The sequence below is a fragment of the Leptodactylus fuscus genome, chromosome 11, assembly GCF_031893055.1.
Source record: "Leptodactylus fuscus isolate aLepFus1 chromosome 11, aLepFus1.hap2, whole genome shotgun sequence".
Classification (NCBI taxonomy): Eukaryota; Metazoa; Chordata; class Amphibia; order Anura; family Leptodactylidae; genus Leptodactylus; species Leptodactylus fuscus.
In genome coordinates this window covers 81,472,889-81,591,724 of record NC_134275.1, presented here as the reverse complement: position 1 = coordinate 81,591,724, position 118,836 = coordinate 81,472,889, and the positions used below count along the sequence as shown (strand labels likewise).

The 118,836-nt window shown below is 48.1% G+C and overlaps 5 protein-coding genes across 11 annotated transcripts; 2 read left to right on the top strand and 3 right to left on the bottom strand.

The window, feature by feature from the left end:
* Positions 1–11,984: 11,984 nt before the first annotated feature.
* DDR1 (discoidin domain receptor tyrosine kinase 1) lies at positions 11,985–46,161 on the top strand. Of its 5 annotated transcripts, none has more exons than XM_075259725.1 (18): positions 11,985–12,422; positions 27,905–28,032; positions 29,428–29,530; positions 34,032–34,260; positions 34,366–34,513; positions 35,098–35,200; positions 35,569–35,755; positions 36,573–36,819; positions 37,208–37,357; positions 37,763–37,920; positions 38,206–38,416; positions 39,217–39,318; positions 40,231–40,463; positions 41,409–41,536; positions 41,761–41,967; positions 42,768–43,002; positions 43,342–43,491; positions 45,313–46,161. In XM_075259725.1, the coding sequence occupies exons 2-18, from the start codon at positions 27,951–27,953 to the stop codon at positions 45,469–45,471; spliced, it is 2,832 nt and encodes a 943-aa protein (XP_075115826.1). In that variant the 5' UTR covers positions 11,985–12,422; positions 27,905–27,950; the 3' UTR covers positions 45,472–46,161. The 5 variants fall into 5 exon arrangements, with proteins under 5 accessions (XP_075115826.1, XP_075115827.1, XP_075115825.1 ...); XM_075259726.1 differs by lacking the exon at positions 11,985–12,422 and adding an exon at positions 25,704–25,829 and having other exon boundaries at positions 40,234–40,463; XM_075259724.1 differs by lacking the exon at positions 11,985–12,422 and adding an exon at positions 25,704–25,829.
* Positions 46,162–53,341: 7,180 nt separating this feature from the next.
* On the bottom strand, positions 53,342–66,230 carry GNL1 (G protein nucleolar 1 (putative)). Its single transcript, XM_075259045.1, has 12 exons — positions 65,719–66,230; positions 63,910–64,078; positions 63,376–63,512; positions 61,650–61,801; positions 61,017–61,088; positions 60,123–60,330; positions 59,484–59,579; positions 59,200–59,397; positions 58,611–58,789; positions 58,137–58,287; positions 57,873–58,013; positions 53,342–54,160 (listed from the first exon to the last, which is right to left on the bottom strand). Exons 1-12 carry the CDS (start codon positions 65,789–65,791, stop codon positions 53,892–53,894), a joined length of 1,845 nt encoding a protein of 614 aa, XP_075115146.1. The 5' UTR covers positions 65,792–66,230; the 3' UTR covers positions 53,342–53,891.
* Positions 66,231–66,621: 391 nt separating this feature from the next.
* On the top strand, positions 66,622–85,966 carry ABCF1 (ATP binding cassette subfamily F member 1). The gene is made up of 27 exons (XM_075260126.1): positions 66,622–66,828; positions 71,684–71,730; positions 73,756–73,842; positions 74,167–74,305; positions 74,961–74,995; positions 75,471–75,581; positions 75,827–75,883; positions 75,963–76,016; positions 76,123–76,206; positions 76,344–76,412; positions 76,635–76,736; positions 77,226–77,348; positions 77,649–77,749; positions 77,830–77,915; positions 77,999–78,138; positions 78,225–78,373; positions 79,289–79,372; positions 79,499–79,623; positions 79,718–79,830; positions 80,007–80,178; positions 80,261–80,335; positions 83,181–83,251; positions 83,337–83,369; positions 83,467–83,635; positions 83,718–83,782; positions 83,870–83,942; positions 85,649–85,966. Exons 1-27 carry the CDS (start codon positions 66,777–66,779, stop codon positions 85,819–85,821), a joined length of 2,589 nt encoding a protein of 862 aa, XP_075116227.1. The 5' UTR covers positions 66,622–66,776; the 3' UTR covers positions 85,822–85,966.
* A 1,131-nt stretch (positions 85,967–87,097) lies between these two features.
* On the bottom strand, positions 87,098–94,948 carry C11H6orf136 (chromosome 11 C6orf136 homolog). Its single transcript, XM_075260333.1, has 6 exons — positions 94,741–94,948; positions 92,763–93,230; positions 91,972–92,060; positions 88,994–89,194; positions 87,804–87,873; positions 87,098–87,728 (listed from the first exon to the last, which is right to left on the bottom strand). The coding sequence occupies exons 1-6, from the start codon at positions 94,849–94,851 to the stop codon at positions 87,597–87,599; spliced, it is 1,071 nt and encodes a 356-aa protein (XP_075116434.1). The 5' UTR covers positions 94,852–94,948; the 3' UTR covers positions 87,098–87,596.
* A 2,069-nt stretch (positions 94,949–97,017) lies between these two features.
* On the bottom strand, positions 97,018–118,613 carry ATAT1 (alpha tubulin acetyltransferase 1). Of its 3 annotated transcripts, none has more exons than XM_075259207.1 (13): positions 118,499–118,613; positions 118,034–118,241; positions 111,012–111,072; positions 110,798–110,889; positions 110,531–110,591; positions 110,104–110,217; positions 109,912–110,013; positions 109,324–109,369; positions 107,572–107,643; positions 105,842–106,058; positions 99,984–100,081; positions 98,227–98,263; positions 97,018–97,407 (listed from the first exon to the last, which is right to left on the bottom strand). In XM_075259207.1, exons 2-13 carry the CDS (start codon positions 118,126–118,128, stop codon positions 97,113–97,115), a joined length of 1,290 nt encoding a protein of 429 aa, XP_075115308.1. In that variant the 5' UTR covers positions 118,129–118,241; positions 118,499–118,613; the 3' UTR covers positions 97,018–97,112. The 3 variants fall into 3 exon arrangements, with proteins under 3 accessions (XP_075115308.1, XP_075115309.1, XP_075115310.1); XM_075259208.1 differs by having other exon boundaries at positions 97,018–97,362; XM_075259209.1 differs by lacking the exons at positions 97,018–97,407; positions 98,227–98,263; positions 99,984–100,081 and adding an exon at positions 103,203–104,563.
* Positions 118,614–118,836: the final 223 nt, after the last annotated feature.

Below are 118,836 nucleotides of genomic sequence, written 5' to 3'. Positions count from 1 at the left end.
ACTTGTAACGATTCCGTCTCGTTACTAATCAGTTCAGTTATCTGTAACCCTAACCAACCGCTATATGGTGTCTGCACCTTGTACATTTGCAAGGTGGTGCAGAAACACCTTGAGCAGCGGAGGGAAGGGTCAGACCTCAGTCCCCTGTTAGCCTGGGGGAGGACGGGGTTGACCATGCTGGTGTGACACTACTTTAGCATTATAGATTTTATTAGTTGTATTGCATTGTGCGTTGCGATGTCCTTGCTCTATGTTGGATAATACTCCTCGGTGGACAGAGCCTTAGGATAAGCAGCATTCATCCAACTTGGCACCGCTTATCCAAACAGGTAACAATAGGACATGTCAGATAGTCATTCTTACAGTAGGGACCTATCTAGTAGTCCGCATGGGATCAGCTCAGGACAACGTAGTCATGGAAGAGATACGATCACGCTTACGTTTCCTTCCGTTTTATTGGAGGACATTAGGTAAGAATTATTCAACTCCCTTTGTAGTATATACTACACGTCTGATGTAACTTTACAGCCCAGCCAATGGAGATGCAATGTTAAAAATCTCCAGTCCTCCCGGTTACAAGAACACGTAAGTACATGAAGCAGGCGCTGGCGCCGCGCCATGTGCCCTGTGTGTTCTGTGCGGTTACTTTACTGTTTCTAACAATTACACGTATAGTAGAGGTGAATTGTTCGTCGCCTTTTATGGATTTTATGGAAAATGTAACTGCAGCTCGGCAGCTGATGGAAACTGGCAGGGACATAAATATAAGCTCGTGGGCAGCATCCCATCCTATCTGGCCCAAACGTCCTTCACAAGCTTCCCAGCATTCCCATCCCTTGTTGGTGCCCCCCTACACATAGAAAACGTTCCCCCCTTTGTGCCAGAGGCTCCCCCATAGAATCCCCCCTTGACTATATTCTGCTAACTGTCTTAATTTGGCTATTAAAGGGTTAATTTTCTGACTTTCTGACAGTGGAAGGCTGTGTGTTATAAATCTTCTCATCCAGTGCACCAGAGGACAGGGAAATTACATTTACAATGCATGGACCATCAAAGGGAAGCAGAAAGTTTATCCAATGCTAGTATGGTGAGGGTGACGTGTTGGCCCCCTTGGTTATTAACACTGGGACCCCAATAGTTATACCAGTGAAAACTGTTGGCTGAGAGGTTGTTGGCCCAATAACTAGCGCCTGAGTATAACTGCGCCCCTTATGCCTCATGCACACGACCAAGTGTGCAGCCCAAGGCTCTTCTCATGATATTTGGAAAGGAGCACTGGCATACTTGGTTGTGTATATGGAGCCTTATAGTTACACGCCCGGTCACCATCTTGTGGATTTTCCATTGGATTCTTTTTTTTGCACTCTTTGTCTCCTTACATAACAGATTGCAGAACTGCAGCTGCATCCCCCTCCTCCCTGTTTTCTATTCATTATATTACTCAAGAACAGTTTTTGACATTGAGGTTTCTAAACATTTAGAGAGAACCTGAAGGCAGTAAACAGAAAGTCTCCCGCCTGCTGAAAGGTGAGGAGGACGCGACACCCCCCTAATAGGAGATTATAGAGCTTCATGTATTCACATGTACACAGGTAATAACTATAGGTCCGCCACACACATGAAGAGAGCCCTGGACGTGCCGCACACCAGTGTAAGTGGCAGCTGACACAACACAGCAGTGCACAATGACAGATGTGCCGCAGGGCCTGGAGGGGAGGCAACAGCTGCACAAGGACAACAGCTCTGCACACTCCATTATCTGGATTTATTGCATCCTGGGATTATCGATGTTCCCGGGTACAGTTTGTACTTTGGTACTATTTGTTTATGCCAACGTACCCGCCATATGGACAAACCACTATTGTCTGCATTAGAGTGTAATATAAAGAGAGAATCCCTTGTTCTTCTGCTTGGCCTTGATGCCTCTTCTGAGGTTAACAGCAGGAAGTGCAGGGTCCCCAAATTTACAGAGCGTTTAAAGGGGTTTTCCAGGGAGAGGTGGAGAATTACTCGCCAACGTCTCTACGTTCCGGCATCAGATCCTGGCTGGGGCGCAAGGTATAATGACCAATCACTGGCCCCAGCGGTCACATGTTGGATACCGGTGAAGACAATGGTAATACATGAATGGAACCCAACAAGTGACCACTGGGACCCATAATTGGTCTCCTGAGATGCTTTACTTCCAGCCCAACCAGTATCTGCACTGCAAGCTTAATAGTGGAAAATGCCTGACCCTCACCCCGAGTATTTCTGGAGAGGAGTGTGCTGATCTGATCTTGCATTGCGGTAGTGACTTAAGACACTGGAACAAAGCTGAGGTCACCACAGTCCACCTTTGTATATCCACATAGATATAGGGCCCATAGTCCTGAGGGCCCATCATGCAAGCAAAGACTGCCATATCATCTTGCGGAAATGAATGGAGACACGTTGTAACCCCCGAGGATGCTGGGACTGGGACACTGCTGGAGTTTTTTGCACCATAGCCCAGATGATATCGTATCTTTTCAAGGTGCGGGCCCTCTCATGCAGAGGGGCCTTGATGCCGCTTTATCCTCTGCACTCTCTATATTATGTCCCTGACTTTATCCGACCTGTAAAGTACATATAAGTAATACATAAGTAGATAACAATGCAGACACGGCTTTCAGAAGCAATGAGTGAATACGTCCATCTGGCTGCTGCATAGAAGAAAACTGCCAAAATATAATGCAGCGTGCCCCTGATCCGTCTCTCGTCCTGAGGTGTGCAGCTGCCTCGGACTTGTTTGCCTCCATACCTCCCACCCGCAGCTTATACAGTTGGCATATTCCGTATCAGCTGTCTAGTCCTAGTGACTTGTCGACAAGTCTCCTCCATTTCATTGGATTGTCAGTATTTGCATTAGGAGAAGTGAAAGGCTTGTGCAAACACATGGTCTATGGAGCGCTGTCTGTACGGTTCATGCTGCCCCGGGCGCGGTGTGTCACACGATGTTACGCTTCTCTCAGGCTTATTACCCAATACCCCCAGTTATACTTTCTTATACTTTGTATTACATGACTGTTTATTTTCCTATTGTCTGATTCATTTTGGACAAACACAAACTAAAGACGGGGGTTCAAGTGAGGACTATTAGTGGATGGAGGCCTATACCTTGTACAAGGATGGCGGGGGCTGCCAGGAGTCAGGGGTCATGTAAGGTCTCTGGCTTATACTAGTGCTGCAGCCTCTGCGTTGTATACACTGTACACCATATACATAGCAGCAGCTGTGCAGCGTGCTGGCGCTTTGTCTCATTTACTTGTGCGGGTCCTGTGTAATTCCTAGTTTCACCCATGGTAGTGCGGTATGGGATAAAGACAATGGTGGAAATGTAGTAAGCCATTTACCCCAGTTTTCCTACATAAATGGGTGTCAATGTGGCGCATCTTTGGTGAATGGCCATTTCTTACATCAAAAATGTGCCACATTGGACTTTCTCCCTATTTTTTAGGGTGACGATGCCTCGACCCAACAAATTTTACTATAATTCATACCAAAAAGCTGGTGTGAGTTATACCTGAAGACTATGCCAGTTCGTGACCCCCGGATTGCCCCTGAATATAAGAATCTGAAGGACTCCTAATAATTCAGCCACAGTTACTACTAATCGGAGCATTGACGAAGGCTGGTATATAGAACACTGGTCTTAATAAGTTCCACTCAATGAGTAGAAATTGGATACCATGTGACGTATACTCATATTCTATTCATTCGGATCTATCTACAAATGAGCAAAAATATATTTATTTCCTCTTTAAATCAAAATATGTAAATGCTGGAAAAAAACACTGGGGGACAATATTACTGCTTGTGATGTCCACCAAGTTGGCTTAGGGAGTCTCATAGGATGGACAATGTTCCTGGGGAAAGAAGGCTATGTACCCCCAGCCGAGCTACTCTACTAGTCAACGCCCAACTCTTTACCAGGCCTTGGTACATGACTATGGATAGAAGCCAAACTTATGCATAATTTACAGAACTCCTGAAACAGCTGCCTATGGGTTCCTTTTTTTTTTTTTTTTTTTTTTAAGATGTTTTTTGGTTTGTGTGTTAAATGGTTGGATATTGACACGTAGAGTAGTTAGAGAGAGTTTTCTATCAGTCCAGGTAAAAATAAACCATAGTGATGCATGCTCTCTATTCTTCTGGTCGTCTGGTCCAATGGTGGTATACCGTTCTGTCTCATGGTGGTACATCATCTTATTCAAATGGTGGTACATTGTCTCATGTCTCATGGTGCTACATCATCTCATGTTCCATGGTGGTACATTGTCTCATGTCCCATGGTGCTACATCATCTCATGTTCCATGGTGGTACACCATCTTATTCCCATGGTGGTACATTGTCTCATGTCTCATGGTGGTACATTGTCTCATGTCCCATGGTGGTACATCGTCTCATGTCCCATGGTGGTACATTGTCTCATGTTCTATGGTGGTAAACCATCTTATTCCCATGGTGGTACATCGTCTCATGTTCCATGGTGGTACACCATCTTATTCTCATGGTGTTACATAGTCTCATGTCCCATGGTGGTACATCGTCTCATGTCCCATGGTGGTACATCGTCTCATGTCCCATGGTGGTACATCGTCTCATGTCCCATGGTGGTACATCGTCTCATGTCCCATGGTGGTGCATCGTCTCATGTCCCATGGTGGTACATCATCTCATGTCCCATGGTGGTACACCATCTTATTCCCATGGTGGTACATTGTTTCATGTCCCATGGTGGTACATTGTCTCATGTCCCATGGTGGTACACCATCTTATTCCCATGGTGGTACATCGTCTCATGTCCCGTGGTGGTACCTTGTCTCATGTTCCATGGTGGTACATCATCTTCTGTGTGCTGTACTATATTTCAGGCAGTGTTTCCGCCCACTTGATTATTGGCTCTAAATTACATAAACACTAATAGATCTTATATCTTTGGAATAACCAGATGGATTTGGATTAAACGAAACTCCAGAATGCTCAGGGTGGCAGCACCGATCAGATGATGTGCATCCCCCGGTGACAGGTGCTCTTTAAGTGAATATCTGGATATGCAATGGCAAATACCTCCACAGTACAATGTACGGTGCAATGCTTGGTATTTAGTGTAGAGTCTTCAGTACTCGCCCAAACTTGGTGGTCTTTTCAAACAGCTGATCGGTGGTGGTCCCGGGTGTCGACTGATCTGATAGGAAAGGTCATCAGTGCTACAATCCATACATCTGAGATGATCTGATATCGCGACTTATCAAGGAACTTGCCATGTCTTTATGCTTCATCATGTCGATGATGTCACCACTTCCTTAAGAACCAGAAGGTGACCTCACTTGAGTACTCATACAGGAATGTGCCCAGAACAAAAACAGATTTCTGAGTATCTGAAGTGTATTTGTCTTACGCCTGTACACACTTTGCTACTTCACTTTACATTCTGCTAGATTTTCGACATTGAATAATGGTAGAACCTACGCAAGGACTAACGGTGTGACAACGTGATAATGTCCCTCACCATCCTAGGCTATACTTGGCCAGAGGAACCCCATATCTGTAGGTCTGTACCCCACAAATGGGTATGTTCACTTGGAGGCCTGATCTTGGCACGGTTTCCACAACAGAACCACCACTGATACCATAATAGCGCCATTGTATGAGGCTCCACATACGTAGAAACCCCCGCCAAAACCTCAAGACTCAGTTCCACAGGGTTGATTATTGGGAGGATCTTGAAGTAGAAGACCACCTGAAGGCCACTGTCTGAACATACCCTAATTGTAATAGGTAAGTAGAGTAGTAATGGGGCATTGGCTGCCTCTACAGTCCGAAGGTGGACGCTTGGCCCATTGCTGACCCTGGAAGCTTGGACTTACGGGGCTTTGAGAGAACACTTGATGTTATACGTTACATCTATACTATTTCCCTGTCATAGACATCCGCCGCACCACAGAATTATATAGGATTCGCTTGCTCTTTGTTACCATAGAAACCCCTTTGTAGGATCTCCTTCCCCCTCCTGACAGCTGTTATCACCCTATACTATCGCCGTCACCTGTTACCTCCCCCGCCATCTAATTGATCAGAATCTCGATGTAACTCCACAAGAATTCTTAATGTCTTACGCTGAATTTACAGGACAAAACAACCGAGAAAAAAAACATTCTTGAAGACATATTTATAGGAGAACGTCTTGGAGCCAAACGCTGGGCCCAAGAAAGATCCCCAAAATATGGTGACGGGGTGGGGTCTGGTCATTAAGGTAAACAGGAGCGTGCTCCCCATAGGAGGCAGTTGTGACCAGGAACGTAATTTTAGGGGAGTCTTGGGGGCCCCCTAAGGTGTTTGTTTCCAATATAAGGAGACCAGTACTATAAACAATACGTTATATTTGAGGGCCCAGGTACAGATGTTGCAGCAGCTTCATCCTAGGCCTAGAGATAAGCGAACACTATTGGAAGCAGCCGTTTCGAATAGCACGCTCCCATAGGAATGAATGGAAGCGGCTATTACATTTCTATGGGTGCGTACTATTCGAAACGGCTGTTTCGAATAGTGTTCGCTCATCTCTAGCTGTAACCATTAGAGATGAGCGAGTAGTATGCAATCAAATACCTCGCCGCCATAGGAATGCGTGTAAGCGGCCGAACACCAAGGGGTTCAGCCGCTTACACGCATTCCTATGGCGGCGAGGTATTCTATCAAATACTACTCGCTCATCTCTAGTAACCATAGATTGATATACTATCACTCCTGATGACAGGCCCCCTCTATATACTACACTGTATCAGACTGTTATTTTTGTAGGACTGTCTTGTACGCCCGTATACCACCCACATACATTTCTATAGTAACTACTATAATAATAGCGCCCCCTCCCCACTTCTCTGCAGATCCTATAAGCAGCCGCGAGGTCCCGGCCTCTCCTCAGCCTCCCCCCCTATAAAAGTCATCTTAGACTAATGATGTAACATCCTGGAACTCTATAAAGTCTTGTTTATGGGATCTAAACCCCGGGTATAATTATCCTGTCAATAAAATCTAATGCTGATGATGTCATCGGTAATTACGGCTGCGCTGACACTTCCTGAACATAGAAAACATTCTGTCTCCCTTAATCCTATAGATGTGCACGGCCACAGTCTGCCTTATTGTTTGCCAATTTTTCGGGTTGATTTTTTTAAGGCGGATACTTCATTCTCTCACATGAACATCCGATGGTGGAAAACCTGCTTGGGGGCTGCATGCCCAATCAATGCTGCACGCTTATCCATACACACCCAGAAAGGGTGACACACACACAATGCAACAATCGCACAGTGATCTAGTCTTCTGTGTGCAAACACCTTATATAAATACTTGTTCGGTCCACAGCGATTCCTCCTGACCCCTCATACACATGCATGCTCAGCTGAGTAGGTGTGAGTGGAGTACGCCGCTACCAGACACCCATGATGGGCGTTCACATTCATCATGTCCTGTATTCCTCCCAATATCATCAGAAGGGGGAGCCGGGAGACCCCCTATCCAGTATGTGAGTGACATCACTGGGTCCTTTCCAGCCAATCAGTGGTGCAGAACTTTTGGCAGCAAATCCATGGTGTGCCCATCCATGGTGGACACCCGGTGCCAAATACATACATGGGTTGTGCAGCCCTATGACCAACAGTGGTGGGGACAGATTGGCATCAAAGTCAACGACAAATGTCTTCTGCTGGACCTTGGAAGACCATTACTGTCTCAGAGCCTTGGCCCATGTAAGGATCCTTGGTACTGTGGGCCTTGAAATATTTAGTCTACGTTTTCCTTGTGGTGGAGCATTGAAATAAATAGACATCCATTGATTTCAGTCAACGCCGTTGCCCCAAGACTCTCGCTCGCAGAGAGTAGGTCTGAATTGACTATTCCCTGGGGTGTAGCTATAGGGAGCGAGGTCACTTCTGGACCCAGGACCCTTAAGGAGCTCCAAAGGTCCCTCTGCTATATAAGATATACCGTCATCCTAAATGGTACAAGGTAGGCAGGGGCCCCATTACAGATTTTCCACCTGTCCTGCAGCCATCATATATCTGATAATATCTTTGCACCGATGTTACTGCTGACCTTGGTGCATTACACGACTTGCATCTGCACGCTCTTTCTTGGAAATGTCTTGGTTTGTAATGATCGTCTTGTCAGGTCTAGTTATTTCTCTTTTGCTAATTGCATAATTTTGACCTTGATCTGTAAATCCGATCGTGTGACACATCACTTCAATCACACTGTCATAGATGACTAGTCCTAGAAATATCCTTCATACATGACGGGGTGACCTGTGTATTGTCTGTGCGGTCCAACAAATCCAAAATCAGAACTTAGAAATTGTATTGGAAATTGTTATCTGTGGGGTGAAGTACTACAAGTTTCCTAACACCTTAAAGGGATCCTATCATTAAATTGCTATTTTTTCTCACTAACACATAGGAATAGCCTTAAGACAGGCTATTCTTCTTCTACCTTTAGGTGTCTTCTCCGCACCACCTTTCGGTGGAAATCCTGGTTTTCTTCTGTATGCAAATGAGTTCTCTCGCAGCACTGGGGGTGGTCCTCATCACTCAAACAGCACTGGGGGCATCCCCAATGCTGTGAGAGAAATCTCCAGCGCCGCCTCCATCTTCTTCTGGAACGGGCTCTCTCTGCGTCTTCTTCCGGCGATGGGTTCAAACTTCTATGCATGCGCCGTCGGCTCTGCCCGAGGCCTATAAGTTTGAAGCCAGCATCGGAGAGAGGCCGTTCCAGAGGAAGATGGAGGCGGCGCTGGAGATTTCTCTCGCAGCATAGGGAACGCCCCCAGTGCTGCGAGAGAACTCATTTGCATACCGAAGAATACCGGGATTTCTACCGAACGACGGCGCAGAGAAGACATCTAAAGGTAGGAGAAGAACAGACTTTCTTAAGGCTATTCCTATGTGTTAGTGAGAAAAAATAGCATTTTAGTGATAGGATCCCTTTAATTTCCTGCCCAGGTGACTACTATTTGTGTACATGTAGATACATATATACATTGGCAAAGAGAAATATGGCACCAAGCATTGGTTGTTGTCCTGGTGAAGCTTCTCAGTGTGATGTAATGATGGAAGTGATGAGAATATGACAGCCGAAGAGAAGGTTATTTGGGTAAACCGTACAATTGTGCGCAGACTCTAGGACCCTGTTAGCACCTCTAGCCTGGATACAAGATGAGATACGGCAGGACGTGGAGGTATATACAGGCTCTGTATGGTATATAGCAGTACATTTACCACAGATGTTACACCTGTAGTCTGGATACAAGATGAGATACGGCAGGACGTGGAGGTATATACAGGCTCTGTATGGTATCCTTTCACTGATGACCTATCCTTAGGACCCTGGCTGATCACATGACGAGCTCAGGGACCGCCGCTACCCCTTCAAGTATCTGAATCAACACTAAGGACCCCCACGGATCTTCAATGGACGACCTGTCCTAAGCAAGACACATACAAATATAGAAAGAAATGTAATTGAGGAAGAAGAACTACAAAGTCCAGCACATGTCAACAGAAAGGTTCTAATAATTCAGAATATTATCAATAATAATATCAATAACAACAAGCTATCAATAATAACAAGAATAATATCAATCTCTGTACATGCGCACACAGCACATACAGTATATAGCATATAGGGATTGTAACCAATTATTTTCCAATTAGTCACATCAGAGTTAATTAGTAACATGCAATTCCAAAATGAATGAAAAGAAGATGATGATGATGATGTCATTCTGATTGACTTTGTGTTCTGGTTCCGCACCAATTACTGTTTACACTTCTCACAGCTGAGACTTTGTTACAATTGCATCTAATCTGACTACAGCACAAATCTCACTCTTATACTGATGCAATGTGTCTAAACTAAGGCAATTTAACCCCCATGTACCAAAAATCTCTGAACTATGTCTGGTCTTTACGGGATAATATTCACAGGTACTAATGGGTTAAAATATCCTGAGAACACTAATAAATCTAAAAGCTGTATACACTAAACAACGTATTCATGATCCTATGTTACATTTATTATGTCACAACATCCAGGCGCAGCCGATCGAGCCTCATGATCGGATCTGTGGCTCATCGCAGCCTCTAGTGGCCAGATAGAGAATCGCAGGTAGAAAATAAACCTTTTCTGTAGGCCACAATCTCAAGACCGTCTTAAAATCTGGATCAATATCAGAATCAAAATAAGAAATTCTTTATTTTTCAGGTTTTAAATACAGACAATAATAATAATAAATAAATAAATAAATTCTGGTTTTGTGAAGATCGCAGTGACATTTAACCCTTCCTGTAATTTTAAGCAGAACCGCAAAGTGTTGACATTTAATCTATTAGTGGTATTGATGACATCACCACATGATGTCACCACTGTAGTCATCCATGGGATGCCCTGGTCATATGTGAGTGGACATGGCGGCGACGATCTCCCAGTGATGTATCCTTCAGATAAACAACATTGAACTATGTAGCTGGCCGACGACCAGAAGCCGGAGGAGACTGAACGAGTCCAGCACGTAACCAATAGGAAGCCGACCACTGTTCCCGCCTAGTGTGAAATTCCTGTCGGTCAGCTCGGGGCCTTGGCCTGTCTGAGGAGTGTGAGGTTTCCCTGCTCAGCGGGGGTCCAGGTATGAAAGATACTGAAGTAAATTGGGAAGCGAAACTTCCACGCAAATCCCCCCTGTCCCAGTCTCCTCCAGCGGGCGAGTCTGATCCAGAAATATCCCTATATACTAATTATAAGATGTGACTGGCTGCGTATTCATTCTATGACTTATCCTGAGACCCCCGGCCCCTCTGTGTGGGCTTTGTGGATAGATGTCTGAACTTCTAATAACAAAGGGAATACAAGGTTTGGATACTACAATGCATGCAGGTTTATATAGGACTTAATGGGCAATTTCGTATTCACGAGGGACCTCCATGGGGTATCATTCATCCATATTGACAGGTCTTGGCCCTTTTTTGCCCTGTGGTTGCAATAACAGCAAGATGTCAAATGATCAGAAGACGTGTAAGAGACATGGAAGGTTGCCTGATGGCACGTAGACTGGATTGGCCAAGGTTGTCCAACCACCATTACCCAACCACGTATCTTGACAATGGCGGTGCCCATTCCAGGTGTGAAATGGACAAGGTTGTATGGATATTCCCCATTGACGTCAATAGATAGTGATTGTGCAGACATGGCTGCCTCTCAAACGAGGACTGGGCGCCCCATTCTTGGAGGTTCCAGCAGTTGGACCCCAAGCGATCAGGTTTGTATGACATATCAATGGAAAGCAAGGGGCGTAAAGGGTTTTTAATAAGAGACTTAATAATTGGTGACTTGTCCTTAGGATCAATTGAAGATCAGTCGAGGTCTGGTACCCTGGACCCCCACAAATCATCTGTATGAAGTATTGCTCCGTTAGCATCGCTTCCTCTTTACCGGCCATGTGACATGACGTTCCAGTCATATTAATGGGGCCGAGTTGCGACTACAAGCACAGCCACAATACAATCTGCAATGTTCTGGACTGATTGCAGGAAGCCTGGGTGTTGGGTCCCCCTTTGGATATTTTCAGGTACCTGTGGTCGCTATCCCTGCGTCTCCAGAACACGGGTGCCTAGACCTCCTCTTGGAGAACCGACTAGATACCCATTATCGTGGGTGACATAGTCATTGGTACTGGTAGCCCATTGTCAATATCTGGACGGTCACATACCTCTGGCCAGGAATCTGTCGAGCACTCCCGTACCTGTCCCATGATGTCAGTGTCTGTCTGTCTGGCTGTCCGTGGTCGCTGCCTGTGTCACTATCACTGCACGTCTATGCCAGGCTGAGTTATAGCAACAGGTGGTGGGAAGGAGGGGGGGACGCAGAGACACAGAGACTGAGGAGGGGGAATTCATTTGGGAAGTGGGAGAACGAGGAGAGGCCTGAGAGGAACACTGACGGCAAGAGAAAATAGCAAGAAGACTGAGTTGTTTGGGGAGATGCAATCCGGGACGGGGCAGCGGACACGAAACTTCACCTAATGCCCTGCACGTTGTGGCTACAATTACTATTACCCTGGAGGAAACTACAAAGTGTTCCAGATATTGGAGTGAGAAATTCTAGAAATTCACAGAATATATAAGAGTGATGGAATGTAATAGGGTGCACCAAGGACCTGGGCATTGATTTCGTCTCTATCACCGGCCTCCATGTGGGAACATTCGAGCCTGGATCACTATAGGATACTGTGAACCCTGCGATCATCTACCATTGGCCAAGACCCTATAACACGACACCGTCTTCCTGGTCATCACGAAATCCTGTATATAACAACAGGGCAAAAACGGAGTTTGGTGCTACATCAGTTGTAAGTAAATGCATTATTATATACATCATATCTGACATGTGGGTATCGGTGTCCAGTGATATGGATGGTTGCCCATGTGCCATAGGCGAGTCTTTGGGCATGTGCTAAGGGCAGCTTGGTTTAGGGTGCATACTGTATATATGTTCACTTTGTCTTGTGTCTTGCAACGAGGACCTATGAACGCCTCATTGTGCTATGGCTGGGGCTAGACCGCGCGTTTCAGTGATTCATTTTGTGCGACTCACTTAGTGCCAGTGTGACACATGTTTGTGGTGATGTTGCAGTTTATTGTAATCTGACGGCAGTGTCATGGCCAGAATAAGAGTCCGATTGTCCAGACTACAGGGACATGGTGGGTTATGAAGCATGGGGGACAGCTGACAACTATCAGGTCAGAATACATTGTAAACCATCTTTATACGTACAGTAAAATAAAAAATCATTGATAGACATAAAATTTAAAGGGGCCCTCCAAATGGAAAGCTACATCTAGAGGTACGATCCTACTTAAGACTAGGACTACAGCAAATTTTGCCATGATCACCACTGCGCGACCAAAGATTACACTAGCGACAAAAAAAATCCAGCAGGCCTTATGACTGTAGTTTTGCGTTTGCGACAACCTGTGAGTTGCGACAAGACTGTGTTCACTTTCATTGTACTGTGATGTAGTATAAACAAACCTACCAACAGTCTGGGATGCTGCGGGACAGTCCCGGATTCTGGGGTGTGTTTCGTGGTCCCATTCAGCAGGAGGTATGTCCCAGATTCAACTCATCTGGGTATGGAGGACACAGATGAGTTGAATACTATAGTGAATGAAGCAGGAACGGACAGCCCCTATCTCACCACTATGCTCCGGACCGGGAGCTGTAGGCGCGATGTGATGACGTCACTCATATCGTGCCTGCATATCTTGGGACAAGAGACTGCAGTCTTCACAGCAAGGGAGTGAGGAGAGGTGAGTATCAGTGATTTCTATGTTGAATTTTGTGTGCAAATTGAGTGGGAACATGAAACTAGGGGCAGATGAAGGGAGCATATTAAACTGGTGTCAGATGAAGGGGGATAGTAAACTGGTGTCAGATGAAGGGGGGACATTAAACTGAGGGCAGATGAAGGGGGCATATTAAATTGGTGTCAGATGAAGGGGGGACATTAAATTGGTGTCAGATGAAGGAGGAAATTAAACTGGTGGCAGATGAAGGGGGGACATTAAACTGGAGGTAGATGAAGGGGGGACCTTAAGCTGGGGGTTAACATGTCTGCTTCTAGTTGCCCTCAGTTTGTGTGGGGACACAAAGAAAAAAGGATGAGAATGGGAGGAGTCAACATAGAAGTAGGTGGAGCTAAATGTGCCGAGATGCGCATCGGTCGCCACTTCTTTCTGTTCTTGGAAAGTTGGGAGGTATGGTATAGCGAAAGTGCCACCTTTGGGTGTCACAGCCAACACCACCATGTAAGTCCTAGCCTAAGGACAGATTCACACTGGCAGGTTCAGTCCATGAGATACAGATCAGAAGTTGGCCATATTTCCCAGAACAAATCCTCTCGGCAGATTGGTCAGCTATGACTGAGTCCTTGCTTTCCCATGGGTTCTTAAAAATAGTACAAGTCGCAAAGTATGTAAAGTGAGATTACGAGGGACGTATTTCACCGACGCACAGCAGACATCCTGTTATTATACTTAGGGAAAGTAACGCAGTCAGCTGATAACAGGGAGCAATAGCTTACAGCAAAGCAATGCACTAATGGTGAAAATGGCGTTCACCTCATAGAATCTAGATAGCAACGTGATAATATTACTGCAATGATGTTTTTGGATTTTTTTCACTCTTTATACTGTGTGAGGTGGAAGGCCCGCCATCTACAAAATGACTAGGCCCATGCAGTGACATGGTCCATATGGGCAGCATCTTGTCATGTACATGAGGTTTTATCATTATATTATTAATATAATTCATGTTAGATTTCTGCTGGTTGCCCAGCGGCTGGTCTCCATTTTGTTGTCAGACCTTTTATTATCTTAGCTCTCTGCGAACAGGAATCAATTCGGCCCCTTGCGCCACCTTTTAAGACCGGAATCGAGGTGGGCCAGGGCAGGGATACCCCGGTCTCCCAGATTTACTATAACTTACACCAGGAAACTGGCATAGGTGTAACCAAAAATCTACACCAGCCCCGAGTGCCGTAGATTTGGGACCAGGCGCACCTACGTGCACAAGAATGAATATGGCCTAACATGCCAGTTCGGGCCTACTTAGTATACAGGTTGTGCTTGATATCTCTCATGGCAGAATGGTTGATATATATACAGAAAGCTATTTTACCACCCCATGATTGGTCCTGTAAGTCCCGGTCCTGGTGCAGGTTCTCCGAGCGCTTATCCTTTTAGTTCTGCTTTGTAGACATATCATCTTGTACTTAATCACATTAATGGTGAGGAATGTATCCTTGTTAGTCGCCGCCGCCACTGATGTGTAAATGCCTGTGACTTTTTCTCCTTCAGATTTCAGTGGCACGGTGACTATGAGGTCATGTCTTCTTCAATTCAATTAAGCCCCATTATTGTGACTTCCAGCGCTACAGACCGGCCTCTGCTGACTTATGTCCGAGACAAGGTCTTGCAAATATACGCGATAATACGTTGTCATGTGGCTGCCGCCATTCCAGCTGGTCACACAAATATTGTGCGGCATACTGGTGGAGATTACAGTCTCTGTGTGCCATGGTTCTGGCTCGGGTACACTAGTGTAAATGTGCCATTATTGAAGGCCTGCCAGTCCTAAAAAGACCCCTGAGTAATAATAATAGCAGTTTTGTTTTGGACGTGTTGGTTCTGAATGATACCGCCAGTGGTGTGGCCCTACTTGCCGATTCCTGATCCTGCCCAAGGTCCCTTCCGCCTCCGCTTCAGCCTCCAGGAGGTCACACAGGAGGGCTAAAGGTGAAGCCGAGGTGGCTTAGTGCAAGATCAAGTATTGGTAAATAAATAGGGACCCTAAAGATTGCAGGCCCCGTAGCAGCAACTAGGCCGTAGTTCTGCCACTGTATGAAGGCCACTATGGGACATTATACTATATGCTCTATGAGACATTATGCTATATGGAGGCCACAATGGGCATTATATAGCATGGGGGCAGCAAAGGGAGTGTTTTACAGTGTGGTGGCCAGTAAAGGGATGCTTTGCAATGTGGTGGTGGGGGGCCAAAGTCAAATTTCTTTTATGAGGCCCAGTCTTTCCTAGTTACGCCCCTGTCAACTTATGTCAGAGTGCCATTATTCTGGGTTCAATAGTGTCAGTATATCAATATGCTGGGTCTAGTAGTGTCAGTATACCATTATACTGGGTCCACTAGTGTCAATGTGCCATTATTTTAGGTCTAGTAGTGTCAGTATACCATTATTCTGTGTCCACTAGTATCAGTATACCACTATTCTGGGCCCACTAGTGTCAGTATACCACTATTCTGGGCCCACTAGTGTCAGTATACCACTATTCTGGGCCCACTAGTGTCAGTATACCACTATTCTGGGCCCACTAGTGTCAGTATACCACTATTCTGGGCCCACTAGTGTCAGTATACCACTATTCTGTGCCCACTAGTATCAGTATACCACTATTCTGAGCCCACTAGTGTCAGTATACCACTATTCTGGAATCACTAGTGTCAGTATACCACTATTCTGTGCCCACTAGTATCAGTATACCACTATTCTGGGCCCACTAGTGTCAGTATACCACTATTCTGTGCCCACTAGTATCAGTATACCACTATTCTGGGCCCACTAGTGTCAGTATACCACTATTCTGGGCCCACTAGTGTCAGTATACCACTATTCTGTGCCCACTAGTATCAGTATACCACTATTCTGGGCCCACTAGTGTCAGTATACCACTATTCTGGGCCCACTAGTGTCAGTATACCACTATTCTGGAATCACTAGTGTCAGTATACCACTATTCTGTGCCCACTAGTATCAGTATACCACTATTCTGGGCCCACTAGTGTCAGTATACCACTATTCTGGGCCCACTAGTGTCAGTATACCACTATTCTGGACCCACTAGTGTCAGTATACCATTATTCTGGGTCCACTAGTGTCAGTATACCACTATTCTGGGTCCACTAGTGTCAGTATACCACTATTCTGGCTCCACTAGTGTCAGTATACCACTATTCTGGCTCCACTAGTGTCAGTATACCATTATTCTGGGCCCACTAGTGTCAGTATACCATTATTCTGGGCCCACTAGTCTCAGTATACCACTATTCTGGACCCACTAGTATCAGTATACCACTATTCTGGGTCCACTAGTGTCAGTATACCACTATTCTGGGTCCACTAGTGTCAGTATACCACTATTCTGGGTCCACTAGTGTCAGTATACCACTATTCTGGGTCCACTAGTGTCAGTATACCACTATTCTGGACCCACTAGTGTCAGTATACCATTATTCTGGGCCCACTAGTGTCAGTATACCATTATTCTGGGCCCACTAGTGTCAGTATACCATTATTCTGGGCCCACTAGTCTCAGTATACCACTATTCTGGACCCACTAGTGTCAGTATACCATTATTCTGGACCCACTAGTGTCAGTATACCATTATTCTGGGCCCACTAGTGTCAGTATACCATTATTCTGGGCCCATTAGTCTCAGCATACCACTATTCTTGGCCCACTAGTGTCAGTGTATCTTTGTTTTTTCACTCCACCTCCTAGTCTGCCATTTCCTAAAATACGTATCTGTGTTTATTCGCCACCTTCTAGTCTGACACATCCCATTGCGGTTCTGACAACCACATGACCTCATGTCGGGTGTTAGTGTGTCACTGTGGTATGTCTAGGCACTGTGAAAATGAAAATGTGGGTTGGGGACTTGAGCGTGACTTAGGGGTTGGGACGATAAGGAGGGGCTGAGGAATGTTGAACATACAAATGAGGGGATTAATATGTAATAATCTCACGCCTTTAATCTTCTGTGTAATCTGAATAATCCCAGGTACACGCACCCTCACGCCTCGTGTTATCTCAGGCCACGGCTGCGAGTCTCTGACATATTCTCCCAATCTTTCCCTTTCTTTTCCGGCTCATCACCCATCTTGTCACTTGCTCTTTCCATGCTCCCCCTGTCGCGCTTGCATCTTGTTTCCCCTCAATGTCTCCCTCTGTGTCTCACAATCGCCTCATTGTTCTTGCTGATTCCTTTATTCCGGGCAGCTGTCCCTCCATCACGCCCCCTGACAAACCGAGCAGCTGATCTTGGCCCCCTCCCCCTCCTCACCCACATATCATTAGCCTAGGCATTAACCTGGGCATCTGCTGCTCCTGACATTCTCGTCCAGGTACCGGGCCCTGACTCGGTGGAATTCTGCATTTTCCAAATTTCCTTGAATAAAAGCAGAGGATTTGTCACTGGAAAAAAGTCCAAAAATCTAAATCGCACATGTTATGACGCCAAAAGCATGGCTGGAGGGGGAGCAAAGGTTGCACATGCACCCGGACTCTGATAACCTGTGGGCCCCATCTGCCAAATCAATATGGAGTACGGCATCTTCATGAGGCCCCATAATCTCCGAATATGCCTTTATGCCGCGATATAGTATAGGTCCGTGAAGGAGAACCTAGGGCATGGGTTGCAGAGGTGGCACTCAGAGCCCTCTTGTTGGGCAACCATCCATGGAACAGATTATACTGTGTGGGGGCCATCGTGGATCAAATTGTACTGTGTGGGGACCACTGTGCAGCAGATTATACTGTGTGGAGGTCACTGTGCAGCAGATTATACTGTGTGGAGGTCACTGTGGAGCAGATTGTACTGTGTGGGAGCCACTGTGCAGCAGATTATACTGTGTGGGAGGTCACTGTGGAGCAGATTGTACTGTGTGGGGGGTCGCTGTGAAGCAGATTATACTGTGTGGGGACCACTGTGCAGCAGATTATACTGTGTGGGGGTCACTGTGCAGCAGATTATACTGTGTAGGGGGTCACTGTGGAGCAGATTGTACTGTGTAGTGGCCACTGTGCAGCAGATTATACTGTGTGGGGACCACTGTGCAGCAGATTATACTGTGTGGGGGGTCACTGTGGAGCAGATTGTACTGTGTGTGGGGTCACTGTGGTGCAGATTGTACTGTGTGGGAGCCACTGTGCAGCAGATTGTACTGTGTGGGGACCACTGTGCAGCAGATTGTACTGTGTGTGGGCCACTTTGCAGCAGATTATACTGTGTGGGGGGTCACTGTGGAGCAGATTGTACTGTGTGGGGACCACTTTGCAGCAGATTATACTGTGTGGGGGGTCATTGTGCAGCAGATTATACTGTGTGAGGGGTCACTGTGCAGCAGATTATACTGTGTGAGGGGTCACTGTGCAGCAGATTATACTGTGTGGGGACCACTGTGCAGCAGATTATACTGTGCAGGGGCCACTGTGCAGCAGATTATACTGTGTGGGGACCACTTTGCAGCAGATTATACTGTGTGGGGGGTCACTGTGGTGCAGATTGTACTGTGTGGGAGCCACTGTGCAGCAGATTATACTGTGTGGGGGGGTCACTGTGGAGCAGATTGTACTGTGTGTGGGGGTCACTGTGAAGCACATTATACTGTGTGGGGACCACTGTGCAGCAGATTATACTGTGTGGAGGGTCACTGTGGAGCAGATTGTACTGTGAGGGGGGGGGTCACTGTGGAGAAGAGTGTACTGTGTGGGGGCCACTGTGCAGCAGATTATACTGTGTGTGTGTGGGGGGTCACTGTGGAGCAGATTGTACTGTGTGGGGGTCACTGTGAACTAGATTGGACTGTGTAAGGGTCACTGTGCAGCAGATTATACTGTGTGAGGGGTCACTGTGGAGCAGATTATACTGTGTGGGGGTCACTGTGGAGCAGATTATACTGTGTGGGGGTCACAGTGGAGCAGAAAGCTCTATAAAGCCCCATTCGTATGAACATATTTTGCAGGCCTGTAATTGTGGATCCGCCCTTTATTACGGTTAAATTGCCGTGTTGGTACTTTGTGATAAATTAGTGGGTTTTGGGTTGCAGTTTGGACACTCGGTCTCTAAAAAGTTTGCCATCACTGGTATAGGCCCATATAACACAATAGGGCCTAATTCCGGCTCACACATATGGCCATGTCCAGAAGCTATAAGGAGGACAACTATGTGACAGCCCTTTAACCGCACTGTCACGCCTCAAGAACTGTTAAGGCGGAAAAAACTAATAAAGTTTTGCTACAATTGCAATAAAAACACTACAAAAACACCCTGTGTGAACCCGGCCTGATTTGGCTTACACTACAGTAAATGCAGTTTCCCACCGCTATGTTGTGTTATCTACCCCAGAATGGGTCATAAATCCGTGACTGGTGGAGTCTGACTGCGGGGACTCCCATAAGTCCCATAAACTGGCTGTTTTTGGAGAAAAACAGGATGTGTGAGAGAGAGAGTAGCCTCTCCTGAGAAAAATACAATTTTTACTCCTTTATTGGTCATAAAACATGATGGTGGCAAAGCCCTAATGACCGAGGGGTAAAGGCTCGGCCACGTTCACACACGGCTTATTGTGTTTTTTTCACGTGTGGATTACTAGTAAAGGAAGCTTGTTCTGCGGGGTCAGTCAGACCGATCGGGGTAGATTTATTAAGGCTGGTGTATCGCTCTGACCTCTTCATAAAGCTATCGAACTGACGTGGATTTCCATTATACATTCGTACACGTGTGAACGAGCCCTAACTCATGCGATGCCAGTAATTTTTTTTTTTTTCATCCTCAGGGTCCATTCACACAGAGTTTTTTGGTGCTGATTTTGATGCTGAATCCACGTCAGAATCCACGTGGAAAAAAAACAAACAAGAGTTCTATGGGTTCCGCTCGCTTTAAAAAAAAACTTCCTTCAGGCGGATTCCGTCTGCAAAAACCAACGCAGTCAATGGGAGGCAGAAAATCCACGGTGCGAAATTGGCAAAAACCGCTAGTGGTTTTTTCATGGCCGATACACTGTGCTGGAGGAAAAAAAAAACAAAAACTAAAAAGCCTTAAAAAAAAAAAAAAGGCTCCAAAAACCGCTTCAGAAAACCATTTCCTAATTCCTGAAGCGGATTTTTTCCTCGCCAAAAAACTCCGTGTGAATGGACCCTCAGACGGAGGTCGCACAAATGTTGTGCGGAAAAAAAACATTGCATGGTTCCAATTTTCATTCCCCGTGAATGAGATTTTGTCCAATATTAACATATTCATGTAAAAGAACAAAAAAATGCTGCAAAAAAACAATGAAAACACTTTCCTCATAGATTTATATCGGGGGGAGGCAAAAATAAAAAACAGTGAAAAACAGAAGGTTTTTTGCTGCCTTTTTTTGCTTTGTTTTGCTACCGGGGGGCTTTCGCTAATGCAGGTTTCAGTCTTATTCACACGCTGCTTTTTTCATGCTGTTTCTGTCAGTGTTTTTTGATGAGTTGATTGGCAGCAAAAAAATGTTAGAACGCCTTCACACGGAGTATACGCTCACTGATTCTGAACGTGTAACTCGTTCCGAATCAGCGGCGTTAAAACAGATCCCATTGCTTTCTATGGGATTTATGTTGTTACAAGGTGTTGTTTTTTTTTTGCATTTGTCTGGTGTGTTTTTTGTTTTTTTTTGTAGATTGTGCGCCCCATATAGGGATATATATATAGGGATCACAATGTACCTTTTTCCCCCCCTAACAGTATGTCGTAGTAGAATTGGAGGAAATCCACACAAACACGGGGAGAACATACAAACTCCTTGCAGATGTTGTTCCTGGTGGGATTCAAAACCAGAACTACAGCGCTGCAAGACTACAGTGCTAACCACTGAGCCACCGTGTTACCCCTTGTCTGATGTGTTTTGTTGTTTTTTTTTTTTTTTTTCTTCAAATGACATCATATGCTCAGGTTGTGGCAAAGAACATGTGTCAAAAAACATGTTTGTAAGGCTGGTTGCACACGACTGTGCTGCCACCGGCCTACCATGATCTAACACCGTGCTGCCTCTGGCCTATCATGATTTAAAAAGCACGTGCTGGCCATGGGGATGTCCCTCATAGGCTGTCCATACATGGGCCATATTTCTTTCTTCAGCTCCTTTTATTAAATGAATAGGAGACATGACAGTTTTGGAAATTGTAGTGTTTCCACTGCTTGTATTTTTCTGCAATGTGTGAATGGGGCCTCGGCCATAGACTTTCTTGGGTTTTAAAATGGCCGCGTGATGGGCATTCAAAAAACGGATGTGACATGACCATTTTTGACTGTTATGTGAATAAGGTCTTAGGCCTGGTTCACATCTGCATTAGGTAATCCGTTTGGGGAGTTCGCATGGTGACCCCCCGAACGTATTACCGAACGCATTGACAAGCAGATATATTATATAATCACACGGAGCCCATACACTAGAATGGGGTCCGTGTGCTTTCTACATGACTTGTGCGGAGACCGCGCAGAAAGCACACGGACTCCATTATAGTCCATAATTGCGGACAAATACTCGCACACATTGCCGTTGCATTGCATTGTTTGTTCCCGAACATTAGGAATAAAATGTCGCACTTCATATAGGCACAAACCTATAGAGACACAAGGTCTCTCTACTCCCCCCCTCCCCAAATCTCACAAACAGCTGGGAGCCAAAGATCTTGTTTCATTTATTCCAGGAGTGATTGCACCACCCAGGAATTCCTGTCATGTGTGCACACGTGTGCGTGAGAGTCGTACCCTGCATGTGTGTAGAGCGCTGTGTGTAATACTTTACATATGTACGTTATGCAATGTGTGGAGTCTCAGCTGCCGCATGTTCTCTGTGTACAGACCTTCTATGTGTGCTCCTTGTTAACTGGCAGAGAATGGGTTAATCACAGGTTTCGTGTGTAAGACGTTGCATAAGGACGGGGTGACTATCTGTGTGACTGCTGTAGCTCCATCTACATAGGCAATAGCGCCCCCACTTTGCACCGTAATCCTTGATATCAATGCTCAGGAACCGAGTCTTAATGGACCTTGTATGACCTGGACCCAAAACTATAGGATGGCGCTCTTCTATGGAAGGGTTGGAGATTAAGGAGGATAACATGGCAGCGGAATGGTTAAAAAAAAGCGACATTTTGGCAGGGACGGGGTTAAACAGTGAAAGCCGCCTAACAGGAACGTAATAGAGAACAGCCTGCGGCCTTTCATCTTTTATGAGTGAGAGCACCTGAGATTTATTCCCCGGCCTTGTCTTGTTTTTCCTCACCGCCACCGCCGCTGCTGCGTCTATTTTGGCTCCTGCCCCCCACCGTGTAGCCCACTTGCCCTTTTTCTCCACTTCTCTGCCTCTTTTCATCTGCGGCCCCCCTCCCACTTCTCGGCTTTTCACTCTTGCGTGTGGTATTTCTCAGGGGACCAGCAGAAGACTTCATGGGTCTATGGTTTACTGTATATTCCCCGGACGCAGCGTCAGATGGGCCGAAAATGTATTTCAGAATAAAGAAGCTCCTGATCAACTGTTCTAGGATCGTATTCTAGAACCTTCTAGAACAAGAAGCTCGATGACGCTGCAGATCAAAGAATACAAAGGATTCTAGAATCGGGGGCGGTATTAATGTATGGATCCTAAAGATACGGCCCAGATTTATCACAGTGATGCTGGGTGATAGATCTGCCGTATCTGTACACTGTCTAGTCTAGGTTTATACCACTTTGAGTCAGAATTTTACGATAATATTGGCACATTTTTGGTTCATCTTGGCTCATTTTAAGCCACAATTCCGAGAACCCGCAGATGTGAACCCGGGCCTAAGTGTGGGTTCTCCGAATTGTGGCTTAAGATGAGCCAAGATGAACCAAAAATGTGCCAAAATTATCGTAAAATTCTGACTCAAAGTGGTATAAACCTAGACTAGACAGTGTACAGATACAGCAGATTTATCAGTCACTGTGATAAATCTGGGCCATTCCGTTCTCTCAGCATGAAAAATGTGGAGAGAAAAGCGTTGCAAGCAGCAGTTTTCTCTCCGCATTTTTCGTGCAGAAACCACATGGACCCCATTACAGTCTATGCGGGGTCTGCAGGTTTCGTAAGGTAATTGCTTATTATGCAGATTAGGTTTCCATTTGGGGGTTCCCCAAGCGGACTTCCTGAATGGAAACCCGTGTTCAGATGTGAACCGGGCATTACATACATAGAAAGTCGAAAAGTGCGCCACATTTACAGCAGAGACTGTAAAATGCTGCATTTTCGCAACGTGGGCCCCGGCCTAATGGTCCCTCTGTCACATTATATACCACAATATACCGCGATTGTCATCGGCACAAGGTCGGTCACGGCCCATTACTGATTTAGCGTTGGGTCTCAGGGGCTTCAGGTTTTTGTCTTTATATATACAATATGTCCGTATGTCTACTGGGTATATAGAATATTGCAGGACGAGGAGGGCCCATCATGGGTCTTGAATTGTAGAGACCGATTTAACCTATTAAATATCATATTTGCAGTAAGAAATGTCCTATAGGTGACGCCCCAGTATAGACCCAGTTTCCGCTCCGTTGATTTGATGCCTCCTGATCTTACGAGGATGGTTTCCCTGGTTACAGATTAGCCTTGGTATGTTCCTTCTCGGTGTAGACTCTTTGTTTGCTCCCTATTGTCTGATACCTTCGGGGCTCGGAGATGGCAGATACTTTTCAGCTACCAGTTTCTGTTTTTTAGGGGGTTGGGGGATTTTGGGGTCTGCTAAAGTATGTATAAACCCTGACACTCAGTTTCTAGAATGTGGGTCGGTATAGGAGCCTGGAGATCTCGGTGTCGCCTCCTCCCTCCTGTATGCATTGCAAAGGAACAGCCGAAAAATATTCAGATGTCTTTTGGGGAATACTACAGACAAGAAACAAAAATACAAATAAATACTGATTTGTTTTTCTGCAGTTCCATTTTAGGTTTTTCCTTTTTTTTTTTTTTTGAACCTACAGATCACTTTGTCTTGTTTCAATACAAAGAAAAGTGTGGCGCTTGTAGTCCTCCTGGGAAGTTTTACATTCCTGCCTGATGGCATAGTCCATTGCTTTAGTTTCTTGTCCCCGCGGCCTTCACGTCTTCGCTCCTTAGTGTGCTTTTCTTATCAAGGATTTCTAGCTTTACTTTTGGTTCTTTTTGCTTGCTGTGGATTGTTATGTCTATGTACTCATCATAAAGCTAAGACAAGACTGACAACCCTATTAGGGCACCTGCAGAGAGATCGGAACCTTTATTTGCACCAAAGATGCGCCGCCTTTTTCCTTATACTCCTCACTTGCCCCTTTCCATTGACGGAGAGCAAGAAGGGCAGGGACAGGAACCTCTTAACAATTCAGGCAGATCTTGTGCCAGCAGGGAATGAATTAAGACTGGCGTAGGGGCCTCTAGTGTTAACAAACACCCCCATCCTAATGCTTGGACCCCCACTGATCCCAAGAATGGTTAGTCTGGTTGCCCCGTCCTAGCAAAATGGCAGGTCAAACATGGTCCAGGACACTCCATTCATTCTCTAAGAGAATGCTAGAGATAGCGGAGTTCTATGAAGCGCATTCTCACCCTGCCCCTCCCCATCAAGATGGAGTAACTGAACCCCAATTCTTGGGATCAATGGAAGTCTGTGCCATTAGACCCCCCATGATCATTAAGTTATCTGCTACCCAAGGTGCTGATTAACAAAAGACTCACCAGGAATTTTCCCGATAGCCCACCTGGCCTGCTATTGAGAATGGCCCACTCAGCTGGCTCCCTAACATGCTTGGAGGCCACTGACAAAAAGATATAACCCAAATATTTCTAAATTTTGGAGTCTACTAAACCTCTGCAATTTGTTTAGGACAAACGTCGGCCAATGAAATGGTCAGAGGATAAAAGGGACTTTATATATGGCGGCATGGGCATTGCTACGTCGGTGGGGGGCTTTGGTGCCAGGCGGTTTCCAGCAAGCCATCCTGCCACTACCGGGTGACAAGACGCCCAGTTATGACTCCGTATACCACCAAATCTGACCTCTCAGTCTTTTTTTGGGGGGGTCACATTTTTTAGAAGACGGGCCTGTCCCTGTTGGATCCTGGACAAAGCAAGGTTTGAGATAGGAAATGCCCAGAGGAAATAGCAAGTTAATGTAAGGAAGTGTCCAGGCTGTAAGGAGCAGGGGAAGAGGGTGAGAAATGGAGATTAGAGCTGCCAGAGAATGAGTTAAGGAGAATGGAGGGGAGGGGAGCAGAGACAAGTGAATGCTGCTCTAGGTGGAGAGGAGGGATCTGGGGCGGAGGAGGGAAGAGGCACAGATAGTTTAGTTCCTGTCTGTCCCAAGGGAGAAAGCCCTGGAGAACATGTCATACTCCTAAGACTACCTGACCAAGACGCAAGCAAGTGGGCGAAGAGGTAAGGGGCATGGAAAGGTACCAGGGGGCAACGCATAGTGGGCAGGGGAGGCTCAGGTGGAAGAGAAAGTGGCGACTCAAGACAACAATGAAGAAAGTGCGATGAAGTGCAGAAGGAAGAAGGAAAGTGACACTGCTGTAGGGGAGCATGGCTGCGTCTCTGCCTGCACAGGTGTCTGCAAGCAAGGAAGGAGAGGAGGAAGGAGCCTGCAAGACACAGCGCTATTTGCAGGGGACGCCTTGTGGTTTTGCTGCCTTCTCCGACATGTCCACGCTTGTATATTATATTAGGGAAACTACAGTAAATGGTCACCATATAGGATACATGGGGGGGGGGGGGTCAGTCGCTGCTGTTCGGCGTTACATATAGAAGCGTCGCTCTCTGCTATAGGTGGTGCGTCACCTTAAAGGGCCATACATGGGATGATATTTTTGACAATTTAGTGAATTTCGAGATTGGATTTGATCCATTATTGTCGGGAGAGATGTTCACGTGGGGAGAAAATCTGCAACGTTTTCAATAGCGGCAAATGATTTAAAGAAAAATCCTTTAAAAAAATTCAGCAGGGTGGCATATAGATCTCCTCAACGCCAATTGACGCTGCAAATTTTCACATCTCCTTGGCAAATTTTTAGTAATCAAGTCTGTCCGTTTTTTATTTTTTCTCTTATGAGCAGTAGGAAAACCCGCACCAAGTTTTTGACCAGTCCCAAATTGTTTAGGATCCATGTTTGTAGTTAAGTGTCTTCTATATGGCGCACGTCCATGTCTGTCTGACGCCAGGGCGCCGGGGCACCTGTATAAAGGGTTGTCCGTGTTGCTAAGTTACAGGCTGTCCTGTTCGGAGCCTAGGTGCGATAGGTTTTATGACCATGTGACATATGGCGTCTTAAAACCGCAACACGAGGGGCGAGGTATCAGTGTTTCGGTCTGGTCTCCCACAAGTCTCCTTCTATATCACTTGGTATCCACATCAAGGGGCTAAGTAATGTAATGTTAAGTTCCTTGTTTTTCTATACTCCAGAGCTGCACTCACAATTCTGCAGACTTCAGAGCTGAAATCTCTTAGCATCCTATTGATTTTAATTCTGGGAAATGTAGTCCTTGCAATAGACGCGGTACAAGAATGCGATGCAGTGTTGTCATAGGCTGTCGGAGTATCTGTTGACAAGCATGCTGACTGTTTCCAATGAAGCAATAGTCACTTCTGCATTTGATCAGTATGTTTAATCCAGCTGTGCCTGTTCTAGACCCATGGGATGGCACGACTGTAATAGGGACGCTGTATAGGGTCAGTGCCTGGCCAGGTTATTTGGATTCTTTGCAGCATTGTTCATCCAAGGTGCAACCTCCAGAGTGACAGGAACAGGTTTGTGTGTCTACTTGAGCCCGTCTGTGCGTCCTCTGTGTTGGTTTGCTTAATGAGCCAATTTTTGACATACCTTTGTGGAATAACCTTTGTGCATCCAAACCCTACAATAGCCTGTGTGTATGATGATCAGTGCACCAACCTGCCGGACCTCTCCAGTGGGGCCCGTTGGTGCATTTTCTTACTGAGCCAGTATTGTGTCCACTCCATGAGTATAACAATGAAGATCTTCTTCTTAATCCACTTTCTTATTGCCAGAAGGTATATTGTCTTATTATGCCATCTCTGCCTACGCCTGTACATGTTCTTACTGAACCACCTTTGTAAGTGCCAAAAAGTGAATTCTTCTACTGCAGTTTTCTCTCCGTTTGTGACTCCATATTTCTTGGTATCACTTCTCTGAGTACCAATCTGTGCATTAGTCTGTATATATTATTCCAGCTGCTTGGTGTACTTAACCACTGAGCCACATCTGTTAGTGCCAGGATGGTGACCACTGGGTCACTATACCACCCTTGCCAGGGCTCCTTGTGTTATGCAAGTTCTGTATAATTCACTATACCTGGAATGACTGGGATAATGCCCTCTTTAAAAAATGGTTGACATCCGTGCCCTGGTGTATATGGTGGTGAAATGGCGAGCTATAGCATGCTGCATCGGGATACTGTGCTGTGCTTGGATAACACTTCGCTTTATATCTTTGCAGTAAGAATTATGGATCAGAATTTCATGAGTCGTCACTGACAGAAGATATGAAGATGGTGTCGCATCTCGTCTTCCTTGGTCTTCTCATTGGCTTCTGCCTGGCCGAACCTGATGCTCATTTTGATCCAAGTAAGTGGAGAGTGGGATTCTAGTGCCTGTGAAGTAAGTAAGGGACTGGAAAACTAGGCCCTTGACCACTGGACACTACAAATACTAGCCCTCTAACATTGGCCATCAGATAGTAGAGCTCAGCCATTGGCCATCAGATAGTAGAGCTCAGTCGTTGGCCATCAGATAGCAGCGCTCAGCCGCTGGCCATCAGATAGTAGTGCTCAGTCATTGGCCATCAGATAGTAGTGCTCAGTCATTGGCCATCAGATAGTAGTGCTCAGTCATTGGCCATCAGATCGTATCGCTCAGCCATTGGCCATCAGATAGCAGCGCTCAGCCGCTGGCCATCAGATAGCAGTGCTCAGTCATTGGCCATCAGATAGTAGTGCTCAGTCATTGGCCATCAGATAGTAGCACTCAGTCATTGGCCATCAGATAGTAGTGCTCAGTCATTGGCCATCAGATAGTAGAGCTCAGTCATTGGCCATCAGATAGCAGCGCTCAGCCGCTGGCCATCAGATAGTAGTGCTCAGTCATTGGCCATCAGATCGTATCGCTCAGCCATTGGCTATCAGATAGTAGCGCTCAGCCATTGGCCATCAGATCGTATCGCTCAGCCATTGGCCATCAGATAGTAGCGCTCAGCCATTGGCCATCAGATCGTATCGCTCAGCCATTGGCCATCAGATAGTAGCGCTCAGCCATTGGCCATCAGATCGTATCGCTCAGCCATTGGCCATCAGATAGAAGAGCTCAGCCACTGGCCATCAGATAGTAGAGCTCGGCCATCAGATAGTAGCGCTCAGCTATTGGCCATCAGGTAGTAGGGCTCAGTCATTGGCCATCAGGTAGTAGGGCTCAGTCATTGGTCATCAGATAGTAGAGCTCAGCCATTGGCTATCAGATAGTAGCGCTAAGCCATTGGCCATCAGATCGTATCGCTCAGCCATTGGCCATCAGATAGTAGCGCTCAGCCATTGGCCATCAGATCGTATCGCTCAGCCACTGGCCATCAGATAGTAGAGCTCGGCCATCAGATAGTAGCGCTCAGCCATTGGCCATCAGATAGAAGAGCTCAGCCACTGGCCATCAGATAGTAGAGCTCGGCCATCAGATAGTAGCGCTCAGCTATTGGCCATCAGGTAGTAGGGCTCAGTCATTGGCCATCAGGTAGTAGGGCTCAGTCATTGGCCATCAGATAGTAGAGCTCAGCCATTGGCCATCAGGTAGTAGGGCTCAGTCATTGGTCATCAGATAGTAGAGCTCAGCCATTGGCTATCAGATAGTAGCGCTCAGCTGCTAGCCTCAGATCATGACCCTCAGCCACTGGCCACCACTAGTAGGGACATAGCAGCAGATATCTTGTAGTAAAGATGTCTCCATAATAAAATACATTTTCCTTCCAATCTGCAGCCTCTTGCCGCTATGCCTTGGGCATGCAGGACAGGACCATCCCCGATGAGGACATTACTGCGTCCAGCGCCTGGTCCGACTCCACCGAAGCCAAACACAGCAGGTGAGAGAGGGCAGACATTGCATTCAGTTTGGGTTGTTTCTAAGCGGACTCTTTACCTTAAAGATGGTCGTCATTTTCTGTTCCGAACCATTGATAAGAATTCTTGTTTCCCCCGAGCAACCAGTCAGAGTGTACGTTCCATTTTTCCACTGCAACTTATAAAATGAAAGCTGGATTCTAATTGGTTGCCAAGGACACTACCACAGGGTCGCTATGGGACAGATTTAAGGCATCGGTGTATTAAATGGCTTCTTGTGTCATGGATGACTTCTCTACATGGTTGCGATCAGTCTATAGGTCTTTGGGCACTTTGCAGCTACAATCCCCTATATCGCAGAGGACCTACGTTGCGTGACCTTCCAGTCGTTGCCGGACTATAACGCCCAGCATGCCTTGACGGCCTAGGGCGCAACACCTGGAGAACCCCCAATGCCCTATAGAGGGGACATAGTGAATCATTTAGTCGGCCCGCTCCATGATCTCATCATGCCGTACATGCCGATGTTTCTGATAATGTCAGGACCGAGGAAACGACGTTCACCTGTGCCCACACATGTCTGATCAAATCCACACGCGTGTAGTCCGGATGAAAGATTCCCTGTGACTTTTACTAATCCAGTGCAGAGTATGACAGTGATCACATCAAACAGGGGAGTTGCGGGAGGTAATAAGGTGCCACATACCGTTTCGGGGGAATTGCCCTTTAAGTTGCTGCCCACATGGCCGCCACATGGAACATGAAACGCTCTTTGAAGAGCATGTAAATTTCTGCACAGATAACGCTAACAATATCCAGTGATGTTTTTAGATGTTTTGTAGGAGGCTCATCTGGATAAAAACCACATGGCGGAGCATCCGAAAAATAACTCTGTCATAGCTCACCCAGCTTTCCCAGGGACAGATATAAGCTGCATCCACATTGCTGTAATGTCACACCGACATAGACTCGGAGCATGATGGGATCAGTCACCAGTTTTGCTGCAGTATTGGTTGCGGTGCAGTAATGATATGGTGCTTTTATGCATGGTGTGAATACGCCCTTAAGTGCTGTATGGGCATTTTTGGACGCAGCAGAAATTTCCATCGGATTTTGCAACGAAACAATTATTTTTATACACCTACATACGTATATCCTACATAGAAGATGATGAGGTTGGATAAAGACATCAGTCCATCGAGTCCAACCTATAACCCTACAATCCCGATCCTATATGGACTTTAGACTGGGATTTCCTTGTAGGATGTCTACCCAGCAGGACGTTCACACAGACATACCGCTGCTGTATACAGGGTGGAGGGTCAGAGGTTGTTGCTGATATCCTGGAAGACGAGAGGAAAAATGAGTTAGTAGTAGTAGTAAGCTATCTCTAAGTGTTATAAAGGAGCTGCACCCGGGGTGGCCTCATACGTGAACACAGTCAGGTATCTTAGGTTAGCTGCTGTCATTTTGAGGATACTGTGACGACCCGTGAAGCTTCTGCAGTTTTCAGGGTTCTCCTAGGCTTATCCAAAGAGCGGCTGAGGAGGGATATTTAGATCCTCTTCCTCCTCAGCAAGGTGCCTGCTATTTGGCTGTACCCATAGTATGGCTTCCATATCCTGATTTGTGTTGGACTGCTCGATATTGACCTTTGGCTTGTTACTGGAAATCCACTTGTCTCCTGATTTTGGCTATGATGTTACCTCTCAGAACTGACCTTTGGTTTGTTACTGGAAATCTGCTTGTGTCCAGATTTTGGCTCTGACGTTACTACTCGGACTGACTTTTTGCTTGGACATTCCTTCTCCTGATTTATCCTCTTTGTTCTGATCTGCCTTGTAAATTTACCATGGGGGCTGGTTTGGCTTCAGATTGTGGAGCATTTATTTCTTATGCCAGTTTCTGTGGCGATCACTTGGGTCCCAAATTCAGCGCAGGTCCATCTGGCTTCAGGGATGGTGCTGGTGAAGTCATTCCGGTGTCTGGGGGTCTATCTCTTAGCTCTTAGTGATGTCCTGGTTCCTTTACTTGACCACCCCTTTAAGTGTGATTCTCCACTAACAAGTAAGAGCTTCACCAACCAAAGATGGAGTGATAGACATGGTGGCCATCTCTCCATACAAATCAAAGGCAAGGTTCTTGTTCCCACCACTGTCGGGGGTCTTATAAGTCCTACTAGTGGGACCCTAATAACAATTCTGTTTAATATAATACTAAAAGGGTCTTCCCGTCATTACGTATATAAGTTGGAGATAACCGTAAAACATATCCAGAAGTGATCATCAATGGGGCCTCCAGCAGTCAGATGTCTATCTCCTATCGTCTACACCCTTTTTACCACCCTTGGGCCAATTTCCCACACTCCATGCTTGCTAACAATGCAGTTCCTCAGGAGGGGGGTGGTCCTGCACAGGGTCTTACCTCCTAACAAAGATGGGACCAAACATGGCTAGGCCCATCTCCCTTAAAACCTTCTTGGAGGACAAGTCATGTCCTTAGGATCCTGGATAATATTCAGAGGAACATGAACGTCCGTGGTGGTCATACTCGTGACGGAGCCGTCACCACTGCTGCAACGCTCGTGGGAACATCTCGCAGATCTCTAGAGGATGAAAGTCTGGCTCAATATGCTGACAAAGAAAATTATTGTACATGGAAGCCATCTTGTCGTGACTTGCCCAAGAAATGCTTTATGCGTCATGACAAGGCCGTCGTTTTCTCATGCAAGGAAAATCTGAGGAAAAAAAATGTATTTCTGTGAGAAGAAGATAAATAGTCGACCTTGTGGATCTGTCTCCAGGCGCAGGTTGTGCAACTCAGTGTGAACTGGACGGGGCTGCATTGTGCTCAGATTCTTAGCTATAGGGGATCCAGAGACCGCAACGGCTACTGCGCCCAAATCTGGAGGGGGATGGGGAGGGCGCATGTAGTTCTCCAGCTGTCTATTAGGGTAGGACTATAGGAGGTGCAAAGAACACTAAGCAATAAAGTAACCAGGTCAGACATATATAGGATCCTGCCCCTCCCCCCCTGTACATTATCAGGTTATTACAAGTCATCCAGGAGTAAAAACACAAGACCCCAAGCTGAGGATACTGTACAGGGTTAGATATTTCTGATAAAACACAACACAGCTGCTGCAGAATCTCTTTATGAAGGGTTAGAGGAATATTATAGCCAACGATTGGTTAATATAACACCCATTCTTTTCATAAAGAAGGTCTCTGGCAGTTAAGGTGTGTATTATGATGTTCTGCAGCAGCTGAGGTGTGTATTATGATGTTCTGCAGCAGCTGAGGTGTGTATTATGATGTTCTGCAGCAGCTGAGGTGTGTATTATGAGGTTCTGCAGCAGCTGAGGTGTGTATTATGATGTTCTGCAGCAGCTGAGGTGTGTATTATGATGTTCTGCAGCAGCTGAGGTGTGTATTATGAGGTTCTGCAGCAGCTGAGGTGTGTATTATGATGTTCTGCAGCAGCTGAGGTGTGTATTATGAGGTTCTACAGCAGCTAAGGTGTATATTATGAGGTTCTGCAGCAGCTGTGGTGTGTATTATGAGGTTCTGCAGCAGCTGAGGTGTGTATTATGATGTTCTGCAGCAGCTGAGGTGTGTATTATGAGGTTCTGCAGCAGCTGAGGTGTGTATTATGAGGTTCTGCAGCAGCTGAGGTGTGTATTATGAGGTTCTGCAGCAGCTGAGGTGTGTATTATGATGTTCTGCAGCAGCTGAGGTGTGTATTATGAGGTTCTGCAGCAGCTGAGGTGTGTATTATGAGGTTCTGCAGCAGCTGAGGTGTGTATTATGAGGTTCTGCAGCAGCTGAGGTGTATATCTTTTGCAGCTGCTGAGGAACCTCTTTTTGTCAGAGAGATGGCGCACTAGATATCACTCAGCCATAAGCAGAGCCTGTGTGAGGCCCCTCATCTCTATAATATCATCAGGTCCTGACCCCACAATGTGATATACAGATATGATATATATTTTATAGTGACCTGTGACGTCATTGGCGGTTACAGGGAGGGTGAACTATGACCCCGAGCTGCCCCTTACATTGTCCTGGCTTCTTGTTATATAATCACCTCTATGGTGGTCACTATTACTCCTATAACAGTTGCCTCGACCTCGCTGTGTCAGTAACATAACTCCTCAATGTCAGGAAGGCTTTGGCAGGCGGCTGTAGGTCACTTCACTTCGGCTACTTAGTACATGAGGTGCCCACTTTAAGTTGACCTTCAACCTGGTGTATTTCCATATGTGTGAAGAACACGTCGTGCTTTTTACTATACCGTACATTGGGCTGCGCAAAAATAGAGAATCCTGTCGCCTTCACATTGTGACAATGGATTCCAGCACCTGAGTTGTATTTCCTAAATGTTTCCATTCCAGGGGAATTGTATGAACTGTAGCAGAAGTAGAAAGGATTCTTTACAGTAAGAGAAGTGTCCTCTGGATTAGACTAGTAGGGTCTGCCATCTTTGTCCAGCCTCTGACTATGTCCCCGTCTCTTTTCCATGCCACAGACTAGAAAGCAGCGACGGTGATGGCGCCTGGTGCCCCGCTGGGCCTGTCTATCCTAATAATGAAGAATATCTCCAGGTGGACTTGAGGAAGCTTTTTTTCCTGACCCTTGTCGGCACACAGGGTCGAGACAGCGGAGGACTGGGCAAAGAATTTGTCCGACATTACGAGTTGCGCTACAGTAGAGATGGGTACAAGTGGGCGCAGTGGAGAGACCGGTGGGGGAATGAGGTGAGCAGTGGTGGGGCTGATGGAGGGGATAGCATGGGAGGCGTCCTACAGAATTAAGTGTGAAATACAGTAGATTTACCACTTGGTCTATTCTGTCTTGTATAGGTGATAGTTGGAAATGAGAACACACATGACCTCGTTTTGAAGGACCTTGGACCCCCAATTATTGCCCGTTATGTTCGTTTCTACCCCATGGCTGATCGAGTCATGAGTGTGTGTTTGAGAGTGGAACTATATGGATGCGTATGGCAAGGTAAGTCTACTGCTTACACCATATGGGACCAGTTCAGCCATCACCTTCACCTCTGGTGACAGTAACCTATCTATCTGCATGGCTGGGGTGATATGCTGGTGACAGTAACCTATCTATCTGCAGGGCTGGGGTGATATGCTGGTTCTGGTGACAGTAACCTATCTATCTGCAGGGCTGGGGTGATATGCTGGTTCTGGTGACAGTAACCTATCTATCTGCAGGGCTGGGGTGATATGCTGGTGACAGTAACCTATCTATCTGCAGGGCTGGGGTGATATGCTGGTTCTGGTGACAGTAACCTATCTATCTGCAGGGCTGGGGTGATATGCTGGGTCTGGTGACAGTAACTTATCTATCTGCAGGGCTGGGGTGATATGCTGGTTCTGGTGACAGTAACCTTTCTATCTGCAGGACTGGGGGTGATATGCTGGTTCTGGTGACAGTAACCTATCTATCTGCAGGGCTGGGGTGATATGCTGGTTCTGGTGACAGTAACCTATCTATCTGCAGGGCTGGGGTGATATGCTGGGTCTGGTGACACACTATGGGGTCTCTTCTTGACGTCTTGCTCTTTCCCACCACAGATGGCCTCCGCTCTTACACTTCCCCACCAGGAGACATCATGAATCTTGGCTCGGGAATGGTTAATCTGAATGACTCTACATATGATGGATTTACTGTCGGAGGGTAACTATCTACACGTATATACACATTATACCGCCTACCATGTATCTACCGCTATTACATGACATTAGTCTATCAGGGCAGAGTCCCTTTGGCTTAGTTGGGTGGATTTCTTGAATGTCTAACCATAATATAGAACAGAAAGAACTAATGCAGGGACTATATTTAATAGGAGGAGGAACCTGTTAAAGGGATTGTCCACGAATAGAAAAACATTGTAGCTTTCATCCAATAACGGCACAACTGTCCACAGGCTGTTTATGATATTGCAATTCAGTGGAGCTGGGATGCAATACCAGACATGACCATAAGCTACTGTGGCGCTGTTTTTGGTAGAAAACCCTTAATTGTCACTTTGTCTTCACCTCCAGGTTACATTATGGCGGATTGGGTCAGCTGACCGATGGGGTTATTGGGGCTGATGACTTCCTCCAGCACAAGGAGCAGGGTGTCTGGCCCGGGTATGATTATGTTGGTTGGAATGAGGCAAATTTCCCATCTGGATATCTGGAAATGGAGTTTGAGTTTGATGCTCTGAGATCCTTTACATATATGCGGGTGAGTACTGCGTGGGTAAGACACTGCAGCTGCATCCCCCTCCTCCCCTGCGTTACTATATTACACCAGACAGTATTACATAGACCCTGCCGTCATGGGGAAGGGAACTAGAAGATACGGAAGATGTCACTTTCTCCGTCTCTATCTCCCGCATGGGGTTTGTTTATTTATAGACACCTGAAGGGTCCTAGATTCGGCCTTTGATGTCTGCGCCCGCCCGTGTCGCTCATATCACCCGCACATCTTCCACAGTCAATTGGGCGGCCTTCATGCGGATATAAACAAACACACCTGAGAATTCCTCTCCGTATATTACGGGATGATCATAGGTAATAGCATGGCGGCCGGTGCAGGACAACGGACTTACTTGTATAGGAGTGGTGCTGCATGTAATACCTGCAATAGCTGATCTGTGCAGGGTCCAGGTGTCAGACCCCATAGAGCCATATACTGATGACCCAAATTGCGGAAAAATCAATTTGGGGCCAGAAATCCCCTTTAATTTGACTCATTCACCACTTTCCAAGCACAGCGCCACACATCCTATAGTGGCTGTGATTGTCATTGCAGTTCAGCCCCATCCAGGGAGTGGAACTCAGTATCATAGTCCCCATAAGACCCCATAGACACAAGAGGAAAGCTGCCTGAACCCCCCAATTTTGGATGGCTGTCTTATTTCTGACGGTGTCAGGGGAAGGAAGGATCTGACTATAGAGGAGCCCAAAATGGCACAATCTCCCGGCTGTCTTAAATGCCCCATTTGCCCCCCTGTCTGACCTTTGCCCTGCAATGACCTCACCGTCTTTCTATTCTCCAGGTCCACGCTAATAACATGCACTCTCGGGGCGTCCAGGTGTTCCGCCGTGTGGAATGTTACTTCAAGCGCTCCTTGCACACTCCATGGGACCCGACTCCGGTCTCTCTGCCCCTGGCAATGGACGTCCGTGACCCGAGCGCCCGAACTGTCACTATGCCCCTGTCCGGCAGGCTGGCGAGAATCCTGCGCTGTCATTATTACTTCTCCAGCCCGTGGCTGCTTTTCAGTGAAATCTCCTTTCTCTCTGGTCAGTATTTGCGTCCTATGTGTCAGATAAGTCGCTGTTTGGCGGGGTGGCCATTACTGTCTCCCCATTGAGATGGCAGATTCGGGATCCCGTTCTCATGATCGCTGGAACCCTTTAGGTCATCCATCTATCACTTTGTCTTCCAGGAACAGCGCCTTTCCAGTGCACAGGTTGTGTCTGGTATTGCATTAAAGTGAATAGAGCTGTGCTGCAATACCAGACATGGCCTACAGACTAGAGTGGCGCTGTTTCTGGTGAGCAATATAATGAAATATTTGTTTTCTTTTAACCCATTGATGCATCTGGCTCTCTGTACATGATTATTTTGAGTTTTTAGGACCTCATTGTGTTCATTGTCATGTGACCTGAATGTTTTTGTGACCCAAAGATGTTGTCGACTCATCAGAACCAGAGGAACCGAGCCCCCTCCCCCTACCACGGGAACCCACCCTGCCGCCTCCTACAACAAAGTTACCCCAGGGCACCAGCCAAAAAACGGCTCCGACTACCATAGGCAGTTCCAGTGAAAGTGTTCACGGTGAGAACGTTGTACTTAATCCAGTGTGGATTCTTATTTTCATGGCTATGACTTTTTTATACTTGGCTACCCCTTTACCATTGAGCAGCAATAGAAACAAGTCTCTGTTTTTTCCAGAAACAGCGCCACTCTTATGCATAGGCTGTGATGGGTATTACATCTTCATTTCCATTCACTTGAATTGGGCTCAAGTGCAATACCAGACATAGAAACAGCACCACTATTGACTACAGGCTATGTCTGGTATTGCACAGAGGTCCAATTTAAGTAAATGGAACCGAGATGCAATACCAGCCATAGCCTATGGACAGAAGTGGCGCTGTTTCCTAGTCTTAGCAACCCGTTTTATCTCTAGATCTGTTTAATTTGTCCCTAATTTTTCTTATATATCATTTCCCGCCATAGAGGCCGTCAGTGTTAACAGGATAAACCAGCCAATCGTCAAGGACGAGAGCAGCAATACCTCCATTCTGATTGGCTGCCTGGTGGTCATCATCCTGCTCCTGCTGGTCGTCATTATCCTTATATTATGGAGGCAGCGCTGGAAGAGACTGCTGGGGAAGGTTAGTGCAACCGTCATGTGGTTACCTACAGCCCACACTGCAACACTACACAAAACGTTGCAGCGCCCCCTATAGGGGAATTATTCCGCAATAGCATGCACACAACAGTAATGGCCTTGGGAAGTAAGCATGGATATCGGCATGTACTTATGTGCACAGGGGTGACGGGGTTAACAATACAAATGGTTGCAGTGTCCCCATTTACAGTAAGAAGAGCAGCTCTGAAGCACAAACTGCAGCCCCAACAATAGTCTAATTTCCTCTTATTGACCCTTTTTTCGCCAGGCTCAGCACCGTCCCTCGGACAGCGATCTCACCGCCCACCTGTCCCTCCCCTCCGACACCGTGGTCATCAACAACACCCAGAACCTGTCACTGGCCTCTAGACATGGCAGCCGCTACGAGCGCATCATAACCTCCGAGGGGGAGTACCAGGAGCCAAACCACAACCCCCTAGCTAAGATGGCGGCCCTCTGCCCCAGCTCGGATGGAGCAGGTGAGTGCGTCTGAGGGTGTTATATACTGTGCATGTGTGTAGGGGTATTACACTAAGTGCATGACCATGTATATATGTAGTGTACATGTTAGGGCGAGGGAATGTAATAATTACTATTAACTACAAAGGGGCGTGGCCAGTGGATGGGGCGGGGCCTCATTATATTATATGACATTATATCATAGCATGTGCTGACAGGTCGCCATATTAGATCTGTTTTATGCCAATAACAAAAATTAAAGGAGCTATCCAGGACTAGAAAACATGGCGGCTTTCCTCCTCTCAGGAAGTGACATCACGTCAGTGAACGAATCAGATTGAGCCGCAGCATGGCCATGTGACCAATGGAAGTGATGTCACTTCTTGTTTTATAATCCTGGATGACCCCTTTAAGGTGTATTAAAGGGATTGTACAGGATTAGAAAAACATCCTTACTTCCTGAAACAGCGCCACTCCTATCCACAGGTTGTTTGCAGTATTGCAGAATAACTCATTCCTTTCACTGGTGCTGAGCTGCAATACCACATATGACCTGTGGACAGGTGTGGCGCTGTTTCTGGAAAATTGTATATAAGAAATACAATAATCCTATATCCACTAGCAATACATGTGTTTGAGGCAGGAATGTCTAGTTAACTCTTTATGGGTCTCGGTGACTAAAAATGGTGCTGATCGTATTAACAGAAGTGTTGTAGGGCGGGATACGTGTGTGCATGTGTGTGTATTCTCTAATGACGTGTACACGGTGTCTGCATGATGATGGCGGTGTACACTATATACTCTGCATGTGTCTCTCCAGCTCTGCTGTTAAACAACCCAGCCTATGAGCTCCTGCTTTCCACCTACAGCCGGCCAATCACAGAGCCTGGTGGCGTGCAGGCTAAGCCAATCAACAGCCAGGGTAAGGGGCTGTCACTTCGGAGCGCAAAACGGTCAGCTCCGATCTGTATCTGCTCTCCGTGTCACTGTCTCTCTCTGTCTCTGGCATCTTAAGGACTGGAGAGTCCATATCTAACTACTGTCATGTCTGTGCATGAGTACAAGTACAGGGACCCATTATCTGGAACCATTCGTGACAGTCTGAGTTGTCATGGGGAACTCATCCGTGTACGTAACAGTGCACTTAAAGGGGAACACCATCTCAAATAATCTTCTGGCATGTCAGTTTGTGGGTGGTCTACAGATATAAAGGACCTCCTATTATGGTTGCCACCCCAGACAGACGGGCCTACTGTTGGCTCCCCCCCCCATAGCCCATTGGATCACAATTTGCTTACAATTCCTGAACCTAAACCTCCATCTTTTCCATAATAACTTGCACAATAGCGCTCCATTGATTTAAAGGGAATGTGTCACCAGAAAATGATCTATTTTTTTTAAACATATTTTTAATAATTTATTAATTTTTTTTTGTGATTTTTTTTTTTCTTTTTTTAAATTTTTCTATATTTAATTTAAAAAAAATCTAAATCCTGCAATTTTCACTCTGGCCACTAAGTCTAATAGACTGACACCTATTCTGTAGGGGTTTCAGTCACCTTGTTTCTATCCTAGACTGGATTACAATAGAAGATAACACCTCTATAGATAACACTGCTGAGCTGTCACTGTAGCCATAAGATTGCCCAGGGGCACTTGCCAGTTCAGCAGCGGGCACTATTTCCTGATAACCGTCCCTGTACTTCTTAGACCATATTATAAGGTGATCTTCTTCTCTATTCTTCTTGCTTCTACTTTCATTATTTCTGTATTTCGCTCCTTTCCGTCTCCTTTCACCCCAATCTCTTTACCCGTCTTCTTTCTTTCTCCCCAGAAGGCGGCTACAGGGAACTGGAGTCTCCTAAGCTGCCCCTGGTGTGCGCCCCGAGTGTCCCTCACTATGCCGAAGCCGATATTGTTACTCTGCAGGGGGTAACAGGGGGCAATACCTACGCGGTGCCTGCCCTGACTGCCGACACCCTCACCTCCAAAGAGCTGCCCCTCAGCAAATTCCCCCGGGGGCATCTTCTATTTCGGGAGAAGCTGGGGGAAGGGCAGTTTGGAGAGGTAAGTGTTCATAGCTATATACGACTATCTATGTCTGTCCTCTCTCCATGTTCCTTTCCCCCATGTACTTGTAGTCCGCTCTCGTGTGTATATTCCTGTCAGCCATTTTGTGTCCTGTTCCTTTCCCCCCATGTACTTGTAATCCACTCTCGTGTGTATATTCCTGTCAGCCATTTTGTGTCCTGTTCCTTTCCCCCATGTACTTGTAGTCCGCTCTCGTGTTTATATTCCTGTCAGCCATTTTGTGTCCTGTTCCTTTCCCCCCATGTACTTGTAGTCCGCTCTCGTGTTTATATTCCTGTCAGCCATTTTGTGTCCTGTTCCTTTCCCCCCATGTACTTGTAGTCCGCTCTCGTGTTTATATTCCTGTCAGCCATTTTGTGTCCTGTTCCTTTACCCCCATGTACTTGTAATCCGCTCTCGTGTGTATGTTCCTGTCAGCCATTTTGTGCTCTGTTCCTTTACCCCCATGTACTTGTAATCCGCTCTCGTGTGTATATTCCTGTCAGCCATTTTGTGCTCTGTTCCTTTACTTATTACTTTATTGTGACTTGTCCTGACGTGTGATGTGTCCTGATTGACGCTTTCATATGTCTTCCTTTATTGACAACTTCCTGTCGGCCATTTTGTCTTTGTAGGCCCGTTATGTTTTATTGGTCATTTATGGGTGATTTTCTTCCCTCAAGTTTAGGAAAATCTGATTAATATTGCAGACTGAGATGGCTCATGACATGGCCGCTGTCATTGTCTTCTCCCTGAATGGGTTGCCATGCAGCAGGTCCCTAGCAATCAGTCTGAACTTCAAGTGTAGGCTGAAAAATGGCCAGAGAGTCTTGGCCGGAGTCACACTATACAGTAGTCTCCCCTCTATTGCCTTATTAATCAGATTTTTTGTCCTCCACATATAGTATATCTTATTGAATATCCGCTATGGTTGGTTTCCAGGTTCACCTGTGTGAGGTTGTGAATCCTCACGAGCTGCCAGTTCTTCAGTTCCCATTCAACATGCGCAAAGGGCGGAGTCTTCTTGTGGCGGTGAAATTACTACGTGCGGATGCAAATAAAAACGCCAGGTAAATTGCTTTTCTGCTTGCCACGTACTTATTTATGAAGTTCAAGGCAGGTCTATTACACCATGGTCCACGCTCATAGTGGGGCACGGTAGATGCCGATGGCCTTTGTCACACCATAGCGCCCACCAATAACCGCTGAGGTTGCCCATTAGTTGCCCAGGTCTGTTCAGTCACCCAGTCAGGCTCGATCTCATCTTTGATCTCTGTCCTTCGTTGACTCTCAGGAGTGATTTCCTCAAGGAGCTGAAGATCTTGTCCCGTCTGAGTGACCCGCACATCATCCGCCTGTTGGGGGCCTGTCTGGACGAGGACCCCCTGTGTATGATCACTGAGTACATGGAGAATGGAGACCTCAATCAGTTTCTCAGCTCCCACGAGTTGGCCGAGGAGGACGAGCGCATGGAGGATGGACACAACCCTCCTTGTATCAGGTGAGCCAACCTCTAGATGAATAGTAATGGCTGCACCCACCATATTGGGGAAAATCCATAAACTTAGATATTTGGTGGATATTCTGGAAATCTGTGACCTGCCATAGACATGAACTTGTCAAGGGATCCCACCAAAAATGTTGGCATCTGCCAGCAATTATATGGTGACCTATATGTTATGGACGTGCTCATGGCTTCATTGGCATCTTAGTGTCCACGTCGTGGGGCCAGGCATGTTGTCCCCATGACTGGCATTGTCTGGTATAGTGTGAGTACACAAGGACATGTCCTAGGGACACCACTACCCCCACCGTCTGACCAGGCCAGTTCGTAAAATCATCTGAAACCTCTCAGGATAAGAGGTCTCCAGGGTGGGGACATTTGGTGGTCCTACAAAGACTAGAAGAATGGCGGCATGGCCAGGGAAGTGTGTGGTTCTCTCCATTGTAGCTTGTTGTCTCTATAACACCTAAGAGGTCCATGCACGGGCTCCTAGGTGGGGTGGGGAGACCCTAGACATTTTTTGTCCAATGACCCCTACCAACCTCAGTCTGACCCTGGTCACTACCACTATAGCAATGCCAGCCATTGAACATTCATTCCTCCGCAGTGTTACGCCATATTGTTCCCACAGGTCCCGGGGGGGACGATGAACATGCTGGGAGTAGTAGGTTTTATACCGCTACATGTTGAGGCCATTGATCCAGATGACACCAGGGACACATTTATAGAACATGACGAGGACTGACTGTACGAATCCAGAGTCTTACCTGTAATCCTGTCTCTTGTCTTCTTCTCAGTTATCCCAGCCTCCTCCATGTGGCCTTGCAGATTTGCTCTGGTATGAAGTATCTCTCATCACTAAACTTTGTGCACCGAGATCTCGCTTCTCGAAACTGCCTGGTGGGCGAAAACCTCACCATTAAGATAGCCGACTTCGGTATGAGCCGCAACTTGTACGCTGGAGATTACTACCGCATACAGGGCCGCGCAGTCCTGCCAATCCGGTGGATGGCCTGGGAGTGTATACTCATGGTGAGCAGCTGGGTTTGCCGTCGTCTCAGCGCGATGGGAATCATTTTTGTTGATCGATAATAAGATTTTGGTCCAGTCTGTTGCGTTAAAGTAACTTTTTGGGAAAGCTGACATACAATCCCTAGTGTAGGGGCGTATGGGATGAAGCAGGACAGGTTTACTAATATTACATACATTTAATAGACAATGGAATGAATTTTTGACTATAAGGGGCCTTTATGGGGTCAGTTTGGTAAGCCTAAGTAGCCTTATACCTCCTGTACTGTTCTGTGACATCAGCAGATCGACATCCCTGTGTCAAAGCTCTGACTCTTCATTCTCTGCCTTGTACATCTACAGGGTAAATTCACCACAGCTAGTGACGTCTGGGCCTTTGGAGTGACCTTATGGGAGATCTTTATGTTGTGCAAGGAGCAGCCCTACGGGGAGCTGAACGATGAAGACGTGATTGAGAACGCTGGCGAGGTTTTCAGGGACAGTAAGAAGCAGGTGAGTAATGGTGATATTGGGGAATTGCCTCTGCTATCAGAGCATTGGTGTTGCTATAGGGGAACAGTGACAGTCGTTGTTACCCGTAATCTGAGGGGCCCCAAAGGTCTCTCTGACAGATAAAAGGGGCCCATTACCAATTTTGCACTGGGGCCCAGGAGCTTCAAGTTACTCCTATCCTCGTGAGGCGGTGCAGATCATGTATTATTTTGTACTGAACTGAAGCTAGATCTTGTATTTTACTCCAGAGCTGGATTCATAATTCTGCTGCTTGTAATTGGAACACAACAAGCTGGTGATCAGACACACACTTACAAGCTTAGGTTACGTTCACGTCTGCTCCAGACAATGTAGTCAATGAGTTCTGTGTGTAACCGCCGTTTCAGCGTTCTGCCCCTCCGATGTTCAGGTCACCCGACGGACCCGATCAAATGAGAGACCGCGCTAGTGTGAACCCAGCGCCCGCTCAGCTCCTGTAAGGCGGTGTAAGGAGCGCAAATCACTAGAGGCTTAGCCAGGCTTAACTGGGGGATTTCAGCTCTGAAACCTACAGAACCGTGAATGCAGCTCTGGAGTAAAATACAGACGGTAAATCGACAAGATAATGAAGATTTAGTCACCAGTAATGTGTTATTCTAAATTCTATATGTATATTGTAACATGTTGTCCAGGAGTAGAGCACAGAGGTAGAGGACCTGCACGCACCCCGCCAGATACCTTTTGTGAACCTCCTACAGCAGTATACAGGAATTCCTAGTAACAAGGGAGTGTAGACGCTGGTACAGTAACGTATAAAGTGGAGTTCTTGTATTTAAAGGGGTATTCCCATTTTATGCCACTTCTGAGACCCCCATCCAGACTGAGGGGTTTGCTGGCCCCCATTCTACTGACCCCCATATTTGAGTATTGCTGTCTATTCACTTCTATGAGGTTAGAAAAGTAACGGTGCTCACGTGTTTCCATGACCAGGGACACCCACGGCGCTGTTATATAGAGAGCGTGCCGTTTAGGTGAGCGCTGCAGCCTATTCACTGAATTCCAAGCATAGCGCCATACACTACGTAGTGGCTGTCCCTGGTATTGCAGCTCAGCTTCAGTCACTGGAATAGGACTATAGCTGTAGCTGTGTCATCAGAACAGGGCAAAGACTGCCGTCTCTTCAAAAGGGCTGACCAACATGGTCTGGGTGTTATAACCCCCCCCCCCCCCTTCCAATCTGATATTGATGACCTATCCTAAGGACAGGCCATCAACCTTTCAACCCCTTTAAAACAAAACTCAAAGGGCTTACAGAAACTGCGCCACTCTGGTCCACAGGCCGTACCTGGTATTACAGCTGCGTGCCTTTCAAGGTGCAATACCATATGCGGTATTTGGTCTAAAGAGATGCTATAAGGGCATGCTGGGAGTTGTAGTTTTGCAGCCGCTAGAGAGCTACAGGGTGGGGAACATTGGTCTACACTGGACTGTATATTCAGGAATAAAAGGATTTGATGTGAGACTACAACACCCATGGTGCACTCTCATCTTCTAGTGGATTGGTAGAGATCAGGGGCAGGGACAGGTTTGGCACCAAGAGCGTGGGCGGGCGTGGGGGAGGGGTATGGTGGGCATAAGACCGGCTGTGACAGTTGTAAGCTCCAGTGTGTGCTATAGGATTGTGTGTGTGTATATATATATATATATATATATATATATATATTTATATGTAACGTGTCTCTATATCATGTACATAAATATATGTCTATTTATACTGTGATTATTACTAGTTTTTATAGAAGCCACAAGTATATAATGTCATTTCCCTTCTTGCCCCTCCAGATGTACCTGTCGCGGCCCCTGCCCTGTCCTCAGACCCTCTATGAGTTAATGCTGCAGTGCTGGGCCCGAGACTGCAGGGAGCGGCCATCCTTCCAGGACATCCACGCTTTGCTCACCTCTCACGCCCTCTGCTGTTCTAGTGTGGAAGTGAAGGAGTAACCTGGAACCCTGTTCAATACATTTCACGTCACCTGCGTCTTCATCGTAACCCCATCATCCCCATAGCAGTCCTTCTACGTGGCCTATAGGATGTAGGAGACGTCTTCTGTCTATCTTCACCTTCAAGCCTTCACCCCGTATGTGCCTGGTCATACACACTGGACATCCCAGTCATATGGTAGACACGATATCTACTTGTGCATACAATGTGAAATATCGGATCCTAAGCCAAACACATGCTATACCCCGTACACTGGATTTATCATGACCACAATATGGCGGCCATTTCAGTATGTATCCTTTAATTTGTCCCGGCCTCTGGTGTGGTTGTAGGTGAGCCCTTAAAGGAAGTGTCCACCTTACACGATCCCTAATATGTGTAGAAGCAGTAGGAGGGGCCCCGCGGTCAGTAACCCTCGGCCAATGAGTGGGAAAGTTCAGCTATCGATGTGGAGGAGCCTCATGATATGGACGACAACTAACAGTAAGGAGGCGGCCGAACACAAGTCGCCAAAGTCAGCGCGCCAGCTGTAATATGTTCCCTCATCTGAGGGAGAGAAGCTAAACTATGTGGTATATACAGTATATCGGGTTTATATGATTTGGGGCAGGATTGAAGAATAAGGCCGGAGTCACAAAGCCCATATTATACAGAACAGACTGGATTACAGCTGATGCATTACAGGAATCGGGGGGGGGGGGGGGGATTGCAGATATAATCTGTGTAATGCAAATGTATTATGGCCATGTGAATCCAGGACTCTCACTGTCTCTCCTAGGAGTCCTGTCTGGTTTTACTCTGCTTTTTACTCAGAAATCCTGCTCCAAATCCTATAACCCTATATATCACACAGCTCAGCTTCTCTCCTCTACCCTATAACCCTATATATCACACAGCTCAGCTTCTCTCCTCTATCCTATAACCCTATATATCACACAGCTCAGCATCTCTCCTCTATCATATAACCCTATATATCACACAGCTCAGCTTCTCTCCTCTATCCTATACCCCTATATATCACACAGCTCAGCTTCTCTCCTCTATCCTATAACCCTATATATCACAGAGCTCAGCTTCTCTCCTCTATCATATAACTCTATATATCACACAGCTCAGCTTCTCTCCTCTATCCTATACCCCTATATATCACACAGCTCAGCTTCTCTCCTATATCCTATACTCCTATATATCACAGAGCTCAGCTTCTCTCCTCTATCATATATCCCTATATATCACACAGCTCAGCTTCTCTCCTCTATCATATACCCCTATATATCACACAGCTCAGCTTCTCTCCTCTATCCTATAACCCTATATATCACACAGTTCAGCTTCTCTCCTCTATCCTATAACCCTATATATCACACAGCTCAGCTTCTCTCCTCTATCCTATAACCCTATATATCACACAGCTCAGCTTCTCTCCTCTATCCTATAACCCTATATATTACAGAGCTCAGCTTCTCTCCTCTATCCTATAACCCTATATATCACAGAGCTCAGCTTCTCTCCCTCTCTTTATATCCCTATATATCACACAGCTCAGCTTCTCTCCTTTATCATATAACCCTATATATCACACAGCTCAGCTTCTCTCCTCTATCCTATAACCCTATATCACAGAGCTCAGCTTCTCTCCTCTATTCTATAACCCTATATATAACACAGCTCAGCTTCTCTCCTCTATCCTATAACCCTATATATTACAGAGCTCAGCTTCTCTCCTCTATCCTATACCCCTATATATCACACAGCTCAGCTTCTCTCCTCTATCCTATACCCCTATATATCACACAGCTCAGCTTCTCTCCTATATCCTATACTCCTATATATCACAGAGCTCAGCTTCTCTCCTCTATCATATATCCCTATATATCACACAGCTCAGCTTCTCTCCTCTATCATATACCCCTATATATCACACAGCTCAGCTTCTCTCCTCTATCCTATAACCCTATATATCACACAGTTCAGCTTCTCTCCTCTATCCTATAACCCTATATATCACACAGCTCAGCTTCTCTCCTCTATCCTATAACCCTATATATCACACAGCTCAGCTTCTCTCCTCTATCCTATAACCCTATATATTACAGAGCTCAGCTTCTCTCCTCTATCCTATAACCCTATATATCACAGAGCTCAGCTTCTCTCCCTCTCTTTATATCCCTATATATCACACAGCTCAGCTTCTCTCCTTTATCATATAACCCTATATATCACACAGCTCAGCTTCTCTCCTCTATCCTATAACCCTATATCACAGAGCTCAGCTTCTCTCCTCTATTCTATAACCCTATATATAACACAGCTCAGCTTCTCTCCTCTATCCTATAACCCTATATATTACAGAGCTCAGCTTCTCTCCTCTATCCTATACCCCTATATATCACACAGCTCAGCTTCTCTCCTCTATCCTATACCCCTATATATCACACAGCTCAGCTTCTCTCCTCTATCCTATAACCCTATATATCACACAGCTCAGCTTCTCTCCTCTTTCCTATACCCCTATATATCACACAGCTCAGCTTCTCTCCTCTATCCTATAACCCTATATATCACACAGCTCAGCTTCTCTCCTCTTTCCTATACCCCTATATATCACACAGCTCAGCTTCTCTCCTCTATCATATAACCCTATATATCACAGAGCTCAGCTTCTCTCCTCTTTCCTATACCCCTATATATCACACAGCTCAGCTTCTCTCCTCTTTCCTATAACCTTGTGTATCACACAGCTCAGCTTCTCTCCTCTTTCCTATAACCTTGTGTATCACACAGCTCAGCTTCTCTCCTCTTTCCTATAACCTTGTGTATCACAAGGCTTCTTTCCTCTTCCTAGGTGGGAATGAAGTGGGGTACATGCTATTCCAGATAAGCGCCCCTCTTTGTTTCGTCCTCTAGTCTTACCGCCGCTTATTTGTCAGAGTTTCTGGGCTGCTGTAAAAGTTTTGTTTTCTGAAGTCAAACGGGATCTGGAATTGAGGAACTTGATATTTCAAGAATGTAAAATATGTGCGGCATCTATGATGAGTCCCTGGCCATTCTTCTCCTCCATCATCCCACGCTCTGCAGTGATGCCAATAGGGAGCCGTCCTCTCACATATCACTTGACATTCAGCGCACTCACATCTGCTGCTCGCACATGCGACGGGTGGGCACATTTCCTGAGACACTCCTGTAATTTGTCTAGAAAAGACCACACCAGAAACTTTCTGCTTGACCCCACCCCATGGTCAAACCAGATCCTCCAGAACACATTGTAGGGTCACCTTCCTTCTCCATAGGAAGACTATCCCGCTCCTGCCACCGCCTCGCCACCATCTGTTTTGTCTGGATGACTTGGACTTCGGACAATTTTCCTTTCTTTCAGCGAACGGAAGAATGCCGGCTTCTCGGCTGTTGTGCAGTATAATGGAGACATTGTTCGGGATCTTAAGATGAAGATCTCAAGGACGTTCGAAACATGAAACTATTTTCTAAAATAAAAAAAAAATCGTGACTGATCCGATGATGAGACTTGGGTTGTAGTTGTGAACCCTCAAACCGCGTCCTGAGCGTTGATATTTGCACGAAACGCAGGAGGAATCTGATAGGAACTTCTGCTGAAACTGTTGCTAAAGAATTTTATGGGAGCCTTAAGTGACTCCGTGGCCTGACGTGGGCTACTGTGGATGTTTGTAGAAGTCATGGATTGAAAGAGTTAATACGGACTGTCAAGTTGGACGTTGCTTGAATCTTGGAAGGTCGGAGCGGAGGTTGAGGAGTCTTGGACTGTTGTATCCAAGTCGTAACGCCGCGTCCTGATGTGTATATATAGTTCTGCTAATTTAAAGCTTTACATGAGATTGTGTTACTTTTTTATATGATGTTAATATATAGAGATTTGCTGAATATCACTAATTTGCAGAAATAAAGATTGACTTTTTTTTCTAGATTCTTTTAGATATCGTGGTCCCTGTGGTTTCTGATTCTGGAGCTAAGTTGGAGCTTTCTACCACAACTAAAGTACTTTATCTCATCAGTACATGTCAGGACCTCTCTATCGATGTCCTGCAGGGTCCTGGGGATGTTTCTGAGTGAGAGACAGTTATGGAGCAGATTCTCCTCTACTTACTGTATGGCAGTCTCTATCCACCAGATCAGAGAGAACTGCAAACGACAGACAGGGCCTGCAAAGGGGGAAACGGGTAGAAATTGCAGAATATATGTGACATTATGGAGAGGAGTAATGTTACTGCTCATGTGCACACGCTATACTATATATTCATGCACAGGGGGTTAAAGGTTAGGAATGTAGAAGACCCCATCCAATGCGGGTGCCCATGCTCCGCTCCATGGAATAGGGAGCATGTTGTATATGGCTCTGTGACAACAGCAAGGAGCGGAACCCTTAAAGGGATTCTACCATTAAAGCAACTTTTTTTCTAATTACCATGTCGGAATAGCTTTAAGAAAGGCTATTCGTCTCCTACCTTTAGCCGTCGCGCCGTTCCTTAGAAATACTGGTACTTACTGGTATGCTAATGAGGTCTCGGCAGCAATGGGGGCGTCCTTCTTCTTCATCTGCCTCCTCCCCTTGCCTGTCGTCTTCTTTCTTCGTCATGTCTGACGCCTGCGCAGTCGGCTCTGATAGTGAGACCCTGTTAGAGCCGACTGTGCATGCCGGCCGGCGGCCATATTTCCAAGGCTGCAATTGCGCGCACGCACAGTACGCTCCTCACATGTTCGCTGAACAGAGTATACTGAGCATGCTCAGTAAGGTCCGTACAGCCCTCCGACGCCTGGATGAGTTCACTCGCACGTCGGAGGGCTGTACGGACCTTACTGAGCATGCGCAGTACCCTCTGTTTGACGAAGACGTGAGGAGCGTACTGCGCATGCGCGCAGTTGCAGCCTTGGAAGTATGGCCGCCGGCCGGCATGCACAGTCGGCTCTAACAGGGTCTCGCTGTCAGAGCCGACTGCGCAGTCGTCAGACATGACGAAGAAAGAAGACGACAGACAAGGGGAGGAGGCAGATGAAGAAGAAGGACGCCCCCATTGCTGCCGAGACCTCATTAGCATACCAGTAAGTACCGATATTTCTAAGGAACGGCGCGACGGAGACCACATCTAACGGTAGGAGACGAATAGCCTTTCTTAAGGCTATTCCGACGTGGTAATTAGAAAAAAAGTTGCTTTAATGGTAGAATCCCTTTAAATGAAATCAATGGAGGACGGAAGGGATTCGGATACCTTCTGTTAAAAAAAAAAAAAAAATCGGCGCCCCCTCCACCTGCACCCTCGGTCTGCTTAGGTTTTTGGCCTCAGACTGTAAAGTAAAATATTCCCATTCACTGACAGCGAGCAGAGATCTAGAAAACGGGAAGAGATTGAAACACAACGTATGATAGAAAGTTCCAGAACATTTCATTGCCCCTTCGATTACAATTTTGGGGGCTCTTTACGATCCCACATTTGGAATAGTTGGGTCAGTGAATGTCTAAGTGACTTCTCGGGGAGAATAATCCCTCCTAATGACATCGCCGGGTATCCGATGGGAGTCGTCCTTCAGCCCGGAGACAAAAGTCGATCCGTTGTGTCCTGTTGTGAATAGCCGACGCTCCTTAGCAACAGCTGGACACAAGAGAACACACGACAATGGACTTCAATGGGGGTTTTCATGGTCACAGGGTTCACTATGGAATGTCAGCTATTCACTGGACATCTGCTGGAAAGAGCGCGCCGCCATGACTTCCAGCTGCCGCCACCCCTCCGTGAATGATGGGCCTCCCCCTCCGTCCAATATGATTCAGTCCCACACAAGAAATCAGTAAATAGAATTATATTTATTTGTATACAGCAAAATAGAGATCTGAAGCCATGAAAACGGAGTACGAGAAACTGAGTAAATGCGCCTTGGAAGCGTAGGCCAAGAGGGCGTACCGAATATGAGGTAGGGACTTTATTGTGTTCCAAGTCAGCCATGTTGTAGGGATCACTGCCTTACCACGGTCACCTCACCGAAATGCGATAGCGCAGCCTCTCGCTCTACTTAAAGGGAAGGTCCACTTGTGTTTCATCGGTCCAATCAATCTATAATGAAGCAACTTTACGGTTTGTCTGAAAATCTCCTGTGTCTACAGCACCTATGCAGATCTATGTGTCTCCAGTAACAGACTACAAACAGGCCCGGTGTAGTCTGAGCCCACAGTCACCGCTCCCTTTACTACTTGTTAACCTACGAAACGTATGTCAGTAAGAGGTAAAAGGAGACGGCGTATGACCGCAACATGAGGCCAGTCTCTTAAATTTCCATTTGTGTCTACAGCACCTATGCAGATCAGTCTGATCCCACAGTCACCGCTCCTTTCACTTCTTCCTAATAAGTAGAGGATGACGGCGCCCAACTGCAGGATGAAGTCTCTTTGGTAACACATTGGTCTGCGTAGGAGCTGCAAACACAAAACGAGATTTTTTTTTTTTTTTTAAGAAAACAGCAAAGTTGCCTATTTTTTTTTTTTTAATGTGCCAAAACAATACACAAACTAAATTTGGTCAAGATGGACGTCCCCTTTAATACAATCCAACCTCCATAATGCCCAAGGCGAGGATGATGGAGATGCGATGTAATTCTACTTGGTCACTGATCGCACCAAGTTCGTTTTCTATCGGAATTTTTTTTAGTTTAATACAGATTTGGTTATACTTAGCACCTTGGTCCCCCCCCCTCCCCCCCCTGAAGCGGTCCCTCCATATGATACTTATGGGAAAAGCACGCACAATATGAATGTAGTATAGAAGCAGCTCGGCTGAGGCAACAACAAATGCCCAAAAAAAACACCCCGACTCTGCCGTCTGTGAGGTCCATGTGAGGAGTAAGGAATGGGGGGTTGGGCCTAGTCACACGATAAGCTGCCATTTTGTGTGCTTTTATTGAGATGCATGACGTACTGGTCACATGACTGAGGTATGGGTCACCAGGAACCTTATGTCTCAGTAAGGCCTAGCTCCTACTGAGTGACGATTCCAGTGATTCGGTCCGTTGCGTTACGTACTGGATTAGGCCACAAAATGGCTGACCTTACAGCCTGCGGGATATGAAAGCGCGGTCGATAGAGATCTCACTCTTAGCGGATTCCTCGAACGGCAAATGTCGCATCGATCATCGACACCATATTACAGGCAAAGAAAGACAAAAAAAAAACACCTGCTGTGAAAGGAATTATGTCAGATCATGCATTGGGGAGCGGCGGCTCCTGTGGACGCACTACGGGGACCTCGCCCAACGGGGCTCCATAGTCTCAGCCTGGACAGGTCATCTCACGGGGTGTGAATACTTTTGCAACCACTTCTTTAGGACTGTAATGCTTTTAATATAAAAAAATATAAACCAACACTGCAAAAAACAACTTCTGCCGTTCTCTGTACACAGCTCATGTGCGGATACATGTAGGAGTATAAACAACCCCCTGTAGTCATGTATCGCTCCTCTTCATCAGTCTGTATATTAGCAGTGGAAGATCTCATGATGGTAAATATCAGACTACATAGGTTTGGTTTGTAGTCTGTAATCATGGAGACACAGTTTGCATTGGAGCTGTGTACATGAAATGGTTGTGGATTTTGAATCGTCTTTTTGCAAAGCAGCTTCGTTTATTATTTTAAAGGCATCTGAACAATGCAAAAGTGAGCGCCGTGATGTAAGAGTCTGGCGCTATCTGGGAAGCAGGTATATGACAGTATACAGCAGGGGTAGGGAACCTTCGGCTCTCCAGCTGCTGTGAAACTACAACTCCCAGCATGCTCCATTCACTTCCATGGGAGTTCCCAGAACAGCAGAGCCAGTATGCATGCTGGGAGTTGTAGTTTTGCAACAGCTGGAGAGCCGTACGTTCCCTACCCCTGTAATACAGCTTACTACATGGATGAGCCCCACAGAGCTCTATGGACACTGCTTGGCGTTCATGACTCTTCCCTACAGAGATGTCTACGGCTTCTCCATGTATAGTGATGCACACGCTCCCCATCCAGGGCGAGTCTCTCAGATCATGGCCTGCGGGGGGGAAATGACACAGTAATATATGATTGCAGCATGTGAGACTATGGAGCCCCATTACAAGGCTCCGGCCTAATAAGGAGGCGTCCTCTTGTGTAACAGATTCGAATATGTGCAGGATCCGACACTCCAGCAAGTGAAATGAACCAATAAACCTTCATAAACCTGTAAACCTTGGAGCTGTGGTTGCGACCTGCGGCTCCTCAGCATGCTGGGAATTGTAGTTGTGCAAGAGCTGATGAGCCGCAGAGAGCAGGACACGGTGGAGTGTACAGGGAGCAGCCACGGGGCACAGGTCAGATTCTCCTCAGTAAGTGAAGGTTCTCCCCTCACCATTACCAGAGGACAAACCTCCTCATGTAACAGCCCAAACTCCTCAACACTCGTCTTCCCCGAGGAGGGCGTAAGGGTTGACAGTAGCAATTTTACTTTTGGCCCATTTCTTAGCCTGAACCTCAGTTGAATCTTCATCTTCATCCTCCTCCTCATCGGCATCACGGTCACGTTCTTCCTCTTCTTCACCTGAGCTGGAGATCTCTTCTTCCTCCTCTTCTTCTTCACCAGCGGAGGAACGACTCTCAGATTGTCCTCGCGTCTGAACTTGGGAAACCATTTCCAGCACTTCTGGGTGTTTCTCCCAAGTCTCTGAAGGACAAAAAGCAAAATATAAAGATTAACAACTGCCCTGTCACACTCTACACATAGAAGGTAAGATGGAGCCCACTAACGCCAAGTAAATATTATTTACCTAAATAGTCGCTATGTACATACATTACATTACTTATCCTGTATTATACTCCAGAGCTGTGCTCACTATTCTGCTGGTACAGCCACTGTGTACATACATTACATTACTTATCCTGTATTATACTCCAGAGCTGCGCTCACTATTCTGCTGGTGCAGTCACTGTGTACATACATTACATTACTTATCCTGTATTATACTCCAGAGCTGCGCTCACTATTCTGCTGGTACAGTCACTGTGTACATACATTACATTACTTATCCTGTATTATACTCCAGAGCTGCGTTCACTATTCTGCTGGTACAGCCACTGTGTACATACATTACATTACTTATCCTGTATTATACTCCAGAGCTGCGCTCACTATTCTGCTGGTGCAGTCACTGTGTACATACATTACATTACTTATCCTGTATTATACTCCAGAGCTGCGCTCACTATTCTGCTGGTACAGTCACTGTGTACATACATTACATTACTTATCCTGTATTATACTCCAGAGCTGTGCTCACTATTCTGCTGGTACAGCCACTGTGTACATACATTACATTACTTATCCTGTATTATACTCCAGAGCTGCGCTCACTATTCTGCTGGTACAGTCACTGTGTACATACATTACATTACTTATCCTGTATTATACTCCAGAGCTGCGTTCACTATTCTGCTGGTACAGCCACTGTGTACATACATTACATTACTTATCCTGTATTATACTCCAGAGCTGCGCTCACTATTCTGCTGGTGCAGTCACTGTGTACATACATTACATTACTTATCCTGTATTATACTCCAGAGCTGCGCTCACTATTCTGCTGGTACAGTCACTGTGTACATACATTACATTACTTATCCTGTATTATACTCCAGAGCTGCGCTCACTATTCTGCTGGTACAGTCACTGTGTACATACATTACATTACTTATCCTGTATTGTACTCCAGAGCTGTGCTCACTATTCTGCTGGTACAGCCACTGTGTACATACATTACATTACTTATCCTGTATTATACTCCAGAGCTGCGCTCACTATTCTGCTGGTACAGTCACTGTGTACATACATTACATTACTTATCCTGTATTATACTCCAGAGCTGCGTTCACTATTCTGCTGGTACAGCCACTGTGTACATACATTACATTACTTATCCTGTATTATACTCCAGAGCTGCGCTCACTATTCTGCTGGTGCAGTCACTGTGTACATACATTACATTACTTATCCTGTATTATACTCCAGAGCTGCGCTCACTATTCTGCTGGTACAGTCACTGTGTACATACATTACTTATCCTGTATTATACTCCAGAGCTGCGCTCACTATTCTGCTGGTACAGTCACTGTGTACATACATTACATTACTTATCCTGTATTATACTCCAGAGCTGCGCTCACTATTCTGCTGGTACAGTCACTGTGTACATACATTACATTACTTATCCTGTATTATACTCCAGAGCTGCGCTCACTATTCTGCCGGTACAGTCACTGTGTACATACATTACATTACTTATCCTGTATTATACTCCAGAGCTGCGCTCACTATTCTGCTGGTACAGTCACTGTGTACATACATTACATTACTTATCCTGTATTATACTCCAGAGCTGCGCTCACTATTCTGCTGGTACAGTCACTGTGTACATACATTACATTACTTATCCTGTATTATACCCCAGAGCTGCGCTCACTATTCTGCTGGTGCAGTCACTGTGTACATACATTACATTACTTATCCTGTATTATACTCCAGAGCTGCGCTCACTATTCTGCTGGTGCAGTCACTGTGTACATACATTACTTATCCTGTATTATACTCCAGAGCTGCGCTCACTATTCTGCTGGTGCAGTCACTGTGTACATACATTACATTACTTATCCTGTATTATACTCCAGAGCTGCGCTCACTATTCTGCTGGTGCAGTCACTGTGTACATACATTACATTACTTATCCTGTATTATACTCCAGAGCTGTGCTCACTATTCTGCTGGTACAGCCACTGTGTACATACATTACATTACTTATCCTGTATTATACTCCAGAGCTGCGCTCACTATTCTGCTGGTACAGTCACTGTGTACATACATTACATTACTTATCCTGTATTATACTCCAGAGCTGCGCTCACTATTCTGCTGGTACAGTCACTGTGTACATACATTACATTACTTATCCTGTATTATACTCCAGAGCTGCGCTCACTATTCTGCTGGTACAGTCACTGTGTACATACATTACATTACTTATCCTGTATTATACCCCAGAGCTGCGCTCACTATTCTGCTGGTGCAGTCACTGTGTACATACATTACATTACTTATCCTGTATTATACTCCAGAGCTGCGCTCACTATTCTGCTGGTGCAGTCACTGTGTACATACATTACTTATCCTGTATTATACTCCAGAGCTGCACTCACTATTCTGCTGGTGCAGTCACTGTGTACATACATTACATTACTTATCCTGTATTATACTCCAGAGCTGCGCTCACTATTCTGCTGGTGCAGTCACTGTGTACATACATTACTTATCCTGTATTATACTCCAGAGCTGCACTCACTATTCTGCTGGTGCAGTCACTGTGTACATACATTACATTACTTATCCTGTATTATACTCCAGAGCTGCGCTCACTATTCTGCCGGTACAGTCACTGTGTACATACATTACATTACTTATCCTGTATAATACTCCAGAGCTGCGCTCACTATTCTGCTGGTACAGTCACTGTGTACATACATTACATTACTTATCCTGTATTATACTCCAGAGCTGCGCTCACTATTCTGCTGGTACAGTCACTGTGTACATACATTACATTACTTATCCTGTATTATACTCCAGAGCTGCGCTCACTATTCTGCTGGTACAGTCACTGTGTACATACATTACATTACTTATCCTGTATTATACCCCAGAGCTGCGCTCACTATTCTGCTGGTGCAGTCACTGTGTACATACATTACATTACTTATCCTGTATTATACTCCAGAGCTGCGCTCACTATTCTGCTGGTGCAGTCACTGTGTACATACATTACTTATCCTGTATAATACTCCAGAGCTGCGCTCACTATTCTGCTGGTACAGTCACTGTGTACATACATTACATTACTTATCCTGTATTATACTCCAGAGCTGCACTCACTATTCTGCTGGTACAGTCACTGTGTACATACATTACATTACTTATCCTGTATTATACCCCAGAGCTGCGCTCACTATTCTGCTGGTGCAGTCACTGTGTACATACATTACATTACTTATCCTGTATTATACTCCAGAGCTGCGCTCACTATTCTGCTGGTGCAGTCACTGTGTACATACATTACTTATCCTGTATTATACTCCAGAGCTGCGCTCACTATTCTGCTGGTGCAGTCACTGTGTACATACATTAATTATCCTGTATTATACCCCAGAGCTGCGCTCACTATTCTGCTGGTACAGTCACTGTGTACATACATTACATTACTTATCCTGTATTATACCCCAGAGCTGCGCTCACTATTCTGCTGTGTACGGTCACTGTGTACATACATTACATTACTTATCCTGTATTATACTCCAGAGCTGCGCTCACTATTCTGGTCAGACTCCCTTCGTACCTTTCTGATGACAGTATCCAGGTGGTCTCATACACAAGCAGATCCGTCCATCTACAGCCAGACGCAGCAGACTGTTGGCGCCCCTGTACGTGTCACTGCGCGAGGCTTTTGCAGTCTTGTATCCGCGCTTGTCGGCCCAGGCTGAATGCAGAAGGAGAAGATGAGAAGTTTTGTCACTTGTGCCTATAAGAGAGCCCACCCAGTATCGGACCCCGCAGAGGAGTATACGGCCTATATACTGCACATACACATACAGTAACCCACCTTCACAGATGCCCCATGCAGTCCAGCCCTCATCTTGTCCCTCCGGATGGATAAGTTTCAGGAGTTTAGGTACGGGTATTCGGCAGGACAGATATCCTACAGAGGTGTAGGGCTCCTGAATCTGAGCGATGGGGTAGATTCCTGCAAGAAGCTGCAAAAGAGACAGGATAAGTGAAAGTTACACCTCCACCCGCCTGTGTCCCATCATACTGGATAACTGGGATTTAGGGTTATGTCTAGTGCGAGTCCTTGGGGTTGGGAGGGGATTCGGGGATTCTTTGGGACCTTCCATTTGCTGTACTATGATGTATCAGACCCCGATGCTGCTCCCAGTCCAGGTTATTAGACCCACAGTTGGGACAGGATTTTCGTCCATCGTGCAGACACATTACTGCCCTGCCCCCGCTTGTTCTATGAGTATATAAGGGGTTAATACGATCATGACCTATAAGCTCCGCCCATACAGCGCCTCACCTGCTGCTGCTTATCTATAAGTGAAGGGAAGATGAGGCCGGGACAGTCGCAGAGACGCACGGTGGGTGTCAGGAAATAGGTCTGGAAGTATTTGGTATGACCCGGTGTCCGCGAAACGCTGACAATCTTTCTTCCGACAAGTCCATTGATCAGCGAAGACTTTCCTACATTGGGGAACCCTATAAAAGAGGGGGATAGAAGACAATGAGACCTGGGGCAGATACCGGTTACAATCATCCTTTTACGCAAAGGTTCCACCACGGTTTGACTTCCCCCGCCACCCCGATCCCTCTGTCCATATCAAAACCAGTCAGTCTCCTTCACCCTCTGGCAGCTTAAATGTGGTGGATAAGTTCCCCCTATTTAAAGTGGATATGAGATACATATATGAGATATCTACATGATTGAGCACTCAGACTCCCACCGATCCATTCAAATGGGGTTCAGTTCACTCATTCGGATTCGCATTCGCCCTGCTGCTCTGTTCATTCGTTCCGTTCTCAGACATAGCTCAGTGCTCGGCGATCTCTCTCATAGAGGGTGGGAGGGTGCATGCTCAGCCTGGCACCCATAAGGCAGCGAATCTCACCTACACAGCCGATGCTCAGCACCCCGTCTTTATAGCGCTCCCTGCTGGGTGCCCCTAGCTCTGCATCGGTGACCTGCTGGGCGACGACAACGTCCGTCTCATCTGCCTCCTTCTCGTCTTGGTCGTCTTCCCTTCCTGCAGCAATGAGTAGCGCGGCCGAGTCTCTCTCGATCTTCTCTCTCCAGGACGTCAGATCAACTGAAGGGAACACGAAGGAATGTGAACAAACTGAAAGACACTAAAGGAGCGGACTGAAGACGCCCGCGATGTTCGGCCTCCATTACCGTGTCCGGCAGTGATGACCTCACAGGCTCGCAGGAGCTGATTGGGGCCCAGGGCTGCGTTCCAAGCCCGACGCTTCTTCCTGCGCTTCTTAAACACTGATAAGAGACAAAGGGATCAGAGTAAGGCGACGTTCACACGGCCAAGGCAGTGGTGGAAAGTGGGCAATGAAGAAGCATCGGAGATGGACGCCCGCCTCAAATTCCACCACGTGAACCCACCCTAAGAAGCAGATCATGGAGAGCAGAGCGGAAACTATTAGGGGGGCATTTATAGACTGCAGGAAACGACATGATGTCACATGACCACAGGGGCCAATGCAGGCCGGCCACCAATGTGTAGTTTGCATTGCCGCAGATCTGGACAAGGATCAGCCCCAATGTCCTGCAATAGGGTTAACCCAAAACAAGTGATATGCCCCTTATTTCCTGAATAAACCTAAAATGCTAGAAATCTGAGCAGAAAATTTCCAATGTGTGTGAACACGGCTGCAGAAACCCCACGGACATGCATGGGTGCAGACTGGAGCAGAATATCTGTATAGGGGGTGAAGATATCTGAGATATTATAGCAGGTTTAAAGTAGATGATATAGAGAATGACGGACAGCGGACATGGAAGGGTTAACGCCTTGGCTTTTACCTGCAGACGGGTCCTGCTCCTCATCGGGATGTCTTGGGTAGGAGGTGAAGCAGACCACATGGACTTGCGGGAACTTTTCCTCAAAATAATGTTTCCAAGCGACAACCAGGGACGGCGGAGCGAGGTCGATCTTATTGAGTACGAGGATCAAGGATCTGCCCAGTTCTTGAGTCACATAGTCATAGAGGGCAGGGGAGAAATGTAAAACCTGCCAAATAAACCATAAGGAATACTTAATAGTATGGCAATACTTAAAGGAACACTCCACATACAATGGGGCAGATTGACAAAACGGTCTAATACAGCCTTCGCTGTCCACAATGACCAATCACAGCGCTGCTTTCACTTTTTAAGAGCACTACAGGACATGTAAGCTGCGCTGTGATTGGTTTTCTTTCCGTTTCATTGATCTGCCCTATCAATCGGTTATGGCGGAAACTATCAAATAACTGATCTCCAATAGAAGTCATGCTCCGCCCATTCAAAAGCACACGCGTGTTTTGGCATGATCATTTATACATACAGACTTTTGCACACATGAAATGCCTTCATTCCCAGACCCCGAAACATAGGGATTGTCCATCCCCAAATTGATTTTCCGTATTGTTGACCTATCCGCAGGATATCCAGACCCCGCATAGATCAGTCGTTGCTGCAGCCTCAGGGTGTGGGAATCTGCAGCAAGTGATAGGATGGGGGCTGAAGCTCCGCTATACCGTGGACTGGGCTGCTGTGCCGCAACTAGTACTACAATAAAAGAGGTGCTGCAGCTGCTCACCCGAAGGATGCTGCAACAATTGTTCTGTTTGGAGGTCAGATGTCAGACCCCACTGATCACATACTGACGACCTATCCTGGACAATCCCTTTAATGCTTAATGTCCACAATACTGACCGGGTGCCGGATGTCTGTTATCAGCAGGACTATGTCTGACATCTCAAGAACTCTCCAGAGTTGGCGCCAAGTCTAAAATATAGAAAAACACAAACAACATTTGAGAATCTACCGACGTTTTAGATTATTTCCTGCTATTTTGTTTATTAAACTTTTATTGGTTGCCCTTGGGTACAGTCAGCGGTTTAGTTCCGCCTTGTTGTCAGACATGTGACCTTACCACTAAGCTCTGACTGGGTAACAGCTGAAGTCCCGGTATGGGAGTGAGTAGCCGGACCTCATCATGGATGTGCAGTGTGCAGATGTCGCTTATGAGATGTTAAACAATGCACCTTGTGTTCCTTGTACTCCATTTTTTGGGTGCAATAGGCCTAGTAAGCTCTACTGATATCTACTGGCACACAACCTTGGTTCACGCTGTTCACGTATAACACGGATGGTCACTCATTTGCTGATTAGCATGTCATGTTATACTTTCCCCAGGAGAAATGTCCGCCCTACCAGGTTTGCTTTGTAAGACAACTTGTTTAAGTTTCTCTGAACAGTTTAACACCTTGGGGCGACATCCAAATACCCTGGTAGGAAGGTTTATTGGGGTACACACCTGCCCACCCCCTGTGGTCAATCCCTCACCTCCAGATTGTGATCGAAGTAGCTGAGCTCCTGAGGCGTGTGCTTCTCATAAATCTTCTGCAGATATTCCTTAAAGGCCCTTTCCTCCTGGGACACCACGGCCTCCTTGCTCATGTCGTAGCTCCAGGCCGGCCTTTTCGGGAAGTCCAGCACTGAAAAAAGAAAATAAAAAATATTGTCATTTTGTGATTCACATACAGGTCACATTCTATTGACCGGACACCTGAAAATGTATTGCTATCTCCATGTACACGGAGGGGCCCCTGATAACCTGCTCATCATGCCTCGCCACCTATGTACGGCTGAATGGGGAGGATTTTCCAGGTATCTTATGCCATCGAAAAGTCACAAATTATTGCATCGTCCCATCTTTTATATAATTTGCAAGATTCCATGCGGCTTTAATGATCAGAAAAGAATCCATAGACTAATACAGTCTCCATGAGGTCAAATAGGTGCAGCGACTCCCCAGGACGTGGCACAGGAGCCGCACACTCAGCTTATCGGCGTCTATAGAGTTGGCATCCTGCATCATGCAGACCGATAGCAGAACAGAACAGCTATGGAATGGAAATGTCAGCCTGTATTGTGTGCGCTAGTGACACCGCAGTGAGAACGACAATGGTTCTGGGGGGTTTATAGGAATAGTCACCCCAAAAATGAAAAACAAAGGGATATAAATGATATGAGGTCACTTGCTGGTGAAACATTCCCTTTAAGGCACAGAGAATTAGAGCAGGGGCTGAACAGATAAGATGTAAAATATGCTAAACCTCACTTTCTGTATTTCCGTTGATGGACTCCAGTAGTCGGAATCCTCTATATACAAGCTCATTACATTTCTATAATTCCCCATCTACATGAAACAATGTAGAGTTCGGACAAGCTGGGTGTGAACACTGGAATAGTCGCTGACTAGTGGCAGTGTCCTGGAATGTCCACGCTCAGCATCCTGCGCCGTCAGCCATTGTGTCTGTGTGTGTTCCTCCGATTGTATACATGTACAGAGTGTGTGTCAGCAAAGTGCCATGTATACCCCTTCCAACTCCATCCTGGGGTGAAAGGCGTCCGAGCTCTCTTATAGAAAACTTACATTACGGAAATCAAATGGCCTAAGAAATACGGAGTCACTGACTGTAAGCCGATAATAGTGAGGGGCTGAGACTAGCGGGAGGATCCAAAGGGCCATGTCAACTAACCCTATGCAGGTGTAATGTTAGGCCTTTGGGGAGGGGGCGCTCTCTACTCTATTCCCTGGGTATGGGGGAATTCCTTACTAAGAGAATTTATAAATAAAATTTGAAGAATTAGAAATACAGATTCCTTTGTAGAGACTGAATACACGGGAACGGTGCGGTTGGTAGTTTGGGGAGTAGAAGCAGAGCTGCAGTATATATGGCTGCTATATAGTAGACAAAGCCTTCAAATTCCAGCTCTACCAATGGAGGGTCAGCTAATTGGTGTGGGGTCAGGGTGTGAGACCTCTACCGATCTGAAACTCATGACCTTTCCAAAAAAACAGGAAACTCCTCTCTATTATAGTCTATTCAGATGATGAAGGTAGCTGAGATTCCATGGAGTGGTTGTGGTAGTGTTCCTTGGACTCCCTGTGATTATACCTGATTGTACCTGATATGTAAGTGATAAAGGTTCTTGTTGGTCAGTCCCCTCCATGAGGACATCACGACACCCGCACCGGCCACAGTAGGAGACCTGACAGCGTTACCTGAGCCCGGCCTGTAAATCTTCTCTATATCCACTTCAAGTTCAGTCTCTGCCACCGGTTCCAATATCTTCTCCCGAGCGACTTTCTTTCTGCGTTCGATTTCTTCCTTGCTCTCTTTTTCAAACTGCAGCCGATACCTGTAAGAGCGACGTTATAGGGGAGGTGTGTACAGGCCTCTCTATGAGGGTGCAGGACAGACCATCAATATCAGATCAGTAGGGATTCAACAATCCTGTCCCACTGATCAGCGGACTGAAGGGGTTGCAGTGTTCTGACCCCTTTATTGTTCACCAAGTATAGCTCCACGCAGTGGTGGTGTCTGATACTGCAGCTTGGTCCCATTTATGTGATAGGGACTGAACTGAACTAGCAGCACAAAATGAACAGCGCTCTGCCCAAGTAAGGGGATCAGGTAATGTGGAGTCGTATTAATCCGATCAGTGGGAGAGGCCTGACCAATCTCACATGGATGGTCAATCCTAAGAATAAGCCATCAATGTCAGTGTCACTGTATATACAGATATCACTGGGTACCTGTTGGGGTCATATCCTTTTTCTCCAGGCCTGAAGACCTGCGGCTGCTGATTGATTTTCCTCACTTGGGGACGGACGCTTTCGCTGTCTGAGGTGTCAGTGTTCTCCTCACCGCGCTCTCTGCTCTGGCTTCGGCTGTTTGACTCGGACCTGCCGGCGTCAAGTGGCCCTGACAACAGGAATAAAGAGGAGGAGGAGGAATGAATGATTTCCCATGACATTGACATGATATGGCCGGAGCTTCTGACACAACATTGGCGGATACAATGGATGCAAAGTCTTGTATAACATTATATCCAGCAGCTTCTGTGAGAGTCACCCCTAAAGTAAAGACAACCAGAATAATTGTCCCCATACAGGTCAGTATTTCTAGACTCCTGAATGGATAGTCCGCCATAATATGCAGCTACAATTCTCATTCAGGATTCTAGGAAAGCTAATAGTGGACGAAACTAAGCGAAACAATCAATGACAACGGTGCAAAATATTAGAATATTTCTAAAGAATTCTGAGACTTAAATAGTTAAACTTATTTTACAGTAATAAAGCTTCACAGAAGGGGAAATGATTGTGTAAAAGTTGGACAAATTTTGATGCAACTCACATTAGGGGAAAACTAATGGCTTCTGGCTATGTATTTCAGTTGTCCAGAAAGTGGGTAGAACCTCGTGGGACGGAAAAAGCCTCCCCCAGAAACTGGCACAAATTATATTGCAAATCTAGTCCAGCTCATAGCAGGCGGTAGATTCTGTTTTGTGGTGCACAGACAGCCCAACATGCACCTGATGTATAAAGATTTATTAAGATGCCTGTGTCTCTTACTAAATTTGATGCAAGTTACCACCCCAGTCTTTGTAGGTCCCCCCCCCCCATGCCACTATGTGTTTAATTTTTGTTACCATTCCTCCTAAACCCCCTATGCATCCTTATTCCAACAGCCCGATCCTTCTTATTTGATATTTGCAGTCTGGACCAAGTCAGAACAACCCCATAAAAATCAGATGGTTGGCTTGTCACATCGATAGACTCTATTAGGCAGGTTCACATCTGCTTTGGACTATGTTGGAGGCTCCATCACAAAGTGCACCAAAAAGCGTCAGAGAAAGAAGTCCTGCACGGAGGAGTTTATTCTCAGCCGCTTTCAGTTTCCAAACAACAGACACCGAGTGGACCCCATTGTAGTCAAAGTGGTCCGCCGGGCTCCATGGGTAACTGCTGTTATAGTGGTTCATCTGTCCTTTGGATCCTCAATGCACCCGAACGACACCGAGCCAGCACTAGTGTGAACCTAGTGTCAGTCTAATGCAGGGGGAGGCAACCTTCGGCTCTCCAGCTGTTGTAAAACTACAACTCCCAGCATGCATACTTGCTCTACTGGTCTTGGAACTCACATGGAAGTGAATGGAGCATGCTGGGAGTTGTAGTTTCACAGCAGCTGAAGTGCCGAAGGTTGCTGACCCCTGGCCTAATGTGTTATGGCCATCCTAAGGGTCTGCTACTACTGTATCCAGCCTAGAAAATGATATGTGACTAGTGCAGATACATTGTATCCCTCGTAGCAGCAGAGAGATTTGTGTTGTGGATTGTCTGAACTGGATACAATTGTAGCAAACCCTCAGCATTATCTGGTCTATCAGGGATCTGGATGTAACCAATGACAGCCACATTCATTGACAGCAAGCAGAGCTGTAGAGAACTTTGAGGATATGAAACACAGAACTGTAAGAGAAATCTGAAAATTTTTTCATGAAACAATAAGCTTGTAAGTTTGACAAAATGGTGCCGCTAACACAGTCACATGATACGTACCGCGCTTGCGCTCTCGCTTGTCTTGGAGCTGCTTTTTCTTCTGCTTGTTGCTGAACGGCTTCTTCCGAGGCATCTTTTGGTATACTGACCCCCGGATTCGGGCTACGTCTCGGGACTACAGGAGAGTTGGCCGCAGATTTCCACGTAACACCAGAATGTAGCCGGATACTAATATTTCGGATATCGCCCCTGTGTCTATGACCTGCTAAAGCGTAATCTCATAAGAAAACCACTTCCCTTTCTAGAGACCCTGATAACGCATTCGGGCCCCTTATCTGATGTCCCCCTGGGCCCCTGCACTAGATACTGACCCCCACAGCTATTGGTCCAGATTTAGGCCTTCTCCTTCAAGTCTTGTCCCCAAATTTGCAAAGGCCCAGTAACCTGACAGCCCTGCCTCTCCTCTATGCAGCCAGTGCCCCCTGAGGCCCTGTCTACGGGCACAGACAATAACCCTGCATTGCCAGGCAAGAATTAGGCAGAACAATGTGCTACTCTCTGCCCTAGTAACAGGAAATGCCCGTTGTGCGTTTCACGCCTCAACCCCGAGATTATTATCCAATGTCCACGCAGTATGCGTGTCACGCCTCGATGTGCTATTGGGGTTAACCAATGAGGAGACGCCCATGGACAATCGACTGTCAAATAACTTTAATCAGCCAATGACACTGTGAACGGTCAGGGGAACCTTGGCTTGTCCAATGGGATTGCCGTATGAGTTTCAAGCCTCGCATTCCAACTTCATCAATGGACGGGGTGGCGCTATGAGGCTCAAGCCTCGTCTTCAGTCCATAGCTAACCAATCACAAACGAACATCCGGCTAGGATAACTAGTTTCCACCCAAGTCTAAGCCAATGGCGTGTCTGCTATCAACGAGATAATGAAACGTGCCATGTGATTGGTTTAGAGGCCTTGCAGCGGGCGGGGCGCTGGACTGGCTCTGTTCGCCGGTCGGTAGATTGGGCTGCGCCACGTGAGTAAGCGGGTTTTCGCTGACATCACGGGAGGGCAGTGACGTCATTTTCCGAAGGATTTCTGGATTCCTGAGGTCGGTAAGATGCCTAGGAAGCAAGATGTGGAAGACGAGGAGGAGAGGGGGAAGGAGACAGGTGAGCAGCCGGAGGAAGAGAGGGCTGATGGGGCAGATACTGGGGAGCTGTGCACCGCCTTCTATCTGCTGTGTGTGAACTGCCCCTAAGGCTGCTCTGAGGTGTTGCAGTGTCTGCCCATAATACTGAACAAAATACTGGAAACCGCCCAACAGACCCCGCTATAGAGAGTGCGGGACGTGTCTGTCATGTGACTGGACACCACCGAATCCCAACAGACCCCGCTATAGAGAGTGCGGGACGTGTCTGTCATGTGACTGGACACCGCCGAATCCCAACAGAGCCCGCTATAGAGGGTGCGGGACGTGTCATGTGACTGGACACCCCCGAACCCCAACAGACCCCGCTATAGAGGGTGCGGGACGTGTCATGTGACTGGACACTGTCGAACCCCAACAGAGCCCGCTATAGAGGGTGCGGGACGTGTCATGTGACTGGACACCCCCGAACCCCAACAGACCCCGCTATAGAGGGTGCGGGACGTGTCATGTGACTGGACACTGTCGAACCCCAACAGACCCCGCTATAGAGGGTGCGGGACGTGTCATGTGACTGGACACCACCAAATCCCAACAGAGCCCGCTATAGAGGGTGCGGGACGTGTCATGTGACTGGACACTGCCGAACCCCAACAGACCCCGCTATAGAGGGTGCGGGACGTGTCATGTGACTGGACACCACCGAATCCCAACAGAGCCCGCTATAGAGGGTGCGGGACGTGTCATGTGACTGGACACCCCCGAACCACAACAGACCCCGCTATAGAGGGTGCGGGACGTGTCATGTGACTGGACACCCCCGAACCACAACAGAGCCCGCTATAGAGGGTGCGGGACGTGTCATGTGACTGGACACCCCCGAACCACAACAGACCCCGCTATAGAGGGTGCGGGACGTGTCATGTGACTGGACACCCCCGAACCACAACAGAGCCCGCTATAGAGGGTGCGGGACATGTCATGTGACTGGACACCCCCGAACCACAACAGACCCCGCTATAGAGGGTGCGGGACGTGTCATGTGACTGGACACCCCCGAACCCCAACAGACCCCGCTATAGAGGGTGCGGGACGTGTCATGTGACTGGACACTGTCGAACCCCAACAGAGCCCGCTATAGAGGGTGCGGGACGTGTCATGTGACTGGACACCCCCGAACCCCAACAGACCCCGCTATAGAGGGTGCGGGACGTGTCATGTGACTGGACACTGTCGAACCCCAACAGACCCCGCTATAGAGGGTGCGGGACGTGTCATGTGACTGGACACCACCAAATCCCAACAGAGCCCGCTATAGAGGGTGCGGGACGTGTCATGTGACTGGACACTGCCGAACCCCAACAGACCCCGCTATAGAGGGTGCGGGACGTGTCATGTGACTGGACACCACCGAATCCCAACAGAGCCCGCTATAGAGGGTGCGGGACGTGTCATGTGACTGGACACCCCCGAACCACAACAGACCCCGCTATAGAGGGTGCGGGACGTGTCATGTGACTGGACACCCCCGAACCACAACAGAGCCCGCTATAGAGGGTGCGGGACATGTCATGTGACTGGACACCCCCGAACCACAACAGACCCCGCTATAGAGGGTGCGGGACGTGTCATGTGACTGGACACCCCCGAACCCCAACAGACCCCGCTATAGAGGGTGCGGGACGTGTCATGTGACTGGACACTGTCGAACCCCAACAGAGCCCGCTATAGAGGGTGCGGGACATGTCATGTGACTGGACACCCCCGAACCCCAACAGACCCCGCTATAGAGGGTGCGGGACGTGTCATGTGACTGGGCACCCCCGAACCCCAACAGACCCCGCTATAGAGGGTGCGGGACGTGTCATGTGACTGGACACTGTCGAACCCCAACAGAGCCCGCTATAGAGGGTGCGGGACGTGTCATGTGACTGGACACTGCCGAACCCCAACAGACCCCGCTATAGAGGGTGCGGGACGTGTCATGTGACTGGACACCACCGAATCCCAACAGAGCCCGCTATAGAGGGTGCGGGACGTGTCATGTGACTGGACACTGCCGAACCCCAACAGACCCCGCTATAGAGGGTGCGGGACGTGTCATGTGACTGGGCACCGCCGAACCCCAACAGACCCCGCTATAGAGGGTGCGGGACGTGTCATGTGACTGGGCACCCCCGAACCCCAACAGACCCCGCTATAGAGGGTGCGGGACGTGTCATGTGACTGGACACCGCCGAACCCCAACAGACCCCGCTATAGAGGGTGCGGGACATATGACTGGACACCGCCGAAACCCAACAGGCCCCGCTATAGAGAGTGCGGGACGTGTCTGTCATGTGACTGGGCACTGCCGAACCCCAACAGAGCCCGCTATAGAGGGTGCGGGACGTGTCATGTGACTGGACACCACCGAATCCCAACAGAGCCCGCTATAGAGGGTGCGGGACGTGTCATGTGACTGGACACCACCGAATCCCAACAGACCCCGCTATAGAGGGTGCGGGACGTGTCATGTGACTGGACACCACCGAATCCCAACAGACCCCGCTATAGAGGGTGCGGGACGTGTCATGTGACTGGGCACTGCCGAACCCCAACAGACCCCGCTATAGAGGGTGCGGGACGTGTCATTTGACTGGGCACTGCCGAACCCCAACAGAGCCCGCTATAGAGGGTGCGGGACGTGTCATGTGACTGGACACCCCCGAACCCCAACAGAGCCCGCTATAGAGGGTGCGGGACGTGTCATGTGACTGGACACCACCGAATCCCAACAGAGCCCGCTATAGAGGGTGCGGGACGTGTCATGTGACTGGACACCCCCGAACCCCAACAGACCCCGCTATAGAGGGTGCGGGACGTGTCATGTGACTGGACACCACCGAATCCCAACAGACCCCGCTATAGAGGGTGCGGGACGTGTCATGTGACTGGACACTGCCGAACCCCAACAGACCCCGCTATAGAGGGTGCGGGACGTGTCATGTGACTGGGCACTGCCGAACCCCAACAGACCCCGCTATAGAGGGTGCGGGACATATGACTGGACACCGCCGAAACCCAACAGGCCCCGCTATAGAGATTGCGGGACGTGTCTGTCATGTGACTGGGCACTGCCGAACCCCAACAGAGCCCGCTATAGAGGGTGCGGGACGTGTCATGTGACTGGACACCACCGAATCCCAACAGAGCCCGCTATAGAGGGTGCGGGACGTGTCATGTGACTGGGCACCGCCGAACCCCAACAGACCCCGCTATAGAGGGTGCGGGACGTGTCATGTGACTGGGCACCGCCGAACCCCAACAGAGCCCGCTATAGAGGGTGCGGGACGTGTCATGTGACTGGACACCCCCGAACCACAACAGAGCCCGCTATAGAGGGTGCGGGACGTGTCATGTGACTGGGCACCGCCGAACCCCAACAGACCCCGCTATAGAGGGTGCGGGACATGTCTGTCATGTGACTGGGCACTGCCGAACCCCAACAGGCCCCGCTATAGAGGGTGCGGGACGTGTCTGTCATGTGACTGGGCACTGCCGAACCCCAACAGGCCCCGCTATAGAGGGTGCGGGACGTGTCTGTCATGTGACTGGACACCGCCGAACCCCAACAGACTCTGCTATAAAGGGTGCGGGACGTGACTGGCGCTATTTTATACAGTATTGGGTTAATGGGGGGAATTTTATTAAGACTGGGGCTCTGTTTGGGAGTCCACCGACTGCCGTCTGAGGCGAATCAATAAGGAGGAGGCTGCGGCACGCCCCGGGCGCCAGAAGTGAAATCTCCACCAGTCAGGAACAGAATTCGCACCAGTAACGTGTCAGGCCGAGGCCTTGTAATAAATTACAAGGTGGCGCCACTTTGGAGTAAGAAAAGTCCATATGCTAAAGATGTGACCGATGGGGGGAACCATTACACTGGAAAATTAGGGTAGTAAATCCCCCCCACCCCCTAATGTCTTGATAGTGGGGTCCCGCTGCTCTGTCTATAGCTGTAGCTATTACAGCGCTGCCCCAGTATAGGCCATCAATGTCAGAAGCCGGACAACCCCTTTAACACTGTGTTCACATTAGCGATCTAGATTCCCTTCTTTGGGTTCGCTTGAAGACCCGAAAAACGGAAACCCAATCTGATTACAAAGCGGTTACCTGCGGACCCCATAGACTGTAACGAGGCCTGCCCCAAATCGGTGGAGAGAGCAGTTTTGCTTGCAGGATTTGTCTCTCTCTGTATTTTAAGCAGAATGGGGGACGGCGAGAACCGCCCGTAACCAGAACTCTTTATTAACCATTTCCGGACCGAGGGCCCCTGATGCCGCAGAGCTCGGGCCATATGTGGCCCTTCTTACCATGTTTGAGGTTCTACCTGCAGGTTATGTCTGTATTGGAACTGCTATTCTTATGCTGTGGGGTCTCATCGGACCCCGGAGTATAATAAGCGGAGGCCCAGGGAGGTGATAAATATAAACAATGTTACTCGCCTCTCCTGGGCTCCGGCGCGTGCTGCAGATGATCATGGAGTCTTGGTTTCGGTAGCCGCCTGTCACCAGGATGTCTATACGGGGCGAAGCTGAAGGCCTGGGAGGTCTCTCTGTACTTGCACTTTGCACCAGCCATAGTGTATAACATGTGACGTCGCCTTCATAGTAAGGGCTGGAGACTGTGTAACATACAAACTCCATGTATGTGATTACTGGGCACGGTCTCTCATGTCCTGGTATTACAGCAGTGAGGGTCCCGACATTTAGGAGGAGGGCGGCTGATCTGTACGTGTATCAGGAGATGGCCCCCGCCCCTGGCTGACTCAGCCCCCGCCCGGCCAGATAACACCGCGTCTTCTTCTAACGTCTTGCTGTGTTTTTTTTTGCTTTCAGAGAAAGTGGTGAAGAAAGGAAAGAAAGACAAGAAGGGGAAGAAATCGGTAAGAACTTATTTACTTCTCGTAATTCTGCTTGATATGACGCCTTGAAGACCCCGGTACAGAATAGAAGGCTGTGACCAGTGCAGGACGGTGTGAGCGTCTGTCCTGGCCGGGGTGGGCGCACAATGTTCCTGCCGTGTACACTAGACATATAGAGGGAAAGGAGAAGTCTCCGCTCATCAATCCATTAAGGGGACACCACTGTGACTGCCGGGGACATGTTTAGGGGACACGGCTGTGACTGCCGGGGACATGTTTAGGGAGCACCGCTGTGACTGATGGGGACATGTTTAGGGGACTCTGCTGTGACTGATGGGGACATGTTTAGGGGACACTGCTGTGACTGCTGGGGACATGTTTAGGGAGCACCGCTGTGACTGATGGGGACATGTTTAGGGGACACTGCTGTGACTGATGGGGACATGTTTAGGGGACACTGCTGTGACTGATGGGGACATGTTTAGGGGACACCGCTGTGACTGATGGGGACATGTTTAGGGGACACCGCTGTGACTGATGGGGACATGTTTAGGGGACACTGCTGTGACTGATGGGGACATGTTTAGGGGACACTGCTGTGACTGATGGGGACATGTTTAGGGGACACCGCTGTGACTGCCGGGGACATGTTTAGGGGGCATCGCTGTGACTGCCGGGGACATGTTTAGGGGACACCGCTGGGACTGCCGGGGACATGTTTAGGGGACACCGCTGGGACTGATGGGGACATGTTTAGGGGACACCGCTGGGACTGATGGGGACATGTTTAGGGGACACTGCTGTGACTGATGGGGACATGTTTAGGGGACACTGCTGTGACTGCCGGGGACATGTTTAGGGGACACGGCTGTGACTGCTGAGGACATATTCAGGGGACACCGCTGTGACTGCTGGGGACATGTTTAAGAGGCACCCCTGGGACTGCCGGGGACATGTTTAGGGGGCACCGCTGTGACTGATGGGGACATGTTTAGGGGACACTGCTGTGACTGCCGGGGACATGTTTAGGGGGCATCGCTGTGACTGCTGGGGACATGTTTAGGGGACACCGCTGTGACTGATGGGGACATGTTTAGGGGACACCCCTGGGACTGCCGGGAACATGTTTAGGGGACACCGCTGTGACTGATGGGGACATGTTTAGGGGACACCCCTGGGACTGCCGGGAACATGTTTAGGGGACACCGCTGTGACTGATGGGGACATGTTTAGGGGACACCGCTGGGACTTCCGGGGACATGTTTAGGGGACACCCCTGGGACTGCCGGGAACATGTTTAGGGGACACTGCTGTGACTGCTGGGGACATGTTTAGGGGACACCGCTGTGACTGATGGGGACATGTTTAGGGGACACCGCTGTGACTGCCGGGGACATGTTTAGGGGGCATCGCTGTGACTGCCGGGGACATGTTTAGGGGACACTGCTGTGACTGCTGGGGACATGTTTAGGGGGCATCGCTGTGACTGATGGGGACATGTTTAGGGGACACCGCTGTGACTGATGGGGACATGTTTAGGGGACACCGCTGTGACTGCTGGGGACATGTTTAGGGGACACCGCTGTGACTGATGGGGACATGTTTAGGGGGCATCGCTGTGACTGCCGGGGACATGTTTAGGGGACACCGCTGGGACTGCCGGGGACATGTTTAGGGGACACCGCTGGGACTGATGGGGACATGTTTAGGGGACACCGCTGGGACTGCCGGGGACATGTTTAGGGGACACGGCTGGGACTGCCGGGGACTTGTTTAGGGGACACCGCTGTGACTGCCGGGGACATGTTTAGGGGGCATCGCTGGGACTGCCGGGGACATGTTTAGGGGACACCGCTGTGACTACTGAGGACATATTCAGGGGACACCGCTGTGACTGATGGGGACATGTTTAGGGGACACCGCTGTGACTGCTGGGGACATGTTTAGGGGGCACCGCTGGGACTGCTGGGGGTGTGCGGACTCCACAAGGCTTACATGAGTTGTCGGGTCCATGTGATTGATGTCTTTTTGCTTTTCTTTCACCAGTTTTTTGAGGAGTTGTCAGCGGACAATAAACAGGCCCAGGAGGATGAAGCTACCAAGGAGCGTGAGAAGGAACAGCAGCAACAGCAGGTGAGATACCAGGCACTGTCCTATTACAGTAACCCCCAGGGGGCGCACAGACCAGCAGGACCTGCCCATAGACCAGTGGACGGCAATCTGCTGACTGGTGTCTGACTACAATTCCCAGCATGCCCTGAAAGTCTGTGGATGGAGAGATCTCTTCTGAAACCCCACAAATCACAGCAAAGGTCACTTTTGCAGCCTAAAAGTCTTTCCCTGACTGCTGAGCGCCCCCTACTGGTATCTGTTGGGTCCATAGAGGTTTTGGGCCAGGTAAACTGTCTGATCACTGACCCCCCCCCCTCCCCCCAATGTCTCCTGACAACCCCGCAGCAAAAGAAGAAAGACAAGAAGAAGAAGGACCGCAGGAAGCAGAAGGGAGGAGATGATGATGATGAGGATGAAGAGCGGGAGATCGCGGAGAGACTGAAGAAACTATCGGTGCAGCCCAGTGATGAAGAGGAGGAGTCAGGTATGGTGAACAGTGTGCTGAGGCTGCGTTATACTGCAGAGCTGCAATCACAATCCTGCTGGGCACGGCTACAATCAGTCAGCTCCTATAATGGAGGGGAGAGCTGCTGTTCAGTGCCTGGTACAGACCCTGAACAAGCAAGGAGCGGTAGTGGATTTCAGCTCTGAAGCCTCAACTGTTCTACAGGCTGATGTCCATAGGTAGATGTGTGCTCTATGCGGGGGCTTTATTAATGCAGACAGTCCTGTGCACAGGCGCAGGTTAGAGGACAGTATACAGAATAGTGAGGTCGTTACTGGTTAAAGGGGCTTTCCAGGCTTCATTGCTGACCTGTCCTTTAGTATGGGGGACCTCTGCGGATCCGCTGGTCTCTATGAACGCCATGTTTGGTTTTCATTCATTGGTCACCTGATCTGTTCACAGCTCATTCCCTTTCAATAGAATGGGTTGAACTGCAATACCCAGCACGGCCACTATACAGTGTACGGCGCTGTGCTCGGTCTTATGTGCGACGTTCTGAATATCGCAGTCTCTTCCTCCAGCTGGTGGTCGGTGTCAGACCCTGCCGGACCTCAGCTGATCCATCTAGAAACCCCCTTTAACCTGTTACTCTCCCAGTAATTTCAGTCTAAGGTTTTTCTCTCTTCTCTTGTAGACCCCGTCCCTGCCCCCCAACGTGGTAAAAAACAAGTAAGTGATGGCGGCGTGTTATGTGTCTGCTTTCAATCTTTGGTCGCTGTGTAGTTTTAAGGACATCAAGAATATTTACTAATCCTGACGTAGGCTGAGGCCACACGTTGCGGAAACGCAGCTTTTTTTGTTGCAGATTTTGTTGTGTTTTTTTGAGCCAAAGCCAAGAATGGCTACAAAAGGAATAGGAAATCTATAGGAGGTTATAAAGGAGGTTCTTCTACGTCTCCCTTCTGCTTTGGTTCAAAAAACCGCAACAAAATCTGCAACAGAAAAAGCCGCGTTTCCACAAGGTGAGGCCTCGGCTTTATATCGATATTCCAGTAACTGTGTGTTATGCTTTATCCACATGACGGGGTCTCTCTCTGATCTGTGGGGGTCCCTACAAGCTCTGTAGGATTGGAGCAGGGGGTTATGCGTGTGCTGCTATAGGAAACTTCTCCATTTTTATTTGGGCTCCCTCTTTATTTCACAGCCCATGGGGAGAAATATATTTGCCGCCCTCGGTGATGATAGTGAGGAGGAGGAGGAAGAACAAGAGGAGGAAGAGCAGACAACAAAGAAGAGTAAAGGCAAGAAAGTAAAGGTAATGGAGGCGGGAAGTGTTCGCCATGTGAAGCCTGGCGCTGCCCATACACATTAGATCGATGCCACTGACTTCAGAGGGACTCCTCTAGTATATATGGCGGTGCCCTGACCCTCATGGGGGGGGGGGTCCTCATTGATCATCAGGTTCTAGTCCAACATGGTTGACCCTTTGCTGCCACCAATTGGTGAGATAAAGGTACTACAGAAATTCTTACACGTATTTTCATCCCTCTCAACTCTTAGGAAGAAGAGAAGAAACCGAATAAGAAAGGAAAGAAGAACGAGACCGCCAAACAGAAGGTACTGGGCGGGTTATAAGACGTGGCGTCTGTGTCTTCAGCTTCTTTCTTGGTCTTACTGTCCATGGTTCTTATTTCAGCCACCCAGTGAAGAAAGTGAGGAGGAAATCCCGAAAGAGAAATCAAAGGGCAAAGTGAGTGCGCCCCCTGCAGGGCAGTGCACATAGGTGAAGCAAGTAGCGACTATTCTGTACAGGTCACCTGGTAAGACGGGAATGTTTATTGGATTTGTTCTTCCAGAAACCTCCACCCAAAGCTCCAGACCTCAGCGATGAGGAAGAGAAGAAACCAAAGAAGGGCAAAGGGAAGCCGAAACCGCCCCAGGTGAGAGCCCTGCGTCTACCCTGTCTATATGGCCTGGATCCATCATGGCAGCCCTTGTACAGTCTGCACGGCCGCTCTGACACTTTCTACACCGTGTCCTACGCAATCCATATCCTTAAATGTATTTTCCTTTCCAGAATCGATTTGTTGCCTTGGATGATGATGATGAAGATGATGATATGGCGAGTGCTGGATCTGAAGAAAAGGTGAGTGTGTACGGTGTCCTACCTGTGAGGCAGTGGGCTCGGGCTCTATTCAGACAAGTTCAGATATGTTCTTTTCCAGAATCTCTGACAATCTATATCTCATGCATGTGAACAGGGCTTTGTACTCTTACAGAGGCTCTAGTGGGGCCCCTAGGATCTGATGGGGTGTCATGGCTGCCTCTTCTGTAGTAATAACTGATTATCTAATTCTTTGTCTGACAGTCAGCTGATGAGGATGGTGACGCAGAAGAAAAGCCAGCCGCGGCGCCTGAGGATCGTTTTGCTAACTTAAGTAAGAAGGAGAAGAAGAAAATCAAGAAACAGGTCAGTTTGAGGAGGAATATCCGGAATAAAGACTCCGATATTCTTATTCCTCCAAGTGCACGGCTGGGGCTGTAAATCTGTGTAAAGGGATTCAAAGATGATCAATGATGTCCGACACTGATGGAACTTCTGTCCCTGACTTAATAAGAGTCCTTACAGGCATCTTATTACATGTAGTTCATCTGCTGAGATTATTGTGCTGGGAGAGATGGAGAGAGAGCTGCTCTCTGCAATACTGATAGAGTAGGAAGGAAACTCCTGGTGGTATCTAATAGGTTTTCTGCTTGTGGTCGGCCTCAGAGGATGTCCTACAGCCCCTGCACACAGTGTTACGTGCAGATTTCTTTACGATTTTTCCAAAAATTTTGGGTACCAAACAACAAGAAATTTTGAGGCTATGCCACCCATGAACCACGGTACAGCAGTTTCACTGACACTTTATCTTTTTATACTTCTGTTGTATTGACTTGCTGTTCTTCCTTTCTATAGATGGATTATGAGAAACAAGTAGCGACCATAAAGAAGGCGACCGCGGCAGAGAACGACTTCTCCGTGTCACAAGCGGAGCTCTCGTCTCGTCAGGCCATGCTGGAGAACGCCTCCGATATCAAGGTGCGTGTGGTCACATTGTATCTCTGTGACTATTGTTTGTCACATTTCTTGCCGCTGAAACCTCGCGCCCTGTCCTGCCTTCTGGATTTGGTGCAAAAACACTGTTTTCCTGCTGTGGGCACGTTTACTGGATTTAGGATGCACAGCGCAGGCGCGACATTGAGAAGAGAGCGGCACATGCGCAGTTACTGAAGTTGTTGCCCATAGCAAGGAAATTTGCCGTGTATGCGCCTGGCCTGGGGGGCTCAGCGCTGGCACAGAATCTCAGGCTTCATTTACATTGTTTTTCCTTGTTTCTAGCTGGAGAAATTCAGTATTTCTGCCCATGGCAAGGAGTTGTTTGTCAATGCTGACTTGTACGTGGTAGCGGGCCGTCGCTATGGTCTAGTTGGTCCAAACGGGTGAGTGTTACATGCTATAGGCCACCTGTCTTTGTCTGTTGGTGCGTCTTAGTACTCAGTTTTTCTTGTTCTCCTCTCAGTAAAGGGAAGACCACCCTCCTAAAACACATCGCCAACCGGGCCCTGAATATTCCCCCAAACATTGATGTATTGCTTTGTGAGCAAGGTAAGACAATCTGGGTGCCCGGATGTTGGTTTACCCCATCCATTCACTCCTGCACGTTCTTCATGTCCATTTCTTGCCTACAGAGGTTGTGGCTGATGAAACTCCGGCTGTCCAGGCCGTTCTCAAGGCCGATACGAAACGTATCAAGTTGTTGGAACAGGAGAAGAGACTGCAGGCCAGGCTGGAGAAGGGAGATGACAGCGTGGCTGAGCTGCTGGAGAAGGTAACCATGGGGGGGGGGGGTTTGGTTGGTCGATTGTGGACGCCATATTGAGGCAGTGTATGACTATGCTTTAAATCTGCTCGCAGGTTTATGAAGAGTTACGAGCCACCGGCGCCGCCTCTGCAGAAGCCAAAGCGCGTAGGATCTTGGCTGGTTTAGGCTTTACCCCAGAGATGCAGGATCGGGAGACCAAGAGGTTCAGTGGAGGATGGAGAATGAGAGTATCACTGGCCAGGTAAGTAACGTCCACGGTCTATAGTCACACCTAAAGATGTAAGAGCGAGGCCATGCAAAGGGTTAACTGCTCCTACTACAGGGGCCCCAGGGGTCACACAGCTTGGCATACAGTGTCCTGATTCTTGGCAATGTCAGGAGAATTAGCAAGGCAGCACCAAACTTCTAGGCCTCAGGCACAGCCCACTGCGCATTCCCACAGGCCACAAGAAAATGGCCGCTTACTTACTTTGTAAGTGGCCATTTTTCATGTGGGCATGTGCAGTCATCTCTGCCCGAGACCTAGAAGTTTGACCGCCAGAGTCGGAAGAAGACGCGCAGAGAGGCCGTTCCTGAAGAAGACAGAGGTGGCGCTGGAGAGTTCTCTCGCAGCATTGGGGACGCCCCCAGTCCTGCGAGAGAACTAATTTGCGTACTGACGAAAACTGGGATTTCTACGGAACGGCGGTGCGGAGAAGACATCTAAAGGTAGGAGAAGAATAGTCTTTTTTAAGACTATTCCGATGTGTCAGCGAGAAAAAAATTGATTTTAATGGTAGAATCCCTTTAAGCCTCTAGTTTCATGTCTGAAGGAATTTTAGGGGTATAATTGAGGGGTCTGATCCGGTGGACTGTATTCATTTCATTTTAGGGTCAGGTCTTGGGGGTCTGTATACATTTTATGGTCTGGCTTCCTTTAGCAGTCAGGTCTGGGATCTGTATTCCTTTTAGGGTCTGGCCTGTATTTATTTTAGGGTCATGTCTTGGGGTCTCTATTTATTTAGGGTCTGTCTTTTCAGTTGTCTGTCTCTCCCTGCTCCTCCTCTTCTCCTTCTGTTTTACTCCCAGCATTATGTAGAAGCTGCAGCCGCATCCCCCTCTTCCCCCTTCAGTCTCTGGCGCACTCACCAGTTTTTTCCTCTGTTGTCCATTTCAGGGCTCTCTTCATGGAACCGACGCTCCTCATGTTGGATGAACCAACCAATCACTTGGATCTCAATGCTGTCATCTGGCTTAACAAGTGCGTCCCTCTCTAGACTGTTTATTGTCTATGTCTGGACAGCCCAGGACTTGCACATACAGTCCCTGAGGCTTCTGGCCGTCCCAGTTGCCTCCTGGTCTTGACATCTTGATATTTCTCCCTCAGTTACCTCCAAGGCTGGAAGAAAACACTCCTCATAGTTTCCCACGACCAGGGATTCTTGGACGATGTATGTACAGACATTATGCACCTCGATATACAGAAGTTATTTTACTACCGGGGGAACTACAGTGAGTGGGGAAGGGCCGAGGGGCATTCGAGGGGACCCTCCTATAGTGACTGGATGTGGTAAGGTTAATCCTACGTAATTGTTTCTCCTTCCAGTGACCTTCAAGAAAATGTACCAACAAAAACAGAAGGAGCTGCAGAAACAGTATGACAAGCAGGAGAAGAAGCTGAAAGAGTTAAAGGCGGGAGGGAAATCTGCCAAGCAAGCGGTAAGAGGCGGCCCCTCCCTATAGGATGACCAAAAATCTGCCCCGTACCCCCTAGTGGCGCAGGGCACTGTGTATTCAGTAGTAGGGAGCTGTATATGCACATCATGCAGTGCTTGTTGGTGTAACGCCCCTTTAAGAGGCGACCTGGCTCACTCTATGATGTTCTCTACTTTCAGGAAAAACAGACGAAAGAAGCTTTAACGCGGAAGCAGCAGAAATGTCGGAAGAAGAACGCAGATGAAGAAGCCAACGAACCGGCCGAGTTACTGAAAAGGCCAAAGGAGTACACTGTGAAATTTACCTTTCCGAACCCCCCGCCGCTCAGCCCTCCTATCCTGGGCCTGCACGGTAAGAGCTGACACCGGACCGGGCTGCTCAGTGTCATATACCGGGGCTGCGAGATCCTGATCTGTCCCTTCTGTTCCTGCAGGGGTCGATTTTGGCTACTCTGGACAGAAGCTGCTGTTTAAGAACCTGGATTTTGGCATAGACATGGATTCCAGAGGTGAGGCTGCGCAAGAACGTGGTCATGGAAATGATAACCCTACTGCCATCATAACTCATACAGATATTATATGCTCATTATCCTGGGGCAGCTTTCACTTGTGCTCATTGTCGCCCCCTGCTGAGTAATGTTCCAGACTTGGATGAATATCTTCAGCACTGTAGCACAGATTATGTACAGGAATATAACTACTATAATACTGCCCCCTATGTACAAGAATATAACTACTATAACACTACTCCTATGTACAAGAATATAACTACTATAATACTACTCCTATGTACAAGAATATAACTACTATAATACTACTCCTATGTACAAGAATATAACTACTATAATACTACTCCTATGTACAAGACTATAACTACTATAATACTACCTCCTATGTACAAGAATATAACTACTATAATACTACTCCTATGTACAAGAATATAACTACTATAATACTACCTCCTATGTACAAGAATATAACTACTATAATACTACTCCTATGTACAAGACTATAACTACTATAATACTACCTCCTATGTACAAGAATATAACTACTATAATACTACTCCTATGTACAAGAATATAACTACTATAATACTGCCCCCTATGTACAAGAATATAACTACTATAATACTACCTCCTATATACAAGAATATAACTACTATAATACTACCTCCTATGTACAAGAATATAACTACTATAATACTACTCCTATGTACAAGAATATAACTACTATAATACTACTCCTATGTACAAGAATATAACTACTATAACACTACTCCTATGTACAAGAATATAACTACTATAATACTACCTCCTATGTACAAGAATATAACTACTATAATACTTCCCCCTATGTACAAGAATATAACTACTATAATACTACTCCTATGTACAAGAATATAACTACTATAATACTACTCCTATGTACAAGAATATAACTACTATAATACTGCTCCTATGTACAAGAATATAACTACTATAATACTGCTCCTATGTACAAGAATATAACTACTATAATACTGCTCCTATGTACAAGAATATAACTACTATAATACTACTCCTATGTATAAGAATATAACTACTATAATACTACTCCTATGTACAAGAATATAACTACTATAATACTACCTCCTATGTACAAGAATATAACTACTATAATACTGCTCCTATGTACAAGAATATAACTACTATAATACTGCTCCTATGTACAAGAATATAACTACTATAATACTACTCCTATGTATAAGAATATAACTACTATAATACTACTCCTATGTACAAGAATATAACTACTATAATACTACCTCCTATGTACAAGAATATAACTACTATAATACTACCTCCTATGTACAAGAATATAACTACTATAATACTACCTCCTATGTACAAGAATATAACTACTATAATACTACTCCTATGTACAAGAATATAACTACTATAATAATACCTCCTATATACAAGAATATAACTACTATAATACTGCTCCTATGTACAAGAATATAACTACTATAATACTACTCCTATGTATAAGAATATAACTACTATAATACTACTCCTATGTACAGGAATATAACTACTATAATACTACTCCTATGTACAAGAATATAACTACTATAATACTGCTCCTATGTACAAGAATATAACTACTATAATACTACTCCTATGTATAAGAATATAACTACTATAATACTACTCCTATGTACAAGAATATAACTACTATAATACTACTCCTATGTACAAGAATATAACTACTATAATACTGCTCCTATGTATGAGAATATAACTACTATAATACTACCTCCTATGTACAAGAATATAACTACTATAATACTTCCCCCTATGTACAAGAATATAACTACTATAATACTACTCCTATGTACAAGAATATAACTACTATAATACTACTCCTATGTACAAGAATATAACTACTATAATACTACCTCCTATGTACAAGAATATAACTACTATAATACTACTCCTATGTACAAGAATATAACTACTATAATACTACTCCTATGTACAAGAATATAACTACTATAATACTACTCCTATGTACAAGAATATAACTACTATAATACTACTCCTATGTACAAGAATATAACTACTATAATACTACTCCTATGTACAAGAATATAACTACTATAATACTGCCTCCTATGTACAAGAATATAACTACTATAATACTACTCCTATGTACAAGAATATAACTACTATAATACTACTCCTATGTACAAGAATATAACTACTATAATACTGCTCCTATGTACAAGAATATAACTACTATAATACTGCTCCTATGTACAAGAATATAACTACTATAATACTACTCCTATGTACAAGAATATAACTACTATAATACTACTCCTATGTACAAGAATATAACTACTATAATACTGCTCCTATGTACGAGAATATAACTACTATAATACTACTCCTATGTACAAGAATATAACTACTATAATACTACTCCTATGTACGAGAATATAACTACTATATACTACTCCTATGTACAAGAATATAACTACTATAATACTACTCCTATGTACAAGAATATAACTACTATAATACTACCTCCTATGTACGAGAATATAACTACTATAATACTACTCCTATGTACAAGAATATAACTACTATAATACTGCTCCTATGTACAAGAATATAACTACTATAATACTGCTCCTATGTACAAGAATATAACTACTATAATACTACTCCTATGTACAAGAATATAACTACTATAATACTACCTCCTATGTACAAGAATATAACTACTATAATACTACCTCCTATGTATACAGGAATATATTATAAGCAGATTGAGGTTTTATATCTTCTTCCTTATTCTCCACAGTCTGTATTGTGGGTCCCAATGGTGTCGGTAAGAGTACGCTGCTCCTGCTGTTGACGGGTAAACTGACCCCTGTGAGTATATTGGGGAGGGGTGGGCCTTGTTAATAATCTTTATCTCCAGATGGAATTATTAACCTCTTCATGTTCATCTCCACAGACAAAAGGAGAAATGAGGAAGAATCACAGACTGGTGAGTCCTGGGGGGTCTGCAGAGGATTACACCGCCCCTTACTCTCCCCCCCCCCCCCCCCCATATCGCTGCTTTATGTCTTTTCTTGTTCCTGTAGAAAATTGGCTTCTTTAACCAGCAATACGCCGACCAGCTGAACATGGAGGAGACGGCGACCGAGTACCTGCAGCGCAACTTCAACCTCCCGTATCAGGACGCCAGGAAGTGTTTGGGGAGGTTCGGTCTGGAGAGCCACGCCCACACCATTCAGATCTGTAAACTTTCAGGTGACTGAGCCCCTCCCCCTCCTGTATTATCCCTATACACGACTCATTGATACTAATGGCGGGGTTATAACCTCTATCGCAGGTGGCCAGAAGGCTCGCGTCGTCTTTGCCGAGTTATGTTGCCGGGAGCCCGATGTTCTCATTTTGGTGAGTATACGGGGGCAACAACATGGGGCTTATACACAGGATGGGGCAATTATACTAATCCACTGTCTGCACTGCTGCCCCCTACAGGATGAACCCACAAATAACTTGGATATTGAATCCATTGATGCTCTGGCTGACGCAGTGAATGAATATAAAGGAGGTGAGTGGCGGCGTTATTGTCGGGGGAGGGGTTATATGACAATCTAGTATCTGTACAATGGACAAGGGTTAGGCCACAAGGAATAAGTTCTCCGTCCGTAGGGTAGTGCTGATCAGTGGAGGTGCAACTGCAATCCTGAGATCAGGGGGGGCTTTACTCCAAGTGAGACCCCCTGCAATCGCCCTCTCGGGGTAGATAAATAATGTGTGTATCATAAACCTTTACAGTTTGGCCTTAGGTGGAAGCAGGTGATGGTGTTGATTTTTCCATATATAGAGGGAGGGGTCTCCTTACGTCACGACTACCCTCTAACAAGCAGCCGCCTTCCATCCTTGTATTTCTTAGCCATTCGCTAGTACAGCCTTGTGTAATACTAAATGTCCCCACCAGGGGTCACTGCAGAGCAGCATCATCAGCTGTTAGGCTTCCTAGGAGACGGAGGACCCCTTTAAACTGAACTGTGGACCATTTGTAAATCGGACCGGGGTGCGCGGACAGGTCATTCTATGAGATCTGCAGCTTTTCCTCAGTTCTGGAACTTTTTCTTTTTAAATGGATATTTCTCACCACACTATGCCATCACTTTGTTTGGTGAGGGGACGACCTCTTAGACCCTCCACCCATCCTGAGAATAATGGGGGCAGCATTGGTTTTACTGACCCATTATCTTGGATTGAGCCCCATCCAGTGGCCCCCCTGTCTATAAAGGGTCTCTAACCACTTCTGGACCACTCATTGGGTTCTATGGGCGGAAGCTGCTGCCTTGTTCTGTAAGGAAGTAACGGGGAGGAGACTGGAACTACAGCCGGAGCCCCCCTGGAGAAGGTTTATTACTGTCCTGATTACTGTATATAATGCTGTTGCTAGATATATATATATATATATATAGCTGTATATGATGCTGGTGCCCTCTGCCCTGGTGGTCACATGATCCACTGGGATCATCATGTGTCAGAGCTGCTGGGTCCTACAGGACATGGATCAGTCGTGTAGTAAGGGACAGATTCCTTCTGTAACTTGGGCTAAATGTACCGATTCCAGTTACAGGTAAAATCAGCCGCCGGTCCCCCCCTCCCCTCCAGAAAAACAAAACAAAAAAAAACAAAACTGATCAGATGTCACCGAAGGTCTATTAGGACCTTATTGGAGACACTATGTAAAATATAAAAATAGAAAACTAACAATTTTTTTTTAAACAAGTCCTTAAAACGCCCTTATTACAGGATCTAGCCCCACCCCCAACGACGCTATAAAAAATTAAAAATTCTTTTAGTCGCTCTGTGCTATTAAATCAAATTTAAAAAATCAATAAAAGTGAAAACCAGACAATAAACAGACGATTTCTCTCCTCTTTTGTTTTGTATTTTCCTGGATATAAAAAAAAATTAAATATAAAACAACAAAAATAAAGCCGTGTGACCAAAAAAAAAAAAAACACAAAAATTAGTTGTATAACATGAAAAGGTTCTCGCCCTCCAAACTGCACCTACTAAAATCGCAAAAATGAGTCTAGTCCTGGAACAGAATTGACCCAGTACTGAAGTGGTTAATTCTGCAGCTTCTTCCATTTCCGATTTGTTGGGTATCCTAGAGGCCTGAGACCCTCCCCAAATGAAGTGGTGACCTATTGTATTGATCAGCTGAGAGCGCCCCCATGCTCTGTATATTTCATTACTAATAATGTCCCCTCCCCCCACTCTGTACAGCGGTGATCACGGTCAGCCATGACGCTCGCCTCATCACAGAGACGAACTGCCAGCTGTGGGTTGTGGAGGACCAGACCGTGAACCAGATTGAAGGCGACTTTGACGACTACAAGAGGGAAGTCCTGGAGAGCCTGGGCGAGGTCATGGTCAACAAGCCCCGAGACAAAGAGTGACCGGCGACGACCGGCGTGCCATAACCATCTGCTCAGATACGGACCCCGCGGTGGAGGAGAAGTGACGGGGAGCGGCCCCAAGATTTTTAAGTCACATTTTGCTGCCTTGTTACTGCGGAGAAGAGAAATAAATATTTATATATTGGCCAAGGGGGCGGAGTCTACTTCACATGTCATAGGAGGTGCGCTTATTACTCGGTGGCTCCTGTGATGTCATCCATTGTCTTCCTGGCATTGCTGTATATACAGATCACTGTCTTGTCAATCTTGGCTCATGGTTGGCCGAGATCTGGTCCTGGGACTCAAACCCTGGCGCTTTCTTCCAACAAACCTGACATAAACCAGTGGTAGGTGAGAAGAGAAGGCCTTGGCGCGGGGTTTGGTTTTGTTCTCCAGCTGACTGCTTTATTGTAAAGTTATGTGCTCCCATCTGGAGCAACAAGAGGTCAAACTCTCAACACAAGTCTTGATAGATCCTCGATCTCACCCCATAGACTTGCAGTGATAGTTTGACCTCCTGTTCAGGGAATACTGGGGGGAGGGGGATCCCCTGGACTGCTGGAGGATTAGTCTGGTCTACGATGGACAGGCCTGGTCATAAATCCGATATATTCTCCAGTGGGCTAGGCCTCGACAACAAGAACTGGTATAGATGAGTGTGGCAGGTGCAAAGCCCCACCCACAGCATGTCCTGACCACGCCCCCTTTGAGAAGCTGGTAGACGGGTGCCCTGATCTTTACATGTTGGGTGAACGTTTGTCTGGTTTCGTTTTGTCCCAATCTAAACTTGTCAGGCCCCAGGAAAAATAAGCGTTACTCACCTCTCCTGGGCTCTGGCGCGTCTTCCTGTTCTCTTCTGCCTGACATTAATGCTGTGTAGATACAAGTGTTGCGACACTCTCTGATTCCCGAGGCCCAATCACAGGCCTCATCGCTCCCGGATATCAGTCAGTAAACAACATGGCGTCGCACCAGAGTCCAGGAGAAGTGAGGTGTGCTTGTTTTTAGTGTTTACTCGCCTCACCCTGCACTTGTAATACCGCGCAGGCTGCAGCGACCTCACCGTTTTGGACGTGTTCAGTCAGAATGAAACTGCGGGAATATTGTAATAAGCGATGGGAACGAAATCTCGCCTGTTGTCCGGGTTACTGCCGTTACTTTTCTGATGAATATATAAAGGGGGCGCCACGGCGTCGGAGCACCTCGAGGGTCGGCGGCCTCCAGTGACTAATGAGGATCGGACCAGGACACTTTGTTATAATTTAATTATATACAGTATATGTTACACATCCACAGGCAAGTTTTCAAGGTTGCGCATGCAGACACAGCAGTGCAGAGTATTTCAGAGGGGAAGACACCTACCTCCTGCTGACACATTAGATGTTACAGCAGGTGTCGGCGCCCCTCGGCACTCCTCAGTTGTGACACTACATTTCGCAGCGCCCGCACTTACTCTTGGAACTTCCACTGCAGTGACTGGAGCATGCTGGGAGTTGTAGTTCCAGAACCACTGGAGTGCCCAGGAGCGCCGACCCCGCCCTACAGGTTGTAGATGGTAGAACGGACGACAGGCACAGAAATATTCTACCCGTGTAATGTTACGGTGATTGTTCTGCTCATCTAATAGAGATGTGTATGTAGATGTATCCAGGGCGTTGTCTCTAGGACCACTAGGGGGCGCCGTCACTGTCTCTTCAGCTGTGTAATGTAGGACTTGCTAGGGGGGAGGCTGCAGTGCAATGAGGGGGATACACTCTCTAGGGGGCGCTAGAGGGTTACAGTTCATGGGGCACTTTAGGCCTAGAAAGAAGATTCAGAGCCGGCCGATCTTCTGCCAATCCCAGAGCGATGAGCGCGGCCGCCAAAATGGTCTTCTTGGGTACAGTGATTGGTGAGGACGGCATTACCTGCAAGAGGGGGAGGGGTCAGGACAGAGACGACTTATACTGGACACGTGTGGCCCTGTCTATGACATCACTCACCCGTTCTAGCTTGTGTAGACTGATTAACCCATCAGGAGCCAGATGGAAGGTGGAGAACGCGTCGTATGTCCTGAGAGAGAGAACGATAGAGTCAGCGGGAGAGAACGATAGAGTCAGCGGGACAGAACGTGACAGTACCGATCCCCTGCACATAAAGATGGAGGACTATCCCCCTGCACATGGCTGCTTTATAGATACAGCGCCACACTGAGCAACAGGCTGTACCGGGTAATGCAGCTCTGCTCTATGGCTGTGAGTGTCAGACACAGCGCTGCAGCCTCCTGTATAGAAGTATATAGTGTCCGTATACTCCGTGCTGTATTATCGCAGCCTCCAGTATATACGGTAAGTATATAGGGTCCGTATACTCCGTGCTGTATTATCGCAGCCTCCAGTATATACGGTAAGTATATAGGGTCCGTATACTCCGTGCTGTATTATCGCAGCCTCCAGTATATACGGTAAGTATATAGGGTCCGTATACTCCGTGCTGTATTATCGCAGCCTCCAGTATATACGGTAAGTATATAGGGTCCGTATACTCCGTGCTGTATTATCGCAGCCTCCAGTATATACGGTAAGTATATAGGGTCCGTATACTCCGTGCTGTATTATCGCAGCCTCCAGTATATACGGTAAGTATATAGGGTCCGTATACTCCGTGCTGTATGATCGCAGCCTCCAGTATATACGGTAAGTATATAGGGTCCGTATACTCCGTGCTGTATTATCGCAGCCTCCAGTATATACGGTAAGTATATAGGGTCCGTATACTCCGTGCTGTATTATCGCAGCCTCCAGTATATACGGTAAGTATATAGGGTCCGTATACTCCGTGCTGTATTATCGCAGCCTCCAGTATATACGGTAAGTATATAGGGTCCGTATACTCCGTGCTGTATTATCGCAGCCTCCAGTATATACGGTAAGTATATAGGGTCCGTATACTCCGTGCTGTATTATCGCAGCCTCCAGTATATACGGTAAGTATATAGGGTCCGTATACTCCGTGCTGTATGATCGCAGCCTCTGTCTGGTGGTTTGGAGAGGACGACTCCCCGCGGCTCTGCTATTCTGTAATGGAGGCGGGGACTGCTGACATCATACAGCGCTGTATGCAGGGGGTGTCTGTGTGGATAGATGGAGGCTGCTGCACTACAATACCCAGCATGCCCCTGGTGTAGTCTCACCTGTACAGATCAGTCTTGTCAGAGCGGTAGAAGTAGAAGAGGAGGGTGTGCAGCGGGAGGCCGGTGAAGGACCAGCGGGCCTGGATGGTGTTGTTCTCCGGGTGAGACGTCAACTTCAGCACAGAGATCCGGGTGTTGGTGAAACAGCACAAGAGCAGCAGCCGGGCGACGGTGAGGAGGAGCTGGTACTGCGTCAGGCCGCTGCGAGAGACACGAAACATGAAGGCTACCACCGACTCGTACTCTACATGGACAGACGTGGCACACGGCCGCTACATGGACAGACGTGACACATGGACAGACGTGACACATGGCCGCTGCATGGACAGACGTGACACATGGTCGATACATAGACAGACGTGACACATGGACAGACGTGACACATGGCCGCTACATGGACAGACGTGACACATGGCCGCTACATGGACAGACGTGACACATGGCCGCTACATGGACAGACGTGACACATGGCCGCTACATGGACAGACGTGACACATGGCCGCTGCATGGACAGACGTGACACATGGCCGATACATAGACAGACGTGACACATGGCCGCTACATGGACAGACGTGGCACAGGGCCGCTGCATGGACAGACGTGGCACATGGCCGCTGCATGGACAGACGTGGCACATGGCCGCTGCATGGACAGACGTGGCACATGGCCGCTGCATGGACAGACGTGGCACATGGCCGCTGCATGGACAGACGTGACACATGGCCGCTACATGGACAGACGTGACACATGGCCGCTACATGGACAGACGTGGCACAGGGCCGCTACATAGACAGACGTGACACATGGCCAGTGCATGGACAGACGTGACACATGGCCGATACATAGACAGACGTGACACATGGCCGCTACATGGACAGACGTGGCACAGGGCCGCTACATGGACAGACGTGGCACATGGCCGCTGCATGGACAGTCGTGGCACATGGCCGCTGTATGGACAGACGTGGCACATAGCCGCTGCATGGACAGACGTGACACATGGCCGCTGCATGGACAGACGTGACACATGGCCGCTACATGGACAGACGTGACACATGGCCGCTACATGGACAGACGTGACACATGGCCGCTACATAGACAGACGTGACACATGGCCGCTACATAGACAGACGTGACACATGGCCGATACATAGACAGACGTGGCACAGGGCCGCTACATGGACAGACGTGGCACAGGGCCGCTACATGGACAGACGTGGCACATGGCCGCTGCATGGACAGACGTGACACATGGCCGCTGCATGGACAGACGTGACACATGGCCGCTACATGGACAGACGTGACACATGGCCGCTACATGGACAGACGTGACACATGGCCGCTGCATGGACAGACGTGACACATGGCCGCTACATGGACAGACGTGGCACATGGCCGCTGCATGGACAGACGTGGCACATGGCCGCTGCATGGACAGACGTGACACATGGCCGCTACATGGACAGACGTGACACATGGCCGCTACATAGACAGACGTGACACATGGCCAGTGCATGGACAGACGTGACACATGGCCGATACATAGACAGACGTGACACATGGCCGATACATAGACAGACGTGGCACATGGCCGCTGCATGGACAGACGTGGCACATGGCCGCTGCATGGACAGACGTGGCACATGGCCGCTACATGGACAGACGTGACACATGGCCGCTACATAGACAGACGTGACACATGGCCAGTGCATGGACAGACGTGACACATGGCCAGTGCATGGACAGACGTGACACATGGCCGATACATAGACAGACGTGACACATGGCCGCTACATGGACAGACGTGACACATGGCCGCTACATAGACAGACGTGGCACATGGCCGCTGCATGGACAGACGTGACACATGGCCGCTACATGGACAGACGTGACACATGGCCGCTACATAGACAGACGTGACACATGGCCAGTGCATGGACAGACGTGACACATGGCCGATACATAGACAGACGTGACACATGGCCGCTACATGGACAGACGTGGCACAGGGCCGTTACATGGACAGACGTGGCACATGGCCGCTGCATGGACAGTCGTGGCACATGGCCGCTGTATGGACAGACGTGGCACATAGCCGCTGCATGGACAGACGTGACACATGGCCGCTACATGGACAGACGTGACACATGGCCGCTACATGGACAGACGTGACACATGGCCGCTACATAGACAGACGTGACACATGGCCGCTACATAGACAGACGTGACACATGGCCGATACATAGACAGACGTGGCACAGGGCCGCTACATGGACAGACGTGGCACAGGGCCGCTACATGGACAGACGTGGCACATGGCCGCTGCATGGACAGACGTGACACATGGCCGCTACATGGACAGACGTGACACATGGCCGCTACATGGACAGACGTGACACATGGCCGCTACATGGACAGACGTGACACATGGCCGCTGCATGGACAGACGTGACACATGGCCGATACATAGACAGACGTGACACATGGCCGCTACATGGACAGACGTGGCACAGGGCCGCTACATGGACAGACGTGGCACATGGCCGCTGTATGGACAGACGTGGCACATGGCCGCTGCATGGACAGATGTGACACATGGCCGCTACATGGACAGACGTGACACATGGCCGCTACATAGACAGACGTGACACATGGCCGATACATAGACAGACGTGACACATGGCCGCTACATGGACAGACGTGACACATGGCCGCTACATAGACAGACGTGACACATGGCCGCTACATGGACAGACGTGACACATGGCCGCTACATAGACAGACGTGACACATGGCCGCTGCATGGACAGACGTGACACATGGCCGCTACATGGACAGACGTGACACATGGCCGCTGCATGGACAGACGTGACACATGGCCGCTACATGGACAGACGTGACACATGGCCGCTGCATGGACAGACGTGACACATGGCCGCTACATGGACAGACGTGACACATGGCCGCTGCGCTCTTACCGTAAGTGGATGTGCATCATGTTACTGACAAACTCCACGTCCTTCCTGTACAGGGAATAATTTGTAGTTTTCCACAAGAAATTCGGTAACTGTAAAACCAAAAGGGAAACCGTCAGTAATAGCAAATGAGCCGGAGGAAGAGACTGGTCCGGAGATGGGAGTGAGGCAAGACCCTAGTGGGATGTATGGAGGAGGGGGGACGGGAATGTACCCCAGTGATCATGAGGAGGGGGTGCCAGGGTCCCTGCAGCAATACCGCACACGTGTGACCACCGCACCATTCGCTTCTCTAGGACTGAAGGCTACAGCAGAGGACGGCCAGTCTCATAGAAATGAAAGCAGTGGTGGTCACATGTGTGCACTGCGCCCCCCGCCAACCCCTCCATTCAGACAGCTGATCAGCGGAGGGCCTGGGTGTCAGACATGGGCTGATCTTCAATTTATATCCTATCCTAAAGACAGGTTGTGAATTGACGAACCTGGAAAACCCCTTTAACCACTACCCCTTGCTAGTAGGAGAGCCCCTTTAACTGTGGATCAGCTACAATACCAGTGTGATAGATGAAGGATCCCCCGCCTGTGTAGGTCAGTGGCATCGCAACTCAGTGTCAGGGGACTGGTCTTAAAGGGGTTTTCTGGGATCAGGATACTGAGGGCCTACCCTTATCAATATCAGATCAGTGAGTGTCTGAGTTTTGCCCCCACGCCGATCAGCTGTCTGAGGCTTCCCTTTGTCTACACGACATCTAGTGGTAGTGAAGGGTATTGCAGCTCCTTCCTTGCGCACTCACCTCATCCCTGAGCTTCTCATACATGGCTGCCAGGTGCTGCTCCATCTCCGATTTGTCACTCCCGGGGACCGGGCTGCTCCCGAGGCTCTTGCTGGGTGTAAACGCTAGTAACCCTTCGTGTGCTGGAGTCTGGGGTAACGCCATAAACTGGTAGGGGGTCCTACACACGCCAGGCTCAAACAAGCTTCTAAAACAGTCCAGCTGAGAACTACTGAGGTGTCGGCACTCCGGGTCCGTGGGGTGTGCGAGGCCGTGCGTGGGGCGGGGGGGATGGCCGCACAGGGGCTGCGGAGGTAACTTCTGTCTTAAAATGTCCTGCAGGGATCCTATGGCCTTGTCCTGCGCAGGCGCTTGTAGACACAGCTTGGCCTGGATCCGTGTGGGAGTTGGCGATAGCAGAGGTCGTCGGAGAGAAGCGGTGACGCGAAGACAGGGCCGTAGCTCTCGGTACAAGATGGCGTCACGAGCCTGGCACGAGAGAAGACAAGGCATCAAACATGGAGGCAAATAATAGCAGGAGATTACAAGTGGTCGACCTGACCCCCCCCCCCCCCCCGCCATACTGGAGAATGAGGGGCTATAGTGGGGGAGGGGCCCCTGTCTGCTATTCCATCATACAGATCCAGCCCATACGTTGCGGTCTGCCATGTTACATGTGGCCATGTGTAGCCGGAGGAAGTAACAACGTGATCTCCGCCACAGCCGTCATGTGACAGCGCCCCCGCGTCTAACTAGGCCCCGCACGGCTTCTATTAGGAGTGTGACCGGGCGATTTCTGCTAACAAGTAAAATTCTGAAGACTCCACAGACAGGAGGGGGCGCCGCGGCCACAGCAACCAATCAGGGCTCAGCTTTCAGTTTCAAACCGGTGGGAAAAGCAAAAAATAACTGGACTGATTGCTATGGGCAACAAAGCTCCTCCCTCTGACCTGTGGCCCCCAGTTTGGGATGGAGGAGTCAGTGTGATACAAGTATGAAGGGAAGTCGTACTGTGCGCGGTGTTGGGGAAGTCGTACTGTGCGCTGTGCTAGACAAAGCGGTTATACTATACAGTTATATATAGTCATGCATGACTACGTGGAAGTTATACTGTGCACCACACTGGACATGACTATAGGGGGGTTATACTGTGCACCATACTGGACATCAGGGAGGTTATACTGTGCATCACACTGGACATCAGGGAGGTTATACTGTGCACCATACTGGACATCAGGGAGGTTATACTGTGCACCATACTGGACATCAGGGAGGTTATACTGTGCACCATACTGGACATCAGGGAGGTTATACTGTGCACCATACTGGACATCAGGGAGGTTATACTGTGCACCATACTGGACATGACTATAGGAAGGTTATACTGTGCACCACACCGGACATCAGGGAGGTTATACTGTGCACCATACTGGACATCAGGGAGGTTATACTGTGCACCACACTGGACATGACTATAGGGAGGTTATACTGTGCACCACACCGGACATGACTATAGGGAGTTTATACTGTGCACCATACTGGACATCAGGGAGGTTATACTGTGCACCATACTGGACATCAGGGAGGTTATACTGTGCACCATACTGGACATCAGAGAAGTTATACTGTGCACCATACTGGACATCAGAGAAGTTATACTGTGCACCATACTGGACATCAGAGAAGTTATACTGTGCACCATACTGGACATCAGAGAGGTTATACTGTGCACCATACTGGACATCAGAGAAGTTATACTGTGCACCATACTGGACATCAGAGAAGTTATACTGTGCACCATACTGGACATCAGGGAGGTTATACTGTGCACCATACTGGATATCAGGGAGGTTATACTGTGCACCATACTGGACATCAGGGAGGTTATACTGTGCACCATACTGGACATCAGGGAGGTTATACTGTGCACGCCTGGAATCCTTCTCTCCAGTCCTGTCGGTGTGTGCAGGGCAGTCAGGAGCCGCTCCATGCCGCTTACCCTCACGCTGTCCCGGACTCTCCCCGCCGCTCCTCCAGCTCCGCGTATCCCGCTCTTCCAGCGACTCCCGAGCCCAGGAGCTCCGCGGAGCCTCCTCACACACAGCGCCATAGCACACAACACTGCGCCCCTCCTGGGTGACCGGCAACCGGGCGTGACGTCACTCAACTGAAACCGGCAACCGCCGAGGAGAGCTCGCACCCGAGGACTGACCGCCATCCAATAGTCGAAGAGGACGTAAATGTGCACCAGCCAATCATACTGCTGAGACCCCTGCCAGGAAAACCGGACTGACCAATTACAGCACAGAGGTGTGAGTAAGTTGACCAATTACAGAACCGGTAACTTCCAGGTATCCGCCCTTCAGAGCTTTTAACCAATAGAAATGCAGTGCTCCGCGGCGCTTCCGGGTCTGCGTTCCAGCGCTGTAGGTTAGAGCTTACTCCACAGACACCTTCCCATTGGCTATTGGGTTACGTTACCTCTCTAAACATGATCTGATTGGTTGATAATAGAAAATGGGCGTTCTGAAGGTGGCGGCCATATTTAGTTAGGGCAAAGCACATGTCCTTCAATGACATGCAGAGGGAAGGACACCCAGTGTGACTATGGCTGTGGGGGACAGTTCTATCTCCCTGACAGAAAGGCAATAATATTAATACTATTATTACACATCACCCAACTTTCCAGGTCTGCTGAAGGGCACATCTGCCACAATGGCTTTCTCAAAATAGAAGGTGCACGGCCTCTATGACATCACATTGGTGGTCACCCAGCTTTCCCAGATATTTTATGGAAAAGTGACGGTCCCTTGGCCAGTCCCCGGTGAACCCCATTACAGATCTGGTGTCAGGTCCCTCACAGTCTAAGACTCTGTTCACATCTGCTGCTCTGCTGTATACGCTGAATCACTCCAGCACCACATCCTTGTACTATCTGTTATTTTATACACAATAAGGCCTTGTGACATCACAGCGGGGCAGTGTGACATCACAAGGAGCCGGTTACACTATGGCATAAATACTAGCACTATAGAACATGTCCCCGGTCCTCTCAGTGGTGCTGTGCAGGCTGTCATTATCCATGTCCTCCATGTTGGATTCCTTGCAGGGCCTGTAGCCATTAAGATTCCTCTTTGTTCTGTCCAGGTCGCTCATCCCCCACCATAATGAGATGCGGCTCTATTGAGCCCTATACAATGGCCATGTACAAGGACTAGGCTACCACTAGCCACTTATGTTATGCTAATTCCACTAGTCCGACCTGTTCTTTGTCTACACAATGGATCAAAACTACTTTTTTTCCCGCCATTACAGGACAATCCCCCATGTACATAATAGCTGTGCGCACAAGTGTATTCAGTCACAAGGAATGGCTGGGCCCTAAGGCAAACATTTGATAAGGGCCCCACACCCTGCACACAGTTTTATCCCCATAGTGGCCCCTGCACACAGTATTATCCCCATAGTGGCCCCTGCACACAGTATTATCCCCATAGTGGCCCCTGCACACAGTATTATCCCCATAGTGGCCCCTGCACACAGTATTATCCCCATAGTGGCCCCTGCACACAGTATTATCCCCATAGTGGCCCCTGCACACAGTATTATCCCCATAGTGGCCCCTGCACACAGTATTATCCCCATAGTGGCCCCTGCACACAGTATTATGCCCCACTGTGGACCACCCATGAACAATTATTATACTCTGGATTCTTTTCAGCCCCCTGGGTATAATGATTGGAGACCTAGGAGAAGATACAAACATAAAAACCACAGTTACTACCTCTCCCTGGCCATGGTGCACTCCCTGCCACGTTAATATAATAATAAGAAATTTTATTTATATAGTGCCAACATATTCTGCAGCGCTGTACAGTTTGTAGGACCTTGTAGGACATTGGACCTTCTTCAATGTTGGTACAGACGCCACATGAGCCAGGCCTGTGACTTCATGCTTACTGATACCGGCCTGGCTCACGTGATGTCACCACACAGGCCCTCAGACTGCAGGAGCACAGGAGAGGTGAGTAACAGTGTTTCTCCCCTAGGCCTCCGATCATTATACTTGGGAGTCTGAAAAGACCCCCGAGGACCATTACTATATATATATATACTATACTATAATACTGTATATACTATATAGAGTTGGTCCTCTGACTATCACTAAGGTCACCTGTGGTCAGTACGGGCCACACTCCCCGGCAGACATCAGTCTTGGATCTCCAGTAAAAGAAACCTCTGACGTGTAATAAATAAATGACAATGTGAAGTTTATTAAAGTCTTAAAAAATTAATTTTTTTTTCTGCTATAAAACATGAATTTAGAATAAAAGTGTCAGTGCTGCGTGGTCTCTCCTGCCGTGTCCTCGGTCACCACGGACGTGTCCCCCTCATCTCCTGCTTCCGCTTCACCCACTGCGCGTTCATGACTGACCCCAGCACCGTCCATGATGGCTCCTCCGACCAGGAAGCCTTAGAGTCCTGGGGTCTGAAGGGTTTACTGGGCTCCTGCTCTCTTATTGGGCTTTTGACGCCCCCTGGTGGTGGTTCACTGGATGGCACTCTATACTGCTGAGTATTCACATTATGGGGGGTTTCTCCTGTTGCTCCTCTGTAACCCCTGTGGGAAAATTCATGTAGACGATGATGTGACGAGATAGTATTCCTATAAAGGGTTGGGACAAAGGACGGGTGTTAAAGGGGTTGTCCAGGGCTCAGATGTTTTGAGATAACAGGTTAGTGTTGCTAAGTGAAGGAGTTTATATGGTGTCCATATCATATTGGTCCTGTTAGGTGCATTCCCAGTGTATCCCTTATACCAGGGAGTTCCGGCCTGCGTAATACACAGGCGCTCCCTCTCTCTGTATGGCTGAGATTGATCGCACATGCGCGGTACATACACGTGTTGTCACAGATGTCCTGTCTGCAGGACTGTGTTAGTATATACTGCGCATGCGCAATCTTGGCCATACAGGGAGCGCATGTAGTACATACTAGCACTGTCACAAATCTCACCGTCACTCCATTTATCTACATAGGACTGCAGGAAGGAGTCACGTGCCGTCCTCTGCAGTCCCATAGAGATGAATGAAGCGGGAGCGCGCCTTCTGCCGCCGCAGCGAGAGGCCTCCATTCAGGTTTCTGTGGCTACGTGATCAGCTGTTAAATTGGTACAACCCACGTACAATACAGATCTATAACAATCAACTTCTGATTGATTACAGGCCCACTGAGGCTGCACTACTGAGAGGGTCTGATGACACCACATAAGGCGTTATAATTACTAGGTTAGCAGTAACATTATAAGAACATCAATGTGTTTGGTCAATACGGGTCTCCATGATAACAGGTGAGATTCTGGCAGTAGTACAGCCTCAGGCTTCGGCCTGTAACTGCAAATGATCAGATCTCAGTATATAAGAAAAACAAATACTACAGAGATAAGTCTGCACATGGGCCCCGAATAACATGGAGTGTCCCTTACCCTTTAGCCGCTTCACTTTGTTCTTCTTTAGTGTCCTCTAGAGGGAGAGAATAAAAATAACCCCGTAAATGGGGCAAATCAGAGAACGGAAAGACAACAATATCAAATAGTCTGCCTGATCCCGTCAAGACAGCCTGGCAGCAATGGGGCCCCGAAGGTCAGACCTCCGCAGGTTCTCATAATCTATTGTCTATCCACAGGAGAAGCGTCTGATCAGCGGGGTCCCACCGACCACGTGAAGGTCCCATGACCCCAGTCTGAATGGTGCATCGGTCAGGCATGCCCATTGCACGTCAGGGATAGGCGATAGCTTTAGATCAGGGGTAGGGAACCTTCGGCTCTCCAGCTGCTGTGAAACTACAACTCCCAGCATGCTCCATTCACTTCCATGGGAGTTCCAAGAACAGCAGAGCAAGTATGCATGCTGGGAGTTGTAGTTTTGCAACAGCTGGAGAGCCGAAGGTTCCCTACTCCTGCTTTAGATTAACCCTTCAATCATATTAGGATTTGCAATACCGGAGGTGACCAGATGGAGTGCTCTAACTAATCTAGAGCACAAAACACGTGTAACTATTTACGGTGCCACCTAGTGGTCAAAAGGGAAAGAACTTTCATTATTTGTGTTTCTGCAGATCGCAGAGGAACATTTTTATGTAAATAAAGGTCATTAATGTCATTTACTTTATAAAGGAAAGTTCTACAATAGATTAATAAACTGGGTTTTCTAGATCTGCGCTTGTTGTCAGTAAAGGAGAACATTCTTAGGGTGCATGCACACTACGTAACGCCGGGCGTGTATGAGAGCCGTACACGCCGGCGTTACAGCAGGGCTGCCGAACACTTCCCATTCACTTCAATGGGAGCGCTCGTAACAGCGGCGTTTACGAGCGCTCCCATTGAAGTGAATGGGAAGTGTTCGGCAGCCCTGCTGTAACGCCGGCGTGTACGGCTCTCATACACGCCCGGCGTTACGTAGTGTGCATGCACCCTAACTCGCATTTTTGTTGGACTTACATATTGATGACCTACCCTTAGGACGTGATTGGTGTGTGTGGGGGGGGGGGGTCTGAGGTCTGGGCCCCCCACTGATCAGCTGGTTTAAGAGTTTGCAGCATTCGGTTACACCTTGCAGACTCTTTATTGAATACCAAGCACAGCGCCGTACATTGTATAGTGGCTGTGCTTGGTATTGCAGCTCAGCCCCATTTACTTGAAAGGAACTGAGCTGCTGATGTACCATGTGACCAATAAGCGTCATGTCATTGGCTTTGGGAAGAGACGCTCATGAGCACCGCGGCCTCTTCAAATAACCCATCAATAGGAGTCAGAGTGGTCAGACCAGGTCATGTTCTGGAAAACCCTGTACAGACCTGAAACTTCTCACAGCTGAGGGTCGCCTACAATATTATCCAGTCCAGACAATCCCCTGGAATAGCAGACATTGCTCTCCTGATAGTTTGTTACAATGTATCAGCGCAGTATCTGTCTGGATTCCAGGCTGTTCAAGTGTAGCAAACCCTCAGCTGTGAACGGTATGCGAGTTTCCATTCACTGACAGCAAATCAAGATCTCGATTATATTACAAATATTTTACAAAACCGAAATACAAGAAACCCCTTTTAGTCCATCTCCTATTAGAGGGGGGTCAAGATGGATTAATATTATCTGATATTAAATGTTAAGGTTTTTTTTGGTATTCATGACAATATCATTAGGCCATGTATGTGTGCTGCCATATAGTGTGAATCTGCACATACCTGTAGGTGGCGCCCTCTTCATCAGCGGAGGTGAGCGGCACGAGTGGCGGCTGTAGCAATTCCTCTGAGCCATGAGTCCGCGGGAGAGATTCATATCGCTGAGAGACAAAGCGACAGAGACAGAGGGGGTGGAGGGGAGGACGGAGCGGCAGAGGAGAAGCGGCAGAGGATGGAGCGGCAGAGGAGGAGCGGCAGAGGAAGAGCGGTGGAGGATGGAGCGGCAGAGGATGGAGCGGCAGAGGATGGAGCGGCAGAGGATGGAGCGGCAGAGGATGGAGCGGCAGAGGATGGAGCGGCGGAGGAGGAGCGGCAGAGGATGGAGCGGCGGAGGAGGAGCGGCAGAGGAAGAGCGGCAGAGGAGGAGCGGCAGAGGAAGAGCGGCAGAGGATGGAGCGGCGGAGGATGGAGCGGCGGAGGATGGAGCGGCGGAGGATGGAGCGGCGGAGGATGGAGCGGCAGAGGAAGAGCGGCAGAGGAGGAGCGGCAGAGGAGGAGCGGCAGAGGAGGAGCGGCAGAGGATGCAAGGAGGGTGCAGGAGATGAAGGCGGAGTGCCGTGAGATGCGTGGAGAGCAGGGAATGAAGAGACAAATGACAAATGGCGTCACCAGCCCTACTCTATAGGATACTAACAATGTAGCTGTCATCGTATTCTTAAAGGGGTAGTCCGACACTTTATATACAGAGGGGGACCCCCACCATCCGGCAAATGAGACACACCTATGACCCCCCTTGAAGAGCAGTGGTGCAAGAAAAAACTTAGAAAGTGACATATACTTGTTTAATTGTTTCTCCATATGGAACTGCTAAAATTCTATAAAGTATTACGCTTGCTCTGGGGTTGCCATAGCAACCTAAACCATCACAACACTTGTCCTCATAAGAACTCCTCCATAAGAGAGGATGCGCATGCACAAAAAAAAGACCTATAACTTGCTACTATTAATTTCCATGCACACCCAGAGCAAGCACAATATAGCAACCCCAGAGCAAGCACAACACTGCAACAGTAAAGAGATTAGAAGGCGAGACAAAAAAAATAAAATAGGTGTATATTACAAAACGTCATTAGTTTTATACTGAAATACTCACTGTTCACATCCAGTCCCTCATTTAGGACCTAAGGCTGTTACCTAGGGATACCTCGAGGGGCGAGGCCCAAATGACCCCATTATTAGATACTGTATCTAATCTACTATATCAGCAAGTCCATCAATGTCAGAACTGTAGCCCTTGCCCAATAAGTACAGGGTCATTTAAAGGGGTTGTCTGGGGACTGTTAATTTATTGCAGCTCATGGAGTGGGGGGTTCCGGCCACGTCATGGCCCCCAGGTCATGTAATCGGAGGCGGCCCCTCCTCCACAGATCCCACTGGGAAAAGAGGGGGCGGAGCGACCTCAGAGGCTGAAGGCGGCTCCAGATCAGATGACGTGGCTGGAACCTCTGGTCCATCAACAGTCCCTGCACAACCCCTTTAAGGATTTGGCACCTGTAGGGGGCGTACATTGAATTGAATTCTAAGGACAGGGGTTAAAACCTGACTTTTTTTTGTAAGACTTCTACCTAAAAGGGTTGCCCACAATTACAAAAACATGGCTGCTCCCCCCCAAAAAAAAAACCCCCAGAGCCGCATAGGTTGTGTCTGGTACTAGATCTAAACTTCATTTTCTTAACCGTCACTGAGATGCAATACCAGACACAACCTGTGGACAAGTGTGGCGCTGTTTCCAATGCTAGAGAACCCAAGTATTTCAATACAATATTGAGACTGGCGTTTTGTATGGCGGTCCTAGTACCGGCCCCAACACGCTGCGACTCCAGCCTCTGCATAATTCAGGTGCGAGCCCTGGAATGGGGATCTGCTCTAGTCAGGCAGTAGATCCCTCACCTAGATACCCCCATGAGCTTCCACCCTGCGTGTACTTCAGGGATACGAACATGTCACGACCCCCACATATAAAACACGGCGACCACTCCACAGATCTCCTCATCATTTGCCTTTTTATTGATCCAGTCAAGTAGAATATTCACCGCCAAACTGCGCCCATCGGTAACTCGGGGGCGCCCACAGAACATAGGAAGTGGATAGTTCACAAATGTGCAGGCCACTTCCGATGCCCGCCGGCCATGAGCCCCCTCATCTACCCATCACCCAAGAGGGGCGAAGGCGCAAACGGTTAAACGGAACATCGTTACATTAAAGAGTATCCGTGTATAAAATGGTTAAATAAACATAGAAAACCCCAAAACATTCAGATAGGACGGAAGTAGCCGGAGCCATCGCTGGTCAATGGTGGGGAAAGGAGCCAACGGCGTCCCCTACTGGCGATATGAAATAATACACCTCTAAAAAGATGATAAAGATATTGATGTTATTGACCCAGGTCGTCACCTTCTATGATGTCACAGACAAGGCAGAAATAATTGGCCGTACGCCCCAACCCCCCGGGGGATTGGGAGTTACAGAAGCTGTACAGAGCAGCCGCTCGCCTGTTACTCCTTTCGGCCATGATTTGCCCTTACACTACCTATATCTACTCCCTCACCTCGCTCTACCACCCTCATTACGGTCCCTAAGACTTGTCTGATGCTCTCCCAGTTCTCTCGACTGCGCTACCCTGGACATCATATTAATACCTATTATAGAAAGCTTTAATCCAGCCCTAAATTTGCATCTTTTTAGGCCTAATCCAACCCCCTTTTACATTATTCCTCAGGACCTGATCCCTTCACCCCCCACACCCCGTGCACATGTGCTGGGCAGTGACCGGCTCATGTGACCGGCTTATCCCTATTGTTGGACCTCTGTACGAGTCCTCTAACCTCTTGTGCCCCCCCCATCCCCGCACAGATTGTAAGCTCTTGTGACCAGCACTCCTATTGTGCAAATTGTTACTTTGTAATAAACCTGAACCCTCTGATTTGTAATGGGATCACTAATACAATACACACTGCAATGCTGATGCCTTGCAATGTACGGTGAAATGCCTTCGGTTCTATTACAGGCGGTCTGAGGGTCCGCCATATTTAAAGACCCAACGTCCGCCGTAGTATTATGGTGGATGTCGTGAAGGGGTTAAAGATGCCCTTGCTATACTGCTGCAGTATGACGCATGACGGTCATTTCCATCATATAAACAGCTTATGGTGGGTATTATGACCGGCCAATGTGCAAATTGAGGACCCCCCCCCCCCCCTCCTTTTTAGGTCATGATCCCAGTTCTGAGAATATAATTTTGTTCTCTTAAAGTGCAAACTGAAGCCCTTATGGTGGCTCTACAATATTCTGTGTGTGATACGAGAGACGGGAAGGGTTAATGCATAGCCAACCACCAAAAAGACCCCACAGCAGTCCCGACCACAATCACAAGATCAGCCAAGACCTTTCTATTTCCTAAGTTACCTCTGTCTGTAGCGCCACCGTGTGGTAAATAATGCTTACTGCACCTGTATAAATAACGCCAAGGATGGCTTTTGTGCTCTGTGCAGGGTAATATACGCCACCATCACACCCCTGCTGGTCACATGGAGTATGACGGCCACTGTTGGCCTCTTGTGCAGTCATATCGCCTGTAATAATGTCTGCGGAGTCCCAGGAATTTATTTTTTACTCCAAAAACTTTGGGAAACAGAAGTCAATCCTCACTAAGGATGAGCAGCTGGCATGGCTATTGGGCTAATCCTTTTCATTGAAGACTTTTTAAAGGAGTCATTCAGTATGGACAATCCCTTTAAGCTCAGTATATCTTACAATGATGAAGGGGAAGGGTCCTAATGACCTGATTATCCTAAAGATAACCAGAAACTAAAAAAATTCCTTTAAGACTGGGGTTATATGGCAACTTGTAGATTGCAACTACATTACGTCTAATGTGGGTGATTGTACCCCAAAATGTGCTGTGACCACGGCCTCACAGGAGAAACCCAAACCTGCTGGATTTCTGCACAACCACAGCCACTAGGAGTAGGTGCAATTTACTATCACCCCCCCCAAAAGTCACCATGTAACCCTAGCCGCACTGGCAGGGAGGCAGCGGGCACATTCAAGGTCTGAGCTGCAATACCAAGCACAGACCAGAGTGGCGCTGTTTCTATAGGACCTTATATACTATAGTTGCATGTATGGGAATATGTGAGCAGAGACGTCCTGCCATCTGTGGCTACCACAGGTTAGTGACGGGCCACTGATGTCATCCCACTGACTCATTTCCTCACCATTTCCAGGCTCATGGACTGACCTCAGGATATTCACTGACTCTGGACAGGTCGCTCCTCTATGGCGGTGTACAGCACCCAGGCGGCTCGCCCGACTCTTCCACAATTTCTACAAAGTTTTTTTTTTGTTCCCCAAGTGAAAAAGTAACAAAATTTGACATTCAGCGTGAACAACAGAAGTGAATCATGGGAAATAGAGGCATCACCGGAGGAATCAGACTGGTTCTGTTTTGTTCACCCCACAGTCACTGGTCTGTGCGGGTATTTGGAATGATGTGGGGGGAAGGGGAAAGTACGACGGCAATGGAGGTCCGACTGTATAAAAGATCAGGTTAATGGTGAATGCTCTGAGGGCGGTTGAGGGAGCTGAAGGGGAGAAAAGCAGGGAAGACAAGACAGACAGAAAAGAAGAAGAAGAAGAAGAGAGCTATAGTGACAGGCAGAAGGAAACCTGGCGATCGCTGGTTACGGTGACTGGTCACGTGACATATCCCAAATCACTCCCCCCCCCCCCCATTGGAGGTTTAGTATCTGTGCATTGTAACCTATTATAGCCTCACACTCTCATCTCTCCCTGCAAAACCACCATAGACTTGTGTATATACACAGCAGCCAATCAGAGGAGGCAGAGCTGCAGGGGGAGGAGGGTCTAAAGCAGGAGGCGTGTCTCAGACTTCCTGTAGTCACAGATCACAGAGTGAAAAAAGAAAAGCGCTAAGGAAAGGAATCTGAAAAAATGAATAAGTAGCAGGAGACGGTGCCCTATAGGTACAGATAGTGCCTGAGAACATAACTAGGGGTATCTTATTCATATGTCAATGAGGAGAAGTGCTATGGGGAGGGTCTTAGTTCTCGATTCCATGGCAAAGCACTTTTCCCCTCATTTGCATATGAATAAAACGGGAACTAACATGACAATGGGGCTCCAAAGCTGAATAACAGAGGTATAGTTGGAAAATGTAGAATGCCCTCTATGAGGTACCGGGATTACGTTTACTGCTGACAGACTCCCTTTAAAGCGGTCTGTCCTGTGACCTATAGCCCTTCTGACTGATTTTGCCATTCCTACCTCTCGTGACCACTCTCATGAGCCCTTCCTAGTACCAGCCTATGTGTGAACCCAGTTTTTCTCACCAAGTGTTGACCATCATCTGTAAAGACTGTGAAGCATCTATAGGCATGGGCAAGGCAATCCCTATATCCGAGCCTACAGCTCCTCCTTCTGAAGAGGGTTCAGACAGGTCCCTCACCCGGGTATTTGGCTACTCCAAGGGTATATTCTCACAGAGGAATTTGAAGGTGATTTTTAGGTCGATTCTGCCTCAAGATCAACTCCAAATTTTGGCCGAAGTCTGACTCCCATAATATTCAATGGGGAAGAAGAAGCATCCTTGATGTTGCCGCAGACTCCATGACTGATTCATCCACAGAACTCATCGCAAGACTACAGCCGATCAGCCCCATTGTTTCTGAGGGGAACCGGCTATGGCTTTCCATTACTAGATGCACAGGGCCGGAATCTGGAAAGGAACTTGAGGCAGAAGACCCGTCTCAAATTTTGCTTCACTTTCCGCCATGTGAATGTCCCATAATAGTACAAGCAGACACTTCTAACCGGCCACCAATGACACTAAACCCATTTACCTGGTCCTTCTCCTCTGGGATGGATCCTCCTGGTCACCACTGGCCGCTCTCTGGAGTGAGTGAGGTCTACAAGCTCTCAGCGACTTCACAAAGTCCTCTTCTCCAGGAATGGTCCTGGGGTAGGCTCGTGTGGGAGAAGAACCAAGACTGCAGGCGCGGTTGAGGGATGCCTGCGACTGGCTGAAGGGCCAAGGAAGACCTTCCTCGTGTTTCAAAACTGGAAGGAAGAGAAAAGCATCAGCACAATCCTATAGAAGAGCCAAAATACTGTCGGGGACCTACCACACACACACACACACCAAAGCCTACCTCACATACACACACCAAAGCCTACCTCACACACACACACACACAACGAGGCCAACCTCACACACCGGGGCCTACCTCACAAACAAACACACCAGGGCCTACCTCACACACACACACACCGAGGCCTACCTCACACACACACACACAACGAGGCCTACCTCACACACACACACACACAACGAGGCCTACCTCACGCACACACAACGAGGCCTACCTCACACACACACACACAACGAGGCCTACCTCACACACACACACACACAACGAGGCCTACCTCACACACACACACACAACGAGGCCTACCTCACACACACACACACACACAACGAGGCCTACCTCACACACACACACACACAACGAGGCCTACCTCACACACACACACACCAAGGCCTACCTCACACACACACAACGAGGCCTACCTCATACACACTGGGGCCTACCTCACACACTGGGGCCTATGTCACACACACACACGCACCAGTGCCTACCACACACACACCGGGGCCTACCTCACACACACACACAACGAGGCCTACCTCACACACCGGGGCCTACCACAAACACACACCAGGGCCTACCTCACACACACACACACACCGAGGCCTACCTCACACACACACAACGAGGCCTACCTCACACACACACTGAGGCCTACCTCGCACACACTGGGGCCAACCTCACACACTGGGGCCTATGTCACACACACACGCACCAGTGCCTACCACACACACACCGGGGCCTACCTCACACACACACAACGAGGCCTACCTCACACACCGGGGCCTACCACAAACACACACCAGGGCCTACCTCACAAACACACAGACCGGGGTCTACCTCACACACACACACCGGGGCCTACCACAAACACACACCAGGGCCTACCTCACACACACACACACCGAGGCCTACCTTGCACACACTCGGGCCTACCTCACACACGCTCTCAGACACAAACACACCAGGGTCTATCTCACAAACACACAGACCGGGGTCTACCTCGCACACACTAGGGTCTACCTCACACAACACACACACACCGGGGCCTATCTTACATACACTGGGGCCAACCACACACACACACACACACACACGAGGGCTTGTGTGGCTTCCCATAAACATTGGAGGGTATTTATTAATCTGTTCACACCACCTTTCTAGTGCAAAAATGTAACGTTTGTGATTGAAAAACCCTCCACTTTGTCCATATTTCGACCTGACGGCCACTTTTAAGTGCCTGAGCAGGGTGGGGACCACAGCAGGCCAGGACACCTCAGCCCAAGCTGGTGCACTATTATACAGGACTGGTGTAGATTTTGATTCGGGAGCACGAGACTTCCAGCGCTATCAATATTAGGACTAATGTGCCAGTCTCAATAAATGCCCCCATTATGTTGAATCCCCCCCCCCCGGGTCCTTACAGTCTCTCTCAGACAGGGAGTACGGTTTGATCTCTCCTTCTGCTCGCTTGGGGGGTAATTTCCTTCCTGAGGCTGGAAAAAGAAAAATGGAAAAAATGATAAGTTTTCTGCGTGTCTGTGACAGAGGGAACACACACATCTAGGTCCCGTCCATGCTTGGGGGTACTAGACTAGGGGCAGGAAAATCTACAGCAAGGGAGAGAGAAGGATGTCCTACGTCACCCTAGGAAAAGGTAGGGAGCAGAGTTACAGGTTACTCCGACCATGTCGCCAAAAGCAACCAATCACAACGGTGAAAATTAAGCCGCAATTGGTTGCAATGGGCAACAGGGCAAGTTACTCATTATTGTATAATTATATTCATTTTGATTCATATACCTCTGCACCACTAGGGGGCGACCTGTATACAGAATTCATCTGAGCACAGGTCTCCCTCTAGTGGTGGGAAAAAAACATGTACAGGTAGATAGAAAACAGAGAGAGCTACGATCATATTGATTATATAGAGAGAGACAATGGTATAGGTAATAAGGTCGCTTTACATACAAGCTGTATCGATAGAATCCTGTACGAGAGATCAATACGCCAATCGTAACCGTCACAGAAAGGAAGAAAAAAGGAATAAAGGGGTAAGGTGCAAGAAATGGAGAGATTTGGGGTGTGGGGAGTTGCTTTTAGGCCTTACTGTCCAGTTAGTAGGAACGATCTTCAAGGTCCCTGTGAACAGAGGCGTCAGCTGCAAGGACGGAGGGATTGGAGGGTTATAAAGAGATTGGGTCATGAGCGGAAAGGACCCAGACACAGAACACCAATGAAAACAGCCAAAATATAATGAGCAGGCATCGCAACGTCCCCTCCAGCCTGTGCCCGCACCAGTCAGACCAGCAGAATATTAGAGGCTGGGCTACTAAAATCTGGAAACGGCGCTTTCCCAAACAATAGGAATGTGTGCCTGCGGGCGGGTTCACATCTGCACCCCCTCTCCGCTTTAGCCAATCCAGCAGAAACTGGACAAGGGACGGAAACCCGGCGGTCAGTGTTTAGGTGTTCAAGGGGTGCAATATTATAGGGGCACAAATAGGATGTTTAGTGACCCAAATTGCACCCACAGTCTCAGCACACACCCCATTATCCAAGTGAGGTTCACTTCAGGCTTTACCAATTGGTCTGTACAAGAATAGGAAGAAAATCCTAGGCTCAGGGAGTATATAGCGTGCCTCTATGGCAGGGGTAAGGAACGTACGGCTCTCCAGCTGTTGCAAAACTACAACTCCCAGCATGCATACTGGCTCTGCTGTTCTGGGAACTCCCATGGAAGTGAATGGAGCATGCTGGGAGTTGTAGTTTCACAGCAGCTGGAGAGCCGAAGGTTCCCTACCCCTGATCTATGGGATACGAACAGTGTCCCAATGCTAGGCCTTAAGATATTGATAATTATTGATGCTTAGGATAGGTCATGACTATCAGATCTGCGGGGGTCCAACCCAGTCCAAACCATTAGGCTGGAAAAGCCCGTAAATAGGTGAAACACAGCACATGATATCTTTGGGGGTACTTGGATGTATTTTATTTTAGTGGGGGCTACTTAGCTTAGACACCCTTAGTGACATAGATCATGGTTTGTGTCTGGTATCGCAGCTTGAATGGGTTGGAGTTGCAATACCACATACAGCCCATGGACATGAGGGGCGCTATGTAAAAAAGAATAAATAGATCATCGAACACAAGACCTCCCAGCTGGTTATTTCTTACCTTTTCGGTCTCTGAAAAAGCCTTCAAAGATGACAAAATTGTTCACCTAAAAAGATGAGAAAATAAACAACAACCCCATGAGACCCGACAGGTCAAGGCAGATACATTTACAGGATTACAAAATGTGGCCCCGCACCTGTCCTTTGATGGTCAATTGTATTGCAGGTCATCACTATTTGAATACGGTGGTGTTGCAGTACCATATATAACCTGTAGACAGGTGTGGCGCTGTTTTGGGCTAAAATGTAGCCATGTTATTCTAATCCTGTACAAAGGGCTTTATACAGTCTGAGTGACCTGGAGCAGTGGTCACATCAGTCCCTGGGCCGCTAACAAGTGTCATGGAGGCCAAAATAGACCCAATCTGGGAAATGTGTTGGCGATAAAAACCCCACAGATGCAAAGCTAGAAGGACGCCCCCTATAGGCCAGTGGGACATAAAGGAGCAAATCTAATGAAAGGAACACTCCATGTCTACACTATTGGCCTGGGGGAAAAGGGGGCCTGTAATAGCCATGGCATTGTATCCCTTTATCCTGGACTGTCCCTTTAAGACACATCTGTCCTATCCCGTTCCGTCTCCCTCACCTGTGGGATTGTTGAGCGTAGGTTGTAATGTTTCCGCAGGAAGGAGAGAAACTTCTCAGACGGTCGGTCAATGGCAAGATGCTGAGGCTCAACCTGTTCTGTCTGAAATGGGATATAAATAAGGAATATTCACACAGAGAGCAGGAGCGACACGAGGAGCGGACAGCGGGACACTCGGGGCCGTGCACTCACTCTGAGCATGATGCCGAACAGCTCCTTCCCAAATCCATGACGCTGCAGAGATTCGTGAATGTAGAAATCAAGAATACACAGCGGCTCTGCTTCTATATGGGATCCGGAGTGATCCTTAAAGGAAAATATCACATTATATACATGGATGGAAACAACAATCTTAGGATAGGTCTTCAGCATCTGAATGATGGTGGTCCCACACACTGGACCCTCACTGCATTACAGAGATAACCCAGTGATGTGAATGGACATTGTGTAATACCGCATTTCTCCTGTGGGGGTGCTGCAAAGAAATGGAGCCCTTACTGTCAAGTTCACAGCAGATCATTAGGGATCCTAGCAGGGGAACAGCTTGTAATCTGCCTATTGACCCTTTAAAGTAGGGACTGCCCAAAACAGAAAACCCCCTTCAGTATTCGTGTCTTACCAGTACAAACAACTTCTTATATCCGACCTTAAGAAAGCCGATGACAACTCCCCGGCCGGCTCTGAAACACAAGATAACTGAGATATAGTCGCAGGGAGGATAGCAAGCGGAAGGGGGAAGAGGGGCAGCTATAATACGGGACATTGAAATTTTATGAGTCCAGGTGAGCTGGACGACAACCACTAAGGAGCGATAACAGAGGCCAGACTGGTTGTCACCCAATTTGTAAGATTAGAAGGAAGTGAAGCGCAATCCTGGGGCTCTCACGTCTTGGCGGTGCAGTCCTTCAGGATATAGAGGTGATGCTGGTTTGTCTGCATCCGAGAGGCGCTGGTTATGGGAGCCGGTAACCGCTGGGCCTGAAACGGGGGGGCAGATACTGAAATAAGAACCGTCCCACTAATATCAGCGCCCTCTGGTGGAAGGGCAGGGTACCATGTGTGCCACATGGCAGGGTCAGGTCACATCATTATAACATTACCTTGGCAGACGCCTTCCCAATCTCATCGATGACAGCCATGATTTGTCTCTGGGCTTCAGAGCTGGAAAATAAAAACATAATATCATATATTGTAATATCGACAGCCCCTCCAGGTGAGGAAAGTGCCAGACACAGCACCAGGCACAGCACCCTGCCAGTTACTACAGCACCAGATACAGCACCCTGCCAGTTACTACAGCACCAGGCACAGCACCCTGCCAGTTACTACAGCACCAGGCACAGCACCCTGCCAGTTACTACAGCACCAGATACAGCACCCTGCCAGTTACTACAGCACCAGGCACAGCACCCTGCCAGTTACTACAGCACCAGGCACAGCACCCTGCCAGTTACTACAGCACCAGATACAGCACCCTGCCAGTTACTACAGCACCAGGCACAGCACCCTGCCAGTCACAGCACCAGGCACAGCACCCTGCCAGTTACTACAGCACCAGGCACAGCACCCTGCCAGTCACAGAACCAGGCACAGCACCCTGCCAGTTACTACAGCACCAGATACAGCACCCTGCCAGTTACTACAGCACCAGATACAGCACCCTGCCAGTTACTACAGCACCAGATACAGCACCCTGCCAGTTACTACAGCACCAGATACAGCACCCTGCCAGTTACTACAGCACCAGGCACAGCACCCTGCCAGTTACTACAGCACCAGGCACAGCACCCTGCCAGTTACTACAGCACCAGATACAGAACCCTGCCAGTTACTACAGCACCAGGCACAGCACCCTGCCAGTTACTACAGCACCAGGCACAGCACCCTGCCAGTTACTACAGCACCAGATACAGCACCCTGCCAGTCACAGCACCAGGCACAGCACCCTGCCAGTTACTACAGCACCAGGCACAGCACCCTGCCAGTTACTACAGCACCAGGCACAGCACCCTGCCAGTTACTACAGCACCAGGCACAGCACCCTGCCAGTTACTACAGCACCAGATACAGCACCCTGCCAGTTACTACAGCACCAGATACAGCACCCTGCCAGTTACTACAGCACCAGATACAGCACCCTGCCAGTTACTACAGCACCAGGCACAGCACCCTGCCAGTCACAGCACCAGGCACAGCACCCTGCCAGTTACTACAGCACCAGATACAGCACCCTGCCAGTTACTACAGCACCAGATACAGCACCCTGCCAGTTACTACAGCACCAGATACATCACCCTGCCAGTTACTACAGCACCAGATACAGCACCCTGCCAGTTACTACAGCACCAGGCACAGCACCCTGCCAGTTACTACAGCACCAGGCACAGCACCCTGCCAGTTACTACAGCACCAGGCACAGCACCCTGCCAGTTACTACAGCACCAGGCACAGCACCCTGCCAGTTACTACAGCACCAGATACAGCACCCTGCCAGTTACTACAGCACCAGGCACAGCACCCTGCCAGTCACAGCACCAGGCACAGCACCCTGCCAGTTACTACAGCACCAGGCACAGCACCCTGCCAGTTACTACAGCACCAGGCACAGCACCCTGCCAGTTACTACAGCACCAGGCACAGCACCCTGCCAGTTACTACAGCACCAGATACAGCACCCTGCCAGTTACTACAGCACCAGATACAGCACCCTGCCAGTTACTACAGCACCAGGCACAGCACCCTGCCAGTTACTACAGCACCAGGCACAGCACCCTGCCAGTTACTACAGCACCAGATACAGCACCCTGCCAGTTACTACAGCACCAGATACAGCACCCTGCCAGTTACTACAGCACCAGGCACAGCACCCTGCCAGTCACAGCACCAGGCACAGCACCCTGCCAGTTACTACAGCACCAAGCACAGCACCCTGCCAGTTACTACAGCACCAGGCACAGCACCCTGCCAGTTACTACAGTACCAGGCACAGCACCCTGCCAGTTACTACAGTACCAGGCACAGCACCCTGCCAGTTACTACAGTACCAGACACAGCACCCTGCCAGTTACTACAGCACCAGGCACAGCACCCTGCCAGTCACAGCACCAGGCACAGCACCCTGCCAGTTACTACAGCACCAGGCACAGCACCCTGCCAGTTACTACAGCACCAGGCACAGCACCCTGCCAGTTACTACAGTACCAGACACAGCACCCTGCCAGTTACTACAGTACCAGACACAGCACCCTGTCAGTTACTACAGCACCAGATACAGCACCCTGCCAGTTACTACAGTACCAGGCACAGCACCCTGCCAGTTACTACAGCACCAGATACAGCACCCTGCCAGTTACTACAGTACCAGACACAGCACCCTGCCAGTTACTACAGCACCAGGCACAGCACCCTGCCAGTTACTACAGCACCAGATACAGCACCCTGCCAGTTACTACAGTACCAGATACAGCACCCTGCCAGTTACTACAGTACCAGATACAGCACCCTGCCAGTTACTACAGTACCAGATACAGCACCCTGCCAGTTACTACAGTACCAGACACAGCACCCTGCCAGTTACTACAGTACCAGATACAGCACCCTGCCAGTTACTACAGTACCAGATACAGCACCCTGCCAGTTACTACAGCACCAGTCACAGCACCCTGCCAGTTACTACAGTACCAGACACAGCACCCTGCCAGTTACTACAGTACCAGATACAGTACCCTGCCAGTTACTACAGTACCAGATACAGCACCCTGCCAGTTACTACAGTACCAGGCACAGCACCCTGCCAGTTACTACAGCACCAGATACAGCACCCTGCCAGTTACTACAGCACCAGGCACAGCACCCTGCCAGTCACAGCACCAGTCACAGCACCCTGCCAGTTACTACAGTACCAGACACAGCACCCTGCCAGTTACTACAGTACCAGATACAGTACCCTGCCAGTTACTACAGCACCAGATACAGCACCCTGCCAGTTACTACAGTGCCAGTCACAGCACCCTGCCAGTTACTACAGTACCAGACACAGCACCCTGCCAGTTACTACAGTACCAGACACAGCACCCTGCCAGTTACTACAGTACCAGATACAGCACCCTGCCAGTTACTACAGTGCCAGTCACAGCACCCTGCCAGTTACTACAGTACCAGACACAGCACCCTGCCAGTTACTACAGTACCAGATACAGCACCCGGCCAGTTACTACAGTACCAGACACAGCACCCTGCCAGTTACTACAGTACCAGGCACAGCACCCTGCCAGTTACTACAGCACCAGGCACAGCACCCTGCCAGTTACTACAGCACCAGGCACAGCACCCTGCCAGTTACTACAGCACCAGGCACAGCACCCTGCCAGTTACTACAGCACCAGGCACAGCACCCTGCCAGTTACTACAGCACCAGGCACAGCACCCTGCCAGTTACTACAGCACCAAGCACAGCACCCTGCCAGTTACTACAGTACCAGACACAGCACCCTGCCAGTTACTACAGTACCAGATACAGCACCCGGCCAGTTACTACAGCACCAGACACAGCACCCTGCCAGTTACTACAGTACCAGGCACAGCACCCTGCCAGTTACTACAGCACCAGGCACAGCACCCTGCCAGTTACTACAGCACCAGGCACAGCACCCTGCCAGTTACTACAGCACCAGGCACAGCACCCTGCCAGTCACAGCACCAAGCACAGCACCCTGCCAGTTACTACAGTACCAGACACAGCACCCTGCCAGTTACTACAGTGCCAGTCACAGCACCCTGCCAGTTACTACAGTGCCAGACACAGCACCCTGCCAGTTACTACAGTACCAGATACAGCACCCTGCCAGTTACTACAGCACCAGACACAGCACCCTGCCAGTTACTACAGTACCAGACACAGCACCCTGCCAGTTACTACAGTACCAGACACAGCACCCTGCCAGTTACTACAGCACCAGACACAGCACCCTGCCAGTTACTACAGTGCCAGTCACAGCACCCTGCCAGTTACTACAGTACCAGATACAGCACCCTGCCAGTTACTACAGTACCAGATACAGCACCCTGCCAGTTACTACAGTGCCAGTCACAGCACCCTGCCAGTTACAGCACCAGTCACAGCACCCTGCCAGTTACTACAGTATCAGACATAGCACCCTGCCAGTTACTACAGCACCAGACACAGCACCTTGCCAGTTACTACAGTACCAGACACAGCACCCTGCCAGTTACTACAGCACCAAGCACAGCACCCTGCCAGTTACTACAGTACCAGACACAGCACCCTGCCAGTTACTACAGTACCACATACAATACCCTGCCAGTTACTACAGTGCCAGTCACAGCACCCTGCCAGTTACTACAGTACCACATACAATACCCTGCCAGTTACTACAGTGCCAGTCACAGCACCCTGCCAGTTACTACAGTACCAGACACAGCACCCTGCCAGTTACTACAGTACCAGACACAGCACCCTGCCAGTTACTACAGCACCAGACACAGCACCCTGCCAGTTACTACAGTGCCAGTCACAGCACCCTGCCAGTTACTACAGTACCAGATACAGCACCCTGCCAGTTACTACAGTACCAGATACAGCACCCTGCCAGTTACTACAGTGCCAGTCACAGCACCCTGCCAGTTACAGCACCAGTCACAGCACCCTGCCAGTTACTACAGTATCAGACATAGCACCCTGCCAGTTACTACAGCACCAGACACAGCACCTTGCCAGTTACTACAGTACCAGACACAGCACCCTGCCAGTTACTACAGCACCAAGCACAGCACCCTGCCAGTTACTACAGTACCAGACACAGCACCCTGCCAGTTACTACAGTACCAGACACAGCACCCTGCCAGTTACTACAGTATCAGACATAGCACCCTGCCAGTTACTACAGCACCAAGCACAGCACCCTGCCAGTTACTACAGCACCAAGCACAGCACCCTGCCAGTTACTACAGTACCAGACACAGCACCCTGCCAGTTACTACAGTACCACATACAATACCCTGCCAGTTACTACAGTGCCAGTCACAGCACCCTGCCAGTTACTACAGTACCACATACAATACCCTGCCAGTTACTACAGTGCCAGTCACAGCACCCTGCCAGTTACTACAGTACCACATACAATACCCTGCCAGTTACTACAGTGCCAGTCATATCCCCCTGCCAGTTGTTACAGTGCCAGACACAGCACCCTGCCAGTTACTATAATGCCAGCCATATCCCCCTGCCAGTTACTATAGTGCCAGTCACACCACACATCAATCAGTTATTCATTGACAGGGACATGATGGTTCTCATTGCCAATGTCTTACAGACGAGTGTCCTAAAATGGAACGCTTCCTGTATTAACCCAAAACAAAACAAACCCTTTAAAGGGGTAACTGGGTAATTTTAAGTTATCCTCTGCACACTGGAGATGGGATAACTGTCTGCTCGATAGGAGGTGCGACTACTGTGACCAGTCATAAGAACGGAGGGTTTTGTCCCCCTGTGTGACTGGAATGGCAGGTTGAGCGCATGTGCTGCCGCTTCATTCATTCTCTATAGGGCTGTCGGACACAACCAAGTAGCCTAACTATTTAAAGGGGCTCTATCACTGGGAAAAGTCATTTTTATCTAATCACATGCTTGCATAGGCTTTAGAAAGTCTATTCCACACTTACCTTTTGTATGTAGATTGCCTCAGTGGTGTCTGAATAAGTCCGTTTTTATTCATATGCTAATGAGCCTCCAGCCAGCTCAGGAAGTTCCCAGCAGCCTCCTCTCTCCCATTATCTTCTATGTGTGAGAAGCAAACAGGAAGCTGAATTATCATCAGCAGCAGCAGGAGCCGTCTCCCATAGAAAACAACAGGAGAGGTGTGCACGATCTATCGTGCACCAGTCTAATTAGCATATGAATATAAACGGACTTATTCAGAAACCACTGAGGCAATCTACATACTATAGGTAGGTGTGAAATAGACTTTCTAAAGGCTATGCAAGGATGTGATTAGTTAAAAATGACTTTTCCTAGTGATAGAGCCCCTACAAAAGTTGAAAACACCGTGAACAGAAGAGCAGGGATCCCAGAGTTCCCTATGTGAATGAACCAGAGGTTTGTATGTGTGACCTGCACACCGCTCACTTCTGTGGGACTGATGGAGCACTATATCTGCATTAGTCCAACAGAAGTGAATGGAGCGGCGGTCACACATGCACAACACCGCTCTCATGATCATTAGCGGTTCTATAGGTGATGATGGGACCCCCAATGATCAGACAATAACCCCCATACTGTGGAGAGGGGATAAGTGTTATTACTGAGTCAAACCCTTTACTCCACATTCACCAGAAGACCTAACAATAGAGGTTCTGTTGCTATCCCAGGTCTGGACAGTGAGGGGCATTGTTCTCCGGTCACAGTCAGTCTGGTCTGGACTCAGATAATGAACTAGTGACGGACATCATTGTGTGCGGCGACACAGAGGGGGCATTATAGTGATGGAGCAATACTGAGCTGCAATACAAAGCTGCAGTCCCAGGAGAAGCGTCACCACTATGGCTGCCGGGTGCAGTCCTATGCAAGTCACGACACGTAAAGACGGCTACAAGAAAGATGTGCATTTAGGGTTTCTGCAGTGTTATAGGTGAGCCTAGCCCGACTCCGCAGCACCAACCCTAGTGTGACAGCCATTGTGTTCACCTGTAGTCACCTTGTCGCTTCCCTCCCCAAAAATATCTGTCTCCCCTATACTAAGGACTCCTCCATGATTGCTATTGCACTGCATTCTGGGAAAGCGTTTGGAACATCAGATCACTACGATCAGAGCTTGTAGTGCAAACACTGTTTTGCACTGACACTACATCAGCAGGGATTGCAGAAAGCCAGAATTTTGTATGCAGCTCTGGCTGTGATTGGAGTACAAGGTAGTGTGTGGTTCAGGATTGGTGACATATAAAGAAAGACAAATGTGAGAAAAAATCTGGACTCTGTGTGACTATACGCTGGCCAATGACACCATGTTGTCTCCTACAGCTTCATGACAAGTGGTCATACAAGCCCCGCCCCTGAGGAACCTCATCAGACCCCGTATAGCGGTAGTGGAGGAGCGCTCCTACAGACCTGGAGATCAGAGGCCGCCGCTGCGGTAACAGGCTGCTGTCCAGCTTGGTGACGGGCTCCAGGAAGATCTTGTGTATGTCAAATTCAAACTCCATCTTGGTCTTGGGGTTGAAATGGCGCCTCTAGAGTTCAGTTCCGGAAGTGCTGTCTGGTGTTATTCATTTCCCACCTAGGCCTCGTCTTCTGGAAGGTGGCGGAGCCCTGTGACCTGTATAGGACATAACACAGAGGTGTGGGAGCAATTAAACATTGATCACCAGTGCAACACGTTTGCGGTTGGAGCGCCCCTTTAAGGAGCACCACACAAGGGGCGTGATCCCAGCTCAGAGGAGGGCGCCTTATTTTGCAGTGGGACCCCCTATACACAGCCTATGGCCCCTATGGGTGTATATAGGCAGCTGTATATATAACTAGTGGCTATATAGAGCTGTATACATATATACACCTACTGCCATAGACACTCACCTTTATCTACAGCCGCATGCACGCGCGTCAGCACAGAGCGGTGTACACACAAGGCGGTATCCTATAGGGTCAGCCCGTATACCGCGTACAGCTGTCAGTCATGCGCGTCCCCGCCGCCGCCGTCCCGCACTCTGACGCGCGCCCCCGAAACAAAAGAAAACCGGCTCGGGAGCGGAGGCGAGAGGGGGCCTGAGCACGTGACGGCCGCGCCCGCCAATCAGCGGCGCCGAGTCCCCTTCCACCTGGCAACCGCTTTCTTAGCGACAGAATTTGGCGCCCGCTGATTGGTCGAAAGGAAAAAGGCTTTGCGGCTGTCGTATTAAACCGTGACCACGCCC

What these genes read in the sequence shown, in the direction of transcription:
- C11H6orf136 (XM_075260333.1), bottom strand. Translation starts at nt 94,851, where the DNA reads ATGGCGCTGTGTGTGAGGAGGCTCCGCGGAGCTCCTGGGCTCGGGAGT. An exon ending in ATGAGAAGCTCAGGGATGAG is followed by an intron (nt 92,061 to 92,762) that starts GTGAGTGCGCAA and finishes TTGGTTTTACAG; the next exon opens with TTACCGAATTTCTTGTGGAA. An exon ending in ATGATGCACATCCACTTACG is followed by an intron (nt 89,195 to 91,971) that starts GTAAGAGCGCAG and finishes TGTCTCTCGCAG; the next exon opens with CGGCCTGACGCAGTACCAGC.
- GNL1 (XM_075259045.1), bottom strand. Translation starts at nt 65,791, where the DNA reads ATGCCTCGGAAGAAGCCGTTCAGCAACAAGCAGAAGAAAAAGCAGCTC. An exon ending in GGTCATCACTGCCGGACACG is followed by an intron (nt 59,398 to 59,483) that starts GTAATGGAGGCC and finishes TGTTCCCTTCAG; the next exon opens with TTGATCTGACGTCCTGGAGA. An exon ending in TGCATGGGGCATCTGTGAAG is followed by an intron (nt 58,014 to 58,136) that starts GTGGGTTACTGT and finishes TTCTGCATTCAG; the next exon opens with CCTGGGCCGACAAGCGCGGA.
- ABCF1 (XM_075260126.1), top strand. Translation starts at nt 66,777, where the DNA reads ATGCCTAGGAAGCAAGATGTGGAAGACGAGGAGGAGAGGGGGAAGGAG. An exon ending in GGAAGCCGAAACCGCCCCAG is followed by an intron (nt 76,207 to 76,343) that starts GTGAGAGCCCTG and finishes TTTCCTTTCCAG; the next exon opens with AATCGATTTGTTGCCTTGGA. An exon ending in GGAAATCTGCCAAGCAAGCG is followed by an intron (nt 79,831 to 80,006) that starts GTAAGAGGCGGC and finishes CTCTACTTTCAG; the next exon opens with GAAAAACAGACGAAAGAAGC.
- ATAT1 (XM_075259207.1), bottom strand. Translation starts at nt 118,128, where the DNA reads ATGGAGTTTGAATTTGACATACACAAGATCTTCCTGGAGCCCGTCACC. An exon ending in AAGGACTGCACCGCCAAGAC is followed by an intron (nt 110,592 to 110,797) that starts GTGAGAGCCCCA and finishes CTTGTGTTTCAG; the next exon opens with AGCCGGCCGGGGAGTTGTCA. An exon ending in TACGCTCAACAATCCCACAG is followed by an intron (nt 109,370 to 109,911) that starts GTGAGGGAGACG and finishes TCATCTTTTTAG; the next exon opens with GTGAACAATTTTGTCATCTT.
- DDR1 (XM_075259725.1), top strand. Translation starts at nt 27,951, where the DNA reads ATGAAGATGGTGTCGCATCTCGTCTTCCTTGGTCTTCTCATTGGCTTC. An exon ending in ATATGGATGCGTATGGCAAG is followed by an intron (nt 34,514 to 35,097) that starts GTAAGTCTACTG and finishes TTCCCACCACAG; the next exon opens with ATGGCCTCCGCTCTTACACT. An exon ending in TTCCAGTGAAAGTGTTCACG is followed by an intron (nt 37,358 to 37,762) that starts GTGAGAACGTTG and finishes TTCCCGCCATAG; the next exon opens with AGGCCGTCAGTGTTAACAGG.